Raw genomic sequence first — 144,179 nt, 5'->3', positions numbered from 1 at the left:
AAGGATGGTGACTGTCAGTGGTTTTAATGTGACCCTCTCTTTATATGCTGCTAACTGAACAAAGAGCAAAGGTCTACGTGGTTTGCTTATTAAGCATGTAAACATTTGAAAATAATTTTATGGAAAATAGGAAGATATAAATAGAAAATAAAACAATAGATATACCGGCATGCAGTAATCAACTAAAGGTCTTGCTTTATGTTTGTTTGTTTTGTATGGCCATTTCCTGTAGTCAATGTAATAATATAATGCTGCCCTATCCCATGGTGGTCTTCTCTGGACTCACTCCCCCAGATCCAGTGGACGTAAGGGAGGAGGTGTTGGAATCCTTCTAGCCCCACATAGCACCTTTCAGATACTTTAACCACCTCCCTCTCTGTCACTCTCCTCTTTCGAAGCACACTGCATTCGTCTTTTCACTCCAGTTTCTCTAAGGATAGCTGTGATCTACAGGCCAACCTTTCTTGAGGACTTCTCTGCCTGGCTACCCTACTTTCTTTCTTCTGAAATCCCCACAATCATTTTGGGTGACTTCAACATCCCTATTAATACTAACACTCCTGCCACTTCCAAACTTCTCAGCCTAACCTCCTCCTTTGACCTGAAGCAGTGGATACACGCTCCTACTCACTCTGAAGGCAATACCCTTGACCTCGCTTTCTATCACCTTTGCACTCCCTGCAACCTTTCTAACTATCCATTCCCTCTCTCTGGTCACTACCTTATTAGTTTCACTCTCTCCCTCTCCTCCACCTCCTCTACCTCCAACCACCTAAAAGTTACCCACAGAAACCTATGTCATCTCAACCCTTCTCTTCTCTACTCTGCTACCGACAACCTCTACAACAAAATCTCACCCCTATCCTGCACCAACCTAGCCACTTCTGTCTACAACGCTTCACTTCTAGCCTCACTGGACTCACTGGCCCCCCTCACTACACACAGAATCAGGCCCCGACCCCTTCAACCTTGGCAAACAGATGATACTAGAAGTCTGAAAAAACATAGTCATGCTCATGAGGCGTAAGACTAAAGCCTCGTACACACGATCTGACTTTTTGACAACAAAACCGTGGAATTTTGTTTGAAGGATGTTGGCTCCAACTTTTACACACGGACACACAAATGTTGGCCAACAATTACGAACGTACAAGACGTACGATGAGCCGATAAAAAGGAAGTTCAATAGTCGTGCGCCACCCTTTGGGCTCCTTCTGCTAATCTCGTGTTTATCTCGTGTTAGAAGTTTGGTGAGTGACGATTTGCGCTTTTAAGCCTCTTGCTTTTCAGTTTGTTTCTGCTTTTCAGGTTATGCTTGTCGGTTCATATCTGTTTTTCAGTGCATTCTATTTATAGTTCGCTTCTGATTTTCAGTGCGTAGTTGTCCCGTCGATTCTGATTTTCGGGTCATGCTTGTCAGGTCCTTTCTGATTTTCAGTGCGTTCTGTCAGTTAGTTCTGAGCAGCCGTTCATTTACTAGCCATGTTGTCAGAGTTGGACTTGGAGTTATTGCTTTGACCCAAGTCCAGTCCATGAACAGGGGGAGGAGGAGTTCTTGGACCAAGAATTGGTTGCTTAATCATGACCAATTCTGTCATATGTCTTTGCTGCGGGAGCTCCAGGAGAATAATCCTGATGATTTCAGGAATTATCTCCGGATGACGGACCCCATCTTTCACCGTCTATTGGCTTTGCTATCCCCCTATATTACGAAGCAGGACACCTGCATGCGGCTAGCCATCTCTCCTGAGCAAAGGCTCGTCGCCACCTTGCGGCGCGACGGGGAGGAGTCTCCAGGACCTCAAGTTCATGACTGGGATCTCCCCCCAGGCTCTGGGAATCATTATTCCAGAGACCTGTTCTGCCATCATTCAAGTCCTGCAGAAGGACTATATTTGGGTAAGTTTTATTCTTTAACATCACATTCTATGTATTTAATGTTTGCTAATGTATTGTATTCATTTCTTCATTCCATAATTACCATGATTGTAATATGCTGTGAATGTTCTCTTTGTCTTTATGCATGCTGTAAGTTTTTAATGCTCCTTTTTTGTCCTTCATGCATATTTTCTTCACTAACCTCCCCAGCATGCTATCCTAGCCTAGTAACTTAACAATGTATTTTGTCAGCTACATTGTAGTGCTTACCCTAAACACCCCCTAAAATGTGTCCAAATGTTATTGTTGTCCTTAAATTCAGGCAGAGTGCAAGATGCTTTTTTTTTGGGGGGGGGGTACAAACTCATTTGAAACCCTCCCTCCCCCCAACTGCTAAGTCAACCGATACCAATACTCTATCTGCTGACTTTGCCAAACCCATACACACTATACCTACCTCTTTTGTGGTCATATTTATGGATGAATTCACCAAAGCATGTAGTACAAGTGCCTGCCTGAATACTTTCAAATGGTACTGTTTAAAGTTTTGTTCTCCTATTATCTTGATAGGTAATTGCAGAATGTAAAAATGTGCTTCAATTTGGACAGTGTGTATTCATATTTTTTGATTAGGACCCTTCTTACCTGTCCAGTGGGCTGCCAATAGTGTAAGTAAGGAGGGGCTGGCCAAAGTAAAACACATTATTTATGCATTCAGCTCTCAATGAACTGGAGAGGGTTACCTGTCCAAAATATCTACCCATTCCCCCCACCATACAAATTTTCCAGTGGGCTACCAGAGGGGGTGAGGAATCTGATAAGTTGACCTTATACTTTTGTCTTTAAATACTCATTTCAATAAATGTTATACTTATGTTGGCCAAGAATGTTTGTGTCTAATCTGCTTGCAATGTTATCTGCAAAAGTACTAATTATTTTTTTCTTGTTTGACTCCACAGTTTCCTTCCAACCCACAGGAATGCAGACTGTGGCTTCCCAGTTTCTCCACCAGTGGCACTTTCCCAATTGTGGTGGTGCTATCGATATGAAGCACGTAAGGATCGTCCCACCACCCAACTCGGGGTCAAACTACTATAATTATAAGGGGTTTAGTAGTATAGTGATGTTGGCCGTGGTGATGGCCAACTGTGAGTTCATCTACCTGGATGTTGGGAAGAACGGCCGTAACTCTGACGGAGGAGCGATCGCCCAGATAGAGTTTTACTGGCGTCTACAAAATGGCACCTTGGGGTTGCCACCTCCGGAGGAGAATGTTGAGGGCCTCAATTTTGTGTTTGTCGCAGATGAGGCCTTTGCTCTGGGGGAACATCTGATGGGGCCGTTCCTCATGAGGAACAGGACCCCAGAGCAGAGGGTTTTTAATTTTGGCCATTTTCTTCAATAGTGCAAATGTAACTTATTTGATACATGAGGTGACAATCTCTTCTTCAGCTAACTATTATGATGTGCTGTGGGTCTGCTACACACACACAATGTTATTGTTGTTAATGTATGTAATGCATTAATTATAAAAATATTCATCCTTTTCAACTCCATGAATTATTTGCTTGGAGTCCCTAAAATGGCCTGATTTTGGCACATTTTACAGCACAGTGGAGGTTATTTACTAAAGGCAAATCGACCTTGCACTACAAGTGCACTAGAAAGTTCGTATTTCCTGTTTTCTGTGTCCACGAACCTCAAACATGGCATTTTATACTGTACAACGGTAAAGAAAAGCACATGGACCAACACGAAAGTACTAAAAATAATAGGAACACACGACAAATACTTACTTTTTTGCAGCACTTTCCTGATCTTTCTATACTGATCTTGCTCCCTCAATTTCAGGTCTGACCAGTGTTTCCTCAATTGATCCTTGGATTGTCGTACCCCAAAAGTCCTGTGCAGACTTCTGACAACTTTAGCCATGATCTTGGCCTTTATCACATTAGGGTTTTTGTATGGCCCATGATTCCCATCATAATCTGTCCTCTTTAAGATGTCCACCATCTCCACCATCTCTTCAAAGAACATATTTGAGGCTTTATATCTCCTCCTGGATGTGGAAGTTTCTTGCTCTGGGCTTTCTTTGTTGTTGCCCAGAAAGAGAAGAGGTGGGGAATACACTAGAAAGATGGCCAGGGCCGGAGTTTCACGCATGTGCAGTGTATATAAAGCATAACACGCGGGCGATGTAACGGATGTACGTACGATCTGTGAGTAGAGGCCTGGAAGATCGTTATCACCGATCGTTCAAACAAAGGTACAATTGTAAATTGGGGCATCAGTGGTTAGTAGCCTATACTGCTTATAGACTGAGGCCTATATTGGGACAAGATTATGAGAGTTTAGCCTGACATTAGGGCTTGTTTTGTGTTGTGTCTTGCAGATAAAATGGTTGAAAAATTTACGGCCCCAGATTTCCTGCCTGACTTTATCGAAAAATACCGGGAGCTGCCATGTCTTTGGCAAGTAAAATGCAAGGACTATTCAAACAAGATAAAGAGGAAGGCAGCAATGGAGAAACTGTTGGAATTAGTGAAGCCTGTGTATCCCACGGCAGACATCAACTATTTGAAGCTCAAAATTGGTAGCCTGAGGAGCACATATAATAGGGAGGGCAAGAAAGTCCAGGATTCCCAGAGATCCGGAGCAGCAGCAGATGACGTATATATGTCCCCAGGCTGTGGACTACCACAGCGTGCGTTTTTTGTCTGAGCAGATGGAACCCAAGCCATCGCTCTCAACACTTCCTTCAACATCAGCTGAGGCTCCTGAGGTCCAACCTGGGCCTTCCACCCAGGAAGAGGATGTGGAGGAGCCCAGCTTGACCCAGGTATAGCATTGTTGAACATATTTCTTGTCAAAAATTGAATGATGTTAACTAGATGTTATTGATCACAAATTTCGGATTTAACAAAGTGGTTTACATATCAATAGACAGTAGCAGCCAAAAATGATTGGGACAAGAATGAAAAATGCTGGGTCAGAATGATAGTCTTTTCTATTTGTTAACATTCAATTTGCAAAGGTCATGAGCTCAAAATTGTGTGTGATTGATGACCAAAAACCTAAAACTATGTACCATTTTCATACACAGGAAAGTCTCAGCCTCAGGCAAGAGGAGGCCGCGCCAAGCAGCCTGACCGAAACCTGGAGGAGGCCACGGCTGCTTTCCTTTGACATGCAACAGCGGAAATTGGCACGGCCCCTGATGGCCGGAAGGTGTTTAGAGGCGTCACAGCCAATTAATTAAAACAGATGGAGGAGGCCCAGTGCACTATATGCGAGGAAATCATTTTGCAGGCCCTAGACAAGGGGACGAGGGGCGAACTCACCCGTCAAACACACCTCTGTGAGTTGGACCATGCTCCTCTACCACCTCCACCAACAACACAGCCACCCCACCCACCACAGCAGCATGGAAGGAAGTCTGGAAGGAAGTGTTGAGAGTGGTGGCCTGGGTTTCTTGTGGTCTGGGAAAAAACGCAGGCTGTTGGAAGAGCATAGCCTCGGGACATATATGTCATCTGCTGCTGCTCCCGATGTCTCGAAGTCCTGGACCGTATTATGCTCCCTATTAAATGGACTCCTCAGGTTACCAATTTGGACAGTCAAATAATTGATGTCTGCCCTGGGGTACAAAGGCGTCATCAACGCCAACTGTTTCTCCATCATTGCCTTCCTCTTTATTTTGTTATGAGCTTGTGCTCCCTATTGAATTAAATTTTTTTGTTTTGACAAGTACTTGGCTATGTGTTTTACTTCAAAAAGGACAGTTTGTTTGTGAGTAGGCAGGTACATTTCAAAAATACAATGTCAAATTAACAAGGGACACCAACATCGTTGTACATTTGAGGTTAAAAAATACAAGATAATAATGGTGTTGTGGTAACTTGACACACGAAACTAAAAAAAAATTATTCTGGAGATCACTAGAAAAAAAATATTATTCTGGAGATCACTAGAAAAAAACAGAAAAAAAATATTATTCTGGAGATCATTAGAAAAATAAACACAAACAATAAAATATTATTCTGGAGATCACTAGAAAAAAACCACAAAAAATAAAATATTATTCTGGAGATCACTAGAAAAAAAAACACAAAAAATAAAATATTGTTATGGAGATCACTAGAAAAAAAAGAAATACGTTTATCAGAACTCTGTGAATATCAATAGCAAAGCAGCTTCATTATTATACCATTATAAAGAAGAAGAGAATGCGCTGCATTGAGAGATTTCATAATTTGCCGCGTCATGAATGTGATATCTCCATTACGAACGCTAGTTTTACAAGACCGAGCGCTTCCGGCTTGTACTTGATTCTGAGCATGCGTGTTTGTACTTTGGACTTTTGTCCGAGGGACTTGTGTACACACAATGGGAAAGTCCAACAACACACATTTGTTGGCGGAAAATTTGAGAGCATGCTAGTCAACATTTGTTGGCGGAAGGTCCGATAACAAATGTTCGATGGAGCATACACACGGTCGGACTTACCGCCAACAAGCTCACATCCAACATTTCCCTTCGGAAAATCCGATTGTGTGCGGAATTTGTCTCAGAAAGATTTCAACCAATATAAATCTGCCCTCCAAAAATACAATTACAGCCTCCCCACTGCCAAGCAGACCTATTTTATCACCCTCATTAGCAAATTATCATCCCGTCCCCATCAACTCTTCTCTACCTTCAACTCTCTACTTCGTCCTCCACTGCCTTCGCCTGCCAACTCACTCACTGCTCAGGAGATCGCCAATCACTTCAAACAGAAGATTGATACAATTTGCGAGGAGATCTTTACTGTTCAGATACCCTCCATGCTTTACACTTCATGCCCACAGGTACAATCATTACTTCCCTCTTTCAACCCCACCACTATAGACAAGGTTGCTAAACTACTTGCTAGCATCCACCTTACCACCTGCCCTCCGGATCCTGTTCCCTCGCAAATGCTACGTTCACCCTCTGGCTCTATGCTACACGCTCTAACTCACATCTTCAATCTCTCCCTCTCTTCTGGCATCTTTCCCAACTCTCTAAAACATGCACTTGTCAGCCCCATACTTAAAAAGCCCTCACTGGACCCATCCAATCTTAACAACCTATGCCCCATCTCCTTGCTCCCCTTCTTTTCCAAACTCCTTGAACGTCTGGTCTACAACCAACTGAGTGTCCATCTTGCTGATAATAGCCTTCTTGATCCCCTTCAGTCTGGATTTCGTCCTCAACATTCCATAGAAACTGCTCTCCTAAAACTAACAAACGATCTAACAGCCAAAACCAACGGACACTATTTTGTACTCCTACTCCTGGACCCCTCTGCAGCCTTTGATACGGTTGACCACCCCCTCCTCCTCAAAAAACTCCATGCCTTTGTCTCCGTGACTGTATTCTTCACTGGTTCTCTTCCTACTTATCCAACCCCACCTTTAGCATTTCTGACAACTCTACTTCCTCCTCTCCTCTTCCTTTCTCTGTTGGGGTCCCCCAAGGTTCTGTTTTTGGACCACTCCTGTTTTCAATCTATACCTCCTCCCTGGGTCAGCTGATAGCCTTCCATGGCTTCCAATACCACATCTATGCTGATGACACCCAAATCTATTTCTCTACCCCTCAGCTCACTCCCTCTGTCTCCTCAAGTATCACTAATTTACTATCAGATAGATATATCAGTCTGGATGTCACAACACTTCCTCAAACTCAATTTATCCAAAACCGAATTTAAAATTTTTCCTCCCCCATATGCCCCTTTCCCTTCCCCTGATCTCTCTCTCTCAAAATCGATGGCACGACTATAAGCCCCATCACTAGCTGTCATAATGCGGTCTAAACCAAAGAAGACCATATATTCGGAGATAACCGAAAATATTCAAAAGCATCAGTATTTTAGAAACTGCTGAATAAAATATGTCCCCCCAGTGGGATAAATGTGTCAGCTAAGGTAGAATATATGGTAAATGAGTGAGAAAATGATATGGTGAACAGTGCAGTTAATTAAGAATAAAAATAATAAATCGACCCCAGAATTCAAAAATTTTGGGACAGAATGGCGCCAAAGAAAAAAAATAGTGAGAAATTATATATGCGTGATAGTGTCAGTGTGATGTCCGTGTTGCCCCTTCCATATGTATATACAAAGAGTTAAGTTGGGTTGTGATTGACCCCAATGTTCAAAAATATTGGGACAATATGGCGCTTGTGAAACGTGAGATGTCCTTCTATGTAACAAACTACTATCAAATAAAATTCAATTACAACACTCCCTGTGCATTAGATACAGTAAGTAAAGAGATAACATGCATAAACTATAGATTCCGGTTTCTTTTGTTTGTAGCAGATGATAATTAACTTCTAAAAAGTTTTTTTATATATATAGTCCATGCAAAAAGAGTGTTTTTAACCAAGTGGAAAAGCAGAGATCAAATGTAAATGCTGTTTATTTCACCCTTGAGGGCACACCACAGTGACTTCTGTGCGTTATGTTCAAATGGTGACTTGAAGTGCTCTCCCCCCAGTGCTTCCCCACTCACCAGAAATAATCACCCCTACAGGGGTACTGAGCGACAGAGTGGGTGCCTCAGGGCGGATGATGTTCACTCCAGTTATGCTTCCGTTCCTCTGCTATATGCGATCCTTACGGCTGTTCCAGGGAAAATATGTGCTCTAATGTGACCATGCTACTCCAGCGGTATACCACCTTAATCTGTTAAATTCTCCAGAGATCCAGAGAAAAGAGAAACACAAGGGGGCTTCCTTCGTGAAGTATGTCAAGTTTGTTTATTGCACATAAGCCAAAAAGAGTCCAAAAAATATGAGCCACAAAGTAGGTAATAATAAAACAGGCACTGCTGTATGCAGGGATGGGACCAGCAGCGTTCTGCGAGCGCCATATTGTCCCAATATTTTTGAACATTGGGGTCAATCACAACCCAACTTAACTCTTTGTATATACATATGGAAGGGGCAACACGGACATCACACTGACACTATCACGCATATATCATTTCTCACTATTTTTTTCTTTGGCGCCATTCTGTCCCAAAACTTTTGAATTCTGGGGTTGATTTATTATTTTTATTCTTAATTAACTGCACTGTTCACCATATCATTTTCTCACTCATTTACCATATATTCTACCTTAGCTGACACATTTATCCCACTGGGGGGACATATTTTATTCAGCAGTTTCTAAAATACTGATGCTTTTGAATATTTTCGGTTATCTCCGAATATATGGTCTTCTTTGGTTTAGACCGCATTATGACAGCTAGTGATGGAGCTTTCATACATCGTAGCCATCTGGATTTAGTTTGTATTTTATGACATTCATACCCATTACTTAATAACTTAGAGGGCAGCGCCGTTTTCATTCTCATTTCACTTATCTATCTATGCAATTAGACCCCTAGGGGTACTAATTAGGAATAGGCAGCAGCTCTTATGCTGCGTACACACGGTCGGACTTTTCGTCTACAAAAGTCCGACAGCCTGTCCGACAGACTTCCGGCGGACTTTCGGCGGACTTGCAGCAGACTTTCTAACGAACGGACTTGCCTACACACGACCACACAAAAGTCCGACGGATTCGTACGTGATGACGTGCACCGGACTAAAATAAGGAAGTTCATAGCCAGTAGCCAATAGCTGCCCTAGCGTGGGTTTTTGTCCGTCGGACTAGCACACAGACGAGCGGATTTCGGGGTCCGTCGTAGTTACGACGTAAAGATTTGAAGCATGTTTCAAATCTAAAGTCCGTCGGATTTGAGGCTGAAAAAGTCTGCTGAAAGTCCGGAGAAGCCCACACACGATCGGATTACCAGCCAGCTTTAGTCCGTCGGCGTCCGTTGGACTTTTGTAGACGAAAAGTCCGACCGTGTGTACGCCCCATAACACTGTCCTAAGCACAGATCTATCTATTTATATCTTTACGACTATAAGCCCATCCCTGCATACCAAGGTTCTAGGTGTAGTCCTGGACTCTGAACTCTCCTTTAAGCACCACGTCCAATCACTGTCCAAATCTTGTCAATCCCTCCACTGGCTTCCGCTCACCCAACAAATTAAATTCAAAATACTAACAACTACTTACAAAGCCATCCACAATTTAGCCCCCAGCTACATCACTAGCCTAGTCTCTAATACCAACCTACTTGTTCTCTTTGTTCCTCTCAAGACTTCTTGTTCTCTTGCTCCCTTGTCACTTCCTCCCATGCTCGCCTCCAGGACTTTTCCAAAGCCTCTTCAATCCTACGGAATGCCTTACCCCAATCTGTCCGCTTATCTCCTACTCTATTAGCTTTTAGATGATCCCTGAAAACCCTTTTCTTCAGAGAAGCCTACCCTACCCACCCCTAACAACTGTATTTTCATTTTCTCCATCAGCTCACCCCCCATAGTTATTACCATTTGTTCCACTTGACCCTCCTTTCTAGATTGTAATCTCCAACAAGCAGGCCCTCTGATCCCTCCTGTATTGATTTGTATTGTAAGTGTACTGTCTGCCCTCATGTTGTAAAGCACTGCGCAAACTGTTGGCGCTATATAAATTCTGTATAATAATAATAATTATGTTCTGTCTGTTAATTTAGATCATCTCTAAATATCTATTTGTACAGGTACATTTTTGTAATGAAATGTTCACCACACTTTTAGTATAATGAATATCATTATAGTTATTCATGTATAAATAATTAACCAAACACAATACTATATCTATCACCTAATTATGTGTCGTTTAAAGACATTCGATTTAAAGACAACGCCTGAAAAATTAAAACTGACACCTAGTAAAGTATCACAGGAAAGTTGTTTTTTTTGTTTGAAATAAATGGGATACTAGATTACTATTTAAAGAAAAAAAATGTATTGATTGTACCTGTTTAAGATGATCACAAACAAATGTTGAGGATCCTCACCTTACTTCAAAGAGTTCTAATCTGATAGTTATTTTATCAGCATAATTGTTTACTTCTTTTATGCTTAACAAGGCTAACAAATCAAAGTGAGGTCTATTGAACTGGTTGCATGCATTGGGGGACATTTATTAATCCTCTCTAAGGCTCCATTCACACTAGCGCGTTTTTTGATGCATTTTGCATTTTGCAGAAATGCATGGGAATTTTTTAACATGGGTTCCTATGGAACATGTTCACATCAATGCTTTTTTGTTTCTCTGCATTTTTGGAAAGGGTCGGGGACTTTTTTTCATGCAAAAAGCAGCGTTTTGCATGTAATGGATTTCAAAGGACAAGCATCAAAAACGCAAGTGCACCGTTTTTGCACCGTTTTTGCAGCGTTTTTGCAGCGTTTTTGATGCGTTTTTGCCGTTTTTTTTTTTTGTTTGTTTTTTTTTTTAATTTTTTTTAAATTTTTTTTTAGACTGTAAAAAAATAAAAAAACGCAAAACGCAAATCGCGGCAAAAAACGCCGCAAAAACGCTGCTCAAAAACGTGGCAAGCATGAAAAAAAAACCTCCAAAAACTCTCAAAAGCAACATGCATAGGTGTGAATCGAGCCTTAGACCCCATTCACACAGGGGCAACACGACTTGCAGGTCGCCTCAAGGGGCGACCTGCAAACGAATGGCCGGGCGACTTGCAAAACGACTTCTGCATAGAAGTCTATGCAAGTCGCCCCAAGTCGCCCCCGAAGTCGTACAGGAACCTTTTTCTAAGTCGGAGCGACTTGCGTCGCTCCCCTTAGAACGGCTCCATAGTACAGAACGGGAGGCGACTTGTTAGGCGACTAGGTCGCCTGACAAGTCGTCCCTGTGTGAATGGGCTATTAGGCTCGATTCACACCTATGCATGTTGCTTTTGAGCTTTTTTTGAGGTTTTTTTTTCATGCTTGCCACGTTTTTGAGCAGCGTTTTTGCCGCGATTTTGCCGCGATTTTGCCGCGATTTGCGTTTTGCGTTTTTTTTTTTTTACAGTTTTTTTTTACAGTCTAAAAAAAAAAATAAGAAAAAAAAAAAAAAAAACGGCAAAAGCGCATCAAAAACGCATCAAAAACGCTGCAAAAACGGTGCACTTGCGTTTTTGATGCTTGCCCATTGAATTCTATTACATGCAAAACGCTGCATTTTGCATGAAAAAAGTCCCCGACCCTTTCCAAAAATGCAGAGAAACAAAAAGGCATTGATGTGAACATGTTCCATAGGAACCCATGTTAAAAAATTCCCGTGCATTTCTGCAAAATGCAAAATGCATCAAAAAACGCGCTAGTGTGAATGGAGCCTTATCCACTGCTTCCACTAATGTGTCACAATTCTCAATTCAATTACATATCGCAACAAATGTTTACTTGCATATTGAGACATATTGCAACTATTTTAAGAATGAATTTCATTCTCTTGCAGGGAAAAACTGTGGCAGCGATGCAACTAGCTTTTTGCAGCTAACTGTATCTTCTCACTGATTGCATGAATTTGCAGCTGTTGGGTAAACATCAAAGATAGAGATCATTTACTGCTTGTGTACAGAATATAGCAAAATAACTCACAGTGACTGCACCATGTGGAAAACAACAAATAAACAGGAAATATCCAGGAATAGAGTTAGACAGAGGAAGAGCACCTAAACCAGTCAGAACCCTTGCCCCTGGTGTACTGACAGGTATGCAGTGTAGCTGGATAAAAAAGGCTAATTGATCACTTAGAGCACATCTGAACAATTAGCTAATCTCAAAAGGTGAGAACAAGTGGTGTTTTTTTTTTTTTTTTTGCAGTGAGGAACCCTTATCTGTAATGGGTACAGAGCGACAGCCCAGGATCAAAAAGGGTTAAAGAGAATAGTCAAATCAATCAGAGGTCCCCGAACAGATATGTATATGTACTGGTTTTCAGTTTGAAACAGAGTCAAAAAGTAAGCAGGCAATAGAGGGCTTTATTGAGATTAAGCTGACTATGAACTGCAAAGTGCAAAAAAAGTATCCTGTATTGAAGTAGAATTTCAGCGATGGTTGCAAGGGAATGAAGAGAGTACCAACAATGGTTGTGAAAGCCGCAAGCGATGATGTCACCCATAGGCTCCCATAGTGCAGCCAATGTCAGCTGCTTCTCTCCCCAGCAGTTACTGATGGCTGACATAGGGGAGCCAGGTCATGCTTACAGACTTCAGAACGGTTGAAAATAAGTATATGCCTAATTTTTTACACAGATTAGTTAGTATAGGTGTTAGAAGGGGGGAGAAAGTATTTTAAGACTAGTTAGGCTTTAGCTGAGATTGTACTTTAGCAATACCTTTGATCTTGGTGCTGAGTTTCCCAATGCTGGGAGAAAGCAAAAAAAAAACCCTACCCCAATGAATCCGCCAACACAACCCTCTTCTACTTTTTTTTTTTTTTTTTTTACAAAGTAAGAACTTTATTTTAAGTCAATAGTCACATGTTAGTATCACAAAACATTGCAGAATAAAAAGATGGTGCAAAAAATATCCATAGTGTAGAGCTGACAACTTTTGTTGTTAGTCATATGTGTGTTGTAAAAGAATATAAGTTGATCTGGTGCCATCTAGTGGACAATTGAAAAGGTACAACACTTTTATGTTTCATGATTAAGAGAAGTGACATGGAAGTGATTGATTGTTTACTTCTGAACATTAACTATGACCTACCCACAATGCTCCTGGACAAGAGAAGAACTGAACTGCATTATGGGAGGATATAAAAGGGATGGGAGTGGCCATCTTAAGGCTCTTGTTCCTGGGACGCGTGGCCTGCCAGCAGGACTCTGTGGGTGTGTGTGTGTCCCACAGGGTTGCGGCCTACTTTGTGAAAGAGCGGAGCAGCAGCAGGGATCTTGCCTTCGTATCATAGTGTGCTGAAGCAGCAGAAGTGATTGTTTCGGAGACCCGTGGGGGAGGTAACCGAGGACTCCCGGTTGTTGGTAAACGGAACAGTGTGACGGCGTGGTGGTGCCTCCATACGGACTGAGAACTGCTGAAACTGAGACATCCATCTGCCCGGATCCCATGTGGTGAGAGGGTTAACACCCGGAACTTTGTTTGATACTACACACACTTAGGACAGTTACAAAGTATTGCTGGGACTGATAGTCCCACAGAACAAGTTAAGTTGGAGAACATTATATTTGCATAGATTTCGGCATTCAGGAACTGATACTAGATGTTTGTCTTCTTCGTATAAGAACACTTAATCAATCTTCTGGATTATAATTGTCTTAGTGTATTACCTTACACTGCGCAACACCCAAGAAGAACCCTCTGTGGATTACAATTACAAATTTGTAGCTAGCGAAGATTGAAGACATCAAGAATATCTCTTTTATTGCAGGGCCCTGCATTTAGTTAAAAAGGGTAGTGACTTTACGGTTTAGAGCAGGGGGAGCTCCCTGATACAGATATATATTTTGGTATATTTGTGTTTGTTACCAAGATTGTCATAACTGTTTTATGTACTGTTGCATTACGTTGGTGTGATAGTGTACTCGCTGTAATAATTCTTTATATAAATATATCATTAATCCAAACAAAGAAGTTGTTTTGGTTATTACAGAAGTTTATGTGCAGTGTTGTTATTTCTCCTGCAGGTGGAGCTACAAGCACCCAGGTAGAGGTAAATATAACTATAAGTGTATATTGTGGGTTAAAGTTAGTATTGATATCATTACAACACTGCGCTACAGCTGTGTCAAGGGGTTTGAACAACTTAAGAGGGGTGAAAAGAATAGAGGACAGGCCCAATAATAAACCAGCAGCTCCACCGAGAGTTATTGCTACAATAGTATACATTATTTACATATACCTGTATGGGGAACACCAGTCAATTGTATTCAACAGGGTCATTAGAAAAAGAGACTATCAGACCTTTTTTTTTTTTTTTTTTTTTTTTTTTACTCTATATCTTTATTAATGCATTTTCTATTCTACAAAAATATAAAAACATAGATCTAAAATTTTGAAAGAAGAGGGGGATACGGACTCCCCTCTCTTAAGTACCTTCGTTTAGCTCTGTATGTCCCTTCCTTCCCTAACTAACTCATACATCACCAAGCCAATCTAATCTCACTTCCACTCCTTTCGTTCACCTTTCACCCAGCCCTTTTCTTCCCACTCGTCTTTTAACCGTTTTCCTTTCTTTTTCCCTCTTTCTAATTTATCGTCCCTTTGACTATTTATATATATCCCTTTTTCTTTCCCTTTCTCTCCCCACATTTTCCAGATCTTATTAAATTTTTTAAGAACACCTTGTCTAATGTATGACGCTCTTTCCTTAAAGCGGTTGTATACCCGCGTTTTTTTTTTTTTTCTTTTCCTATACCTGCAAAGGAAAAGGCATAATGAGCTAGTATGCACCGCATACTAGCTCATTATGAGATACTTACCTTAGAACGAGGCGCCGGCATCTCATCCTGTCCACGCCGAGGGAGCTGACATCTCCCCTCGGCGTGTCTTCCGGGTATCGTGGCCGGAGCCGCGATGATGTCACTCCCGCGCGTGCGCGTGGGAGACTTCAGTCCGGCAAGCTCCGGAGTTTGCCGGGCTGTCAGCCGAGAATCCCCTGTGCGCATGCGCGGCTGCATTCAGCGGCTCATTGCGAGGGGAATATCTCCTAAACCTGTATTTTTTTTTACCTACAGGTAAGCCTTATTATAGGCTTACCTGTAGGTAAAAGTTAACAAAAAAGGTATACAACCGCTTTAAGAATCGCCACATTCATGCCCTGTTCCCACTCTCTGCTGGACGGAGGTATGGTAGATTGCCATTTTTGAGCAATCATTTTCCTTGGAATAGGTATCTCAAGTTTGCTAATTGAGTATCTCCTAGTTTACCTTCTCCCTCTATCCACCACAGCACACATAGCATGGGTTCCATGTCTATAGAGACTTCAAATACCTGGCCTATGATACCCACTACCTCCCTCCAGTATCAGAATAGCCTTCGGGCATCTCCAAAGCATATGGATCAGATCCCCCTCTGCCCTTCCACACCTAGGGCAGGTAGCGTCCTATCTACGGCCGAACCGAAAGAGCTTCTGTGGAGTGTAGTAGGCTCAGTATAATAAGAATAAGTGTGACATCCTCTGGGGTGAGGAGAGCGACACCATCAGACCTTTACTAGGAGAGCACCCTCACCCGGAACAGTGAGTCTTGGATAAGTATTGGAGGATCCCCGGGGGGGGAAGGTGAAGGAGGAGGGGAGAGGGAGCAGGGTATGCCTGAGAGGGCAGGGAGGGGGCTGGGCAGAGAGGATATGTAGAGGGCGGAAGGAGAGAATGGGAGGAGGGGCAGACAACAATCGGGTCATGGTCCAGCCAGGCCTGTTTTGGAGATGAAACTAAGGGTCCACTTATGGGGTGGGTGGAGATGTCTCCACTTCTAAAGAACCCCAGGAATCTATCCAGGAGGACCATATCTTGTCAAACTTCTTGTTACTCGGATAGTTCCTGTTGATATACGTTATTTTATATAAGGGTAAGACAGTATTCAGGGTAGTCCACCAGGTGGTGATGGTGGGTGGCATTTCAGTTTTCCACTTTATTAAAATCTCTCTGTGAGCATAGTATGTGGAGTATATTATGAATAGTTTGGTATATTTTCTTACCGTAGGGTCAGTGATCACATTCAACAGCATGACCTCAGGAGTTAGTGGAAGTGTTGTCCCTGCAACCTGATTAATATCCCCCCAAACTTGTTCCCAGAAGCTCTGCAAAAGGGGGCAAGACCATGTCATATGTATAAAGGAGGCCTCCGGGTCTCCACAGCGTGGGCAGGATGGGGGATCTGTCCGGGTAAATAGCAGCCAATCTGCGTGGGGTATAGTAGACCCAGTGTGAACATTTTAATTGTATTAAACGATCTCTTGCAGAAATCAGACTGGAGACATATGAGGAAACACAGCTCTCCCAGTCCTCATCAGTGAGGGATGGGATATCCTGCTTCCATTTTGTAAAAGCCTTAGTAAATTTAGAAGATAACGATGCTAAGAGATGGAAATATAGTGTGGACAAGGGCTTATCAGGACTTTAGTGGACAACAATCGCTCCACTGGATCCGACTCGAAGGTGATAACATTGGGGAATTGGTGCTGAAAAATGTGCCTTACCTGCAAATATCTAAAGAACATCCAGTTGGGAAGGTTGTGCGCTGTCTTAAGCTCTGGAAACATATTCAACCTACCCCCTGTCACCAGGTGCTTCAGCCACACTATGCCTCTAAAGGCCCATACCTAAGGGTCGTGTACACTGCGCATATGAGGGAGATTGGGATTGCCCCACAGAGGTGTGTGGGGAGAGAGGGTCTCCGGAGAACGATATGCCACCCTAGCATGGTGCCAGACTGTTATTGTTGTACACATCAAAGTGGATGGGCCCTAACCTCACGGTACGCTAAATTGCTGAGTGTAGCATATGACCCCAGGATCGCTGCCTCCAAGGTCACCGCCGGACTCCTTGGGCTGCGAGAACCACCAGCGGACCATCACTAGGACGGCCACCCAGTAGTATTGTTGGAAGTTGGGGACGGCTAGTCCACCCTGTCCTATCGATAACTGCAGTGTGGATATCACCAGTCTAGGCACGCTACCTAGCCAAATGAAGGAGATTACTATGGATTTCAGTCTATTAAAAAAAGACGCTGGGAGCAAGAGTATGCAGTTTCTAAAGAAATACAAAAATTTAGGGAGAAAAATAATTTTTATTAAATTTACTCTGCTAACCGGAGTAAGGGGGAGTGACTTTCAGTCCGTACAATGCCACTAAAACAATGCCAGCAGGGGTGTCAGGTTGAGGTCCAAGTGCCTAGTGACCGGCCCACCCGTACGTATCCCCAGGTATTTAAAGCTGTCCACCCAGACTATTGGGCTCTGCATAGGTGGTCTAGGTTGTGAAGAATTCAAGGGATAAATGAGGGATTTATCCCAGTTCACCCTAATTCCCGAATACGATCCAAACACATCAATTATCTGTAAGGCCGCTGGGAGGGAAGAGGAGACTTCACTCAAATACAGGATAGTGTCATCTGCATATAAGGATATTTTCTCCTCGACCACCCCACTTGGATTTCCTTGACCGTAGATTCAGCTTGTATCCGCAAGGCCAAGGGTTCCACTGCCAGCACAAACAATCCCGATGAGAGCGGGTTCTCCTGTCTGGTACCCCTACCCAGTGGAAAGGTCGGGGATAGTGAGTTGTTAGTGCGCACCCGAGCCCTGGGAGAAGCATACATCAGGCGCAACCACTTCATAAAAATGAGCCCAAACCCAAATTTTTGAAGGACAGCCCAGAGGAACTCCCATTCAACCGAGTCAAATGCTTTCTCGCCATCCAGGGAAACCACTGCCTCCAGGCTCTCCTCCGTGGCTCTGTCCATATGTGTCAGCAGTCTGCGCATGTTTATGTCTGTCCTTCTGCCTGGCATAAACCCAGGCTGGTCTGGGTGGATTAAAGCTGTGATTACAGAATTCAATCGGTTGGCTAGTACTTTAGCAAGTATATTTAAATCAAAATTTAAGAGAGATATTGGCTGGCAAGAGGAATACAATTCAGGATTCTTGTCAGGCTGAGGAAGGACTATTACCACTGCTTCAGACATAGACGGGGCAGCTCACCACCCTCGAAGGCTTTAATAAGCACCTCTTGGTATGTGGGCAGGAGATCGTCCGCATACTGGTTAAAAAATTCCACTGGATACCCATCTGGGCCTGACGTCTTTCCGCCCTGCAGAGACTTGACCGCTGTTTGAATCTCTTTGAGGGTCAGGGGACTGTTTAGCCTCTCCCTAGAGGAGTCTGTAAGACATGGTAGATCCACCTTGTCTAAGTAATAGTGCATTTCCCCTTCGGTGTAAGGTACCCTGGAGTTATATAGCTCCTGATAGTATGAGGCAAACCGGGCATTAATCTGCGTAGTGTCTGTTAGGATATCCCCAGTGGAGGACTGAATACGGGAGATAGACACAGGAGAAGAGTGCTCCTGCAACAACCAGGCCAACAGACGAACACTCCTCTCCCCTTGATCGAAAATCCTTTGGCTCTGGTGGAGGAGGCGGATTTTGGTGGTGGAGATACGGATGAGGGACACATCCCGCTGGCCTGCCTGAAGTGAGGAATAGACCTGGGGATCGCGATCCCTAACATAAACATCCCCCAAAGCCGCAGCCTTATCTTCGGCCTCATGTAACTCATTGCGAGCCCCCCTTCGGACCCTCCCAATGTGTTTTTGAAAACTACCCCTCATGCAGGCTTTAAATGAATTCCAGGTGACAGGAATAGGGACAGAGTTCCAGAACATGATCAGCCTTGCATGGCATATCCACCCTCGAGTCAGATAACTAGAATCCAGAGAGACGCCAGAGTACACCAGATCAATTCTGGAGAATGTCTTGTAGATAGCAGAGTGGCAGGTATATGCCCTCAGCTTGGGGTGTCTCCACAGCCAGACATCCATGAAATTAAAGGCTTCTGCCCAGGCCGTCAATTCAGTAGCAGAGCCGGATGTCTGGGATAATCTGTCCATCCCAGGATCCGGGACCATGTTGAAGTCCCTAAATATCAGGATATTATCAGTGGCATACTGCATTAGTCTGGACACTAACTGGTAGAGGAAGGAAACCAAGGCAGTAGGGGGTGCATACAATCCCACAATAACAACTTCCAGATTCATTATATTGGCATGAATGATGACATAGCGACCCCCAGGATCTACCTCTAGTGCCAACAGGCGAAAGGGCAAAGACTTGCGGATCAATATATTAACTCCTTGCGAAAGATTAGAATAGGTGGAGTGATAGGAGTGGCCCACCCAGGGCATCCTAATGCCCCGTACACACGGTCGGATTTTCCAATGGAAAATGTCCGATCGGAGCGTTTGTCGGACATTCCGACCGTGTGTGGGCTCCATCGGACATTTTCCATCGGATTTTCTAACACACAAAGTTTGAGAGCAGGCTATAAAATTTTCCGACAACAAAATCCGATCGTGTCAATTCTGACCGTGTGTGACCTGTTCCGACGCACAAAGTGCCACGCATGCTCAGAAGAAATTCCGACACGGAACAGCTCGGTCTGGTAAACTTAGCATTCGCAATGGATACAGCACTTTCGTCACGGTGCAATGTTAAAAATGGTTTAATACAGCGCACTCTCTTCTGCTTTATAATGTGAGAAGAATGAAGTAGTTTTGCTGCTCATATTCACACAGACTTCTCACAAACTTATTTCTTTACTATTTATCAGGATTCCCTCAATATATTTTGATTTGTCACATCTGACAACATTATTTTTGTGTTGTATTTTTTTTTGTTTTGTTTTAAGGCAGATTATTTTTTTTTGGTTTGTATTTTTTTCAAGGCTGATCTTTTTTTTATTGTATTTTTATTTTTACTCCAGAATATTTTTGTGTGTGTTTGTGTGTCAAGTTACCACAACACCATTGATATGTTGTTATATTTAATCTGTAGGGGATTGTTTGGTGTTATTGTCTCTTGTTAATTTCACATTGTACTTTAGAAATGTACCTGAATCCTCACAAACAAACTCTCCTTTTTGGATGAAAACACACATAGGAGAGTATAATTTTCCCAAAAAATTCATTTATTAAGGGCTCACAACTAAACAAAGAGGGAGGCAACGCTGAAGAAACAGCAGAAACGGGTAAAGCCTTGGACCCCCAGGGCAGACATCAACTATTTTCAAGCAAAATTGGTGGCCTGAGGAGTCCATATGTAAGGGAGTGCAGTCTGGTCCAGAAGTCCCAGAGATCCGGAAAGCAGCAGATGACTGTGGTCATCTGTGTCCCCAGACTGTGGTCATACAAGAGACTGCATCTTTTGTCAGACCAGACTGAACCCAGGTCATCACTCTCTGGTCTTCCTTCCACGCTTCCTTCCACACTGTGGCTCTGGTGGTGGAGTTGTGGCAGCAGGAGGAGGAGGAGGAGGATGGTCCAACTCAATCACGTCGGTCTTGGGTGTGATTTCGCCACTCACCCCCTTAGTTAGGTCTTTATAAATAAGTTGCTCACACATGAGGCGTTGACTCTCCTGCATGCCCTGCAGTTTTGTGGCAGCCATGCAGGCAAAGGCCTCTTCAGGAGTGGGTAAGGCTCGGAGGGACGCAGAAGCCTCCTGAATAAGCCTGAGTGCAGAATCCTGAACGTGACTCCCCTTCCTGGGTCTTTTGTATGGAAGGCGGAGGGGAGGAACCTGCGATTCGGTCATGCGACTGGTCCCAGGCTTCTCCTGGCTGCCACTTAGCCCCACCTCCTCCTGTCTGTCACTAACCCTCGCCTCCTCCTGGCTGCCACATTCCATCGCCTCCTTCTGGCTGAGGTCTTCCTGTGTATGAAAAAGGGACATAGTTTTAGTTTTTTATTCATCAATCACACACAATTTTCACCTCCTGACTGCTGCAAATTGAATGTTAACAAATATAACAGACTATCCTTCTGAGCCCAGCATTTTGCATTCTTGTCCCAATTTTTGGTGCCCACTACTGTCTATTGATATGTAAAACACTTTTTTTAATCAGCAATTAGTAATCACTAATAACATCTAGTAAACATCATTTATTTATTGACCAGAAATCTGTAGAACAATGCTATACCTGACTCCAGCTGGGCTCCTCAACTTCTTCCTGGCTGGAAGGCCCAGGTTGGACATCGGAAGCCTTAGCTGGGGTGGAAGGAAGAGTGGAAGGAAGAGTGGATAGGGATTCCCTGACTTCAGTGTGGTCTGACAGAAATCGCAGTCTCTCATAGTACCACAGCCTGGGGACATAAACGTCATCTGCTCCTGCTCCTGATCTCTGGGAATCCGTGACCTTCTTGCGCTCCCTAAGATATGTGCTCCTCAGGCCACCAATTTTGTTTTTTAAATAAGGGATGGTTGCTGTGGGGACCACCGGCTTCACCAACTCCAGCAGTTTCTCCAGCGCTGCTTGCCTCTTTTGTTTATTATTATAATGAGGATGTCTCACCTGCCACAGACAGGGCAGCTCCCTGTATTTGTCTATGAACAGGGGGAGGAAGTTGTGGTCATTGAAGCCATCCATTTTCTCTGCAAGACACAACACAAGACAAACCCTAAGGTCAGGCTAAACTCTCCTAATCTTGTTACAATATAGGATTCAATTTCGAAGCAGTATAGGCCCAAGTTTAGATCTTACCTTCGTTATCACAATCGGCGCCTCCGATGCTCCTTCCTCCACTCACAGATCGTACGTAATACGCACACGTGTTACACTTTATACACACTGCGCATGCGTGTAACTCCGCCCACCCCTGACGTTCTTTCTAGTCTTTTCCCCTCCCCTTTTCATTCTGCGCAGTGGGGGAAGAGCACATGGCGGAGACACAGCAGGTGCGTGCTAATTACAGGAACGAGGAGGAGGCAAGCCCGGATCCGGAAACGTCCCGATCCAGAAGGAGATTTAAGGCCTCAAATATGTCCTTTGGGGAGATGTTGGAGATGGTCGACATAATGAAAAGGGACGACTATGATGGAAAGTATGGACCTTACCCCAATCCCAATGTCAGAAAGGCCAAGATCATGGTGAAAGTGGTCAAGAGTCTGCACCGGAATTTCGGGGTACGACGATCGAAAGATCAGCTCAGGAAGCGGTGGTTGGACCTCAAATTATGAGAACATGAGCAGTACAGGAAGATCCAGAGAGTGCTGCAAAAAAGTAAGTAGTTGTGCTGTGTTCCTATTCTTTTTGTGTTTATTACGTTCGTGCTGCTCCAAGTGCTTTTCTTAAAAGTGTACATTTTAAAATGGCAACTTTCATGTTCATGGGCACATTATTTGTTCGTATAAAACATTTTTCTTTCGGCCTATAAAACACCATTGTTTTGGCCATATGCATTTGGCCACATTTTTTACACCCTACTTGTATGAAAATAATTTGGTTGTGTAGATGGCTTTGTTACTAGAATGAAATGCAAACTAGATTCTGTGTAAGGAGAGGACACTGAGCAGCTGTTTTCACATCTGGACACTGGAGCACTAGTGTGGGACACCAGAACACCATTTTTATTAGGGGGGCCACACAGGTGCTCCAGTGTATACTATAGGGGGGTCTCCATCTGTGAAGCTTGTACCAAACAGGTAAAGTATTGCAGCTTGACAAAGGACACTGAAAATGCTACATTTTCGAACTCTGCCAAAATAGACAATTGTACCCCACTTCCAAGTAATGTTTCCTATTTATAGTTCTGCCATCAAATATCTGTGTGCTAAGTATACCATTTTTGTTTTACATAGGGGAGAAAAGACTCGGAGGACACCCCTCATCCTAGGAGACCACAGACCCCCCACCTCTGGAAGAAGGGGAAATAACCCCAACACAAGAAGAGCAGGAGGAAGAAGACGTGGTGGAACTAGTCACCACAACAGGTGAGTGTCTGCAAACACAGGCTCAGGTAAGAGATGTATGCCAGCATATTTTTTATACCTGTTTTTGTTTGGTTTCTCTTTTTTTAGGTGATCGTGATGTTGTGGATCCAGATCCTTTCACATCAGAAAGTGCCCAGATCCTGATCGGGGAGATCATGGGGTGTAATTTAGCTTTGGAAAACCTCCAGAAAAACATCAATGATGTTATTAAAAAAAATAAAAACATCATTGATGTTTTGGGGCGAGTTTAAAACCCCTCCAAATCACTTTCTTCTTTTGTATGCTACAAAGTTCAAAATGTTTTAGCGATTTTTAGAAAAGCAAAATTTGGAGGATGCACACAGTGTGCCAACATGTGCTATCTGCCATCACGGGAGATCAATGTAGGCGTTTTGGGGGTGCAACCCCTTCCTCAATAATAAAGCAGCTGAGAGAAAGGGGTTTGTCCTCCAAAACACGTCCCTTGATCCCCCATTGATGGCAGCTAGCACATGTTGACATTCGTAAATTGGTGTGCATCTTCCAAATTTGGCTTTTCCTGGGGTGACTTCACCCCATCTGAACGCAATATCAAATACAGTTCCTAAATACTCATATATAAAAAAACCCAATAAGGGTAAAAGCTGCGCTCAGGAAACCAAAAACAAAATGATGAAGATAAAAGACAAAAGGAGATCAAAAGCTGCCAGCACTCTAAAAAGTCCAGTATCTAACTCTAAAACATGTAGTAAACCGATGAAAAGTGCAGCGCTAAATATATAAAGTGTATAGGATCTTTAAATGGGATCCTACAATGTGACTTAACATAAAATTATAATGAGCAAAATACAAAAATATAAAAGTCAAAAAATAAACAAACAGCATATATTGCAAATGCATGTGAAAAAAGAAAGAAAGCTGAAAAAAACAAAACAAAAGTCCATGCAGGAATGTTCAATCCATAGGTAGATACAACAAAGCACCCATCCGAGAGAAATGTGAAGAGAAAACGCCAATAGATGATCCACCGTGAAGTGAGTATATAGATTCCGCTTTCCGGACGGCGATGACTGCTATTACGGCAGTCTCGCCCAGCATAGGGATTAGGGTCTCCCAAAAGCGAGGATACACCACAGAAACAACGGCTTTAACAGTCAGTCGTTTCCGGAAACATAAAACAGAATACTCCCATAGCGTAAAACCGTATGACAAAAGAGGATTTATTAAAATAAAAGGAATCACACTTACAATGTCATGGAGAACATAAAGCGTAAGGGATATCAAAACAAACAGCGGTGTCTCCGTATGCCGCGATTCACTTCCCGTACTCGTAAGCCCATCCAAAAACGTGATGACGTCAGGGCCCCAACACCAAGCCCCCGCACAGCACGAACTCTACGAGGAGTACGTATACGCAACATGGCTAGAAAACGGTCGGCTGCTCAGAACGAAGTAACAACGCACTGAAGAACAGCAAGGCCTGTGAAGAGCGACCTGAAAAAACGCAACGAGCGGGCAAGATCGCACAGAAAACTCCGATACGAACTGACTGCATGCACTGAAGAGCAGATACAAACCCACAAGCACAAACTGAACCGCAGAAAACGATCTGAAAGCCACGAGTCGGAAAAGGCGCGAATCGTCTCTCACCAAACTTTTACTAACACGAGATTAGCAAAAGGAGCCCAAAGGGTGCCGCGCTTGGTTCTGAACTGGCCTTTTCTAGTCTCGTCATACGTGGTTGACGTCACTGCGTTGTTGGCGATCGGAAATTCAGACAACTTTGTGCGACCGTGTGTACGCAAAACAAGTTTGAGCCAACATCCGTCGGAAAAAATCCTAGGATTTTGTTGTCGGAATGTCCGATCAATGTTCGACCGTGTGTACGGGGCATAAGACTCAAAAGTCTCCCCCCAGTCAGGTTGGTCTCCTGGAGCATACAGATATGGGGAGACTGTCACTGCAGGAACTGAAACACCAGCGATCGTTTTATTTTTGAGTTCAGGCCCCTGGTGTTCCAGGACACTATTTTATAGATAGACAGACATAGGGCCCTTTGAAAATCGGACCTTGACCTCAGAGGTCACAGGCAGGCCACCCACCACACCACCATACAATATCAGGGTTAGAGGTTTCTCCGGATAGAACAATAGATATATATTGCAGAAGGCATACTGACATGTACAAGCATGTGTTTGGAAAAACAGAACTGTAACAAAAACAGTGCGAGAAGGTGAACCCTGAGGACCTCGCGCAGCAGGCATGCGATGGGCCCTCTCTACAGTAATGAAGGGGGAGAAGCGAGCTCTAGACATCAGCTCTTTGAGGAGGTGCTCAGTAAATGCAGTGAGGTCAGTACCCTCTGCTCCCTCCAGGAGGCCGATGATCCGCAGATTATTGCACCTATTTCGGTTCTCTGCATTTTCAGAGCAATTTTCCAGGGTTTTTACTTTAAGCTTCAGGGTATGCAGGTCCCCAGAGTGCTCTCTAACGGTATCCTCCGCTGCCGAGACCCGCTGCTCCACCTCTGCCACCTGGCCGTGGAAGGAGTTTAGATCTCGGTGGATAAAGTCCACGTTGGTTTGCAGGTGGTTTATTTTGTCCATAAGTGCCGCTTGGCCAGTGGCAATGGTCTGCATGGCAGTTGCAAGATCCGCCGCCGTGACAGGAGGGGAATCCGAGGCCTCCGTTTGAGATGCCATGTGCGTAGTGATGGCGGCCTGCCCTCTGGTTCTTGCTCTGTCCTGGGAACCCGCTGCTGAGTTGGAACGGCGGGATTTACCGCCGGGCATGTCCCAGAGCCCCTGCTGTGTACCCGAGACTGATCCACAGAGCGATCACAGCCTAGACACCGGGAAAAAAAGCCTTACAATGGTTCCTCCATGTAGATTGCAAAAGATGTTGTCCACCACCTTGTATTCTTTGCGTGGCTCTATTGTATGTGTGGTTTTATTTTTTCTGAGAGTAGACAGAGAGGCCTAGGAAATGGAATTAATATACTAAGGACTTTTAGATTACATTCCAGTGCTAATTATACTGTTTTTACTCACAGATCATTGTGGGTTATATTAAACCAAAAAGACAACTACTGTATGTTGACTTTGTAAAATCTAGGTTCACTTGATATCTTTAACCTTGTGATACATGGTCAGCAATTCTAATTATTTAAATCTATGCTTGTAAAATATTTCCAAATCGCTCAGTGTGCAAAGGATTCTTTCAGCTCACTTTTAAAACTTATATGTGTATGGACCCTGCCCTAAGCAGGAGTGTCTCTGGCTTAGATTTATTGCTACTGGGCTGTATTCAGCCTTAGACCTACCCCATATACAACCCCTAGGGGGTTTATTGCCAGGGGTGCAAGCTGTTGGAGGATTTAAATATTTGAGATAACATTTTAGAAGCTCTTTTGCCTCCTAGGCTATGGTCAGGAGAGAAGACTGTGTGTTTGAGGTCAGTGCCTCCTGGCCTACTGCCTGAAGAGGACTTTACCAGAGGATAAGGTAGAGTTCAGGGGCCTGCAGGAAGCTATGACTACCCAGATTTAGGCACCAGTGGTGAAAACCTCACTGGTGAAGAGTGTCAGAAAAAGTTGAGGATGTTGTAGGGCATTCTAGTTTACATTTTGGAAGAGTACAGTGTCAGTTCTGCTTACAGGTCCTTCTTCTCTATTGGCTGTGAGTGGAGATTTGAAGTCTGCATTTTCTGTCTTTTAGGATATGTTGGTTTTAATGAACTCTGTTAAACGTCTTAAAGTAACTGGTGCCCACATATGGATGAGAAAATTGGGGGCCAGTGTAGCTGTTCTGAATAAGAGAGTTATTTACACATGTGAATTTGCCATATAGGTAAATAATGATCCCAATACAGTGTGTACAACTGCAAATATCTTCTACTGTATTCAGGTTTACGTAAATATAACATTTAAAACAACAAGGACTACATTTATACTTTTTCCTCCAAATCCAGTGTACTACCCTTCCTCCTTCAACAACTACTTGGGCCACTGTCTCAACCTAAATATGCACACAGATTGCATATGCAGTGCCACACAGAAATATCATGAACATGAATAAATAATCATAGAGTATTGTAGAGAAAAAAACAGAACTTGTCAAATTAAAGGATACGTGAACCTATAATAAATGCCCTCTCAAAAAATAATTATTAAAATGTAGCCTTCAGCTTTGCTGCCTGTAAATATGTCATGGCTTGACCCACCTTGTGTCTCTGCAGACAATATGGTCTTTTGAGTGGCTTGATGGCAGCAGTACATCGCTCTTTGCAGTAATAATTGGAAGTAGGCACTTTTCCTCTGCACAAATAGGCACTATACCTTCCAAGTTATCTGGGCAACTATTCCCTGCCCTGCTACACATAATGTTGCAGGCCTTGGTCTAGATGATCTAGCTGGAAATCTGGGCCTGAACACAAATTTTCAGTGTCAACATACAATTAATGGAGCTGAACAAGTACTGTACTATACATAAAATCAGCAATACAAGATGCCTAAAAACATTGAAATATTGGAAAAAAGGGGCTCATAATATTCAATGTTCCACATCAATCACATGTGCTCCAACTGTTTTTCAGTAAATCTTAGATTGATTTAAAATAGGTTAATTTTAACTTTTAGAAACAAACAATATCTATCCTAACACAGATCTCCCAACTGAAGTCTAGGGGTGGGCACAAGGGACAATCTTTGGATCTGTAGCATGTAAACTAAAGACAATTTCATATATCCACACAATCCTACTGTAACAGCTTCTTCTACACATAAGGTGCAGTAATATTGTTTGTAAATTATTGTAGAATGGCTATTTAAAATCTCTTCCTTTGCTAAAAACACACATATTCTCTAATATTTAACAAGGAGCATGGCCATTCTTTGAATCCAGAAGGACTTCCCAGAACATTATCATAAACTGTATAAAGTGGGATTGTATGCAATTAAAAAAACTAAGCATTTTGAAAAATTAAGTTCCTAAAACTTTTCAATAAAGTTATATAATGTTACCACTTTTAACTCTGAGTACCATTGATGATAAGTCATTCTGGAATATGGAAAAATTATTGAGGGAACAGTTTTTGCACCAGCTGCAACTACTGTTGTTAAATTACTTCATATTTCTTGGTCATATGCACATTTGGAGCAATAACGGAATCAAATGACCCAGCAAACAAGCTGCTAGAGATGTGCCTGGCATTGGTTCACAAAGGATTTTATGAAACTTAAAGTTCAGGAAGTCTTAAAGTCCATTGAAGTCTATAGGGTGTGAGTCTTGTTATTCAATTTTCAGCATTTGTAGGGCTAATAAGCAAGATATTCTCAAAGAAAATAGACACACAATGGCGCAATCACATACCAAGTGCTCAAAAACCTATAGAATGTATCAAAGAATTGCAGTCCTTCATAGTATGTATGATATAGGCGTGTGTTCCATTTCAATGGACTGCTGCAGCTCCAGAGAGTTTAATAAATGTGCGGTAATAAAGTTCACAGGCATTTTTGAAGGCCCTGAATTTCTGTCAGTCACCTGAAAAGCGCGTTTAGGAGTGGGGACTCTGGACTCCGGAGGAGGTAATCCCACAGCAGGTGTGGCTGTAGCAGGAGAACTTGCCGTTGGAGAGAAAGCAGTGGAGCTAGTAGCTTGGTTAGGATCAGCAGGAGTCATGGAGGTAGTGAGGGAGTGAATTTGTCCTTCCAGCTGAAAGTAGTCATCTTGTAAGCTCTGAACTGCTTGTGTAAGATCTGTCATCTGCTGACAAAGGGCCTCCAACGCGGAAGCACCTCTCTCAGCCTCAGACATCTTGGCTGGTTGATACTATTGCGTACCTGGTGCTGGAGGCCAATAGAGAAAGAGTGTACATATTCTCCAGCACACCATGGATCAACAATCACTCTCCAGAGGTTTCTTTAATTAAGAGAGATCACATCACAGAGATAAGTGCAACGTTTCGTAGCCACGCAGGGCCCCTTCATCAGGCATATGATAAAGTGCAACAGTGTCAAAGCAGAATACATCAACCACCAATCAGAACATGCAAAAATGGTAACACCCCCACCCTGTGATGTCATTATGACGTCAAATTCTGACAAAAATCATTAAGCAATCAAAAGCCACAAAGTAACATAAAGCAGGCTGAAGTATTAAACACTTAAATACTGGGGAATGCAGTTCACCTGCATAGCGTCAGTGTGTGTGCATCAGATGAGGCACATCAGTCAGATGCACCCGATCCAAACGAGGACACTAGGACACAGAGATTAGGTTACCGCCGGCCGCCAATCACAGTGTGCCACGTATGCCGTGCATGTGCACAGTGCTCATAGCGGCAGGGCAACTGGAGTACGCCTATTTGTGGGGCCACCATTGCCATGGAAACCAATGACGTAAGGCCGGCACCTTGTTAGGTGTACCATAGTGCTAAAGAAAGTGTAAGCGCAACTAAAGAAGAGTGATAGAAGAACGGGGAAAAAAGGTGAGAGAGGATGAAAAAAAAAGGAAAAGATGAGTTAGAGAAAAATATAGAAGAAGAGATAAAAAGGAAAAAATGGAAAAAGATGGACACACAGATTTGAGGTACTGCCATGGGTAGCTCTGCAGCACCCTCATTTGCTAACTTGTTTGTGGGTTATCCTGAAGAATACTATGTCTACCCATCCCCTCTATTTATATGTATGTCAAAAAATGGATATCAATGGTATATCAATGATATTTTTCTCATTTGGTCAGGTAGTGAGGATGACTTCACTGGGTTTATTGACTTCCTGAACAGTATTTTCCCAGGAATAGTGTTCAATCCTGAGTTTTTGAACAATCAGATTTCACTTCTTGATGTGCTTATCACCAAAACCCTTGGGACAATCACTACATCACTGTACGCCAAACCCACTGATAGAAACACACTGCTTCATTTCCATTTGTAAGGGTTTTACACATCTGCCCAGATGAAAATGACAGAAAGAAACAACTTGAGATAATGTATCACAAGTTTTAGAAAGTGGGTACCCCGCTTTGGTGCTTGATTGTGCCCTTGCCAAAGCCTTATCTGATCAGCCTGGAACCTCTGGCCCTGCTGTTTGTTCACTGTTCATTCACACAAACATTTATGAATCAGGTGTGATTAAACAGGCAGCAGAACGCAATTTGAATATTTTACAATCCGATATATTGACATATGTTGGAAAGACTGTTGGTCCGTTTAAGAAAAGATTCCAGAAGCACAGAAGCGACATTAGGGTAGCCTTGTCCAAAACTGAAAAGGGCGAACAGGTTGACCCAAACAAACCCGTAGCGGTACACTTTGTGACATCTAAGCACCAAATCCACGAGCTGCGTGGGATGGTGATTGAAAACGTCAAGCAACCCAATAGGGGAGGTGATCGTGACCGATTACTCCTCCGTCACAAGGCATATTGGATACACACGTTAGGCACGATACAGCCTGGTGGTCTCAACACCAATCTATCTCTCACATGTTTCATTGATGACAGATAATAATCTTCATTCTTCTTCATTTTATCGATTTTCTTCTTTGGCATATTTGTTGCTGATAATGATGACAGAATGATGTGACACCTGTACAGTTCATATTGATGTCTAGTCTGCGCAGAGCTTTATTGGGTATGGCACATACCATGTAACATCTCTCTTATTCTCTTCTTGCTCGTACTCTTTTTCTTTCTGTTTTGCACCCTATGCTCTCCGGTGATATTTGCTTAAGGTAGCCTATGGGTCAAGATTACCTACGGTTTTTCCAATAGATTTTAAGGGCTGGATGTGACAGTTTGTTTATCAATGGCTCGCACATGAAACTATTTTGGAATTTTTTTTACAACCTTTAAGCTTACCCCTTTGTTATAAGCATAGAGTGCCGCACATAGGAGCTATTCGCTTAGGTTTCTCTTCTTTTGTCCTCCTTATATCCATTTTATTTTTATTTATTATTATTTTTTATTTTTTGTATGTTGATTTTTGTTACTTGTGTTCTGGTTTAATTTTATTTATTTTATTTTTATATTTATTTTTATTTATATTTTATTACTATTGTTATTCTATGTATTGTATTGTATTTATTTTTTATTTACTTTTACTTTTACTTTACTTTTTTTTCTCTCCTACAGTTTTTTCTTTTTCTCTTATTTTTCCCCCTGTTCTTGTCTTTTGTGCTCCATTACCTTTTTCCCTCTCATTTGCTTTTTCTCTTTGCCTCTTTCTTTCTTTTCTCTCCTCCTTTTTGATTCCTCTTTATTTCCCCTTTTTTTTCGTCTTTTCCTTTTTATCTCTTCTTCTATATTTTTCTCTAATTCAGCTATTCCTTTTTTTTCATCCTCTCTCACCTTTTTTCCCCGATCTACTATCACTCTTCTTTAGTTTCTCACCTTTCCTAGCCTAGCTCCTACACGCTTACACTTTCTGTAGCACTATGGTATACCTAACGCAGTGCCGGCCTTACGTCACGGGTTTCTGTGGTGACGGTGGCCCTGCAAATAGGCATCCTCCCATTGCCCTGTTGCTATGAGTGCCATGTGCATGCACAGCATACGTTGCACGCTGTGATTGGCGGCTGGCGGTAATCTAATCTCTGGGTCCTAGTGGCTGCTCGTTTGAATCAGGCGCATCTGACTGAGGTGCCTGATCTGATGCGCACACACTGACGTTATGAAGGCAAACTGAATTCCCCAGTATTTAAGTGTTTAGTACTTCAGCCTGCTTTAGGTTACTTTGTGGTCTTTGATTGTTTAATGATTTTTGGCGGGATTTGACATCATAATTACATCACAGGGTGGGGGTGTTACCATTTTTTGCATGTTCTGATTGGTGGCTGATGTATTTATATTCTGCTTTGACACTGTTGCACTTTATCTTATGCCTGACTAAGGGGTCCTGTGGGGCTCTGAATTGTAGCACTTATGTCTGTGATGTGGTCTCTCCTAATTAAAGAAACCTTTGGACAGTAATTGTTGATCCATAGTGTGCTGGCGAATATGTACACTTGCTTGATGTTTCCAGGACCTAGCTGGTAATCGCTGCAGCACCCACCATTTCAAGAGCCATTTGCCATTAATGTGTGCGATAGGAATATCTACAACAATGGAGAGAGAGGGCTTCCCTTGTGGCTAAGTTCCAGACACCCCTGAGTGTTGAAACAGGAGAGGTGAGGCCCAAAGTAGCAGGGGTCGTCTGCTGGACTGTGTGCAGCAGGTTCCACAGTACAGCTGGTGTGCTGGTGTTGAATTAGCAGAAAGTTGGTGCCTGTAAGATGTTACAGGACTCAGGTAATGCTGAGACTGGAGCGTGGTTAGAAGGAAGCCTAGGTCATTAGCCAGCTGGGTATCAGAGCAGACATGGCCAGGTGGATAGCCGAGGTCAAAAGCCAGGTGGGTATCAGCGCAGACGTGGTCAGGTGGATAGCCGAGGTCGAACACAGGAAGCAAACAGGAGACAGGTCAAGGATAAGCCGGGTCAGTAACAGGAGACACAGGAACAGGAATATCATGGAAATAGCAAAGGAGGAGCCGAAGATCAACCAGCAACTGCAGCCACTGACAGTCTACCTTATATAGGCCCATGTGAAGTGCTGGTAAAGATGCTGGGTCCTAAAGTCCTTCTCCTGCCATAAGTGCTGGTAGAGATGCTGGGTCCTAGAGCCCTTCTCCTGCCAGTGGTGCCCTGCCACCAACATCAACTGACCATTTTACTGCTGTAAGCCCATCCTGCTATGGGAAGTGGGGTGAGTTATCCTGTCTTTTGAAATATTGGCTCCTGTAAATCAGCTGACCAGGTGCAAAGGCTATGCATGCATTTTAGGTTGTTCCGTATTTGTGGAGGCAAAGTTGCAAAGTTCTTGTCCACAAATTCATAATTTGCAAATGCTGCAAATCATATGGATTCTCCATGATCCCATGGCAAACCTGAACCTTTTACCTAGTAACTACCCATACATTGCTTGGCCCCCCACATTTTAGGAAGACAACATGCCTGTGGATTAAGTGTATCTGGATTTTGCAAAAGCATTTGATACAGTTCTCCATAAACACTTAATTTACTAGCTGAGGTCTGCAGGCATGGACCATAAGGTTTGTTATTGGGTAAAAAACCCAAAGGGTGGTGATAAATAACTGTGTACTCAGACTGGTCTGGAGTGGTAAGTGGGGTACCCCAAGGTTCTGTCTTGGGACCAATCCTATTCAATTTATTCATAAATGATATAGAAGATGAGATAAATAGCTCCATCTTGGTTTTTGTGGACGACACAAAAATAAGCAGGGCAATAACGTAACATCAGGATATAGAAGTTTTACAGAAAGACCTGAACAAAATAATGGAGTGGGCAACTACATGGCAAATGAGGCTTAATGTGGAGAAATGTAAAGTTATGCACTTGGGGGCAAAAAACATAAATGCATACTACTCACTAGGGGGATTACCTCTGAGGGAATCAAGGATAGAGAAAGATCACGGAGTCCTAGTAGACGAAAGATTGAGCAATAGCATGCAATGTCAAGCTGCAGCTACCAAAGCCAGCAGAATTTTAGGATGCATAAAAAAAGGGATACACTCCAGGGATAAAATCCTGCCTCTTTAAAAAACTCTGGTGGGCCACATCTGGAGTACTCCATCCAGTTATGATCACCAGTCCTAAGAAGGGATGTACTGGAACTGGTGAGAGTCCAAAGAAGGGCAACAAAATTATTAGGGGACTGGACAACCTCAATTACGAGGAACGATTACAGGCACGAAATGTATTCTCGATGGAGAAGCGACACTTGAAAGGGGACATGATAGCGATCTACAAATACCTCAATGGTGATCCCAGCATAGGAAAAAAAAAAAAACGATTCAGTCTCAGAGAGTGTAAGAGCACACAGGGCCACACAATGAGATTGGAGGAGAAGCGGTTTATCCTTGAACTGTGCAGGTGGGTTTTCACTGTCAGGGCAATAAGGCTGTGGAACTCTCTTCCACAATCGGTGGTGGCAGCGGGGAGTATGGATATTTTTAAAAGACTCTTGGATGTGCATCTTAAAGAACACAACATACAGGGATATGGAAAATATTTATAGACACTGACACACGTACACCTACATAGGTTGAACTGGATGGACTATTGTCTTTATTTAACCTTAACTACTATGTAACTATGTAACAACTTTTGTTTCTCTCCAGGGCAAAATAGGTTGAAATATGACTCACCAGACCATAATATTTTTTTTCCATTGCTCAGGGGTCCAATTTTTGTGCTTCTTTCCCCAGGTTATGCTTTTTTGTGTGTTGATTTTCGATGCATTGCATAATAAATGTCTAATTTAATACCTAATAAATCAAACCCCGAAACAACAATGAGAGCAATCTTTTAGGTAGAGGGGCAAACTGATGAATACAGAAAGTGAGCAAACATTTTTTTCCCAGATAAGGACTGCGCTGCTCCTTAATCACTTTACCCCCTTCCTGACCAGAGCACTATTTGTGATACGGCACTGCGTCGCTTTAACTGACAATTGCACGGTCGTGCGATGTTGCACCCAAACAAAATTGATGTCCTTTTTTTCCCACAAATAGGGCTTTCTGTTGGTGGTATTTGACCACCTCTGCAGTTTTTATTTTTTGTGCTATAAACAAAAAAAGAGCGACAATTTTGAAAAAAAGCAATATTTTTTACTTTTTTCTATAATAAATATCCCCAAAATATATATAAAAAAACACATTTCTTTCTTAGTTTAGGCTGATATATATTCTTCTACATATTTTTGGTAAAAAAATCACAATAAGCATATATTGATTGGTTTGCGCAAAAGTTATAGCGTCTACAAAATAGGGGATAGATTTATGGCATTTTTATTATTAATTTTTTTTCATTAGTAATGGCGGCAATCTGCAATTTTTATCATGACTGCGACAATATGGCGGACACATTGGACACTTTTGACACTATTTTGGGACCATTGTCATTTATACAGCGATCGGTGCTATAAAAATTCACTGATTACTGTGTAAATGACACTGGCAGGGAAGGGGTTAAACACTAGTGGGCGATCAAGGGGTTAAGTGTGTCCTAGGGAGTGATTCTGGGGGGGATTGCCTCACTACAACATGACAGAGATCACTGCTCCCGATGACAGGGAGCAGTAGATCTCTGTCATGTGGCTAGGTAGAACAGGGAAATGCCTTGTTTACAAAGGCATCTCCCTGTTCTGCCACTCCGTGACAAGATCGCTGCCCCCCGGCGGACATTGAGTCTGCGGGACCCGCGGGCACAGTCATGGTGTACGCGGCAGGCGTGCGCATGGGGACGTACCTGTACACCCATTTGCCCAGCCATGCCATTGTGCCAACGTATATCGTCGTGCTCTGGTCAGCATGTGGTTAACCAACCAGAGTTGGATTTTATTTCCATAAATGTTTTATTGAGAGTAAATGTAAAACACATATATAAAACAAGAACCGTGGCAAAGATACATAGATGAACGCATGTCCTAGTATCTCTACATACAATGTCAAAAACAGTATATATACTGTGTATATATATATATATATATATATATATATATATATATATATATATATATATATATATATATACACAGTGTCTCATAAACATGAGTACACCCCTCACATTTGTGTAAATATTTTATTATCTCTTTTCATGTGACAACACTGAACAAATTACACTTTGCTACAATGTGAAGTAATGAGTGTATCACTTGTATAACAGTGTAAATTTGCTGTCCCCTCAAAATAACTCAACACACAGCCATTAATGTCTAAACCACTGGCAACAAAAGTGAGTACACCCCTAAGTGAAAATGTCCAAATTGGGCCCAAAGTGTCAATATTTTGTGTGAACACCATTATTTTCCAGCACTGCCTTAACCCTCTTGGGTTAAGGGGTTGGGTTTGGTTGGAGTTCACCAGAGCTTTACAGGTTGCCACTGGAGTCCTCTTCCACTCCTCCATGACGACATCAAGGAGCTGGTGGATGTTAGAGACCTTGCGATCCTCCTCCTTCCGTTTAAGGATGCCCCACAGATGCTCAATAGGGTTTAGGTCTGGAGACATGCTTGGCCAGTCCATCACCTTTACCCTCAGCTTCTTTAGCAAGCCAGTGGTCATCTTGGAGGTGTGTTTGGGGTCGTTATCATGTTGGAATACTGCCCTGCGGCCCAGTCTCTGAAGGGAGGGGATCATGCTCTGCTTCAGTACATGTTGGCCTTCATGGTTCCCTCAATGAACTGTAGCTCCCCAGTGCTGGCAGCACTCATGCAGCCCCAGCCCATGACACTCCCATCACCATACTTGACTGTAGGCAAGACACACTTATCTTTGTACTCCTCACCTGGTTAGCCACCACACACGCTTAACACCATCTGAACCAAATAAGTTTATCTTGGTCTCATCAGACCACAGGACATGGTTCCAGTAATCTATGTCCTTAGTCTGCTTGTCTTCAGCAAATTGTTTTCGGGCCTTCTTGTGCATCATCTTTAGAAGAGGCTTCCTTCTGGGACGACAGCCATGCAGACCAATTTGATGCAGTGTGCGGCGTATGGTCTGATCACTGACAGACTGATCCCCCACCCCTTCAACCTCTGAAGCAATGCTGGCAGCACTCATAAGTCTATTTCCCAAAGACAACCCCTGGATATGACGCTGAGCATTTGTGTTGAGTTATTTTGAGGGGACAACAAATTTACACTGCTATACAAGCTATACACTCACTACTTTACATTGTAGCAAAGTGTCATTTCTTCAGTGCTGTCACATGAAAAGATATAATGAAATATGTACAAAAATGTCAGGGGTGTACTCACTTTTGTGAGATACTGTATATACAGTGAGATACTGAAAGTGTGTAGACCTTGGGGTTTATGGGCCTCGAGGTGAATCTTGGAATGGTGTCAAAAGAGCCATTTCCATCAGCAGACCTACCAATTTAATTCATTTATTGGACATACCTGGACAAATAGAATATACCGGGTGAGGTTATTTAAAATAAAAGGGTTGGAGTATGCCTACAAGAGGAGGAGGTCATGGTAGGTGGTAGAAGGAAGCGGTACCCATTTATGTTAGGTATTATGGTCATTACTGTACATGTAGAAGGGTCTCTGTATGTCAGAAGAGAGATGCAGGAGAGGGGAGAGAGTTTTTTTATTTTTATCTGTTGCTTGTTTTTGTTTGTCATCCATACATACAATATATTTTCAAAATTTAAGCTTTACCAATCAAAATTTAGGCGGCCAAAGGTTGAATGTCAAGCAAATGAATTACCTCATAATACAAAATACCTTAAACTCTTCAAACAAACTTTTGCTGTCAGATATTTTTTCTCTGCGTCCGCAATCAAGATGTAGATGTAGGAACTTCACATCTTGCAATCACTTGGTTGGTTGCTTATTGCAGATTTGTGCTGACTTTAAAATGTATAGCCTTTAGGGGAAAAAATCACTCTAAACCTCTTGACTTAAAACAGCACATATATTTGTGGCATTGTGGGACATATTTCTCACACATAAATGTCATGCATGACTTTTCTTCTCTGATTTGTAATTTATTTGGATGATCACAGGTGACCAAAATTCTGTTATATGGTACCTGTTAAATAGATTGCAGATACTACAATTTCAATTAACTAAGCAACTGTTAAAGAAAATGCTGAAAGGTATAGATGGGTTACAGCATAGTTTAAGAGAATAGCCTTTTTCTGTTGAGCAGAAAAGGACTGCTAAAATGTGCACTGTTTATTTGTGTAAACAGGACTGCAAAGAATTACAGCATAGCATCTGAAAAGCGAAAATAATCATGGCTCCATTAGTCAAGTGAAACCATTAGAACGGCTGTTAATTTGCATTTTAAAGCCGTATGTTTTTCTTATCTTGTAAATTTGTTATCTTATGTGGGGGACCATCTGCAAAGGCCAGAAGGAGCTTTTCCTCTTGTGTTGATAGATACATTGCTATAAACAGCTCATAGGAGCTATTTGTCAAGTGCGTAAATTCTGTTACTCAGAGATGGCAGCTATATCACCATACATTCTGTGGCAAAACTGTGTGACAAAAATAGGTTTAGATATGTTTATAGTGTCATGTTGGAAATGATAAATGGAAATCAATTAACTAATGTCATTATTCTGAGTTAGATTACATATTGTTTTATTGTTCAAATTCCAGTTAAATGCCTTATTAATGCAAGTGCAATGCTACCTGATGTGATGTATTCAGTTTACTTAACTACATGAGTCTCAACACCTTTAACCCATGTAAACCCTTGAGCCCCAGAGCTTTTTTCAGGTTTGGGGGGGGGATACAGATAGTACTGCCTTTTCATACCAGAATTTAACCGCTTCAATACTGGCCACTTTCACCCCCTTTCTTCCCAGACCAATTTTCAGCGCTGTCACACTTTGAATGAGAATTGCGCAGTCATGCAACACTGGACCCAAATTACATTTTTTATCATTTTTTTCACACAAATAGAGCTTTCTTTTGGTGGTATTTAATCACCAGTGGGGTTTTTATTTTTTACGCTACAAATATAAAATGAGCGAAAAAGTTTAAAAAAATGCATTTTTCTTAGTTTCTGTTATAAAATGTTGCAAATAAGTAATTTCTCTTCATAAATTTTGACCAAAAATTATGCTGCTACATTTCTTTGGTCAAATCAGGGTTTATTTGGTATTGGTGGTGATGGGGGACAGACAGATGTTTTGTGTACTGTGACAGATGTTTTATGGGGACACTGACATGTGTATGGGAACAGGGGTATCAGTGGGTATCAGTCGTGCTTGATGTACTGTTTGTGGGGGGGATCCCTGACAGCTCTCTGTATAAAATCATCTTCACATAGAGAACTGTCACAGAGCAGCAGATTCCCCTCCCCCCCACCACTGAGCTCTCACTGAGCCCTCACTGAGCCCAGAGGGGAGAACTGTCACAGAGACATGCGTCTCTGTTCACATTGTGATGGCTATGATTGGACACAGCTGTCACATGATCGTGAGGGCCAATCACAGCGACCATATCCCGATCTCTGCTGGATCCTGTGATCATAATGGGATCGAGGCATAACTGTGAGCACTCATTCTGTGGATGTTCCTGAACGTCTACTCAGAACGAGGAAAGGACCACCCGGCCATTTATGTGCAGTGGCTGGGTGGGAGGTGGTTAAATTATATTTTTATTTATTTAAAAAATGAAAAATAAAATGGTGAAAACTATGACAAAATGGAAAATTGTTATCAGATACTTACCGTAATTTAGCTTTCTTGGCCTATCCTCACGTCAGCACACAATGGGTTAACGCCTCTTTTTGAACCCACAGGACCACCTGTTCTCCTCTCTCCAACTGAAGTGTTCGATAACTTAGCCTGCGACAGGCCACTAGGGAGAGATTCCTGTGCTGATGTGAGGATAGGCCTGCAAAGGAAAAGTATCTGATAACAATTTTCCATTTTCCTGGCCCTACCTCATGTCAGCGCACAATGCGATAAACCTAACTGAGAGAACACATGAAAAGAAACATTGACAATCAAAGAAAAGCTGCTAAAGACGAAAAGAATTTATGTCTCATCCCAAACTTTCTGACCACATGCCTAGCTTGTAAAGTCAAATGAAGGGCTAGCTGTCTCACATATATCTTCCACTGAAATCCTGACATAACTAAGGCTGCCACCCCTCAGGTCGAAGAAGCTTGCTCCTGTTCCTGAGCAGAAAGGCCTACTTTCTGCATGCCAATCTAATCACCCTGGTAAACCAATAGAAGGTGACTCTTGAGAACCTGATGGCAAAACGAAAAGATTGTCCACTTTCCTCACGTCTTTTGACCTTTGCATGTACAATGTTAGCAACTTGTCCATGTGTAAGGAATTGAAGTCTTCCTGCTGTGTACTCAGTGATGCGAATGCTCAGAGGGACTGCTCCCAGTTTTCCTGGAAACTGGATATCATTTTAGAATTGAGCTTTGGAGATGGATGTAGTATTACTATTTCTGGTAAAAAGACACAAAAGGGATCTTTGCAGGAAAGTACTGCAATCTCCAACATCCTCCTGTTTGAAGCAACTGCTGTCAGAGGAACTAGTTTTACTACTAGGAACCGTAATGGAAGGAAAGTAAGCTATTGGAGCAAAGGGTGCCTGTACTAGTGCTTTCAGAACCAATCCTAAGTCCCATGAATTTTCAAATTTTCAGAAAAATCTTCATAATCAAGGACACTGGAGGAAGATAAAGACCAGAAAAAAACCCCATGGCACTATGAACCCATCTTCAATCACTTCACCTTTGTACCTTGTTGCAAATACTGGGAGCTGTGTATTCAGTGTAGTTTCTATGAGAATTACCGTCGGAATGCCCCATAGAGCCAATACTAGTTGGAGGTACTCATTGTTGGAAAATAATCTGCCTAACTGATCCGTTAGTGGATTCTGCTTTCCCAGCAAGTAGACTGCTGTTAACTGTCTGTAAGCAGCTCTCCGCCCAGCGAAAATTTTCTGTTGCAAAAGGTAACAGGAAAAGACTCTTGGTGCCCCCTTGGCGGGCAATGTAAGCTACTACTATCTTGTTGTCAATCATTAACTTTACTCGGGCCCCTTGGAGAAAGATCGTGAAATGCTTGCAATGCTAGAAAAAATTGCCTTCCATTTAAGACAGTCAGAGCATCTGCATTCCACCAGGCTCTAATGGCCTTGCACCTGTTTCCACAGACTGGAGACAGACTGGCATCCAATGTCAGAATTATTCCATCTCCTAGGCTAAGAGGCACGCCCCAAAAGAGGCACACTGGTGATGTCCAAAACTCCAGTTCTTGCTAATTCGTGCAGAAACAAAGACCTTCTGAGCCATAGACAGCCTATCCCATTGACTGGGGAAGCCAAATTGAAATGCCCCCCATTTGCCACCTGGCCCCAGGCATCACTGGAATGGCCGCTGTAAAAGGTCCCATTGGGGACAATGCATTCCCTTGCTGACATAAATGCTGTCCCCATGACTCTTTGTATGCAGATTTTCATTTTGGAAATGTTGCCGTTTTCAAAAACCACTTGACTTATTTGGGTATGAAATACTACTCAAAGCTCTTTTATAGATTGAGAAAGGGTTAACTGCTTTCACTGTTTGTTCACTAGCTTTTGACTGAACTTCTAGGACAAGGTTGTGATGCTTTGCCAGCTCCTGGCTTACATGTGATAATCAAAATGTCGTCCAAGTAGTGGTAGAGCCTTATCCCCAAAGACGAATTACTGCCACCATTGCCTTAAGAGGCTGCTTCCTCTGCTGTGGCCACAGTGTGGACATTTCTCTTGTCACTCACTTTGTCCAGCGTTTTGCCAAACAACAACCTCCCACTATGACAAAGGGCTTGCGTGCAAGCTTCATCCACCCTCCAGTGGCGAAACCACACTGCTCTCATGGCTGTGAATGAATGCACCAGCCATCATACTAGGTCTACTGAAGAGTCAGGTAAAAGTCAGCTGCCATGTTCAAGCCTTCCAGAACCATGCCCACTCTTGCAGGTTTCATTTGAATTAAAGGCCATTTGTTAATGCTTTAAACATTGCAGTGAACGCTGTTGCTGGTCAACAGGCAAAAACCTGCCACAGTATAGATTCTCTACAGTCTGAGTGCCAGTTCACCACAATTTCTGAGTTGAAGAGGTCTTTCTGCATGCACATTTTTTAAGTTTTCTGGTGTTTTTTCAATGCGTTTTGCCATGTTACAGAGGGTTTCCATACAGAAAAAATGCAACATGTACTACTTTAGTCAACTGCACTGGAACGCACTACACTGGTGTGAAGTAGGCCATTGTAATCCATGTTAACCACTTGACAACTGGGCACTTAAACCCCCTTCCTAACCAGACCAATTTTCAGCTTTTGGTGCTCTCACATTTTGAATGACAATTACTCAGTCATGCAACACTGTACCCATATGAAATTTTCGTCCTTTTTTTCACACAAATAGAGCTTTCTTTTGGTGGTATTTGATCACCTCTGGGTTTTTTTATTTTCTGTGCTATAAATGAAAAAAGACCGAAAATTTTGTAAAAAAATGCATTTTTCTTCATTTGTATTATAAAATTTTGCAAATAAGTAGTTTTTCTTCATAAATTTGGGCCAAAATTTATACTGCTACATATCTTTGGTAAAAATAACCCAAATTAGTGGATATTATTTAGTCTGTGTGAAAGTTATAGAGTCTACAAGCTATGGTGCCAATCACTGAAAATTGATCACATCTGATCACACCTGATGTACTGAGGCCTATCTCATTTCTTGAGACCCTAACAAGCCAGGAAAGTACAAATACCCACAAAATGACCCCTTTTTGGAAAGTAGACATTCCAAGGTATTTAGTAAGAGGCATGGTGAGTTTTTTGAAGTTGTTATTTTTTTCCCACAATTCTTTGCAAAATGAAGATTTTTTTTAGTAAGAGGCATGGTGAGTTTTTTGAAGTTGTTATTTTTTTCCCACAATTCTTTGCAAAATGAAGATTTTTTTTATGTTTATTTTTTTTCACACCAAATTGTCATCATAACAGGTTATTTCTCTCACATGGCATGTACATTACACAAATGACACCCCAAAATATATTCTGCTACTTATCCTGAGTATGGGGATACCACATGTGTGAGACTTTTACACAACCTGGCCACATAAAGAGGCGCAACATTGAAGTAGCACATTCAGGCGTTCTAGGAGCATAAATTACACATCTAATCTCTCAACCACCTATTACACTTTTGAAGGCCCTGGAGCACCAGGACAATGGAAACGCCCACAAAGTGACCCCATTTTGGAAAGCAAACACCCCAACGTATAATCTATGAGGCATAATGAGTCTTTTGAATGGTTCATTTTTTTCCAGAAGTTTGTGGAAAATGTGGAAAAAAAATGAAAACACATTTTTTTTACACAAAGTTGTCCATTTCTAAGATATTTCCGACACATAGCATGTACATAGCAAAAATGACACCCCAAAATATATTCTGCTACTCCTTCCGAGTATGGCGATACTGCATGTGTGAGACTTTTACACAACCTGGCCACATACAGAGGCGCAACATTGAAGTAGCACAATCAGGCGTTCTAGGAGCATAAATTACACATCTAATCTCTCAACCACCTATTACACTTTTGAAGGCCCTGGAGCACCAGGACAATGGAAACGCCCACAAAGTGACCCCATTTTGGAAAGCAAACACCCCAACGTATAATCTATGAGGCATAATGAGTCTTTTGAATGGTTCATTTTTTTCCAGAAGTTTTTGGAAAATGTGGAAAAAAAATGAAAACGCATTTTTTTTACACAAAGTTGTCCATTTCTAAGATATTTCCGACACATAGCATGTACATGGAAAAAATGACACCCCAAAATATATTCTGCTACTCCTTCCGAGTATGGCGATACCACATGTGTGAGACTTTTACACAACCTGGCCACATAAAGAGGCGCAACATTGAAGTAGCACATTCAGGCGTTCTAGGAGCATAAATTACACATCTAATCTCTCAACCACCTATTACACTTTCGAAGGCCCTGGAGCACCAGAACAATGGAAACGCCCACAAAGTGACCCCATTTTGGAAAGCAAACACCCCAATGTATAATCTATGAGGCATAATGAGTCTTTTGAATGGTTCATTTTTTTCCAGAAGTTTTTGGAAAATGTGGAAAAAAAATGAAAACGCATTTTTTTTACACAAAGTTGTCCATTTCTAAGATATTTCCGACACATAGCATGTACATAGAAAAAATGACACCCCAAAATATATTCTGCTACTCCTTCCGAGTATGGCGATACCACATGTGTGAGACTTTTACACAACCTGGCCACATAAAGAGGCGCAACATTGAAGTAGCACATTCAGGCGTTCTAGGAGCATAAATTACACATCGAATCTCTCAACCACCTATTACACTTTTGAAGGCCCTGGAGCACCAGGACAATGGAAACGCCCACAAAGTGACCCCATTTTGGAAAGAAAACACCCCAACGTATAATCTATGAGGCATAATGAGTCTTTTGAATGGTTCATTTTTTTTCCAGAAGTTTTGGGAAAATGTGGAAAAAAAATGAAAACGCATTTTTTTTACACAAAGTTGTCCATTTCTAAGATATTTCCGACACATAGCATGTACATAGCAAAAATGACACCCCAAAATATATTCTGCTACTCCTTCCGAGTATGGCGATACCACATGTGTGAGACTTTTACACAACCTGGCCACATACAGAGGTGCAACACTGAAGTAGCACATTCAGGCATTCTAGGAGCATAAATTACACATCTAATCTCTCAACCATGTATTACAATTTTGAAGGCCCTGGAGCACCAGGACAATGGAAACGCCCACAAAGTGACCCCATTTTGGAAAGAAAACACCCCAACGTATAATCTATGAGGCATAATGAGTCTTTTGAATGGTTCATTTTTTTCCAGAAGTTTTGGGAAAATGTGGAAAAAAAATGAAAACGCATTTTTTTTACACAAAGTTGTAGATTTCTATGATATTTCCGACACATAGCATGTACATAGCAAAAATGACACCCCAAAATATATTCTGCTACTCCTTCCGAGTATGGCGATACCACATGTGTGAGACTTTAACACAACCTGGCCACATACAGAGGCGCAACATTGAAGTAGCACATTCAGGCGTTCTAGGAGCATAAATTACACATCTAATTTCCTTACAATCTATCACATTTTTGAAGGCCCTTCATATTTCTAACACATAGCATGAACATACCAAGAATTACACCCTAAAATACATTCTGCTGAGCAAAGGGTAAGAGCCCTTGCACACTGGGGCGGTTTGCAGGCGCTATTGCGCTAATAATAGCGCCTGCAAACCGCCCCGAAAGTGCCGCTGCTTTCATTCCAGTGTGCAAGCCCCGAGGGCTTGCACACTGGAGCGATGCGCTGGCAGGACGGTAAAAAAAGTCCTGCCAGCAGCATCTTCGGAGCGGTGAAGGAGCGGAGTGTATACCGCTCCTTTACCGCTCCTGCCCATTGAAATCAATGGGACGGCGCGGCTATACCGCCGGCAAAGCGCCTCTGCAGAGGCACTTTGCGGTGGTATTTAACCCTTTCTCGGCCGCTAGCGGGGGGTAAAACCGCCCCGCTAGCGGCCGCATACCGACGGTAAAATGCCGCTAATAATAGCGGCGTTTTACCGCCGACGCCGCCCCCCGCCCCAGTGTGCAAGGGCTCTAAACAAAAGATTACCTGTGGTTTTAGTAGTGCAGTTGTCCACAGGAGGAGAGCCCTGATCCAGGCAGCAGGCAGGGACGTGGTCAGCCACAGTGAAAGGAATTGTCCAGGCAGCGGGCAGGAATATTGTCCATAGTACAGGCAGGGATAATGTCCTTGTACAGTCCAGGGTCAGTGCAAGTAGAGATATTGCCAGCAGTGCCAAAATATTGGTCCTGGTAGTAAGCAGGAACATGGTCCAAGTAGCAGACCAGGAAAGAATGGGGACAGGGGTAGAGGCTTCTCCCACCCAAATCTCTTTGAAGCCTCCGAGTCTCCAGACCCTAAATCTGGGAATGAGAAACCTACAAAATTAGATTTCTTCATCCATAAAAACATTTCTGGAGCCCCTCACATATGTGAGACCCCTCTGTTCCCACTAGCATAGCAGGGTAAATGATCAGTCCAAGAGGCAGGCAAAAAACGTGGTCAAACAGTCCAGGGTCAGTTCCAGAGCAGGCAGAGGTAGGTACAAATCAGCGTTAGGCATAAGCTTGGTCGTATAACAGGCCAGGGTCAGTTCCGGATAAGGCAGAGGTATGTTTATCGTTAGGCAGAAGCTTGGTCGTATAACAGGCCAGGGTCGATTCCGGAGAAGGCTGAGGTAAATCAGGTTCAGTGCAGTGGCATAAGGGGTGTGGAGGAAAATTACAGGAAATGAGAATTACGTTTACCATACTTCCCTAATATTGTAGAGAAGTATGGTAACGGCGGAAACATTCACTTATACAGAGGCCTGGTTGGGAAGGACAATCGGGACAATAATATGTGGTGTCTCTTCTAATTCCTCTTCTGGAGCACACCCGGCATCTCTTCTGACGTCTGTGGCCTGTTTCACGGAGGGGGATTTTGTCAGGAAAGTGGCGTTCGTGGAGTCTGCTCACGGAATCAGAGCGAATATTTTCTGGTGGGCTTTCAGGGTACAAAAGGAAGGAGATCACTTGTTCCTGGTATTGCAGATAGGATACGGGGGTCTCAGTAGATTTTTGGTAAATTACGTAAGTGTTGTACATGGCCAAACTGAAACAATAAATGGACACTTTTTTATACCAGTGACGGGATTTTCTTGTGGGAAGGTAGGGTTCAATCATCTGATCGTTGAAGTCCACTCCCCCCATAAATAAATTGTAATCATAAATACAAGCAGGTTTCTGGATTGGGCCGTTTCTTCTTGGGACTTCCACGTAGGTGTCATTATGGATTGTCGTCAGCATGTGGACGTTTCGTCTGTCCCTCCACTTGACAGCCAATAGCTCCTGGTTCCGCAAAGCCACCGTATCCCCTCGACGTAGCCTTTCATTGACCAATTTTTGCGGGAAGCCTTTTCTATTGGTTCTTACAGTACCACATGCTGGGGTGTCCCTCCGGTGAAGATTGCGGAAGAGGGGCAAGCTAGTATAAAAATTATCCACATAAAGGTGGTACCCCTTTCCAAGCAGTGGATAAACGAGCTCCCAGACAACTTTGCCGCTGGTTCCAATATATTCTGGACATTCAGGGGGATGCAGTTGGGTGTCCTTCCCTTCGTACACCCGGAAGGCGTAAATGTACCCCGTGGCTCGGTCACAAAGTTTATACATTTTAACCCCATATCGGGCCCTTTTGCTGGGGATAAACTGTTTGATGCCAAGCCTGCCTGTAAATTTTACAAGGGACTCATCAACAGAAATATTCTGGTCGGGGGTATAAAGCTGGGGAAATTTTTCAGAGAAATAATTTAGGAGTGGCCGAAGTTTGAATAATTTGTCAAATGCTGGGTCATTTCGGGGAGGGCACTGGGTGTTGTCATTATAGTGAAGGAAGCGCAAAATCATAAGGTATCTTGATCTTGGCATTTTTGAAGAGAAGAGTGGCATGTGGTGGACAGGGTTAGTTGACCAATATGAGTACATTTCGTTTTTTTTTGTGAGACCCATTGTAAAAGTTAGGCCTAAGAAAATTTTAAATTCTGCTATGGTAAGCTCTCTCCACTCAAAGGGACGGGCATAACTAGAGCCAGGGTTGCTTACGATGTACTGCTGTGCGTAAAGGTTGCACTGGGCCACAGTGGATGATAGAAAGTCTTTGGTGAAAATCAAATAAAAAAAATCAAGCATGACAAAATTATCGGTGTTCACCTGGACACCTGGCTGGGCGGTAAAAGGGGGGATATTTGCTGCTCCGGAATTGGGGGGAAGCCACAGGGGGTTTTGAAGGGCATAGGGTAGGCTGGCATGGCCTCTATCCCTTTGGGGCTGAGATGACACCCTACTGGTGCCTGGCCTTTGTTGCAGTGGCTCTTCGCTTGAGGTGGACGGCACTGCGCTGGAGGTGGACGGCACTGCGCTGGAGGTGGACGGCACTGCGCTGGAGGTGGACGGCACTGCCCTGGAGGTGGACGGCACTGCTCTCGAGGTGGTAGTAGGCTGCTGCTCCACGCCAGAACGCCTCCTTTTCACGGGCACACGTTCCTCTTCTGATTCTGTATCGGACCCGCTGCTTGTCACGGGTTCATAGGCCGAATCCGAATCGGACAGAGACTCAGAGAGCTCCCCGCTGCTCTCATCGGTCATGCTGAGACGCTGGTAGGCCTCCTCGGCCGTAAATAATTGTTTTGCCATACTGGTAGCTGGTGAGGTTGATGTGGCGCAGATGAGCACTGATGGGCACAGGTGGCACTGGTGTGGCTCTGGCTGCACTGGTGTGGCTCTGGTGGGCACAGAGGTGGCTCTGGTGGGCACAGAGGTGGCTCTGATGGGCACAGGTGGCTCTGGTGTGGCTCTGGCTGCACTGGTGTGGCTCTGGCTGCACTGGTGTGGCTCTGGTGGGCACAGGTGGCTCTGGTGGGCACAGGTGGCTCTGGTGGGCACAGGCGGCACTGATGTGGCACTGGCGGCACTGATGTGGCACTGGCGGCACTGATGGGCACAGGTGGCACTGATGGGCACAGGTGGCACTGATTGGGCACAGGTGGTACTGGTTGGGCACAGGTAGCACTGGTTGGGCACAGGTGGCACTGGTGTGCACTGTAGTGGCACTGGTGTGGCTCTGGTTGCACTGGTGTGCACTGTAGTGGCACAGAGGCGGCACTGGTGGGCACAGGCGGCACTGGTGGGCACAGGCGGCACTGGTGGGCACAGGCAGCACTGGTGGGCACAGGCGGCACTGGTAGGCACTGGCGGCACTGATGTGGTACTGCAGTGGCACTGATGGGCACAGGTGGCACTGATGGGCACAGGTGTGGCACTGATGGGCACAGGTGTGGCACTGGTGTGACACTGGTGTGGCTCTGGTGTGCACTGGTGGTACTGGTGTGGCTCAGGTGGCACAGAGGTGGCACAGAGGTGGCACAGGTGGTACAGATGGCACAGATGTGGCACAGGTGGCACAGATGTGGCACAGATGGCACTTGTGGCACAGATGACACTGTTGTGGCACTGTTGTGGCACTGTTGGGGCACTGCTGTGGCACTGCTGGGCACTGGTAATAAAAAAAACTCACTGTTCGGCACTATGAAGCTCTCCTCTCCTCTCACGCTGCATCGGTGTGAGGAGAGGAGAGCGATGAACTTGTGCTGACCCTGCAGCACAGCCTTTGTTGACATTTGTTTTTGCTCCGTCATTGGACGGAGTGATCACATGGTAAAGGGCCGCTGTCATTGGCCCTTTACCGCGATCCGTGTTGCGCCGGGTCCCGTGGACCCGGCGAACACGGATGTTCCCGTGTGCGCGCCCGGGGGGGCGCACGGGACCGTTTCTCCGGGAGGACGTCATAGTACGTCCTCCCAGAGTTATCCAACCGCCCTGCAGCCGTCATTCGGCTGTGGGCCGGTTGGTAACTGGTTAAACACTGTTCATGCATTTTTGACACTCCCAAGGTAAACACAACATGGAAGGGCTGAGTTTACCTCCGCTTCCACAAATGCAATGTAGCGCTGGTATTTTTGCCTTCTAATGCCCTGTAATGTTAAACAATGGGCAATGTTATAAATTAGTATTTGTCTCCCTCTACTGGTGTACTTATGAATAGACCTGTTAATCTTTCACATGGAACCCATACAGGAAGTGACTTAATGATTTACTTTGGGAAAGGACTTATCTACCCAGCGTGCCCACTCACCTACCCATGAACACTGAGTGGCTGAACTGCATTTTGGGTAGGATATAAAAGGCCCAGCATAGCCATTTTCTGTCTCTTCTGGATGTGTGGCCTACCTGTAAGGATCTGTGAGGAGGTGTTCCAGAGAGCGCAGCCTACATTGTGCGGAGCGGAACAACCAGCAACTCTGCATTACACCTGTGTGCAGGAGAAGCAGTGCCATCGGATCGGAATGATTCAGAGACGCCTGACAGAGCCATCTGAGGGTCCCGGTCATCTTGCAGATCGGAGTATCGTGACGGAGCTGTCTGGTAGCAGGACTGAGACAATCGGAGAGGAGGCTTCCAACTTTCCAGGCCTGGTGTGGTGAGAGGGCTATCGCCGTTTAACACACTTACACACTTAGAATCATACCACAGTGTTACTGAGACCTGTAGTTCCACAGTGGGGTCTCACTCAAATAGACTGAATCTAAGCAGGCCTCAAGCCTATACTTCACTGAGACATCAACACTGTGCCGTTCAGAGACAACTATACCGGAGGCAGTTATAAGTGTGGTATACAACAAGAACAGTTTAAAAACATCAGCTTGTCCTACTTATTTGCTTGTTAAAACCCTTGGATTACAGACACTGCAGTATAATAGCTAGCAGAAGACAGAAGACCAAAGACCGCATCTTCCACTAAGGGGCTTTGCATACAGTTATAGTAACACGGGACTGCATCATACCTCAGGGGGAGCTCTTGAGCAAATTGTACTGTACTGTGTTAGATAACATTGTGTTTACTGTGCTTAGTGCAGCGTGCTGGAAGTGGAAAGGTGCCCAGTGTCAAGGCACTGTCTCTCTGAGCATTGGTCCCACTTGGAGACACATTTGCAGAGGTCATCCATGAAACTTTTATATACTAATAAGTTGTGAGTGTTCATTGTATTGTCACATTATGTTTGTGTGGCAGTGCAGTTGTTGTAGCTATTGTTTATACCAGGCATAGTAAAGTCATACTCTGGTTAATTACAATTGGTGTGAAGCGTTGTTCCTTTTTCTACAGGTGGAGCAACAGGTACCCAGGTACTAGTAAAGGTACATTATATTGTATATTGTATGTTGTGGGGGTTGTCCTTTTTTGTCAGCCTTCACACCAACACTATTCCACAGTTGTGTCAAGTGGGTTGAGCCAATTTATTGGGGGCAGAAAAGCAGAGTACAGGCTCAATCAAATATCAGCAGCTCCTTCGGGGGTCAGTGCTACACAATAAGTGTGAAAAATGTTGTAAAATAAAAATAGTCACATGATTATCTTTCCTACAATTGCAGAGCTCTTTCTGCTGTGTTAAGTGGGAAGAACTTCATGGGGCACCATAGGTTCCACAAAAGAGCTTGTGTTTTTTTAATGGGCTGTAAAATGCAGGCTGCTGTGTGCTTAACCTGATGGAGTATAACTGACAGCTATTAGGGATATCCACTCTCTGTCAGAAATCTGCCCTGCTAATGTCTGAGGAGCCAAATGCCATGATAAACTCATTAGAAGGGGATAGGGAACATGGTAATAATATGAGCAAGTAATTTTTAGTGAAAAGCCTGAGGGCTAGATAGGGTTGTGTCTGTCTCTTGTGCTCTGTGGGAGAAAGTAGTTCTTTATTTGTCAGGTTAGCCCTAGCTTGGGCTCTGCTCTTACCCACTCTAGTCTCTTTTCCCAATAAGCTATATAGGCATGTGTGGTGCATACATAATGAAAAGTGTACTCTCTTTTGATGTTTCTTTTTTTATAGGCATGCAATACACTATGTAAATTATATCTAAATAATAAATGAAAAAAATGGTGATATATAGCTATATTTATATCTATGTGTGCGTATGTTGAAAATCTTGTTTCTTAAAAGTCCTTACTCTTTATAGACAAAAAGGAAAGATTAAAAGAAAATGATCAGTAGCTAGCAATATACCTTTAACCAGTTCTAGAGATGGCATCAACCCATGTCAACCCACGCACCACAAACTAATTGACATGACATATTGATTGGCACTGTTCCGGGGATCGTAGAACGGGAGTATGCATACCATTGCAACTCAGCAATAATTACTGATTAAAAGCTAGTTAAAAGGCAATGAAGACTGAAACATAGATTAACCAAACGACCCTCATCTACAGCGAAGCCATAGATAGATGGGAAGCCATTATGAAATCATCACTTAAAGTGTCTACAAACATTAATAGCTCTTTGAGAGGCTGGAAGATTTATAGCACTGCTACTGTACTCAGCCTTTGATGCTGCGTATTATGATCCTTCTGCATAAAAATGCCTTCATTTGGCTGTGTTGTTATTGGCTGTAAGTGCTGCCAAGGGAGTTCCAAGCCACCACCACTGGTGCTATTTTTAACCTTCATAACTTAGTCCTTTGTTTCCTATTTGGGAAAAGGGAAACTGAGGTATTTAGTTTTATTAATAGTTTACTAAATTCAACAAGACCCATATGCTTTCAATGCTTTTATGCCATCTAAAATGTTCATTAGAGCTTAGGTTATAATAACTGTTTTTCTTGCTCTACAGTTTGGAAGGTTTTAGTGTTCATATGGATATTGTTTAGCTAATTTGTGGCTATTATCTCTGCAGTCACTTAGGGGCACCTTTATAGATGGATTGCAAGCAAGCGGCTAATCTGTTTTTTTTCCTCACTGCTAATTTATAGCACTACACTAGATGAATCACAAACAGCCAAGACTGAAAAAGTGCATAATCATATTTAATTTCAGTGCTTAGTTACTGTAAACATGCTTTTTTACACAATATTAATCAGAGTGTGGTGTGGTTCTTTCCACATTTAGGATAAACTGTTTTGCTTAATTAATTATTAGCTGTATCTTGTATACCTACAGGCGATGGTAAACTATGATGAATTGATTTATTCTGTTAATTTTAGTACTTAACCAATTTATTAGACATGTAAATAATGCACTCTACATGCTTTAAAATCGCATGTACACTATGTGAGATTCCTGGGGCTGTTCCAGTGATTTTGCTGCTTGAGGGGAAATTAAAATATGCCTCCCCACCCAGAATCTCTTTTATATATGTAAAAGTGAAAATTCATTGCGGTGTCTTTTGTAAAAAAAAAAAAAAATCTATCCTGTTTGTTATTCATTGCCTCTCTATGACTTGCTGCCTTGCTTGTCAAGGTAGTGTAAAAATTGTTTTGAACAATTATGTCTGCATTTTGTAAGTAATGGAAACCTGATGAAGGGCTGCTACATCTGCACATTACCTAAATTAAGACAATGTTATGAATGCTGCATGTTACCTGGGGTAACCATGAAACTGTACATTTTTTAAGAGTCTGCCATCAATGCTATACAGTATATTGTTGTATAAAATGCTATGAGAATGGTAAGACATTCTGTGAACCATCTATGCTACCTAAATGTACATTGTGAAAGTTGGACATTATAAAAGCCCTAAAAGAAGGAAACAAATGCATAAGTGCCAACAGTCCCGATTTTCCCGGGACAACCCCGATTTTGGGACCCTTGTCCCGATCTGAGGCTGTCCAGAATCAGGATTTCCATCAGGAAAATCGGGATTGTTGGTTTTTTAATTTTTGGAGCAGCTGACTCCAGCAAAATGGCCACCGGCGCCGCCGCTAGATCTTCCCCCTAGTGTTCAGTGGAGAGAGGAAGGGGGCTCGATCCGTGCAGCCAATGAATCGGCTTCTTTAGCTGCACGGATCAGCCCCTCCCCTCTCCACTGAACACACGGAGCCGGTGTCTTGCCGAGAAAGTTCCCCAGCTATTCAGCTTCGTTCGGCTATTTCCGCCGGCTCGTACTGAGCAAGCGCTGCGCCTGCCCAGTACAGGGGGGTCCTTACTTGCCGAGGGGAACTTTCTCGGCAGAACACCGGCCGCTCTTGGAGTTCCTGGATGTGTGGTGGGGGGCGTTATGGGAGGGGAGGGTCTGCACTGGCACTGATGGAGGGGGTGGTCTGCACTGAGGGGGGTCTGCACTAATAGAGGGGGTCTGCACTGAGGGGGTCTGCACTGATGGAGGGGGGTCTGCACTGAGGGGGGTCTACACTGAGGGGGTCTATACTGACTCTGCTGGGGACACCTGATGCAAGGACAGACTCTGCTGGGGACCCCTGATGCAAGGACGGACTCTGCTGGGGACCCCTGATGCAAGGACAGACTCTGCTGGGGACCCCTGATGCAAGGACGGACTCTTCTGGGGATCTCTGATGCAAGGACGGACTCTGCTAGGGGCACCTGATGCAAGGACAGACTCTGCTGGTGGCACCTGATGCAAGGATGGACTCTGCTTGTGGCAGGCGACGTGGCAGGTGACACGCTCAGGGATCCCACTGATTCGGCATTATGGTGAGTTGAACGATTTAATTTTATATTACAATGTAATAATAGAAATAATGCGCTTCAATTATCCTGACATCATAACAATCTTGGTGTCGGGATGATTGAAGCGTTAACACCAGGTGTTCGGAGTATCTTTATCTGCTGATTGTTAAACTTTCTAGAATACACATATTTCTATTGTTGTGTAGGATCTGGGGCTGCCGTCCCGTCATTCCTCTCTCCCCCTTTCCCTCTCCATCCCTCATTCATCTCAGACTCTAACCACACCCCCTTTGAGCCACGCCCTCTATTTCACGCAAACCACGCCCATTTTTCACGCCTACAAACGAATGCTAATTATTGTACGGCTCCGCCTACAGCCAAAAAAGTGTCCCACGTATTTTTTTTGCAATGTTGGCAACTATGCAAATGTGAATGTGTGATGAAAGCCATATGTCGCCTGAGAGAAAACTAGTGAAAACTGAACATTGCTAGCTAGAATGCCAAGTTAAAAGAAAGAATGTCACATTGTAAGAGAAAAGGCTATGCTGCCAGGGAGGATGCTATATCCCCATAATGAAATGATGCTGCTCAGTGAAGTAAATGTGATTGTAAACTAGCTTCCCTGCGCAACTTTGGAGTAAATCATTGAATAATTTGGGACTCACCCAATAGCTATGGAAGCGACATTATATGTCACATGATTAGTAACGGCTAATATCAAACACAAGGGGGTTGATTTACTATAACTGGAGAGTGCAAAATCTGGTGCAGCTGTGCATGGTATGCAATCAGCTTATAACCTCACCTTGTTCACTTAAGCTTTCACAAAAAACTGGAAGCTGATCGGTTTTCCATGCAGAGCTTCACCAGATTTTGCACTCTCCAGTTTTAGTAAATCAACCCCCATGCGTCAGAAAACATTTACGTCCCCATTTTTTTTTTTCATTTTCTCCATACAGACAGATGAGCAAATTTTTTTGGAATACAAAGTCTTACTAATGTTATCAACAGAATATTGCATAGGATTTCTAATTATCAATTAGCGAGTTCTAGGGGCAACCAATCATATCCACATCCAAATAATTCTGGTAGAGTCAAAGGATAGTGAGGGAATACTCCCTCCCATATATTGGATAGGATTTTTAAGGATATGGGGTTGCCACTGAGATGAGCACCAAAACACAAATGATATTAAAAAAAAATGATTGTACAAACATCAATAAAAACATCATAAAAACATGGTGATGTGTGAGTAACATATGGCTCATGGCCAATAATATTTGTTCCTTGTAAATGAGGAAATTCTTGAGCACAGTGTAGCCCAACGCGTTTCGCGGAGCTCGATCCTCGCTTTTTCAGGGAAACTCAATATGCATCTTAACAATTTCATTAAAATGTGGCTGTGCATAATTTCCAGCATATAAGAAGACCGAACCAGACCCCATCACTGTGTTTCATGGTGTCAGAACCTAAGGAACAGTCTGGCAGACACTGGATTACACCTTAGATGGATTTGGGCAGGCAGCTTTAGCATGTCATATCCCAGCCCGCAGTTGCCGAGCACCATCCAGCCTCACTGAACACCTGCCGGATCTTGTGCATAACTGCTTCTCCTCAAAAAAATCAATGTGAAGACAGCTTGACGGACGCTGGTACAGCTAAGCAGGTTAGAAGGAGGTCAATTGCAATTCACATGCCCCTGTCAATGGACTTAATGATTTCTGATGCATCCCAAACTGATGAAGTTCAGCTGAGAGCACGCTACATTTCATCCCATCAACACAAGCCCAAAGCCCATCAACACGTGCCCTTACATTGACAAAATATTACACAAATGCATCATCCCAGTTGGCAGGATACAAATTTTAAACATAAGCCAAATATTTGCCACATGCATACAAGTCTGTAGTAGGCATGAGCTGAATGTACCTGCGTTCAGTTAGAGGCAGGTTTGCTGAACATGAGTAATGTTTTAGAGCAAATCCAACCCCATTGAAGTAAATGAGGTGAATGTTAAAAGACAATAATGAACATTTTCTAGGCAAATGACAAATGACATGGGGGCTGGGCACTGTCCTGGGTAACATGTGCCAAAGCAATAAAAATAAAAAATCAGGCAGGAAGCAGTGAACATAAAAATGCTTTAACAGCAACATTAAAAATGCTACATTCTTTGAAATACCATGTCTGGGGGAAGGGGTGGGGGGTGCCCTTAACCTGCCTGTCAAGTGGGGCATCTGTATGATTTATACAACCTACTACACCAAAGCTGACACCTACAAAAAATCTGTCTAAATTGCTGGTAATTGACATTTTTGGCTGGTTTACATCTGTTTGTAAACAAATGGCCCTTCATCAACACCAGACCCTTATCCTAGTTGACGGTCTGATATAGATGGTAATGAATGACCCCATACCTTCTGCTTCTTTAGCAAACATTTACACTACAGCAAGAAACTGTACTGTATACTAGTGATATTTCTACTGCCACTATACATGACATTCAGCTCCTGCCAAACATGTAAAAATTCTGATGTTTGGATGAACGCCTGAATAGTGAAAGTTTGGTCCAAACTTGTAACTCATCCCTAGTTTGTAAAAACAAAAGGAACCAAGACATATTATAATTTAATCAAAGTTGATCATTTCTGTTACATGCACTGCAATATTGAGTATTTCTGTGATGTGTCCAACAATATTGGAAGTGTATGCCATTCCTAGAATGTATTGTGTATGTGAATCTCTTTACAGCATTGTTGTTGACAGTTTCCTGGCATATATGAAGTAAAGGCCAGAAAGGTTCAAATAGTTGTGCACTGTACTTCATATTTTAGAATACTCTGGGTATTCACCCTTGTATTGGATAAGAGTAGCAACACACATGGAACTTTTTGCCAGTGGCTCAGAGATTTTAGGAAAGACAGCTTAAAGTGCAACCTAAAAAAAATGTGTAGCTCCAGAATGTAGGAAGCCTCCCTACCAGAAGACAATTCCTGGCCCGACTGACCTTACAAGTGCATGTGTATCAATTACTCATTTGATCCCATCCATGCATACTTGTAATTCCCAAAGCTTAGCAGAAAGGTAGAATATGCGCATACTAATTATTAGCCTCTTATCTCAACATTTCATAATGGATCTGTGTTGTGAAGTGTAATTGTTGCAGGCAAAGGCTTCAAGTATCACCAAGTTGTGGATAGAATGGAGAGGGATTAGAACTCTTGTCAGTTTTTTTGCTGTGTTTGGCCCCATTGGGGAGATTTACTTTCTTTATGTGTTGTTTTTACTGTAATCATCAACAGTGAAAGCAAAAGAAAATCCATTGGAACAGGAGCAGAGGGGAAATCTTATAATGGGGATACTAGCTCTGGTGACCCTGGTGACATCCCGAGATTCCCTCTCTTTGGATGGATTTCCTCTCACTTCCTGCTTTGACTACGGGATAGGAAGTGAAAGAAATCTCCACAGTGGAACACAGATGCCAAAAATAAATGATGGGGCTATGACACTTCCCTATTCTGTCCAAAATGAAAAAAAAAAAAAATAAACATTTGTCTTTAGCGACACTTTGAAATCAATATGAGAAAATAGGGATGGTAGTGTGGGCTAAACTAAAAAAAAAAAACAGCACCACTGTAATGATTAGGCAGCACCAGCTTCTATGATTAAACCCCACATGGAGGAAATGCATTGGGGGGGGGGGGGCTCTTCCATTGGTGGAGAACCAAGCTGAAACCAATTTTCACCATCTTTTACTATTCTAGCTTTATAGTTTGCTGATTCTGTGTGCATCCGAGCACCATTTACCTGTAGTCTAAATAGGGATGCTGTTGGACTTAGTAACCAGCAAAATGTTGTAAGTAAAGCAATCAGAAAAGCACTTTCCTTTGCTTGTCTGCACCTGCCAGGTTGTGTCTCACAAATTAAGGGTCACTCTACCAAGTTTAAAGAACCTGCATTATCTGACCAAAGGAAAAGAAATTGGTCTAGACTTGTGTGTTGCAAAAGCCATGAATACTGAGGAAAGTAATGGATTGCACAAAAGGAGTTGATTTACTAAAGGGAAATAGGTTGCTCTATTTGTAAGGGAATTTTCTCTTACCTTAGTAAATATGGTGAAAATTCACTTTGCAAAGAATACCCAATCATGTTCAAAGACAGTAAAAAAAACAGTATTTTTGGAGGGCGTGGCTTGGCGCGCAACAGAGATGAACACTCACTAACAGAGCTCCGTGAGGAACCCCAGCCTGCAGCCTGACAACCAGCACACATCGATCTGGAAATGGGTAAAAAGCTGGACCAGACACCGCAGACATGCTCCAGACGCCACACGGCGAATATCTCAGCCAGCAACATCCCCGATCTGTTTAAACTACAAACAGCCTCCCGCAGCAGCATGGTGGGGAACAAGATGGCATAGGCTCAGAGAGAAGAAGAAGACTATAGTGAGGACCCGCAATTGGCAACTGAGGACACAGGTAGGAGATACAAACAGATGAATCTCCCCCTGACTTATGCAGATATGTCAGACTTTGCTGCCGACATTAAGTCCACCTTCTCTGCTGCCATAATGGACCTTAAATCAAGCCTTCTGGTCCTCACAGAGAAGGTAACGGCTATAGAATAGACTGGCAAGCAAAGGGACAAAAGGCTACACAGACTAGAGAATGTGGCGATCTCCCATTCCTCCCACCTAATTGAAGTAAATGGACATTTGGAGGATTTGGACAACAGGGGAAAGAGGAACAATATTAGAGTAAGAGGTATTCCTGAATCTGTTGAAACAGCCCAAAAACCCCAGAGGGTGTTTAATAGCCTCCTAGAGAGACAAGAGGATTCTGAAATCAAGTTTATCCGAGCTCACAGAGCCCTCAGAGCCAGAGGTCCTGACACTGCCCCAGAGACATAATTTGTTGTCTGCAAAGTTTCCAGCTTAAGGAAGCCATAATGACAAAAGCAAGGAGAAACGACATCATTATTTTTAATGGGGAGACTATTATGTTGTTCCAAGACCATTCACAAATTACTCTGAGGAACCGCAAAGCGCTTTGCCCCCCTGCTGGACAAACTGAGAGAACAGGACTTAAGATACACGTGGCAATTCCCCTTTGCCCTTGTTGTCACACAGGCAGGAAAACAACATATCCTGCAAACCCTGGATTTACCAGGCTTTTTTGACTCCCTGAAGTTGGACCCTGTGCCCCTTCCAGAGTGGTACCAGGAATTTGTTCTCCCCCGTGCCGAAGGAGGCCCACCCAGATCCCCGCTCTCTACCCCTGACAAGCATGTTTCAAAAAAGATGAAACAGCACCGCGGCCCCGGCTCGATTGGGGGAACCCCCAGTCTGAAACCCACCTCCTCCAGGGCCCTGAAGGAAGATGAGTCAGGAGCTCACTCCTGGTAACGGAGGTCCACACCACCATACAGGGCCACTGGGGACTCTCCCTGACTGGCTATAACCCAGGACCCTGACCCTATCCCCTTTTTTCTCATTCCCTCACCACAGAGATAACTGTCTCACACTTTACAATAATGAACTCAAATGCCTTGTGAACTATACCCAGCTAATGACTTAGACTACCAGAAAAAAGAGTAAGCATAAGGGAGACACTAACAATGACGTGACAAATCGCAGCACCTACTTTAATTTTTGGGCTCTTTGTCTTGCTCAGGACTACCATTACAACACCACAAGCCCAGTTTCAGCCTTGGGAGGACCGCACCTTTTATCTACAACCCTTGCCCTGCATTCGATCCTCAGTGAAGGACATACCCGGTCTCCGGTCAAATGATACTCAGCCTTCAAGGACCGCATACAGACTTCTACACCATGGAATAAAGAACAGGTTTTGATCCACGGATTATGACATAATAAGTCATGAGACTACACAGAATACACAGGACTCCTGGTCATTTATGCTGACACTAAACTTTGATCCCCAAACCTGGTACATTAGCCCTAAACCATAGGAAGAGTCATTTATAATTCCACAGGACCCCTGAACCATTCACACTTAACAGGACCATGAGCCTAATACAGGCTGGGTTTCTTCAGTTTAATGACACAATTATATATTTCTTCACTTGATTACAAGAGTTCTAGGAGCATATCAACTCCGACATAACTAGGGGATAAGACCCATTCCCCTATACTCTTTTACAACAAAGTCACGTTACCACATAGTGGACCTGGGACTGGATTCCCACTCCCTGATCCACTAATTGTTTACTTTGGTTTAGTATAACTTACTAAAGTGTTCTAACAACTCTCCTCTCTTTCTTCTATACCTCTTTTCCCCTCCTCTTATCCTCCTTCCCTCCCTCCACCCCATCTCCCATGTCCCGCAACGCACATTGAAGGGCTGCACCTTGAACAGCCCCTAACCTCTTCTTACAGGCACAAACCGGACCTATATCCTTGTTGGTTCTCCAGATGGCCTACTTCTCTTTGGGGCAAGGGCCTACAGTCATATCGCACAACATTAAAGGACTGAAGGTGCCAGAAAAAAGGACAACAACACTGAGGGAGCTCAAGAAAGGTAGGCTGAACTTCGCTTTTTTACAGGAAACTCATTTCAAAACCAACCAGATACCAAAACGGACAAACTCATTCTTCACGGAGGCATATTATGCCACTAATGGCTGCACCAAATCGAAAGAAGTTTCGATCCTGGTGAGCAAAGACGCACCTTTCACGCTGACAGATCGTTTAACCAACCCAGAAGGTAGATATATCTTCCTCAAGGGGACCTATGCAGGCACACCCCTTAACCCAGCAAATGTCTATTTCCCCAATTCGGCACATATTACCTTCTGTCAAAGAATAATTCGGGTGCTTCAGGGATTTATGACAGGCTGCCTTATCCTAGAAGGGGATTTTAATAACCCTCTCAATCCCCTAGTCGACACATCCTCGGGAAAGACATGTATCACATATAAAATCCCAAAAAGAGTTAAAGCCCTCCTGCACTCTGTACAAGTGTTTGACACCTGGCGATTCCTACACCCAAACGAGCAGGATTTCACCTTTCATTCCATACCGCACAACCGATATTCTCGCATAGACTATCTGTTCATATCACAATGAGATCTCTCCATGGTAACTGATGCCAGGATAGGCATACCGTCGATCTATGATCATGCACCCATGGCACTGACAATAATTCCCACAACTCCAAGACCTAACACTCAGACCTGGAAATTCAACGCATCCCTCCTGACAGACCACAACCTCCTGCCCCAAATTACTTGTTCAATTAAAGAATTCTTTAACCTTAATGAGACTCCAGGGGCTGACCCCCTAATGGTCTGGGAAGCGCACAAGTGCACTTTGTAGGGAGTCCTGATGAAATTGGGTGCCGGACGTAAAAGACAACAAGAAGCCACAACTAAAGGATAGACTGACACAATCTCCCAATTAGAGACAAAACATAAACAATCACTGACTGAAGAATCAGCCACAGCACTGCTGGAGGCGAGGAAAGCACTACAACGGACCCTAGAATCCAAAATAAAATGCCTACTCTTCTTCAAAAAGAAGATCTACTATGAGGCGGGTGACAAGTCTGGCAGGCTACTCACCAGAGCCCTGAGGAAACCCAACGCTACTAAAAACATAAGTGGTATTAAGCGTACAGACGGGACACTTGACATAAAGATTGAGGCCATTGCAACACATTTCCATTCCTACTATTCTAAACTATATAACTTGCCCCCACAACATAGGTCCCCTGACATATCAGGTGACAGGAACAAGGCTACTTAAGACTACTTAAACAATAGTGGACTCCCGAAACTAGCAGAATCTGACATATCCCTACTGGAAGACCAGATGTCCCCCTCGGAGATCCGACTGGCGATCAAAAACTTGAAACCAGGAAAAAGTCCAGGCCCTGATGGCTATCCATCTATATACTATAAGACCTTTATAGACACACTAACAGAACCTCTCAGGAAAGCATTTAACTCAATGGCAGAAAAACTCGCACAAACCCGCCGGATATCCTCACCGCACATATCACGGTTATACCAAAACCCAATAAGGACATTACAAATTGCTCCAGCTGCAGACCTAATTCGCTATTAAACATAGACCTGAAATTGTTAGCCAAGATTCTGGCGAATAGACTGAGATCACTCCTAGAAAACATCATAGGACCTGAACAAGTTGGCTTCATGCCAGGATGAGAGGTGAAAGACAACATCATTAAAGCTCTCCTTCTAACAATTACCTCCCTGTCCCAGAACATAGAAAGCCTTATTTCCACAGATGCTGAGAAGGCTCTCGAAAGAGTCTCCTGGGACTTCATGTTTGCAACGTGCAGACATGTCGGACTGAACTCCCATATGATGGCTTGGATCAGTGCTCTTTATCAAAAGCCCTCAGCCAGAATCAAGATTAACGGCACACTGTCAGAGAGAATAGAAATACTAAATGGTATGAGACAAGGCTGCCCACTATCTCCATTGCTTTTTATCCTGTCTTTAGAGCTCTTCATTAGAACAGTCAATGGAGACGGTTCAGTGAAGGGCATCTCCCTCCTTAATAAGACATACAAATCCGCAGCCTATGCGGATGATCTTCTATTCTTTGTGACAGAGCCTCACATCACTATTCCGAACCTCGTGCGAGCCTTTACTCACTATGGATATGTATCCAACCTCAAGATAAACCTAACCAAATCAGAAGCCATGAACATCAACTTATCTCCCACTACCCTGGTGAGGACGCGGGAAAACTGCCCCTTTAAATGGGAAAGTACTGCGTTAAAATATCTAGGAGTTTGGCTGACCCCTAAAATTTCACTGATCTATGACTTAAATTTTCCACCATTACTCCAGGCGATAGAAAACGTACTAAAAATTTGGAACGTCGGTTATTTCTCCTGGTTTGGTAGGGCGGCCATTTTGAAAATGCTCATCCTGCCTAGGTTGCTATACCTGCTTCACACGCTACCGGTTCTTATCCCCCAAAAGTTTTTAAAAAATTACACTCGATCCTCCTACAATTCTTATGGTCACACAAAAGACCCAGGATCAAATTTGCTCTACTGACCAGACCAAAGGAACTGGGGGGGGGGGGGTGGGACTACCCAGCTTTAAGAAATACTATATAGCCGCCCGCCTAACGCGAATAGTAGACTGGCACTGTCATGGGGACTCTAAGGACTGGGTATCATTGGAGATAGGCCTGAACCCTTTCTCACTACTTTATTCACCCTGGAACTCAGGCCTCAGACACAAACAGCTAACCCAATTACAGCCACTGACAAAAGCAACCCTGACTCTTTGCAGAGAAGCAGCAAAACACCCAGAAGTGACCTCTACCCTTAGCCCCCTAATACCAACACATGACAACCCAGATTTTTCTCCTGGCAATGGAAATCGCCTACTATGCAGCCAAACAACTCATAAGCCACTACTAGCCGGTGAATGCTTCCATGAAGGGAAATTCAAGGACTACGGGACACGAAAAAGGGACAATGGACTCCCCAACCTTCCCCTCTGGACATACCTCCAACTCCGTAGCTATCTAAACAATACAAGAAAAGGGACAACTACACCAGACAGCTGACAGACCTAGAACGGATTTGTGCTGAGGGCAAGCTGACCAGAAGAGTCACTTTCATCGCATTTACATGGTTACAGCATACAAACCTACAAAACGAGAATAGATTTAGGAAACTTGGTCTAAGGCACTAGCGATGAATATAACTAACAATCAATGGAAGAAGGCTTGCATTCTGGCACATAAATGCTCAATTAGCACCAAGACACAGGAGACATCTTACAAATTGCTGACTGACTGGTATGCCACCCCGGCAAAACTTCATGTTTGGAACATTCAGACATCGGACGTTTGTTGGAGATGTGGTAACGACACAGGCACCCTTGTACATATTAGTGGCATTGCCCCCCCAGCAACATTTTGGAACCAGGTCAGCGATCAGATCAAACGCATCACAGAGACCAAAATGGAACTCAATGCTGCCTGCTGTCTACTCCATAACTCAAACTCCACACTCAAATGATACAAAAAATTCTCTTACCAAACCCCATGCTGAATGCAGCCAAGGCGTTGATACCTGTCCTCTGAAGAACCACAAGGGTGCCCTCGGTGCTTAATTGGCTAACTCGGGTGGCTGAATTATGGGTAATGGAAGACACACTAGCTCAGGCCACTGATAGAGTGGAAAGCATCCATAAAACCTGGTCACCTTGGCTTGTCTTTCTCTACTCAGACAACTACAAATAACTAACAGCAAACTGATAATTTATCTACACCTCCCCTCTCCTTATTATCCTAACCCATCCCATTCCAACCTCTTCTTCCTGTTCATTCTCTTAAAAAAAAAAAAATGCCTTTTCTTTTCTTATGTATAGACTTGCATAAATGTACCAAGATATTTATTTCAGTGATTGGACATATTTTGAAGACTATTCAGATTTCATCATTTACTTACCTGATTAACAGGTATATCACAAGATTACTCATCAGTATATTGCTAGGTTTGTGCTCAGACCTTACTTTTCATTTGAAATGATGGCATGTCACCGAAAATCTCAATAGCTAATAGCTGAACCTTATATTTATTTTTTTTTTTATATAAGTGATTTCTATACATGTCTGTTTGCACTCTGTATCATTGTTGAACTTCAATAAACTTTGAAATGTTAAAAAAAAACAGTATTTTTGCTTGCACATGATTGGATGATGGAAGTCAGCAAAGTTTCACCTCATTTACTAAGACAAAGGAAAATTCCCTTGAAAAGTGATCAGTCTATTTGCCTTTAGTATATCAGCCCGAAAAGGTCAAAAAGGGGGCAAATGATCTATAGAGCCACTAGCTGAACACATCAACTCAAACCCTTACATTAAAGGCCTCAAAATTGGTCAACAGGAGCATATACCGTAATTGGATTATTTTCTGATGATATTATTCTTTCTCTCTCTAATCCAGATGCATCATTAATTGAAATACAAAAAACTTTGGATTTTTTTGGTAGAGTATCTTTCTATAAGGTTAATCATAATAAATACTATGCACTGCCTATCAATTGAACTAAAAATGTAAATGATAACTTGCGTGAAATATTTAACTATATATGGGATCAAGCATCGATTACATACCTGGGAATACAACTCACTTATGCAATATCTAAATTATATGAAGTAAATTTTCCTAAACTTTTAGATCAAATTAGTAAAGACATGCAAGATATTCAGAAAACCCTTCTCTCTTGGGTCAAAAGAATTGTAGCATTTAAAATGCTAATTCTTCCTAAAATTCTTTATTATTTCCAAGCTCTTCCCATACTATTAAGGCCTACTTTTTTATGCAAGTGAATTCAAAACTGAGAGATATTATATTGAATGGGAAAAAAACCTAGAGTAGCATTTTCCATATGAACTATTGCTAAATCCAGGGGAGGGATAGGTTTCCCTGACATTCAACATTATTACTATGCATCACTTCTAGACCAAATTAAGTATTGTTTTTCTACCCCTGAAGATAAATTGTGGTTGGTCACTGAAAGGGAAGTCACTTCAGGCCATGATATGTTTGCATTGGTCATAGCATATATCTTACTCCCTAAAATTATTAAACCTAACTTTTGCACCAAGTCTACACTACCAGCATGGAAGTACATTGTATCCAAGGCACATTGCATGGTTTAAAGGTAATAGAGTACTGTAAAGCTTGAATATCAATGAGAGACTGGATTATTCAAGGATTTATTTTAATAATTTACCTTTAGAAGTTCAGAACTTGGTAATCCGTAAACTTAGCAAACATGCTCAATTGAGGGATTTTAACCCTAACATAAAAATAGAAATCCCATTGGAACTTAGGCAATAACTCACAATAAATACGGACAAGAAAACAAAAGGAATTTCCTTTTTTTTATAACCTTTTCTCTGCCTATCCTACAAATGTTAGGACCCCCCATATGCAATGATGGGAAAAAGATATATCCCAATCTTTTTCTTGAGACCAATGGAATAGAGCCATTAGGACTACTAGCAAAGCCTCCGCTTGCATTGAACACTAGGACAATGCCCAGAAGATTTTAAACAGATAGAACTTAACTCCAGACAAGCTATCAAAAATATATCCCTCCTCATCCCCAGATTGTTGGTGCTGTAACAATCAAACTGGTACTATATATTATATTTTATGGAGCTGTAAAGCTTCTGAAACACAATGTCCTCTTTTATAGCAGCCCTCACAGGCAATTTGCTTGCCCGCACTCCAGGAACAGCATTATTAGGAATTAATCTAGATATACAGTATATCCCTTGTGTTATAGAACAATAGTAGCTAATTTTTGAACAGCAGCAAGAACTACTCTAACGAAGCTTTGGAAGTCCAATGATGCCCCTAATCTGATGTCATCACAAGGCTTAACTCTCATGCTCAATTCGAACTAATGTTGGCATATAAGAATTATACTATAGATAAATTTAAGAATAATTTGTAAGCCTGGCTTTCACATCCTAGAGCCTCCTGCTATCTAAAGTAATTTACCAACAACACTAAGGTTGAAACTTTCTGCACCAATAAGAATACTGTGTAGTTTAGCGCCCTTTTTTATTCTTTTTTCCTTCTTGTTTGGTTCCATGGTCAAAAGCTATTTTGTCTACTCCCTGTTTACAGTATGATCCCATGTTGGGTGAATAGGGAATAGCAAACAAAATGACCAAAAACGTCTATATATCCTTTAGAGTTTGTTTATGTAATGTCTGTGTGTTATATTTCTCTAAAATGAACAACGTAAGCTGACACGTGTCTACCTAATATGTAATGTTTATTATTACTTGTACTATGTAATTACTTTTGATAACTCAATAAAAAAACCTTATACTGGAAGTTAAAAAAAAGGGAGGGGGGCAATTGAGAATGTATGCTTTACTTGGTCCCTGCTCCTTAACAATATCACACAAAGCTACAGAAACAGTACCATTTAAACACATAGAAGCTTGTTTTTCCTGAAAAATGATACAATTACTTAAATAAGTAAAATATGTAAATTTTTTATGTTTTTTTAAGGGGGGCTCGTGTGCTCCTTCCCCCGCCTGCTAAATAGCAGCTGTAGAAGCCATGAAAGCATTTTCCTGGGTCGGGGGGATTCTAAACATGATGGGGAGGCAGGTCAATGTAACAATAAATTATATGTCATGAATAGCAGCGCTGTACGTCACTTATTAGATGTGAGCATCCAGCTGGAGCAAAGCACCCCTATCTACCATGAAGTCTTATTCAAGCATATCAGTTCCCTAGTCCTTTTTTCTGAGTACTATAGGGATGATTTAATCTAACTGGCAGTTTTGAAGCAATAGGTTGAGCTGTCGAACTTTAATATGTAATGATAGACACCATTGCTCTTTGTTTTGTTTATAAAACATACCGATGACATTTATCACCTCGGCCTTCAAACATGTAAAGATGCATGGAACAGATCCTGTTTGCCCATTGACAGGTGTTGTTCACAAAATGTGTCTTTCAGTGATAACTACCAAAGTAAAAAGCTACAGTAAATTCACCAAAGATGTTATGTGTGATATGAAAGAATACGAAACCAGCTTTCCCTTTGAAGTGCCGAATGTCTGCAAAATAACTTTATACAAGTCTTTGTCGGAAAGTAAAGAGAAAGAAAAATGCATTTTTTATTTAGTACATAGAAAAATGAGTTAAAGATAATGTCATTTGTAGAGAAAGATGTGACAGGAATCCTTTCAGTATAGATCATGATTTACTTTTCAGCAATACTCAGCGGATGCCCTATAATGTAGGTTTTCATTCTCACAAATGCTTTACAAAGCCTAGTGAAAACTAAACAGTAGTCTATTTATTAAACACATTCAGTGCAAAATTTACAATTTATTTGGATGTTATTTTTTGTCAGTTATATTTATGAGAACTCAATCCAAAAGTATATAAATCAGATCCATGTTAAACATTTAAAGTGAAGTCAGAACACAAAGATGCCTTGCATTTCTGAGATTTAGAGCGATATTAAACCCAAAACTAAAAATGTAATATATTGCAGCTTACCAATCATTAGATGTGGTGGCTGCATTCGTTTAAATTTTTTAGGCTTCCCTCTTTGTTTTCACCTTTTGAATTGGCCAGTTACGCATCTCCTGTATTAAAGTGCCACCACTCTGAATGAGGGAGCACATGGAGCATCTTTGGACAGCAACATTATCAGTCTTGGGTTGGGGGGGGGGAGTGCTAGATAGACTACCAGATTTAGATACACTAACACACTGAAGCCAAAACCCCATCTCGCACTGCAAATACAGAAGCAGCTACAGCAACAGTTTTTTTTCTTATGGGATAAAGGTTTTACATGAATAAATAAAAGTTAAACATTGCAAGCACCCCTTACAGTGTTAAATAGTTTGCCTCAACAATCTAAACTGATACATTTGCAGGAGAGCCTGTTCTGTTCAAAACAACAGACTAACTGGCTAAATCACTGGCTGAAAAAAAAAAAAAAAGAAAGCCTAAACAAAGAAAACGAATGAAGCCATCACTTCTAAAAATTGGTAAGCTGAAATATAATAATTGTTTGCTTTTGGATTTAAGGCTACATTCACGCCTATGCAAAGTATAGCAGCAGAAATCATTTGCAAAATCTTTTGGATTTTGCAAAAGCATTTGACACAGTTCCCCACACACGGTTCATGTGTAAGGTAAAGGCTACAGGTTTGGAAAAATCAGTTTGTATATGGATAGAAAACTGGCTTAAAGACTGAATTTAGAAAGTAGTGGTTAATGATTCTTACTCTGAATGGTCTAAGGTTATCAGTGGTGTACCCCAAGGTTCAGTGTTGGGACCCTTACTGTTTAAAATCTTTATAAATGATATAGGGTCTGGTATTAAAAGTACCATTTCAGTCTTTGCTGATGACACAAAGCTATGCAGTGGAACAACGTCCTTACAGGATGTCTCCAATTTACAAGCCAACCTCAATCCACTGTTTAATTGGGCAACAATGTGGCAAGTGAAGTTATTGTTGATAAATGTAAAGCTATGCACTTGGGGGCTAAAAATATGCATGCATCATACATACTAGGGGGAAAAAAACTGGGGGAATCAATGGTGGAGAAAGATCTGAGTGTTCTGGTAGAGCATACGCTTAATAATGGCTTGCAAGGCCAAGCTGCAGTTTCTAATGTGAGCAAAATACTTTCTTCATGTTAAGTGAGGTATGGAATCCAGAGAGAGAGATATAATTTTGCCTCTGTACAAATCATTAGTAAGACATCATCTGGAATATGCAGTTCAGTTTTGGGCACAAGTTCACAAAAAGGATATCGGGGAACGGGAGAAAGTGCAGAGAAGGACAACAAAACTGATAAGAGCCATGGAGGAGCTCAACTATGAGAAAAGGTTAGAGGAACTGAATTTATTCTCTCTTGAGAAGAGGAGATTAAGGGGGGATATGATCAACATGTATAAATACATAAATGGTTAATATAGTGAACTTGGTGTTAAGTTATTCACTTTAAGGTCATCACAGAGGACAAGGGGACATGTTTAGAGGAAAAAAGATTTAATCTCCAAACACCAAAAGGTTAGTTCACAGTAAAGGCTGTGAACATGAGAATAGACTCCCTCAAGAGCTGGTTCTGGCCAACTCAGTAGATTGCTTTAAAAAAGCAAGCATTCTTTTCTAAATGTGCATAATACGTATAACTGAAAACTAACATTTTTAGGTAAAGTTGATCCAGGGAATATCTGATTGCCTCTTGGGGGATCAGGAAGGAAGTTTGCCCCTACTGAAGCGAATTGGTTCTTGCTTTGCTGGGGAATTTGGCCTTCCTCTGGATCAACTGTGGATTTAGGATTGTGTATATAGGATTGTATGATTATTATTATTTTTCCTCTTTTTATTGGTTGAACTAGATGGACTTGTGTCTTTTTTCAGCCAGACTATCTATGTAACTATGTATATGTATTGCTTCAGCAAGCTTGTCCTTATCTACGATGGGGACAAGGCAACTTTCTGCTCCACGTCACACAATGTCCAGTGAATGACTTGCCGTTTGTGTTGCTTCACAAATGTGGGAGGACTAATGTAATTTAAAAAATCTTCCTGCTGCACACTGAGCTCTCTGTGTGTCTGTTAATTCTCTGCCTGCTTGTGTCTCTGTCAGATCTAATTACCGTGTAGCTCTAACATGCACCCAATCTAGACTGAAAGACTCAGGGATTCTAGGAAGTGTAATTTCTTTACAGGATGTGTCAGTTTTCACACTACAGACAGAGATCATGCATTAAGCTTTGCATAGCTGAATACCTTCTACATAAACAGAAACTTCTGTTCCACACAGTGAAACTACCTAATTATTGCACATATTATGCAGGTGAAAAACACAAGGTGCAGATAGAAATGTTCACAGTGCCTTTAAGAGCTAGAGTCAATACAGGCTGGCTCAGACTAAGGTATCAGCCTTTGTTGGTGAGGTAAGAGCCCTTAAAGGATAAATTTACCTTTCTAAAAAAAATAATAAATGCACATCTTTTTGCAGGTAAAAAAAAAGTACATGTATTATTATTTTTTTGGAGCCTGTAAAGCATTGCACCCGTGATCAGCAGATGTCTGTGTAGCTGTCTGCCCATACCTTGCAGTTACCGAAAGATAGTAATAATTCATGAATTATTACAGCGCTCACCAGCTTCCTGGTATTGAGCACTACAAACATTCAGCTGCAAAGGCTGCCTATACTTGTAGCTCATTTATACACATGTATGTATGAATGTGTGGGCTGAGCCCCGCATGGCGGTGTTCTTTGCATCTGTTGCATTATCCCAAGTATCCCTAAAATCAGTGCTCACTACTCCAAGTTAGGGGAACTGCCTGAAAATGTTTTGGACATACATGAAATACAACTCCTGAGTAATGGGAGAAGGAGGGTTGTCATGAGTCTGATGCATGTTCCATTTCACAGTCCAAGTCTGTTGTGATTTGCCTATAAGGGCTGTTCTGTCAATCCTTCTTTACCTGTTCTTACTCTTCTTTGGATCTTTACTATTTTAATTTCTACAGTTTCCAAAACCCATAAATATGGCCAGCAGTCCCCCGCTACCCATTACATGGTCAATAATGTCTTTAGTCATTCAGAAAAAAGTTCAATAGGCAAGGTAGGTAACACAGAATACCTGGCAAGAGACTGTATTCCACCTAGAGATCCACTGAAATCCGTAAGTAATATGAACCCGTGCCAAGATTATTGGCCCTGAAGTATTCGCATGTTGGTAAGCCGGAGTAAACTCTCTGAAAGAATAAGAAAAGGTCTCCCTGCAGATTAATGTCATAGTGTACTTTACACAATGTAGGTTAATGTCGTAATGTAACACATCATGACAGACTTACCTGTAAAGCAGGACCCCTCCAGCTGCGCACTGTCACCACTGAAAGGACTTCCATCATCATCCGGTCTTCCTTCTGTGTTCTCGCGCTCTGGCCATTTGATTGGCCAGGCTGCAATGATGTCACTCATGTGCATGTGCGCAGCAGTCAGGATCGCAGCACAGCACTCAGAATGGACAGCACACTTGAGTGTGCCATCCATTCAAGGGGCACTGCCTATGTGCCAGCAATGTGATCGTCTGCTACAAACGCAAATATATGTATTTTTTAAATTTATTATTTATTATCCCACAGAAATGACAACAAGCAATACGTAGAAATTGGACAGAACTCCAAGCTACATACATGACAGACAATGCAGGTGAATGTAGAGGTCAAAGGCCAGGGATATGGCTCAGCATTAGGGATGGCTTCGAGTTCGAGTCAAACTCATGTTCGACTTGAACATCGGCTGTTCGCCAGTTTGCCGAACAGCGAACAATTTGGGGTGTTCGCGGCAAATTCGAAAGCCGCGGAACACCCTTTAAAAGTCTATGGGAGAAATCAAAAGTGCTAATTTTAAAGGCTTATATGTGTGGTATTGTCATAAAAAGTGTTTGGGGACCTGGGTCCTGCCCCAGGGGACAAGGATCAATGCAAAAAAAAGGTTTAAAAACGGCCGTTTTTTCAGGAGCAGTGATTTTAATAACGCTTAAAATGAAACAATAAAAGTGTAATATTCCTTTAAATTTCGTACCTGGGGGGTGTCTATAGTATGCCTGTAAAGGGGCGCATGTTTCCCGTGTTTAGAACAGTCTGACAGCAAAATGACATTTCAAAGGAAAAAAAGTCATTTAAAACTACTCGCGGCTATTAATGAATTGCCGGTCCGACAATACACATAAAAGTTCATTGATAAAAACAGCATGGGAATTCCCCACAGGGGAACCCTGAACCAAAATTTAAAAAAAAAATGACGTGGGGGGTCCCCCTAAATTTCATACCAGGCCCTTCAGGTCTGGTATGGATATTAAGGGGAACCCCGGACAAATTTTTTTTTAAAAATGGCGTGGGGTCCCCCTCAATCTATACCAGACCCTTCAGGTCTGGTATGAATTTTAAGGGGAACCCCGCGCCAAAATTTAAAAAAAAATGGCGTGGGGTCCCCCCAAAAATCCATACCAGACCCTTATCCGAGCACGCAACCTGGCAGGCCGCAGGAAAAGAGGGGGGGACGAGAGAGCGCCCCCCCTCCTGAACCGTACCAGGCCACATGCCCTCAACATTGGGAGGGTGCTTTGGGGTAGCCCCCCAAAACACCTTGTCCCCATGTTGATGGGGACAAGGGCCTTATCCCCACAACCCTTGCCCGGTGGTTGTGGGGGTCTGCGGGCGGGGGGCTTATCGGAATCTGGAAGCCCCCTTTAACAAGGGGACCCCCTGTGTGAAATGGTAAGGGGGTACAAAAGTACCCCTACCATTTCACAAAAAAAGTGTCAAAAATGTTAAAAATGACAAGAGACAGTTTTTGACAATTCCTTTATTTAAATGCTTCTTCTTTCTTCTATCTTCTTTCTTCTATCTTCCTTCGGTTTCTTCCTCCATCTTCTTCTTCTGGTTCTTCTGGTTCTTCCTCCGGTGTTCTCGTCCAGCATCTTCCTCCACGGTGTCGGCGTCTTCTTCCCTTCTTCTCCTCGGGCCGCTCCGCATCCATGATGGCATGGAGGGAGGCTCCCGCTGTGTGACGCTTCTCCTCTTCTGATGGTTCTTAAATTAAGGGGGGCGGGGTCACCCGTTATGTAACCCCGCCCCCTTCTGACATCACGGGAAATGCCACAGGGAATTCCCCGTCAAGTCCCTTGCATCAGAGGGGGGCGGGGTCACCGGGTGGCCCCACCCCCGTTATTTAAGAACTGTCAGAAGAGGAGAAGCGCCACACAGCAGGAGCCTCACTCCATGCCATCATGGATGCGGAGCGGCCCGAGGAGAAAAAGATAAGAAGACACCGCGGAGGAAGATGCCGGATGAGAACACCGGAGGGAGAACCAGAAGAAGATGGAGGAAGAAACTGAAGGACGATAGAAGATAGAAGAAAGGAGATAGAAGATAGAAGAAAGAAGAAGCATTTAAATAAAGGAATTGTCAAAAACTGTCTCTTGTCATTTTTAACATTTTTGACACTTTTTTGTGAAATGGTACCATTTCACACAGGGGGGAGGGCCGGGATCTGGGGGTCCCCTTGTTAAAGGGAGCTTCCAGATTCTGATAATCCCCCCCCCGCAGACCCCTACAACCACCGGGCAAGGGTTGTGGGGATGAGGCCTTTGTCCCCATCAACATGGGGCCAAGGTGTTTTGGGGGGCTACCCCAAAGCCCAAAGCACCCTCCCAATGTTGAGGGCATGTGGCCTGGTACGGTTCAGGAGGGGGGGTGCTTTCTCGTCCCCCTCTCTTTTCCTGCGGCCTGCCAGGTTGCGTGCTCGGATAAGGGTCTGGTATGGATTTTTGGGGGGACCCCACACCATTTTTAAAAAACATTTTGGCGTGAGGTTCCCCTTAAAACCATACTGGTATAGATTTTGAGGAGGACCCCACGCCATTTTAAATTTTTTTTAATTTTGGCCTTGGTTCCCCTTAATATCCATTCCAGACCTGAAGGGATTTTGAGGGGGACCCCCCACGTCATTTTTTAAAAAATTTTGGTTCGGGGTTCCCCTGTGGGGCATTCCCATGCCGTTTTTATCAATGGACTTTTATGTGTATTGTGGGACCGGCAATTCATTAATAGCTGCGAGTAGTTTTAAATGACTTTTTTTCCTTTGAAATGTCATTTTGCTGTCAGACTGTTCTAAACACGGGAAACATGCGCCCCTTTACAGGCATACTATAGACACCCCCCAGGTACGAAATTTAAAGAGATATTACACTTTTATTGTTTTCACTTTAAGCATTTTTAAAATCACTGCTACCGAAAAAATGGCCGTTTTTAAAACTTTTTTTTGCATTGATCCATGTCCCCTGGGGCAGGACCCGGGTCCCCAAACACTTTTTATGACAATAACTTGCATATAAGCCTTTAAAATTAGCACTTTTGATTATTCATGTTCGTGTCCCATAGACTTTAATGGTGTTCACGTGTTCGAACAAATTTTTTGCCTGTTCGCAAGTTCTGGTGCGAACCAAACAGGGGGGTGTTCGGCTCATCCCTACTCAGCATGTTAAGACAATTATAAAGGCTATGAGGCCTCTGGCAGATGTTGGTTGGTATGTTGCCCAATAGGACCTGCAATAGGTCCAACTCCAACCACCAAAACCAGATGAATAAAAACAGGAAAGAAAAATAAAAGAGAGTACTGTGCAAAGGGGGGAGAGAAAAAAAAGGGCAGGGACAGAAAGAGAACCCAGGTCGAGATCACAAGTGTTATAGAGTGGTAGGCTCCAAAAGACATTACACATCTTCCACCAGTAAAGAATCATAATCCCGAGAAAACACATGAACCAAGTCCAATGGAACCAGGTATTTTGAAATTTCTTTTCAGTGTCCTTTAGCACAGTCGTAACACTTTCTGTACAGTGAATTTCAGCAACCTTGGAGAACCACAATACAGGGGAGGGAGAAGTCTTCTGCTTCCAGAGGGCCGGGATACATGCCCTAGAATCAACATTTTCTTCTTATAGCATTTCCTGGATAGTTGAGGCATGTGCAAATATTTGGGCAGGTCTGTTCCAGGGCCAAAGTCAGTCATCCATTTAATTATAGACCTAACAGTAGACCAAAATTGTTGAAGTTTATCAGATGATGTACGAGAGGGTACCCCACACTTTCTGGCAGGTCCGGAAGATGTGCAAGAGGGTTCGCCCACTTTCTGGCATCACCAACACCTGCCGGAGTTTCAGGGAAATAGTTTGAGTAAAACCGATGGAATTCTGTACCACTGCACTAGGATGAAGTTCTTGATATCTGTTAGCAATGAATGAGTAATGTGCGAAATATAAAATATCCTCTCTTTGAGTGGATTAAAAAGAGGTTCCTAAGTCTTGATCCCATTTTAGTAAAAATGGAGGGAAGAAGTCAATTTCAGGAAGGACTAAAAGTTTATATGTGATGGAAACCCCATGTGCCGATGGCGATGGGTCCACACAAATGCGTTCAAAGGACATTTTGGAGGAGGCCAGCGTACCACGCTTTAGCACTGAAACAATGTAGTGACATAGGTCTAGGGGAGTATCAGAAATATACTGAATAGATTCAGCTCCCTTAATAAAGTTCTTAATACAGAAAGCACCCAATTGTAGAAGTTGTCGGAAGCGATGATCCATAATTCAGGGGGAGAACTCTGGATTATCTAATTTCAGGGTCATGCAAGAAACTTGGGCTGCAAAGCAGGGCTAATGAATGACTTCTCAATGCCACCGCAAAGGATCGAATGATACAAAGGAGGCAGTGTATGTCCAGTGAAGATTTCTCCAAAAGAATCCACTGCTTAACGTTATACTCTCTACACTAGGAGATCATGTGAGCTAGGTGTGTTGCCTGATAACGGGGTCAGGGAACCAGATATAAGTCTGGTTGTGCCATTTACAGAAATCCTCCTTGATCAAGCAAAATAGGGGTGGTAAATAGCCTAGAATATCCCATCAATCAAGGGAGTGATTTTGGTGCCTAAATACGTGATGTGGGATGCAGCCCACTGAAAGGGAAATTGCAAGCATAGGTAGGCCACATAGAATAGGCTCAACATGAGGTTTAAGGCTTTTGATTTGTTCTAGTTCATTTTTTAGTTGGAGAAGCCACTAAAAGGAATTCTGGTTTTGGATGACCACCCTTGGTTAACTTCAGCAGACCACCGTGACTCCGGAACCGTGAGAGATCCAGTGAAACAAGATGTGAATTCAAAGGATGTCTCTCTTTAATGAGAGTGACTGCAGCATATTTATGAGTATAGATCAAAAGGGGGGGGGGGGGGGGGTTCGTTGAATGCCTAGTGTCTAGGGTTAAACCAGTTTGTTACTTTGATGTGTATCTATAAACAGTTAGATAAGACACCTGGTCATTAGTCACATATCTTAGCTGATTGCTTAAGGCTAAACAGGATATACATTCTTGAAAAGGCTTGACCAAAGTTAGCACAATAGGGGGTATGTTGCTGTACAAACATTCCCACACACTCATACACAAACAGAAAACTACACAATAAGGACAAAATGGCAGGGTATAAACAAAATGGAGTCATTCATATTATTATAATTCCTGCTTAAGTCATGGACATGACTTATCCCATTTCATTGTAACATACTCATCTTGGTTTTTGTAATATAAGCTGAGGTAAGCTCTATTAGCAGCAGCTGGATCAGGGGTTCGAGTAGCCTGGGAAATTAGACACGTAACAAGTTTGAAACAAGCATACATGAACAAGATAAAAAGCAAGATCATTATAATAACCATAGCAATGTCTTTCAACCATGAGAATATCCCACTGAGGCTCCGTGTCTTAGCTAGATCCCTTGCTTCGACCTGTAGTTTGTCTACCTCTTTTCTGTGCTGTGCAATGATTTCATAATAATCAGGTACCTCTACACTGGTGTTATGTATCCAAGTGCAACATTCATAGTCCTCAGTTATTTCGCACAGCCCAGTGAGTGCAGCACTCAAATTTTCTATTGCTAGATCATGGAGTTCTAACTGTTTTCTGATAGCCCTTGTCTCTAGGATTAGTTTTGAAATGTCATCAAAATTCTTCTCTAATATCTCGTATAATATTTTAGAGCAGTTGTTCAGCCTTTTCATCATATCAATTCCCCATCCTGTCCCTGAGGGGAACCATACCCAAGACATGTCTTTCTCTAAAAACAATTCTCTCTTGTGGCGGTGCTTGAGAGGGTACCTGGGGTGTATGCTAGCCTTCAGCAGATGTCCTCCCTTATTGTCCCCCAATATACCCATTATTGGGATCAGTGATGCAAGCAGTGTTAATTTTAGTCTTAGGACTAAAATGGCATTTTAGTTTTAGTCCCATTTTAGTCTTCTGCAATTGTTTTAGTTTTAGTCGTATTTAGTCGACTAAATCTCCAGTACATATTAGTCGACTAAAATGTCTTACGTTTTAGTCGACTAAAATCTCCAGTACATTTCAGTAATTGCAATTTAGTTTTAGTCATAGTCTTTTGATTAAAATGGCATTTTAGCTTTAGTCACATTTTAGTCTTATGCCCCGTACACACGGTCGGATTTTCCGATGGAAAATGTCCGATCGGAGCGTGTTGTCGGAAATTCCGACCGTGTGTGGGCTCCATCGGACATTTTCCATCGGATTTTCCGACACACAAAGTTAGAGAGCAGGAGATAAAATTTTCCGACAACAAAATCCGATCGCGTCAATTCCGACCGTGTGTGGCCTGTTCCGACGCACAAAGTGCCACGCATGCTCAGAAGAAATTCCAAGACGGAACAGCTCGTTCTGGTAAACTTAGCGTTCGCAATGGATACAGCACTTTCGTCACGCTGCAATGTTAAAAATGGTTCAATACAGCGCACTCTCTTCTTCTTTATAATGTGACAAGAATGAAGTAGTTTTGCTGCTCATATTCACACACACTTCTCACAAACTTATTTTGTTACTATTTATCGGGATTCCCTCAATATATTTTGATTGCTCACATCTGACAACATATTTTTGTATATTTTTTATATATTTTTTGTCTTTAATGTAGATTCTTTTTTTGTGTTTGTCTTTTAATTTTTTTTTTTTTGCGATTTTGATTTGTACTCCCGAAAATGTTTGTGTGTGTTTTTTGTGACAAGTTCCCACAACACCATTGATATGTTGTTCTATTTAATCTGTAGGAGATTGTTTTGTGTTGTTGTTCCTTGTTAATTTCACATTGTATTTTAGAAATGTACCTGAATCATCACCAACAAACTGTCCTTTTTGGTTGAAAACACACACAGGAGAGTAGAATTTACCTAAAAAATTTTATTAAGGGCTCACAACTAAACAAAGAGGGAGGCAACGCTGGAGAAACAGCAGAAGTGGGTGAAGCCTTGGACCCCCAGGGCAGACATCAACTATTTTTACGCAAAATTGGTGGCCTGAGGAGTCCATATCTAAGGGAGGGCAGTCTGGTCCAGAAGTCCCAGAGATCATGAACAGCAGCAGATGACATCTGTGTCCCCAGGCTGTGGTCATACGAGAGACTGCAGCTTTTGTCAGACCAGACTGAACCCAGTCATCACTCTCTTGCCTTCCTTCCACGCTTCCTTACACGCGGTGGCTCTGGTGGTGGAGTTGTGGCAGCAGGAGGAGGAGGAGGAGGATGGTCCAACTCAAACACGTCGGTCTTGGGTGTTAGTTCCCCACTCACCCCCTTACGTAGGACTTTTTACAGAAGGTCCTCACAGAGCCTGCGTTGACCCTCCTGCATGCCCTGCAATTTGGTGGCAGCCATGCAGGCAAAGGCCTCTTCAGGAGTTGGTAAGGCTCGGAGGGACGCCGAAGCCTCCTGGATTAGCCTGAACGCTGAATCCTGCACGGGACTCGGAGTGGCCTTCCTGGCTCGTTTATATGGCAGGCGGAGGGGAGGGACCTGAGACTCAGTCAGGCTGCGACTGGTCCCTGGCTTCTCTTGGCTGACACTTAGCCCCGCCTCCTCCTGGCTGCAACTAATCCCCGCCTCCTCCTGACTGCCACATTCCACAACCTCCTCCTGGCTGAGGTCTTCCTGTGTATGAAAAAGGGACATAGTTTTAGTATTTTTTCCATCAATCACACACAATTTTCACCTCCTGACTGTTGCAAATTGAATGTTAACAAATATAACAGACTATCCTTCTGAGCCCAGCAGTTTTCATTCTTGTCCCAATTTTGGGTGCCCACTACTGTCTATTGATATGTAAAACACTTTCAATTAGTGATCAATAATAACATCTTGTAAACATCATTTCTTTATTGCCCAGAAATCTGTAGAACAATACTATACCTGGCTCCAGCTGGGCTCCTCCACTTCTTCCTGGCTGGAAGGCCCAGGTTGGACATCGGAAGCCTCAGCTGGTATGGAAGGAAGCGTGGAAGGAAGAGTGGAGAGGGATTCCCTGACTTCAGTGTGGTCTGACAGAAATCGCAGTCTCTCGTAGTACCACAGCCTGGGGACATAAATGTCATCTGCTGCAGCTCCGGATCTCTGGGAATCTGTGACCTTCTTCCGCTCCCTAAGATAAGTGCTCCTCAGGCCACCAATTTTGGCTTTTAAATAAGGGATGGTTGCTGTGGGGACCACCGGCTTCACCAACTCCAGCAGTTTCTCCAGCGCTGCCTGCCTCTTCTGTTTGTGATTATAGTGGGGGTGTCTCACTTGCCACAGACAGGGCAGCTCCCTGTATTTGTCAATGAACAGGGGCAGGAAATTGTGGTCGTTGAACCCATCCATTTTCTCTGCAAGACACAACACAAGACAAACCCTAATGTCCCCTAATCTTGTTACAATATAGGCTTCCATTTGGAAGCAGTATAGGCGCAAGTTTAGATCTTACCTTCGTTATCACAATCGGCGTCTCCGATGCTCCTTCCTCCGCTCACAGATCGTACGTAATATGCACGTGTGTTACGCTTTATACACACTGCGCATGCGTATAACTCCGCCTGCCCCTGACGTTCTTTCTAGTCTATTCCCCGCCCCTTTTCGTTCGGCGCAGTGGGGGAAGAGCACATGGCGGATAGACAGCAGGTGCGTTCTAATTGTAGCAACGAGGACGAGGAGGAGGAGGGAAGGCCGGATCCGGACACGTCCCGATCCAGAAGGAGATTTAAGGACTCAAATATGTCCTTTGGGGAGATGTTGGAGATGGTGGACATCCTGAAGAAGGCCGACTATGATGGAAAGTATGGGCCTTACCCCAACCCCAATGTCCGAAAGGCCAAGATCATGGCGAAAGTGGTCAGGAGTCTGCACCGGAATTTCGGGGTACGACGATCGAAAGATCAGCTCAGAAAGCGGTGGTCGGACCTCAAATTACGAGAACATGAGCAGTACAGAAAGATCCGGAGAGTGCTGCAAAAAAGTAAGTAGTTGTGCTGTGTTCCAATTCTTTTTGTGTTTATTACGTTCGTGCTGCTCCATGTGCTTTTAGGAACTGTTGTACAGTTTAAAATGGCAACTTTCATGTTCATGGGCACATTATTCGTTCGGATCAAACATTTTTCGTTCCAACTATAAAATACCATTGTTTAGCCCATATGCATTTGGCCACCATTTTGACGCCCTATACTTGTCTGCAAAGAATTGGGTTGTGTAGATGGCTTTGTTACTAGAATGAAATGCAAACTAGATTGTGTGTAAGGAGAGGACACTGAGCAGCTGTTTACACATCTGAACACTGGAGCACTAGTGTGGGACAAAAGAACACCATTTTTATTAGGGGGCCACACAGGTGCTCCAGTGTATACTATAGGGGGGTCTCCATTTGTGAAGCTTGTACCAAACAGGTAAAGTATTGCATGTTGACAAAGGGCACTAAAAAAGCTACATCTTGGAACTCTACTAAAATTGACAATTGTACCCCACTTCCAAGCAATGTTTCATCTTTATAGTTCTGCCATCAAATATCTGTGTGCTAAGTATACCATTTTTGTTTTACATAGGGGATAAAAGACTCGGAGGACACCCCTCATCCGAGGAGACCAGAGCCCCCCCCCCCCCCCACAAGAAGAGCAGGAGGAAGAAGATGTGGTGGAACTAGTCACCACAACAAGTGAGTGTCTGCAACCACAGGCTCAGATAAGAGATGGATGGCGGCATTTTTTTTAAACCTTATTTATTTTGGGGTTCCTCTCTTTTTAGGTGATCGTGAGGTTGTGGATCCAGATCCTTTCACATCCGAAAGTGCCCAGATCCTGATCGGGGAGATCATGGGGTGTAATTTACAATTGGAAATCATCAAGCAAAACATCAATGATGTTATTCCAAAAAATAAAAACATCATTGATGTTTTGGGGCGAGTTTAAAGCCCCTCCAAATCACTTTCTTCTTTTGTGTGCTACAATGTGCAAAATGTTTTTGTGATTTTTCCCAAAGCCAAATTTGGAGGATGCACACAGTGTGTCAACATGTGCTATCTGCCATCACGGGAGATCAATGGACGCGTTTTGGGGGTGCAACCCCTTCCTCAATAATAAAGTAGCTGAGAGGAAGGGCTTGCTCCCCCAAAACACATCCCTTGATCCCCCGTGATGGCAGCTAGCACATGTTGACATTGGTAAATTGGTGTGCATCTTCCAAATTTGGCTTTTTCAGGGGTGATTTCCCCCCATCTGAACGCAATATCAAACACAGTTCCTAAATACTCATGTCTGATATTGCCTTCAAATTCGACCAAATGTGACGTTTCTAAGTTCAAGATTTGTGTCTTTTATTGTTGGTTTTACACATGCCTGTTTTATCTAAAATGGACATTTTGAGTTTTGATAATGCCACCACAAAAATTGGTATACCACAAACATGTTGGTTTGTTTGAAAAACCTTTGGTAAATGCACATGTGATTATGCAGGTATTAAATAGATTGTTATTCAAGAATGTGTGGATTATTGTCTCAACGCTACAACACTTTTGGGGTGATGTAATTGTTGTTTTCTGAGAAAATGGGGGTTATTTCCTAAGGGCAAATCCACTTTGCACTACAAGTGCAGTTTCAGTGCAGTTGCAAGTGCACTTGTAGTGAAATGTGTTTTTGCATTTAGTAAATAACAGCCAACAGTGCTTTGTATAAGGTTACACAATCACGCCATTTTCTGCACTCAAAACATTTCTGTCAGGGTCAGCTAAAACAAACACAAGCAGTAAATGTCCACAAAGAATTTCTTTTTTTTTTTATTATAAAAAGGCTTCACAGATTGTCTGGCATATTGATAGCCCCCCTACCCGCAAAGAACTCCAGGTAGCGTAACGGGACATCACGGGCACTCAGGGAGTGCAAGCCAGGACGGCCACTTTCAAGCGCCGTCAGTGTGGTTTGATGTATGATTCCGGCCTCAGGCCCAACTGAGCCAGCATAGTTGGCCGAATGTTTCCTTAAAAAGTTATGGAGAATACAGCACGCCAGTATAATATGGTTCAGTTTATACTCCGCCATATGGATGGGTGTCATAAATAGGCGGAACCGGCTGGCCAGGATTCCAAATGTGTTCTCCACCACTCTTCGGGCTCTGGCCAGCCGGTAATTAAAAACCCTCTGTTCCGGGGTGAGGGTCCTCATTGGGAATGGCCGCATCAGGTGGTCCCCCAGCGCAAACGCTTCATCAGCAATGAACACAAATGGGAGACCTTCAACATTGTGCTCTGGAGCTGGCAAGTCCAAGCTGCCATTCTGGAGATGCCTGTAGAACTCCGTCTGGGCGATGACTCCACCATCGGACATCCGGCCATTCTTCCCCACGTCCACATACAAGAAGTCGTAATTAGCCGACACCACCGCCAACATCACTATACTATTGAACCCCTTGTAATTATAATAGTACGACCCCGAGTTGGGTGGTGGGATGATGTGGACGTGTTTCCCATCAATTGCCCCTCCGCAGTTAGGTAAGTCCCACCGCTGGGCAAAGTGGGAGGCCACATTCTGCCATTCCTGTGGCGTGGAAGGAAACTGTTGAGGAAAAAACAATAAACATTACTATTTTTACACAGAAACATGGCAAGCAGATTAGACACAAACATTATGGGGCAACCTCCAGATAGCATTTAGTAAGGGGAATTTAACAAGGCCAAAGTATAAGGTACACCTATCATATTCCCCCTCCCCCCCCCCCCCTCTCATGGGCCATTTCTAACATTATGGGGGTGTGTGGAAAACTTGGACAGGTAACCCTCTTCACTTCATTGAGAGATGAATGCCTAAATAATGGGTATTACTTTGAACAGACCCTCCTTAGTTACACTATTGGCAGTCCACTGGACAGGTAAGAAGTGTCATAATACAAAGATATAAATACACATTGTACACATTTGAGGACATTTGGACATTCTGCTATTACCTATCAAGATAATAATAGGATCCCAAAAATGTTAACAGTACCATTGGAAAGTATACAGGCAGGCCCTTGCACTACATGCTTTGGGGAATTCATCCATAAATCTGACCAGTAAAGAGGTGGGTATAGTGTGTATGGGTTTGGCAAAGTCAGCAGATAGATGATTGAGGATAGATAGAGAATTGGGATCAGCTGACTTAGCAGTTGGGGGAGGGAGGGTTACTAAAAATTATTTGGGGACACCACAAAAAAAAAGCCTCTGGCACTCTGCCTGAAATTAAAGCAAAAATAAAATTTCTAAACATTTTAGGGGGTGTTTGGGGTAAAGCACTACTATGGAGCTGATAAAATGCATTGTTAAGTGACTACATGAGGTGAATATAGGCCAGGAGACACCATGCTGGGGAGGTTATTGAAGGGCAAATATGTATGAAGGACCTAAAATAATAATTACATAAAAATCCAGCATGCATGAGGACAAAGGGGACATTCACAGCATATTACAATCATGGTAATTAGGGAATGAGGAAAGAAATACAATATATTAGCAAACATTCAATACAATAAAATGTGATATAAAAGGATAAAAATCTTACCTTCATACACTCCTTCTGTAGGACCTGGATGATGGCAGAACAGGTCTCTGGGATAATGATATCCAGAGCCTGGGGGGAGATGCCTGTCGAGAACTTTAAGTCCTGCAGACTTCTCCCTGTCGCCAAATACCGCAGGGTAGCGACCAACCTCTGCTCCGGAGTGATGGCTTGCCTCATGCAGGTATCCTGCCTGCTGATATAGGGGGTCAGCGAAGCCAACAGACGGTGAAACACGGGGTCCGTCATCCTGAGAAAGTTCCTGAAATCATCAGAATTATTCTCACGGAGCAAAGGCATATGAGAGAACTGGTCACGCTGAAGCAACCAATTCTTGGTCCATGAACGCCTCCCCACCCTGTTCATGGACTGGACTTGTGTCAAGGTCAGGACCCCAACACCAAGCCCCCGCACAGCACGAACTCTACGAGGAGTACGCATACGAAACATGGCTAGAAAACGGTCGGCTGCTCAGAACGAAGTAACAGAATGCACTGAAGAACAGCAAGGCCTGTGAAGAGCGAACTGAAAAACAGTAACGAACGAACAAGAATACAATGACTACTTAAAGTCACGCGGAACTTGCTGCACGCACTGAAGAGCAGATACAAACCCACAAGCACAAACTGAACGGCAGAAAACGATCTGAAAGCCACGAGTCTGAAAAAGCGCGAATCGTCTTTCACCAAACTTTTACTAACACGAGATTAGCAAAAGGAGCCCAAAGGGTGCCGCGCTTGGTTCTGAACTGGCCTTTTCTAGTCTCGTCGTACGTGGTGTACGTGACCGCGTGGTTGGCGATCGGAAATTCCGACAACTTTGTGCGACCGTGTGTAGACAAAAAAAGTATGAGCCAACATCCGTCGGAAAAAATCCTAGGATTTTGTTGTCGGAATGTCCGAACAAAGTCCGACCGTGTGTATGCCCTATTAGAACTAAAATCGCATTTTAGTTTTAGTCTCATTTTAGTCTTTTGACTAAAACGCCTTTTAGTTTTAGTCGTATTTTAGTCATCTCAACTGTTTTAGTGTTAGTCGTATTTTAGTCGACTAAAATAGTATTCATTTAGTCGATTAAAATGTTTTAGTCATTTTAGTCGACTAAATTAACACTGGATGCAAGGTAACACCATCCCTGAGGGTCCATGGGAATCCATGGATGACATGTTTTCGCCCACAACAGATGTATGTACTGTTTCCCAAGGCCAGCGGCTGAGTACTGAGGATTTGTTATGTATCAATAGAGAGACCTGCAAGAACTAGGAGTGAAAGCAACTTTCCCATCTCAGTGTCAGCATTAGTATTGCTCATAAGGGTGTATAGGGTGTCATTTAAATTACAGTCTGTGGTGGTAAAAGGTGTGGAGAAGTCTGGGGTCATGGAGAAGCATGACTTCTCCATGAATTTTAGTATGGCTACATACCTCTCCCCCCTTTGATGAATTTCCCAACCTAAAACACCAATTAGGGAAGTGACTTCTGCCCATGGCTGGAAAGGTGATGGTGTTGTTTCTTAATGTTATTGGTACTTTAGTGAAGGCAATGGGAGGTGTTGCATTCAGGAAGGGGGTGATATTCAAGGGTACAGCCATAAGAGGGATACATGCTGTGCTAGGATGTAGTTTACTACATATCCAACATTTTTCATATCCTGATTTCTGGGCATAGCTATATTTAAATTTAAGTAACAACATTTTTTTCTGTGAAACTATCAGTTTTAGTTCCCTCATAATCTGAATACACATCCCTTCTATGTTTAATAAGTGTATTATTCGTGGTGTTATTGGGTATGACACATATGCCTCTAAGGGCCCTCAAGTCCTCAGGTTGATAAATACAGTGAGTTATGATCCATGTTGGTAAGAACACCATCAAAGTCATCAAGAACAGGATGACCTGCTTCCCAGAAGTCTGTGGTGAAATAAGCAAAGTCATCTTTTTCAGAGTCTTGACCACCTGCTTCACTCACTGTTCGAGGATTTGTATTACCTGCTTCACCTCTCTTTGCTTTATCTTGCTTCTTAGGTGTTTGGTTCACCTTCTTCACACGACTGGCATGGATACAAGCCTGTTGTCCCTCTACCAGAATGGCTGTTCGGGTAACCACGATCACTGTAGTCGGGGGTCCAAATGGGTACTCTTGTTTCTTGGTACGCTTCAGTTGCTGGACCACTACGATGTCTCCAACCTGGAAAGTGTGAGTAGGTTCCTGTGAAGAATAAGAAGAGGTGCGAGCAACACGTTTTTCAACTCTATCCAAAGTTTCAATCAATTTCTTGACACACTCCTCCTGTATGAGATCAAGATCCCCTCTTTCTAACCTTAGTGGCTGTCTGGCCCATGGGGCGGGGAAGGGTCTTCCCATCAAGATCTCGAAAGAGGAGTAACCCGTGGTCTTAGAGGGAGTCATTCTTACCTCTGCAAGGACTGCAGGAAGTACCTTTTTCCATCCGTTGAAAGTTGCCCCTGTGGCTTTCCTGATTTTATCTTTGAGTGTCCTATTCATTCTTTCTACTATCCTTGAACTCTGGGGTTGGTATGGGATGTGAAACTTCCAGTCAATCTGCAGTGTTTTCACTAAATCTTAACACACTTTGGCTATGAAGGCAGGACCATTGTCTGACTTCATTTGAAGTGGGCAGCTCCATCTTGGGATTATTTCCTGTGTAAGGATTCTGACTACTGTTTGTGCATCTTCCTTTGTGGTGATGAACACTTATGTTCTCACGATGGACAGATCTACTATCACAAGTAAATATTCTTGTCTCTTACCTAGTTTGGGCATGTGTGTAAAATCAATCTGAAGATGAGTGAATGGTGTGGATGGGTAAACAAGGTGTTCGTGTTTTACCCTGTGTGAATTTCTTGGATTGTTCCTGAGGCATGTGATGCATCTTGCAACATATGATTTTACTAATGAGGGAAGACGGGGATGAAAAAATCTTTATCCAATAACCCACATGTAACCTGCCAGCCTCTGTGTCCTACCCATTGATATTGTGAGATGAATAGGGGTGCACTAGCTATGGGTATGCATGGTCTCCCCTCTTGGCAGATGAGCCCTGATTCAGGGCTTTTCTGCACTTCTTCAATGTTCCATTTCCTAATGTCCTCGGGGGTGGCATGGACCTGGAGGTCGGATAAGGTTTGGTCTAGAAGGGGCATTTCTGGAGCTGGGGAGGGCATTTGTATTGCGGCCTCTTGTCTGTTAGCTGCTTCTTTTGCTATTCTATCTGCTAGTGCGTTTCCCTTAGCGATTTCATCCTGTTGTCCTGTGTGTGCTTTGCAATAGAGGATGGCCATTGATTTTGGAAGTTGTATTGCTTCTAACAGACTTGTAACCAAAGTGGAATGTGAGATGGATTTACCATCGGCCGCTATGTAACCCCCTTCTTTGCCAAATTACTCTGAAATCGTGTGCGACCCCGAATGCATATTTGGAATCAGTGTATATGTTCACATCTCGTCCCTCAAAGAGCTGACAGGCTCTTGTGAGTGCTATCAGTTCTGCCGCTTGAGCTGACTGAAAGAGAACTGGGTTTGCTTCTAGTGTTATAACTTGGTCTTAAACAAGAGCCATCTACAAATACATTTTGTGCATCAGGGAGGGCGGTTGAACACATGTCAGACCTGGGAGATGTATCTTGGTGTATGAGATCCATGCACTCATTTTGAGGCACTACCTAATCTTCCTCACCCTTCAAGCCTAGTAAGGCATTCAGGATAGGAGCAGGGCCGATGTGTGAGTGGGTGATGTATATTTCATCTCAAGTTTTAGGTTGGACAACAAGATCACCTCATAGTCGCTCAACCTTTGAGCCAACATGTGTTGAGTGTGGATGTTCTTTAACAGGATGGACACATTGTGGGTAGTATGCAGTGCGGTTGCATGACCCAGGGTGAATGAAGTAGCCATCTCCACAACCATCACACAGGACGCTAAAGCTCGGAGATACACCGGCATACCCTGTACCGGCATAGGCACAACCCTTGAAAACCCTTGTGCGGAGTTTGCCCACTGTCAGGAGACTAGTAGACCAGACTGTGTGGACTGCACAGAGATAACCCAAAACGCATGTAAGTGAATAAATAATATTATTAAAATAGGTGATAATTCAGAAAATACAAACAGTGCAAAACCAACACAACAAACCCACTACAAACAACAATATATACAGCAAAGGGGCAATACCGGAATCACAGATGTCAGCCAGGCCAGGGTCATACACAGCAGGTCAGCAGGAACAAGGGATATACCAGAAACATAAACGTTTAGCCAAGCCAAGGTCATACACAAGAGATAAGCAACTGAACAAGGGCAGGTTGGGAAAGGGAGATAATGGATGGGATAGGATACAGGCTCAGGAGCAGGTTCAGGTTCCGATACAGGAGATACAGGAGATACAGGTTTACAGGATACGGGATAACAGGTCAGGACGCAAGGAAGAAAGATACCATGGCGAGCATGTGAGGGCTTGCCGGGTATTTATAGGACTGACTATAATTGACTTCAAGTCACACCTGAGCGCAGGGAGTGTTGTCTGCTCTATACTGCCAGGATCCATCTGCTGGTGGACGTCAGTACTGCGGCCAAAAGATGAAATGACACCAGCAGGGAAATATTCTCCTGACAGTTCAACAGGTATGTCCCCAAACATGTGCAGTTGAATTGAGCTTTGGGAGGGTCACCTTTGGTGATGTGACAAAAAAGGAAAGATCATCTGTGTAGGCGGCAACCTTATAAATAGCACGACCCACCTGAAGGACAGACATGGAAGGCGCGCACACCTAGTGCATTACCAGAGATAATTTAATAATACCTTTTTTTTTTTTTAAAAGCGGGTACTCACAAAAAGCTGTACCCCGTGTTCTGTGCATGTCCATGCACTGTGTTAATGGCTTTTTGTGAGTACCCACTTTTAGATATAAAACAATTATTATTAAACTATCTCTGGTAATGCACTAGGTGTGCGTGCCTTCCATTTCTGTCTTTCTTGTAGTTCCTTTCGGATTACCCCATCTGAGAAAGGCAGTATTCACCTAGTTCTGGGATACCATATATACCTTTCATGCCACCATTTTATCTGACATCTTTTACTCCTCACCTTGGAAGACCTATTAGCACTGGAATTGACTGTGTTTCTTGTAGCATGACCCACCTGCAGACCTTCAATGTCTAGGTTCTGTCAAACTTGTCTAAGAAAAGGCTCCAATATCAAAATAAACAAAAGGGGTGAAAATGGGCAACCTTGATGGGTTCCATTCGCCAGAGAGAAATATGAAGAGACTGCTTCATTGGCTCACATGGCGACTGAAGAATGGGAGTGAAGGGCCATGATCTAACGGCACATGTGGTTGCCAACTCCAATATGTTGCAAGGTGGCCTTTATTTAATTCCAATCCACTGGGTCAAATGCCTTTTCGCCATTTGGGATTTTACAGGTTTGTACCAGATGAATTATGTTGAGAACTTTTAAGGTATTGTCTTCCCAATCCCATGTGGGAAGAAACCTAACCTGGTCTGTGTGTATCAGAGACTGAACCAGAGGTATTAGGCACAATGAGAGTATTTTGGTAAAGATTTACAGGTCGGTATTAATGAATATCTCTTAAACGGTGCATGTTTAAGAGATATTCACTGTACCTACAGGTAAGCCTTATTATAGTCTAAAAAGTGAACTTTACTACCACTTTAACAAGCAGTAAAAGAGCTTTACAGCAAACCATCCCTGACCTCTCTAGCTGCTTGTAGTGTGAAGTACTTAATTTTCAAACACTTTTAAAGTTTTAAAACAGTTTTAAAGGCCAAGATACTGTTGGAATTAAAAAGGAACGTAAAAAAAAAGGATACAATTTTAATGCTTCCTGTGTGAAATTTGAAGAAGAATTTTTCTATAATGCCTGTAGCAACTGAGATAAACGAGTCATATTTTAAATGTTTTTACTGCTTGTTCAGAATATATAAATATTTTAGTATACACAGTTTTGATACATGTTCACGTTAAGCTAATGAAGGTGATTTAAACTTTAATTTGAATTAAAGCACCTTTAGCTCTATTAGGCATTTCTTGCTGTTGACATTCAGGAGGCAGTCCTAAGTCCTATCTTACCTTTGGACATTAATTTTTCCATCTGGCGCTGAGCGGTGTGCTGCAGGCCTGAGCAAACCTTCCTTTATAGTCCTATGGACCAGCCACCAACAGCCAGCGGCATGTATATTTTGCCATAGGATGTCAACAATGTGGCAGATCCAGGCCCTACCATTAAGTAAAATATTAATTTAGGGTGTGGGAGGGTCAGTTATTTTAGATCAGGAGACAAGACAGGAAGGATAATGGCACTTTATGTCAAGGTGCACGTATCCCAGTGGCGGAAGTATAGGGGTAGCTGAGGTCACCATGGCAACCAGGCACCATGCTGCAGGGGGCCCTTGAGGGAGGAGCGGGGGCCCTTGATAGGAGGAGCTGCAAGGGCAGCTGAGACCAAGCTCCCCGATCCTCAGCCGAACTGTAATCAGCACTGTGCAGGGAGCTCGTCACATTTATTACATCTAAAGTGAAGTGAAAGCACAGTGTTTGTCTCCCCATACAGTGCAGTACCAGCAGGAAGAGGTAAGGTAAAGCACTGCCGATTTTTAAAAGGTTATCTCTATGTATGTGTGTTTATGTGTGTGTGTGTGTGTGTATGTAGGTGTGTATGTGCATGTATGTATGTAGGTGTGTATGTATGTGTGTGCATGTATGTATGTGAGTGTGCATGTGTTTATATGTGTGTGCATATGTGCATTTATATATATATATATATATATATATATATATATATATATATATATATATATGTGTGTGTGTGTGTATTTATATATGTGTGTGTGTATATACAGTATATGTGTGTGTATTATGTGTGTGTGTTTATATATGTGTATGTGTGTTTGTTTACATGTATGTATGCACATTTTATGTATGTGTGCTTAATCCTGACCCAGAACTGATTTATTTTTCTTGCTTGTTCATAGTACCAGCAAAAAAAAAATGCTGTTCCTCTGAAATATGTTGCCTCCTGACCGCCTGTTTTAACCCCTTAAATGCATCATCACTGTGCTGCAACTTCATGCAATGCACACAGTTGCAGAGTGGATGCAGTGCAGCCCCATTCACCTAGTAGTGTACTTCAAGGGTGCCCTGACTGCAAAAAGATTGAGAAACACTGGCATAGAGGAACTGATCTTTCATTTTTCCTCCTGCAGCCTCTGAATGCCTGCGGGATGGAGAGGAGGAGAAGCAGGGGGAAATGGAGAAATTGGTTCCTTTTATATGCAGCCACCCACTTGCGACCGGGCCCTGTTGTTCCGCCACAGGGCTCAGAGGAAAGGGCCTGTCCGGGGGTCAGGGAGGCCCTTTATTGTTTCTTGCATCGGGGCCCTGAAGGTTTTAGTTATGCCACTGACGTATCCCTAAATGATTGCACATATTCCTGGAGTTTATGGTCAGTAAGAAAACATATATTAATTATTCTAGATACCAAGTTTGAAAAAAAGTTTTGCAAATATGTAATCAAAATGTAAAATGTTCAGATGTCTTCTCTCTATAAAGTACACTAATGCAGCTTTAAGAAATGATATTTGTGCATCTGCATTTATTGATAAGAGTAAGAGCTGGCAGATTTTCCACTGATGTAAAAAAACCTTTACGAACAGCAATATTCTTATACTAAAGCAATTTTTTAGAAGAACTCCTATTTTCTTCTTTGTCAGTTTGCTAAAGCATCTAAAATTCTGCAAGGCACTGAGTGACAGATGTACCATGTCATTCAAACTGACATAGATTTTAGAATCTATGTTTTCTTTTCATATTATTTCTGCGGAAAAACACCAAAACACATTTTTCATCATTTTATCATTCATCTTTTATCACCTAAGATCACAATTTAAAACCCTTTCATTTGAAAAGAAATAGAGATATCTGTTAAAAATGTCTGGCTCCTTTAAGTGCCCTACTGCTATTTTATCCCCTTCATATTCTCGGTTGGATTCCATATTGGGCTTCAAGTTCTGACAGCTTTAAAAATGAATCCAGGCTAAAATCAACATTTAATATTGATCTTAAAAAATTACAACCCAACTAAGGGCATGCTTGAGTCTAAAACCAGAAAGATATGTTCTTTGTAAATTCCATTTGTTTTTGTTTTATTTTGCCTAGCTGTTTGTTATAAAGCTTTTTATAGCGTCATTCTTGTGTATGAAACTTCGTGTTGTGCTTAAATGGCAATTGTAATCAGAATTCTGGACACATACATGCAAATTAGTGCATTCTCAGTCAATTCTTTTGCATCTGCCCTTTGCAGGGATATCTCAAAGCATTAGCTCTCTGAATTAAGCAGTTTGGATAGTTAAACCTGGGTTAAGGACATACACAGACAAAGAGGCACTTGGGAATGTCAAAGACACCCCACTGGAGCTCATCAGTCTAATTTCAAAACAGTGCAATGTGTAATAGATTTTCTGCTGCATTTATTGTTTTGACTTTAGGACTTTATTCAATTATGCACAGTTATCTGTGTAGGCAGTTTTTAAACATCTGGCAATTGCACATTTTAGTTACAGACTCCCGTTACTGTTTAAAGTGGTATAGCACAGAATATTTCAGTAAGTGCTCTTGGGGTGATTTCAAAGATTGTATATTGTATTTTACATGGCAGATGCTTGTTCATTTTTTAAGGCCAGGCAAGACTAGAGGGCAAAATAAAGTAGCATAGTAACTCACATAAACCACTTATAATTAATCATTTACTGATATGAAAATAGTACACGGACATTTGATTCGTGGCTGTGGGTTACTTTGCAAATTGGTATGTACTGAAGATAGTAAAAAAGTCTTGATGCATCTGAACCCATTAAATTATATTAAATCTCTGTCCAGGGGCAGACATGCCACTTGCAGACTGTGCAGCAGCACAAGGGCCTGAACATTGCTGGCTTCCAGGGAATGTGAGAAGCAGATGATATTACTCATGCTGATGTAACCACGCTCTTGGTTTGTAATGCCCCGTACACACGATCGGACATTGATTGGACATTCCGACAACAAAATCCATGGATTTTTTCTGACGGATGTTGGCTCAAACTTGTTTTGCGTACACACGGTTGCACAAAGTTGTCAGAATTTCCGATCGCCAAGAACGCGGTGACGTACACCACGTACAACGAGACTATAAAAGGCCAGTTCAGAACCAAGCGCGGCACCCTTTGAGCTCCTTTTGCTAATCTCGTGTTAGTAAAAGTTTGGTGAGAGATGATTCGCACTTTTTCAGACTTGTGGTTTTCAGATCATTTTCTGCTGTTCAGTTTGTGCTTGTGGGTTTGTATCTGCTCTTCAGTGCGTGCAGCAAGTGACGCGTGACTCTGTCATTGTGTTCTTGTTCGTTCGTTACTGTTTTTCAGGTCGCTCTTCACAGGCCTTGTGCGTTCTGTTACTTCGTTCTGAGCAGCCGACCGTTTTCTAGCCATGTTGCGTATACGTACTCCTCGTAGAATTCGTGCTGTGCGGGGGCTTGGTGTTGGGGTCCTGACCTTGACACAAATCCAGTCCATGAACAGGGTGGGGAGGAGCTCATGGACCAAGAATTGGTTGCTTCAGTGTGACCAGTTCTGTCATATGCCTTTGCTCCGTGAGATCCGTGAGAATAATCCTGATGATTTCAGGACCTCGTATTTCACCGTTTGTTGGCTTTGCTGACCCCTTATATCAGCAGGCAGGATACCTGCATGAGGCAAGCCATCACTCTGGAGCAGAGGCTCGTCGCCACTCTGCGGTACTTGGCGACGGGGAGAAGTCTGCAGGACTTGACGTTCTCAACAGGCATTTCCCCCCAGGCTCTGGGGATCATTATCCCGGAGACCTGTTCTGCCATCATCCAGGTCCTGCAGAAGGAGTATATTAAGGTAAGATTTATCCTTTAACATCACATTGTATTGTATTTAATGTTTGATAATATATTGTATTTCTTTCCTCTTTTCCTAATTACCATGATTGTAATATGCTGTAAATGTCCCCTTTGTCCTCATTCATGCTGGATTTTTCTTTAATTTTTTTTTTTCCCTTCATACATATTTGCCTTCACTTACCTCCCCAGCATGGTCTCCTGGCCCTATATTCACCTCATGTAGTGACTTAACAATGTATTTTATCAGCTCCATAGTAGTGTTTTACCCCAAACACCCCCTAAAATGTTTTTAAATGTGATTTGTGCTTTAAATTCAGGCAGAGTGCCAGAGGCTTTTTTTTTGGGGTTCACAAATCATTTGGAACCCTCCCTCCCCCCAACTGCTAAGTCAGCTGATACCAATTCTCTATCTATCCTCAATCATCTATCTGCTGACTTTGCCAAACCCATACACACTATACCCATCTCTTTTGTGGTCAGATTTATGGATGAATTCCCCAAAGCATGTAGTGCAAAGGCCTGCCTGTATACTTTCAAATGGTACTGTTAAAAGTTTTTGTATACTATTATTATCTTGACAGGTAATAGCAGAATGTCCAAATGTGCTCAAATGTGTACAATGTGTATTTATATCTTTGTATTGTGACACTTCTTACCTGTCCAGTGGGCTGCCAATAGTGTAACTAAGGAGGGGCTGGCCAAAGTAATACCCATTATTTAGGCATTCATCTCTCAATGAAGTGGAGAGGGTTACCTGTGCAAGAGTTCCCCCCCCTATAATGTTAGAAATGGTCCATGAGAGGGGGTGGGGGAGGGGGATTCTGATAGGTGTACCTTATACTTTGGTTTTTAAAAACTCCCTCAAATAAATGTTATCTTGATGTTGGCCAAGAATGTTTGTGTCTAATCTGCTTTCCCTGTTTATGTGCAAAATGACTAATTTTTCTTTCTTGTTTGACTCCACAGTTTCCTTCCACGCCACAGGAATGGCAGACTGTGGCCTCCCACTTTGCCCAGCGGTGGGACTTTCCTAACTGCAGAGGGGCAATTGATGGGAAACACGTCCACATCGTCCCACCACCCAACTCGGGGTCATACTATTTCAACTATAAGGGGTTCAATAATATTGTGATGTTGGCAGTGGTGTCGGCTACTTACGAGTTCCTGTATGTGGACGTGGGGAAGAATGGCCGGATGTCCGATGGTGGAGTCATCGCCCAGACAGAGTTCTACAGGCGTCTCCAGAATGGCAGCTTGGACTTGCCACCTCCAGAAGACAATGTGGAAGGACTCCCAATCGTCTTCGTTGCAGATGAAGCGTTTGTGCTGGGGGACCATCTTATGCGGCCATTCCCGATGAGGACCCTCACCCCGGACCAGAGGGTTTTTAATTACCGGCTGGCCAGAGCCAGAAGAGTGGTGGAGAACATGTTTGGAATCATGGCCAGCCGGTTGGTTCCGCCTGTTTCTTACACCCACACACATGGCGGAGTACAAACTGAATCATATCATCCTGGCGTGCTGTGTTCTACACAACTTTTTATGGAAACATTCGGCCAACTATGCTGGCTCAGTTGGGCCTGAGGCTGGAATTCAAAATGAACCAACCCTGTCGGCGCTTGAAAGTGGCCGTCCTGACTTGCCCCCCCTGAGTGTCCGTGATGTCCGTCTAAGATACCTTGAATACTTTGCGGGTAGGGGGGGCTATCAATATGCCAGACAATGTCTGAAACCTTTTTCCAATAAAAAAAAAATTACCTACTAAAATCTTTGGTGACATTTACTGCTTGTGTTTCTTTTAGCTGACCATGACAGAAATGTGGTGAGTCCTGAAAATGGCGTGATTGTGTAACATTACAAAGCATTGTTGGGTGTTATTTACTAAAGGCAAAGACACTTAGCACTACAAGTGCAAAGTGGATTTTCCCTTAGGAAATAACCCCCATTGTCAGTGAAAACACCAATTAGAGCACAACAAAAGCGTTGGAGCGTTGAAACAATAATCCACACATTCTTTATTAACAATCTTTTTAATACCAGCACAATCACATGTGCATTTAGAAAAGGTTTTTAAAACAAACCAACATGTTTGTTTTATAACATTTTTTGGGGTCACATTAACTCCATTTAAGATAAAACAGGCATGTTTAAAACCAACAAGAAAGACACAAATCTTGAACTTACAAAGTTCACGTTTGGTAGAACTTGAAGGCAATATCAGACATGAGTATTTACAAACTGTGTTTGATATTGCATTCAGATGGGGTGAAGTCACCCCTAGAAAAGCCAAATTTTGAAGATGCACACCAATTGCTGAATGTCACATGTGCTAGCTGCCATCACGGGGGATCAAGGGACGTGTTTTGTGGGTACAACCCCTTCCTCACAGCTACTTTATTATTGAGGAAGGGGTTGCACCCCCAAAACGCGTACATTGATCTCCCGTGATGGTAGATAGCACATGTTGATACACTGTGTGCCTCTTCAAAATTTGGCTTTTCTCAAATATGTCAAAATCATTGATGTTTTTCAGGATGTTTTCCAAGTCCCTATTACACCCCACGATCTCCCCAATCAGGATCTGTGCACTTTCCGAGGTGAAATGCCCTGGATCCACAACATCACGATCACCTAAAAAGATAGAAACAAAAACACACCATGTATTATAAATATGCCGGCATCCATCTCTTACCTGAGCCTGTGGTCGCAGACACTCACCTGTTGTGGTGACAATTTCCACCACGTCTTCCTCCTCCTGCTCTGCTTGGCTTGGGTGGATTTCCCCTTCTTCCAGAGGTGGGGGGTCTGTGGTCTCCTCGGATGAGGGGTGTCCTCCGAGTCTTTTCTCCCCTATGTAAAAAAAAATAGGTATACTTAGCACACAGATATTTCATGGCAGAAATAGGAATATGAAACACTGCTTGGAAGTGGGATACAATTGTCTATTTTGGCAGAGTTCTAAGATGTAGAATTTTTTAAGTGTCCTTTGTCAAGCTTCAATACTTTACCTGTTTTGTACAAGCTTCACAGATGGAGACACCCCTATAGTATACACTGGAGCACCTGTGTGGGACCCCCTAATAAAAAGGGTGTTCTTGTGTCTCACACTAGTGTTCCAGGGTCCAGAACTGAAAACTGCTGCTGAGTGTCCTCTCCTTACACAGAATCTAGTTTGCATTTCATTCTAGTTACAAACCCATCTACCCAACCAAATTATTTGCAGACAAGTAGGCCATAAAAAATGTGGGCAAATGCATATGGCCAAAACAATGGTGTTTTCTAGGCCGAACGAACAATGTTTGATACGAACGAATAATGTGCCCATGAACATGAAAGTTGCCATTTTAAACTGGATAACAGTTAAGAAAAGCACATGGAGCAGCATGAACGTAATAAACATAAAGAATAGGAGCACAGCACAACGACTTACTTTTTTGCAGCACTCTTCGGATCTTTCTGTACTGCTCGTGCTCTCTTAATTTGAGGTCCGACCACCGCTTCCTGAGCTGATCTTTCGATCGTCATACCCCGAAATTCCGGTGCAGACTCTTGACCACTTTCGCCATGATCTTGGCCTTTCGGACATTGGGGTTGGGGTAAGGTCCATACTTCCCATCATAGTCGGCCCTCTTCAAGATGTCGACCATCTCCAACATCTCCCCAAAGGACATATTTGAGGCCTTAAATTGTCTCCTTCTGGATCAGGACATTTCTGCTTCGGGGCTTTCCTCCTCCTCGTTGGTGTAATTATCGGACACCTGCTCTGACTCTGCCATGTGCTCTTTCCCCACTGCGCCGAATGAGAAGGGGCAGGGAATAGACTAGAAAGAATGTCAGGGGCGGGTGGAGTTTCACGCATGCGCAGTGTCCATAAAGCGTAACGCGCGTGCGTAGTACGTACGATCTGTGAGCGGAGGAAGGAGTAACGGAGGCACCGATCGTGATTGCGAAGGTAAGATTTAACATTAGGCCTATACTGCTTCTAGATTGAGGCCTGTATTTGCACAAGTTTAGAAGACTTTAGGCTGACATTAGGAGTTGTCTTGTGTTGTGTCTTGCAGTGAAAATGGATATCTTGAAAGATAAGGACTTTATGCCAATCTTCACTGATATGTTCAGGGAGCTGCCCTGTCTATGGCAGATAAACCACCCTGATTATAAGAACCAAACAAAGAGGAAGGCAGCGCTGGATCATTTTTTGGAATTTGTGAAGACGGTGATCCCCACGGCAGACATCATGTATTTGAAGATCCTAATTGGTGGCCTGAGGAGCACTTATCTAAGGGAGCACAAGAAGGTCCAGGATTCCCAGAGATAAGAAGCTGCAGATGACATTTATGTCCCCAGGCTGTGGTACTACTACAGACTGCATTTTCTGGCAGGTCAGACTGAACCCAGGCCAGCACTCTCCACTCTTCCTTCCACGCTTCCTTCCCCCCCAGCTGAGGCTTCTGACACCCAACCTGGGCCTTCCAGGCAGCAACATGTGGAGGAACCCAGCTTGAGCCAGGTATAGCATTCTTCTAAATATTCCTGGTTGTCCAATCAATGATGTTAAATATATGTTAGTTTGGATTGCTAATTTATGATTTTGATTGATGAAGCAAAAACTAAAACCATGTCCCTTTTTCATACACAGGGAAGTCTCAGCCAGGAGGTGGCCGGGCCAAGCAGGCTGCCCAATACCCAGGTCCCTACCCTCCACCTTCAAAGACAAAGTGGCAGGAAGAGGAGTAACCTGGAGGAGCCTGCCATAGGCCTCTTTTGGAAGGCTACAGAGGCCCTGAGAACCCCCCACACTGTGGAGGAGGACTTTGTTGGCCTAACTGCCTGCAAAATGATGCAGATTGAGGGGGGCCTATGACTCCTGTGTGAGTTCTTAATTTTGGAAGCTCTCAATAAGGGGTTGAGGGGCCAAATAACATGTGCTACCCACATTTGTGACCTCACACATAGTCCTCATCCTCCTCCAGGTCCTACTCCTCCTCCTCCAGGTCCTACTCCTCCTCCTCCTCCTCCAGGTCCTAGTCCTCCTCCTCCAGGTCCTACTCCTCCTCCTGCCACATCTCCATCTCCCACACCAGAGCCACAGCCGGGAAGGAAGCGTGGAAGGAAGACCAGAGAGTGATGACCTGGGTTCAGTCTGGTCTGGCAAAAGATGCAGCCTCTTGTAGTACCACAGCCTGGGGACACAGATGTCATGCTTTCAGGATCTCTGGGACTTCTGGACCAGACTGCACTCCCTTAGATATGGACTCCTCAGGCCACCAATTTTGCTGTAAAATAATTGATGTGTGCCCTGGGTGTCCAAGGCTTCTCCAATTTATGATGTTTATCCAGCGTTGTCTCCCTTTTTGTTTGGTTCTGAGCACTTAATAAATCTGTGTGTTTTCCTTCAAAAGGATAGTTTGTTTGTGAGGATTCAGGTACATTTCAAAAATATTATGTGAAATTAACAAGGGACACCAACACCAAGCAACCTTCTTGAGATTAAATAATACAAGATAATAATGGTGTTGTGGTAACTTGACACACAAAACACACCCAAAAATATTATGGAGTAAAACCAATTTAAAAAAAAACAAACATCAGCCTTGAAAAAAATACAAAACAAAAAAAAAAATACAAAAAACAAATTTGGTCAGATGTGACAAATAATAAAGAAAGAAGTTTGTGAGAACTCTGTGTGAATATGAGCAGCAAAACATTATAAAGAAGAAGAGAGTGCGCTGTATTAAACCATTTTTTACATTGCAGCATGACGAAAGTGCTCTATCCATTCCGAACGCTAATTTTACCAGACCGAGCTGTTCCGTCTCAGAATTTCTTCTGAGCATGCATGGCACTGTGTGCGTCGGAATTGTCCACACACGGTCAGAATTGACGCGACTGGATTTTGTTGTCGGAATATTTTATAGCCTGCTCTCAAACTTTGTGTGTCGGAAAATCCGATGGAAAAAGTCCGATGGAGCCCACACACGGTCGGAATTTCCGACAACACGCTCCGATCGCACATTTTCCGTCGGAAAATCCGACCGTGTGTACGGGGCATAACTCCTAGTGTTGGGTAGCAAGCACCTCCTTGACTGTCTACCTGACTAATACTGAAATATGAAAAATGCTTCTCATATTTTCTCTTGACGCCATTTGAATTGAAATTGAAGGAAGTGATCACTGTCTGACCTCATACCATGAGTCATGAGGGCATTCAGTGTATCACAAAGTCTATCTATCTATCTATCTATCTATCTATCTATCTATCTATCTATCTATCTATCTATCTATCTATCTATCTATCTATCTATCTATCTATCTATCTCTTTTTATGTCTTTTATAATGCATTTGTACTTGGACAACATTTATATTGAAGCACAAACAGGGGATCTGAGGTGACTATGTCAATTACTCTCTCTGTCCTCCATGCTCCAAAGAGATCTTAGTGTCCTTGTTTTGAAGACTAGCATCTAATTTTTCATTGAAGTTAAATATAAAAATAAAAGAGGGCGAGTGACACTGCCATCTGGTAACCCTCCCTTCCCAGCATGATATACTGCCTATTTTGTTCTCTTTTGCTGCCTTCTCAGTGCAGAAGTCTACCGCAGGTAATCTCCAGAACCAAAATTTACTTAGGTGGATGACACCCTTGCAAATGGTGTTGGGTAGCAAACACCTCCTTCAATACTTCCTGCCCCCCACCCTTACGACAGTTCAAATCTGAACACTTATACATGTGAGTGTGCGTGTGCAAATCCATTAATCAACTACCAGGGAACATCACAGATAGACACCCTGGCAGGCAGACTCCTCTGCTAAAGTAAAGAATCCAGTGGGTAATTTAGTCCTACCCTGAAAATTTTAAAATGTTGCATTGCTTTTTGAGCTACAACATTGCTATTAAATTATTTATTGTGTGTTACTGGAAGCTATTTGGGTTTATCATCACAAAATTTGCACTAACACCACGATTCTGTACAATTTCATGGCTTAAGGATTTACATCAACTTGTAAAAAATAGTATCTAGTTCAATTCACTTATGCCTATACAACCTTCTAAAGTACTGAATTTACTATGTCTCTACAGGATGAAGCACTTGCTGTGCCTAATAAGATGACATAAAGCATAAAATCACCAAAAGCTTTGGTTTCACTGACATGAATATTACAGTATATGTGAGCATGTTAGCACATGCTGTGGGAAAATATCTGTCACTTATTCTTACTCATCTGTAAACTCTGCATTGACTAATAATTTCCCAAATGTCTTCATGACATGAATCATAGGAGATTAATTCTTTCCCAGCACAGCATTTTGTATATATGTGAGTAACACACTGGCCAATTATTTTAGCCAGTACCTAGTGCTGAAAGGTTGGCAAGTATTCCTGAATTCTACAGTTTAAATCTTGACATGTTTAAGCACTTCCCTTGATCTACCCAGTAAATTGTTTTTTTTTACCATATACTTTTGGAGTCAGAAAACTGAAACTGTTCAGGCAGTTTGAGGTTGTTGGATTGACAGCAATATATATCAGAATGTTTAGTAAGAACAGGTAAATTTTATTATTTATGTTGGTAACATGTTCCTTACGAGAATATAATCAGTATAATAAAAAGGTTACAAAGAACAAAATCCAAGTGAACACATAAGTCATTTTTAATTGTTTAAATATACCCTTTATTCTCTAAGTCTAGGTTCACATCTGTGTGGTTAGGGCGCTCACATTTGTGCGGGCACAGCAATCCATTCATTTAAATGAGCTGCTGTACCTGCATTTCCTGCAGTAAAAAAGTCCCTGACCCTTTTTTAAAAATGCAACCATGTGGAACGTGACATGTTTGCTGAAGTGTGGGGATGCCAATAAGAATTATTGCCGCCCTGCACATCTCCTAAAGAGGAGCGTTTTGTGTGCAAGTGCCTATGGTTGTGTGAACACATGTAATTTACACAGGCTCCAACACCCACAACAGTGTGAACCTAGACTAAAGGTGCTATCTGTACCATTTATTTTTTATAAAATATATGTTATTTGTTTAGCACGCATATTGCCTGCCTTCCCACTGGATTGTCAATTTAGCCACTTGAGCCCCGGACCATTATGCTGCCTAAGGACCAGAGGTCTTTTTCCAATTTGGCACTGCGTCGCTTTAACTGCTAATTGCGCAGTCATGCAATGCTGTACCCAAACGAAATTTGTGTCCTTTTCTTCCCACAAATAGAGCTTTCTTTTGATGGTATTTTATCACCTCTGCGGTTTTTATTTTTTGTGCTATAAACGGAAAAAGACCGCAAATTTTTTAAAAAAATGATATTTTCTACTTTTTGTTATAAAAAAAATCCAATAAACTCAATTTTAGTCATACATTTAGGCCAAAATGTATTCGGCCACATGTCTTTGGTAAAAAAAATGTCAATAAGCGTATATTTATTGGTTTGCGCAAAAGTTATAGCGTCTACAAACTAGGGTACATTTTCTGGAATTTACACAGCTTTTAGTTTATGACTGCCTATGTCATTTCTTGAGGTGCTAAAATGGCAGGGCAGTACAAAACCCCCCCAAATGACCCCATTTTGGAAAGTAGACACCCCAAGGAAATTGCTGAGAGGCATGTTGAACCCATTGAATATTTATTTTTTTTGTCCCAAGTGATTGAATAATGACAAAAAAAAAAAATATTTACAGAAAGTTGTCACTAAATGATATATTGCTCACACAGGCCATGGGCCTATGTGAAATTGCACCCCAAAATACATTCAGCTGCTTCTCCTGAGTACTGGGATACCACATGTGTGGGACTTTTTGGGAGCCTAGCCGCGTACGGGACCCCGAAAACCAATCACCGCCTTCAGGATTTCTAAGGGTGTAAATTTTTGATTTCACTCTTCATTGCCTATCACAGTTTCGGAGGCCATGGAATGCCCAGGTGGCACAAACCCCCCCAAATGACCCCATTTTGGAAAGTAGACACCCCAAGCTATTTGCTGAGAGGCATATTGAGTCCATAGAATATTTTATATTTTGACACAAGTTGCGGGAAAGTGACACATTTTTTTTTTTTTTTTTGCACAAAGTTGTCACTAAATGATATATTGCTCACACAGGCCATGGGCATATGTGGAATTGCACCCCAAAATACATTTAGCTGCTTCTCCTGAGTATGGTGATACCACATGTGTGGGACTTTTTGGGAGCCTAGCCGCGTACGGGGCCCCGAAAACCAATCACCGCCTTCAGCGTTTTTAAGGGCGTGAATTTTTGATTTTACTCTTCACTGCCTATCACAGTTTCGGAGGCCATGGAATGCCCAGGTGGCACAAAACCCCCCCAAATGACCCCATTTTGGAAAGTAGACACCCCAAGCTATTTGCTGAGAGGCATGGTGAGTATTTTGCAGCTCTCATTTGTTTTTGAAAATGAAGAAAGACAAGAAAAAACTTTTTTTTTTTCTTTTTTCAATTTTCAAAACTTTGTGACAAAAAGTGAGGTCTGCAAAATACTCACTATACCTCTCAGCAAATAGCTTGGGGTGTCTACTTTCCAAAATGGGGTCATTTGGGGGGTTTTATGCCACCTGGGCATTCCATGGCCTCCGAAACTGTGATAGGCAGTGAAGAGTGAAATCAAAAATTCACGCCCTTAGAAAGCATGAAGACGGTGCTTGGTTTTCGGGGTCCCGTGCGCGGCTAGGCTCCCAAAAAGTCTCACACATGTGGTATCCCCGTACTCAGGAGAAGCAGCAGAATGTATTTTGGGGTGTAATTTCACATATTCCCATGGCATGTTTGAGAAATATATCATTTAGGGACAACTTTGTGCAAAAAAAAAAAAAAAAATTTGTCTCTTTCCCGCAACTTGTGTCGCAATATAAAATATTCCATGGACTCGACATGCCTCTCAGCAAATAGCTTGGGGTGTCTACTTTCCAAAATGGGGTCATTTGGGGGGGTTTTGAACTGTCCTGGCATTTTATGCACAACATTTAGAAGCTTATGTCACACATCACCCACTCTTCTAACCACTTGAAGACAAAGCTCTTTCTGACACTTTTTGATTACATGAAAAAGTTATTTTTTTTTGCAAGAAAATTACTTTGAACCCCCAAACATTATATATTTTTTTAAAGCAAATGCCCTACAGATTAAAATGGTGGGTGTTTCATTTTTTTTTTCACACAGTATTTGCGCAGCGATTTTTCAAACGCATTTTTTGGGGAAAAAACACACTTTTTTAAATTTTAATGCACTAAAACACACTATATTGCCCAAATGTTTGATGAAATAAAAAAGATGATCTTAGGCCGAGTACATGGATACCAAACATGACATGCTTTACAATTGCGCACAAACGTGCAGTGGCAACAAAATAAATACATTTTTAAAAGCCTTTAAAAGCCTTTACAGGTTACCACTTTAGATTTACAGAGGAGGTCTACTGCTAAAATTACTGCCCTCGATCTGACCTTCGCGGTGATACCTCACATGCATGGTGCAATTGCTGTTAACGTTTGACGACCGCCGCTTGCGTTCGCCTTAGCGCAAGAGCAGGGGGCGACAGGGGTGCTTTTTTTTTTTTTTTTTTTTTTTTTTACTTTATTATTTTTTTGCTTTTTTATCTTATTTTTAAACTGTTCCTTTCATTTTTTTTTTTTTTTTTTAATCATTTTTATTGTTATCTCGGGGAATGTAAATATCCCCTATAATAGCAATAGGTAGTGACAGGTACTCTTTTTTGAAAAAATTGGGGTCTATTAGACCCTAGATCTCTCCTCTGCCCTCAAAGCATCTGACCACACCAAGATCGGTGTGATAAAATGCTTCCCCAATTTCCCAATGGCGCTATTTACATCCGGCGAAATCTAAGTCATAAAATGCTCATAGCTTCTGGTTTCTTAGGCCATAGAGATGTTTGGAGCCACTCTGGTCTCTGATCAGCTCTATGGTCAGCTGGCTGAATCATCGGCTGCATTCTCAGGTTCCCTGTTGAGACAGGAGAGCCAGAGAAAAACACAGAAGACGGTGGGGGGGGGCATTCCCTCCCACGGCTTGTAAAGGCAGTCTAGAGGCTAATTAGCCGCTAGGATTGCTTTTACATGAAAGCCGACCGCTGGCTGAAAAGAATGATACCAAGATGATACCTAAACCTGCAGGCATCATTCTGGTATAACCACTCAAAGTCGTGAATGGCGTACCTGAAGACAAAAAAATGGTTAACAATAAAGCACAGTAAACGGTAAAGTATAAAAAATTGCATACCTGAAAAACAAACATGATAAAACATAATAACAATAAAACATTGCAGAATAGAATACAGTAAAAAAGAGCAGAACAATAGAGAGAGAGAATAGAGAGAGAGAGAACAATAAAACGACAACAATTTTTTTTTATTTTATATATATTTTTTTTTTTTACACTTTTTTTGTAACTAACTTTTATAACTGTAACCGGTTCCAGGTTTGGGTCTCTCAAAATGCTATGGCATCTTGGGAGACCCTGTAAAAGTGTGCCTAGTCTGTGCAGTGTTGTACCCTACGCTAATACTCAACTAGTGCATGGTAGCGTTCAAAACATTCACCAATGCAAAGACCAGGATTGTCAGGACAGGAGGGACAATAATAGTGGGTGTCACGCCTATATCCGCGCTTGCTGCAGACACGACATCTTTTTTGGGGGGGTTCGTTGGGTAGGGGTACTCGGGAGGACATAAAAATGCCTCTCATGCAGCCGACTGCATTTGGTTGGGGATGTGAATGGGGGAAGTACGGGCGCTGCAGAAGTGGTGGGTTCCCAATTAGGATTGGCGAATGCAGCAGGAAGGGCATTATGGGCACGACGGGCCTGTGTTTGTCTTTTTGGTGGCAGTGGGACACTACTTGTGCTTGCCACCTCACCAGCTTGAACTGCACTTATGGGACTCGCCACGTCACCAAGTGTTACTGCAGTGCTGGTTTGACTACGACCAGGGTGTACTAGGCCGCTGGTGCTTGCCAGTTCAATAAAAAGCTTCCAAAAAAACTGTTAGCGATCGCAGGGATCAGGCCTGACTCTGCGAACGCTGCAGTTATGCGTTAAGTGTTTTGTAAGTGACAGTGATCGATCGATACTGCACTTGGGTGGGCTGGGCTGGGCCGGGCGGAGGGGCAAAACGCAGGTGCTAGCAGGTATCTGGGCTGATCCCGCTAACACTGCGTTTTTGGGAACCCTAAACTGCTGGGGACGCTAGTATAGATCTGATCGGATCAGATATTGATCCGTTCAGATACTATACCACTAAGGGAGGTGTACGGCGCGTGTGTGGGTGTTAGCGGTACTGGCGCTAACCTGACGCTGCCTGGGGCTGGTGCTTGCCAGTTCACCAAAATGCTACCAAAAAAACTGTTAGCGATCGCAGGGATCAGGCCTGACTCGGCGAACGCTGCAGTTATGCATTTAGTGCCTTGTAAGTGACAGTGATCGATCGATACTGCACTTGGGTGGGCTGGGCTGGGCCGGGCGGAGGGGCAAAACGCAGGTGCTAGCAGGTATCTGGGCTGATCCCGCTAACACTGCGTTTTTGGGAACCCTAAACTGCTGGGGACACTAGTATAGATCTGATCGGACCAGATATTGATCCGTTCAGATACTATACCACTAAGGGAGGTGTACGGTACGTGCGTGGGTGTTAGCGGTACTGGCGCTAACCTGACGCTGCCTGGGGCTGGTGCTTGCTAGTTCACCAAAATGCTATAAAAAAACTGTTAGCGATCGCAGGGATCAGGCCTGACTCTGCGAACGCTGCAGTTATGCGTTTAGTGCCTTGTAAGTGACAGTGATCGATCGATACTGCACTTGGGCTGGGCCGGGCGGAGGGACAAAACGCAGGTGCTAGCAGGTATCTGGGCTGATCCCGCTAACACTGCGTTTTTGGGAACCCTAAACTGCTGGGGACGCTAGTATAGATCTGATCGGATCAGATATTGATCCGTTCAGATACTATACCACTAAGGGAGGCGTATGCCGCGTGCGTGGGTGTTAGCGGTACTGGCGCTAATCTGACGCTGCCTGGGGCGACGCATATCACCGCCGGGCGATCGGGGGGCTAAACCTTTATTCGGTAATAAACGGCGGGTTCCCTGACACTATAAAAAATAAACGAACTAACCAGCGTCCCCCGTAACGGTTATATGGTGATCAGTGGTGAAAGGGTTAACTAGGGGGCAATCAAGGGGTTAAAACATTTATTAGGTACTATATGGGGGTCCCTGTTGCTATAAAACGCTGACGGCGAACCTAAATATTTACCTCACTAACTAGCGTCACCAGCGACACTAATACAGCGATCAGAAAAATGATCGCTTAGTGACACTGGCGACAGGGGGTGATCAAGGGGTTAAAACTTTATTAGGGGGGGTTAGGGGGGTATCCTAGACCTAAAGGGGGCTAATCCTAACTGTCCCAACACTGTAACTGTCACAAACTGACACCAATGCTGTAATCAGAAAAAAAAAAAAAAAACTGCTGGTGTCAGTTTGTGACAGGGAGGGGGGGGGGGTGATTGGGGGGGGGATCGGGGGCGATCGGGGGGGTCGGGGTGTTTTGTGTGCCTGGCATGTTCTACTGTGTGTGTAGTGTTGTGCACTCACAGTGAAGTCTTCTCTCCTCGGCGCTGCAACGGAAAATACCGAGCGGAGGAGAGATGACATCATTTCCTTTGCTGCTGTTTAGCATACAGCAGCAAAGGAAGTGATCTGATTGGCCGGCGGCGATCGCGAGGGGGGGGCCACGAACGGATGGCCTCCCCCTCACCTCCGATCGCCGGGGGACATAACAGGACCGCCTCGGGCACCGGGGGGGTCCGATCGGACCCCCCACCCGCGGGAGGCAAATCACGTATATGTACGTGATTTTGCCTGCCCGTGCCGCCTTGCCGACGTACATCGGCGTGAGTCGGTCCTTAAGTGGTTAGGCTTCTCTATTACATGATCCAACCAAACTTGTAGGAGGTCAGCTAAAAGGTGACGTTCACACACAAGCCAACTGTCACTTACCTGGTAGGAGGCTGAATTGATGAGGTTGGCCTCTCTTGTATCTCCAGCCCAGGCCCCACTGAAGATGGAACAGATGGTGCAGAGGGACAGGAGGAACACGAGTTCCGGCAAGTGTTGATAGCAGAACGCGCAGCAGGAGATGCAGGCTTGAGAAGTCAAGCAAGATATCTGGCCAGGAGCAGATGTAATGCACGCTGGACCGCCTGGGGCTAAAGGGGTACTCCGCATGTACTGTCAAAGCTCTCAGCAGGCTTTAGGCAGGAACACACTGTGATAACTGGAGCAGTTATATAGGACAGCCGAAGCAGACACTCAGAAGTAGTAAAAAGCCAAGTCAAGAACAGCAGCGAGGTCACAGAGGTAGCTGAGGTCAATAGCAGATGGGCAACGAGGTACCAAAGCGTGACCCAAAGCGTGGTCAGGAATGAAGCTGAGGTCAAGAACAGGTGGGCAGAGGTACAAGCAGAATCCAGGATCAGGTCTGTAAGAAGCTGGGTCATCAATGGAAATCAGGTACAGGATAAACTCAGGACACAGGAAACCAGTCAGGACTGACAGTGAACAAGAGCATCCCTTAAATAGCCCATGTTGTGCCAGAAACTGTGGACATGCTTCTGCTTGCGTGCACTCACTCTTGCACATGTGTGCATTCCTAGGAGCGATGTGGCTATGCTCATTTATATGAGCGATGCTATGCGCATATTTATGCGCCAGTTGCCGTGCTGGAATTCGCTTACACCAATTTTAAAATTACAATGAAATGGCCTTTATAGAAATTAATGAAAGGAGCAACTATCTAGGTAACACAATTACAGTTGAATTTTAAGATGACAAGGGTCATCTCTGCTTTCCCCTTTCAGCTGGTGGTCCAGTTTTGCTGCATCTAAGCCATCTTCCTTTTGGCTGCCTGTGTTGTTAGGCCTTTGTTCGCATTTCCATACAAGTGTATGCAGGTCAGAAACAGGTCAACTTAAGTTCAAGCTCACCTGCCAATTAATTCTTAATGATTTCAAAAGCATCTCATACTAATTTCATAGCTGATTCCTTTGACACAGGCCCTAAGGCAACTCAGCGTGTCCCTGCATTCTATTCTGCAGGTGGCTTATAAACTGCCTCTATTTTGCCAGTTTGTCTACCTGGATCCCAGTGATGTCATTGACCAAACATGTATCTGGATTGCTAATTAACCAAAAATTAATTTGTCCACTATCAATCCTGATGACCCGCTATCTGATGATGTTTCACCACCACAACAACCCGCCACTTGATGATGTTGCCCTGTTGCTATGATGATCCACCAACTGACAATGTTACCTCACCGCACTACCATCATTCAATAAAAGATCCCTAGAGCTACTGTAATGTAAACAGACCCAATGATCCCTATAATGTCTTTGACCAAATATAATCTTGAACATTTTTGGTCAATGATGTCACTTAGGGTCCCCGGCTCTGTTGTTTACGAACAGCAACTTGGGATCTGTCATGTAGTGGCAGTAGTGCAGGGGCAATTGTAGCTTGTGGTGCAGTGTAGATACTGGCTCATTCTCTGCATGTTGGGGTACCAGAAATCCTGTAACTCATGTGCACATTCTAATTGGCCATCCAAGAGGAGCGATGAAGGAGATAGAGGCAGACTGAGCAACTTGAGGGTCTGGGAACTGGAGAGGGGGCATACTAAGAGTCAAATGTGCCATAATCAGTGAAGATGCTTTGCATAATTACAGTATACATTATGGTGACCACCCTGTCACCCTATACAGAATTTATTCCCGCGTCTCTGCAAAGAAAACATAGATAATTTTGAAAGTATTTATTTCCTGGACCCCTGTTGGCACTATGGCTCTGGATGTGTCAGATTCTGCACAATCTTCTTTGGACATTTTCCTAGTATCACTGCCTTTCCTAAAGGTAGTCTGTCCTATAGCCCTGTAGCTGCAACAAATACATTGACCCACCACTGACTACAATCAGGCTTTAATCTCTTTAGAGTTAAAAGTTTATTTGCTCAATAACTCATGGGGAGAGGGTTACTGGTACAGGATACCCCAAACAACAGCAAAGATAGCATAAACAAAGTTTAGGCTGATAACAGCTTAGCTAAAAAAACACAAAATTTAGTTAGGAACACTCCAGCTTATGGCTGATTTTCTGCAATCCTGCAAAGATCAGCAATGTGAGCAGCAGATGAATGTCACTTAGGGTCCCCGGCGCTGTTATTGTTTACAAACAGCAGCTTGGGATCTGTTATGTAGTGGCAGTAGTGTAGGGGAAATTGTAGCGTGTGGTGCAGTGTAGATCCTGACTCATTCTCTGCATGTTGGGGAACCAGACATGCTGTAACTCATGTGCACATTCTAACTGGCCATCCAAGAGGAGTGGTGAAGGAGAAAGAGACAGACTGAGCAACTTGAGGGTCTAGGAACTGGAGCGGAGGCATACTAAGAATTAAATGTGCCAAACTGAGTGAAGATGCTTTGCATACTTACAGTATACATTATGGTGAACGCCCTGCCACCCTATACAGAATTTAGTTCCTTCTCTGAGCAAAGAAAACATAGATAATTTTGAAAGTATTTATTTCCTGGACCCCTGTTGGGCACTATGGCTCTGTATGTGTCAGATTCTGTACAATCTTCAATTGAACGTTTTCCTAGTATCACTCTAGCTGTTAGAATATAATGGAATCTCCTGCCTTTCCTAAAGGTAGTCTGCCCTATAGCTGCAACAAACAAAACATTGACCCACCACTGACAACAATCAGGCTTTAACCTCTAGTGTGTTAAAGGTTTATTTGCTCAATAACTCGTGGGGAGAGGGTTATGGGTACAGGATGCCCCAAACAACAGCAAAGATTGCAGAAACAAAGTTCAGGCTGATAACAGCTTAGCTAAAAAAAACACTACATTTAGTTAGAACACTCCATCTTATGGCTGATTTTCTGCAATCCTGCAAAGATCAGCAACTTGAGCAGCAGAAAATGTGAATACGTGTGTTCTCTGCTGGTCAGAATGTTAAATTAGGTGTATGTATAGTCAAAACTTTTAAGTGGGGAATCATTAAGACTTCGGGAGTATTATTTTCTAGAAAGTAGTTCTGTAAGGTTGTCTCTAGTTCCAATCTAGACGGGGCATGTTGGAGGAGAAAGTTGTTTAGTTGCCAATTACTAGGTTTGCGGGTAGGGGTGCCTATTTCTAGTGATATAATAACTGGGGCATGATTGGACCAGGATATGGGTAGGATCTGAGCTGTTTTGGTAGCACGTAGAGTGGCATTGTTAACGAAAAAATAGTCTAATCGGGAATGCGAGTCACGAACAGCTTGGGTTGGAGGGGCTGTAGGATTAATCACGTGTCGGTCTAGACCTACCGAATGAACTAAGTTAAAATCTCCGCCAATGATCAAATGTTCCCCCTTTCTCATCTGCCCCACCACTGTACCTCCCTGTACATCTGCCCCACCTCTGTACCACTCTGCTCATCTGTCCCACCTCTGTACCCCCCTGCTCATTTGTCCCACCACTGTAACCCCCTGCTCATCTGCCCCACCAATGTTCCCCCTTTCTTATCTGCCCCACCACTGTACCTCTCTGCACATCTGCTCCACCAACATACTCCCATGTTTTTCTGTCTCACCGCTGCACATCTGCTCCACCACCATACTCCCATGCTTTTCTGCCCCACCACTGTAACCCCCTACTCATGTGTTCCACCGATGTACCTCCTTTCTCCTCTGCACCCCTCTGCACATCTGTCCCACCTCTGTACCTCCCTGCTCCTCTGCCCCACCGCTGTAAACCCCTGCTCATCTGTCCCACTAATGAACCTCCTTTCTTCTCTGCCCTGCCACTGTACACCCCTGTACATCTGCCCCATCTCTGTACTCCCTACTCTTCTGCCCAACCACTGTAACCCCCTGCTCATCTGTCCCACCAATGAACCTCCTTTCACATCTGCCCCAACACTGAACCCCCTTCTCATCTGGTCCAACACTGAACCCCCCCCACTCATTTGTCCCACCACAGTAACCCCCTGCTCATCTGCCCCATCACTGTACACCCCTGCTTTTCTGTTCCACCGCTGAACCCCCTTCTCACACCTCCTACCTTTGTACCTCCTGCACATCTGCCCCACCACTGTAACCCTCCTGATATATCTGCCCCATAAATGTACCCCTTTTCTCATCTGCCCCACCACTGCACCTCGCTGCACATCTGCTCCCCCGCTGTAGCCCTATGCTCTTCTGTCTCACTACTGAATCGCATTCTCATCTGTCCTAACACTGAACCCATCTGCTCATCTGCCCTACCACTGTAACCCTCTTTCTCATCTGCCACACCAATGTACCTCCTGCACATCTGTCTCACCTCTGTACCCCCCTCCTCTCCTGCCCCACCACTGTAGCCCCCTGCTCATCTGTCCCACCAATACACCTTCTTACACATCTGTCCCACTGCTCTACCCCCTGTTTTTCTGTCCCATTGCTGAACCCCCTTCTCATCTGCCCCAACACTGAACCCCCTGCTCATTTGCTCCATCACTGTACCCACCTGCTCTTCTGTCCTACTGCTGAACCCCCTTCTCATCTCTCCCACCACTGTACCTCCCTGCATATCTGCCCCACCGCTGTACCCTCCTGCTCTTCTAACCCACCTTTGAACCCTACCTGTTCATTTTCCCCACCGATGTACCCTCCCCTACATCTGCCCCACAGCAGAGATGAGACACGTCTACCTGTCCTGGCACACTCATCCTGCTGATCCAACTCTTGCATCCAGCCCGCGTGCTTGTATATGATGTCACATACAAGCATCTAGAATTGATTCGCAATGATGAGCTCAGGTCAGGGGCATTTTTGGAAAGCAGTGGGCCTGTATACAGTATCATAAGTTGGGCCCCTGCAGCTGAGAAAGTGCAGAGCTCCGCAGCAAAAGTTGGGTGTGATTTTCATTACACTGAATACTGGCTGTGGCTTAAAGGGACACAGAGTGCAGGGGTAAGTAGTAAGTGATGCAAAGGTTCAGGAATAATTTCATCAAAGTTCCCAGAAGCTCAACAATAATTCCACAAACTGTCACCTGAATGTGGTTTTCTCAATCACAGTGAAATCCCTTCTTTCTGAGATTGGTTGTGGAAACCAAGCGAGTCATCTTCCTCCAGATGGTGGACGGGGCTAGCAGGACTGTGATTGGCTTTAGCAGTGGCCAATGACAGTCCTTCTCCTCCTGAAAATAGGGACCGCTCCCCTAGCAGAACTGCACCCAATCTCTTGCCCATCACAAAAGCTGACTATTGCAGATACAGAAAAGTTAGAGAACCAAACTATGTTTCCCATCTCTCACAATGTGTGGGGGCACAGTGCCTCCCCCTAAGTGCAGGTGCAGCGTGGGGAACTCTGAAACTGGAATGCATTAGTGTTTCACTGACACTTCCCTGCACTGCTCTGCTGATAGGGAGGGAGTCAAGTGCCGGTAAAAGAGGTTTCGCGTGCTGGGGGTTGCCTACCCCTGTCCTACTCTATTCAAAACCAAAAATTACACTTTCAAGAAAACATGGTGTTAAGACACTAAATTTAGCTGGTCAATAGTCAGTGTAGAAATATCATTTAACAAATAGTTCCTTTCTGAATGAGGATGATTTAAAGTGGTCAAAATTTTCTTTACAGTGTTGTCAGTGTTCATCGGTACAGGAAGTAAGGAAAAATCTTTCCATCAGGGAAAGTAGAATAGGGTTAGCAACACTATCAATATTTTTCCCTTTTTCTTTCGTACTGTGTCCCGTTTGCAAAGAATTCCCCTCTTTTCTTGTCTTGATCACAGTGGTATTCTGTTGGCATTGTGCTAAATCCTAAAGAAGTTGTCACATTGGGTGTATGAAAGGCTAACATTTATGGTTTGTGTAAGTAAAAGACGTGAACTTTCAATGTCAATGAGTAATGAACTCTATTCTACTGCATAAACAATAGTATAAACGTGAATGTTGTTATATAAAAAAAAAACAATAATTAATTTTTAAAAATCATTTTTACAATAGCATTAATATAACTTATTATTGAACTGCTGCTAAACGCATCCTGTAGTCCTTCAACTCACCATTAAAGACTGGTAACTGCTAGTACACAAATAATGGATGCCATGTAAGATTAACTGGCAGTTTTCATGTGCTATGGCCAATGAAAACTATTGACAAGCTGAGTTGGTCCACATCCATTATTACTGCTATAATTTTTCTCAAGGGAGATGAAAACAAGAGACAAATGCAACAGATTAAACCTGAGCTTTTTCAAGGCTTTCTGACAAATTTCAACTTCCTATCTTCCCTTCTGTAGTGATAAAACTGACATGACAGCATGAAGTTGCTATCATTATAGACAATTATTATACTAGTAGCAATAATTGATGTGTTTTTTACTTGCCGACAGTTATTTTTTGGAACAGGTTTAGTAATAAACTATATGTGAGCAGTGCAGAACTCAGTTTAATCTCTATTTACACTACAGGAGGTTGCTCTTAAAACTCCACCATTACAGTGAATGTCTACAATTGAATCCATGCGCAACTTGACAGCAAAAGATACAATAAAGTTAAAACAGGTCATCTGACTTATTGTATTCAAAATAAAAAAACACATTTAAGTGACAAAAAAACAGTTGGTTTTCCATAAAAGTATTTTATCCTGACTTGTCCATGATAAAATACTTCATCATACTCATCATAAAATCTGCAAATTGTAAACTTTAATCCTAACCTCACTGAATTCAGGGGGCAAATGTTTTAAATTCTGGCCTTTTTCAAAGATAATACATTGCACCAATGCAAAAAAGAATTTTAGATAGTTCTAAAGTAGCAGTAAAAGGCCAGAATTGAAGAACTGGTTGAGGTAGCAGACACAATAAATCTAAAAGCTATTGAAAGCTTTAGCCTGCCAAAATATAAAGCTAAAGCCCTCCACTTCATAACAGTTGCCAAACAGTGCCAAGAACATGTTTCATAGCATAGCTTGTGATCTTATTTTAATGTAGCAGCTCATTGTGTTGTCTACAAAGTTTACTAAAATGTCAACACAGAATGCAAAAAAACACTTCAAAACCACAACTCCACATTCAAAAGACAAGGTAATTTTGCTGTAATAAAAATTGTAATCCTTTATTTCAGAGACAGTAGTCAGACACCAAGACACATAGCAAAATTATGCAGGTAGAAGAGGGAAAGACGAGGCAATTTTTATCATGAAAGAGAAATGTAATCATATTAGGTTAGATACAACAGCCATACATATTGCACAGACATGCTTCACATCATGTGAGTAGTTTTACTAGGCTGTATTTAAAAAGGGTATAGACAAAGCCCTTTTTATCAAGAAATAAAAATGACTGTGTAGTATGTCAGAGACACCGGTCAGAAATATAGCACAGACACACTGCACATCTTGTAATCATTTTTACTGGGTCTCATTTAACCAGTTCCCGACTGGCTCATGGCTTTTTACAGGGACAGAATGGCACCCGTGCATGAAACCCCATAAATATACAGGGTTCCCTTTATGAGCCGCCAGGGGGCATTGCCAGGAGTCGCGATCGCCGCCGGCCACGCGTGGTCACGTGCACAAAAGCCAGCACGCGGATTTGTGTGTGTAAACACGCAAATCCCTATCCTGTCAGGGGAGAGGAGACACATAGTTTGTCCTAGTAAGGAACAACGATATGTCTCCTCCCCTAGTCAGTCCTATCCCCATACGATCTGTCCATCGCAATGTCGCAGTACCATTAAAAATTGCAGATCACCACCATTACTAGTAAAAAAAAATAAAATAATAAAAATGCCATAAATCTTTCCCATAGTTTGTAGACGCTATAACTTTTGTGCAAAACCAATCAAAATATGCTTATTGCGATTTTTTTTTAACAAAACTATGTAGAAGAATATATATTGGCCTAAACTGATGAAGAAATTTGTTTTTTAAAAACATTTTTGAGATATTGATTAAAGCAAAAAGTAAAAAAATATAGTTTTTTTGTTCAAAATTGTCGCTCTTGTTTTGTTTATAGCGCAAAAAATGAAAACCGCAGAGGTGATTAAGTACCAACAAAAGAAAGCTCTATTTGTGGGGAAATAAAGGATGCAAATTTTGTTTGGGTACAGCATTGCATGACCGTGCAATTAAAATAAAATAAATTAAATTAAAAATGTATATTTTTCATATTCATATTGAAGTAATATGCCACACAGAGCATACATGTATTTCTACAATTTCTTTTAGGGTCCTCATCACCTTTCATTCACAAACTGAAGGCTAGAAAACACCATTTACTAGGCTTCAGTGATGAATAAACACAGGAGTGATTGGTACCGATCCCTTACTGTGTTCATTCAGGAAGAAGCTAATATACATGACATGTTTACCAGCCCCTAGCCTGACACAGCAGCTACAACCTGCAGGAGGGGGGAGAGGAAGCTGGCCAGCAGCGTTGCAGGGAGGGGGTGCTGGGAGATTGGTAAGGACCTGCCAGTATGTAGTGGGGTAGGAGCAGTGGGGGGATCCATTTGGATAGTTAAATCCCACTGAAGCCAACAGCTGCAGGGGAGCCTCAGGAGGTCATTGGTGCTGCGGGGAGGGGGGGATTGGTGGTGCTGCAAGGGATTAGTGCTGGAGGGGGCATATTGGAGGGGAGCCATTAGGGCATTGCAGAGTGGCTGGGGGATGTGGAGCATAAGAAAGCAGGGGAAACACACCTTTCTTCTCACTCCCTCACTATCAATGAAGTTTCAGTGTTGTCTAAGGGGCTTACTTTTTGCCCCAATCACAAACTAGACAAGTTTGAAATGATAAAAGCCCTACACCTATACACACGTAAATGTCTGTTAAGAAGCATGTATGACAAGGAAATTTTTGGACCTGATGGCTGTCACTCCATCAGTGAACGGAAGGTGCTGGCCAATTTAAACGCTCTCTTGGAGGAAAGTGACTCTAGAGACCTAATTGACACCATTGACCTTGAGGCTATACTCAAACAAATAGACGACTCATCCACGATACAACTACTAAGCCTAATACTCAATCAAAACTTAAGAAAAAAATTATATATATATCCATCTACCAGCTCTAATCATGGAATCGCCACATTTCTGAGGCTAACTTGCCAAGAAATAAGATCCCTTGATACCTCAACTCACCCAAATAGTAATTCTTACACCCGGCGAAAGAACAGCCTTAAACAACTTATCCAGAAACCTTACTATAACAATAAAGCCCTCAGACAAGGGAGGCAACATTGTCCTGATGGACAATGACAAATATGTATCAATGTGTAATACGATTCTGACCAATTCTGTTTGGTATCGACCAATCAGATCTGAAACCATCAAGGTCTTTAATGAGGATTTTTATTTACTGGTGGACAGTGCCTTCCACAATAATGTTATCTTCAAACAATTGTGGAATTTTGTGCATACACCCTTTCCTAAAACAGATACTTTTTATTCACTCCCCAAGATCCATAAAAAGGAAGTGGATCCTCCAGGAAAAAAATTGTCTAGAGTGGTGGATGAACACCTAAGACCCTTTGTAACGTACCTACCTTCTTACATCAGTGCTACCATCCATCTGTTACAACTTATTGATGGAACCCAAATATCCGACAAAACCATGCTAGTCACCATAGACGTGGAATCTCTTTACAGTTCCATACCCCACAATCAAGGGCTATCATGCATTAGGAAGATATTGTCCCAAACCACAAAGAATCCATTAATGAGTTTATTTTACACTTGTACATTTTGAAGCATAATGTTTTTTGCTTTGATGGCCGACACTTCCTCCAGGTGCAGGGGGAGGCCATGGGCACGTGCTGTGCCCCTGGCTACGCCAACCTGTACCTGGGGGAATGGGAGCGAATGATTTTTGAGGGTGATGGTCTCTCTATGTACCTGTGCCATGTTCTTATGTGGCACAGGTACATAGATGACATCTTCATCCTCTGGGACGGACCGCCTGCTATGCTGCCTGCTTTATTGGCTGCTCTGAATACAAATAGATTTAATTTACATATATAGGCAATAGTGAGTCAGTTAAGTCAATAGCATTCCTTCAGTATTGCAGCAGCGCTGTGTGATCCCAATAAATAGGGTCCTTTTTTCCAATCAAGTTCATAAAGTGCGAAGACGGGAAACATATGATAAAAATCCCCCTAGTCAATAATCTCGTGTTCTGTGAGGGTAGTTAATCCATTCACCAAGCGATACACCACGTGCTGGGATCCCCAATGAAAAACTCACTCACCAGAAATTTAATCAATATGAGCCTTGATTAGTATTAGTTGGTCTGCACCAATTTCCAAATGACCACCAGATGTCAGTCTAATTCTCGGTAGTTCCAATGCAATATGTGGGAGAAATAAATGTCCACATAGTGTGATACCGCTAAACACTTTTATTAAAACATCTAAACATTTCCCTTTAAAAACATGTGTACCAGATAATCATTAGATAAGAGCAAAGAAAATTAAGTGCACTGTGCCTGTTGTGTCCTTCAATCCGACAGGGATGACAGGAGCGCTCACTGTGTGTGGTTACAGCTGTGCGCTTCCTGATTCCTCGGCCGATGGAGCGCATGCGTCACTTCCGGTGCGTCACGTCCCTAACGTTTCGTCCTATCCCAGACTTCTTCTGAGGGCGTGCCACACCAGACAGGAAGCCGGTATTTATGTGTGTGATGGGTGCAGCTACCAATCAGCAGAGCCTTAGGTCCGGGGAAGGTTATAGGTTCCTGCCCCCATGCTCAATACTGTCAGCAGTGGGACAATCAGCCAACTCCGGTTCGTCCCTCCCCTAGCTTGCACTGAACACATCTATACTGGTTTTTTATGTATAAGGTGACCCATTCATAAAAAACAAGTGCCTACAATGCTCAGAGTCACCCAGTATGTGCTCTGCGATTATTGCTCCGCAGCGCAACCACCGGAACACCCACGGGAGCACTATAGACATTCCTTAAATTGCCATAAACATATTCTCTCCTATATAGTGCAATTGTCCACAACAGCATTACATAGCATTAATTCATCATGCCGAACCCTCTTTCAGCATAATGACATAATGTCTAAATGAATAAAATGCATAGCGATTTTTTGGATATACAAAATCCTATCTGGCCAAAAAGGTGAATTACATCTAAACCAGACAAAAAGTATACTACATACTAAATGAAGATTATACAAAAATGGTATATCTTAATACAATAGATTGCACTTAGTAAATACATTTAAAATGCCCGTACTGAAAACATGGCCAAAAAAGATTAAAAACGATCCTTAATAAAATGATCAGTGCTAATAGCAAACAATAACATTTATAATCAATAAGAGTACATCAAATGAAATTGGAAAGCGTTAGAGAGTGTTAAAGTGTATATATTGAATATCAAATAACACAGAAATTATATACCCCAAGTGTACCTAAGTGTCGCTGATGAAGCAATTAATGTTGAGTTCTATATTGAGACCCTTGGGCGAAATCACATCCACAGAGTAAATCCACCGAGTTTCGCGTTTGGATAACTCCCGGATGCGATTCATGCCTCTCCAATAGGGTTCGAGGTGTTCTACCCCCCAAAATTCTAATCCTGTCAGATCCCTATTATGTTTTAATTTAAAATGCAGTGAGACCTTGTGATCCTTATAGCCTATTTTTATGTTGTGTATGTGTTCAGCTATTCTCACCCGCAATAGTCTTTTGGTGCGGCCAATATAAATTAGACCGCATGGACATTTTAATGCGTAAACTCCAAAGGTACTATTGCATGTAATAAACTGTTTAATTTCAAAGCTGCGATTATTCACTGGAGAATGGAAATTATCAACACCTCTAAGGGGTCTCGAGACCTCTCTGCAGGCTTTGCATTTCCTGCATGCAAAGAAGCCATTACGGTCCCAAAATGTCGGAGGACGCTTAGGGGGATCAATCACTTTTTTTACTATTCTGTCCCCAAAACTCGTGGTTTTCCTATAGATTAATTGGGGTACAGGAGGTAGTACTGTGGTGAGTTTCTTATCCATCAAAAGTATGTGCCAGTGTCTTTTAATGATTTCCTCCACTTCCTTGTATTGAACATGGAATTGGGAAATAAAACCCCATTCTTTATTCTGATTTGTTTGAATTTGTGATATCTCAGATCCTACTGGACGTATTTCTTGTAAACATGTGGATCTTGGTATTGTTGCCACTTCTTCAACCACTTTCTTCAATATTAACGGGTCATAACCTCTGGCTTCAAACCTATCTGTGAGGACTTTAGATTGGGCCAAGAACTGTGCATCTTCAGAGCAATTTCTTCTTACTCTCATAATCTGACCCTTCGGAAAATTTACGGAGCCATAACGGATGATGACCACTTGAGATGGGCAAATAACTGTTCCTATCAGTTTTTTTGAAATAAACTTTTGTTTCTAATTTATCGTTCACTCTATAAATGGTGACATCCAAAAAGTTAATTTCCTCTTTATGCCAGTCTGAAGTAAGCTTGATGTTGTTATTATTATTATTCAAGGACTGTATGAATGTTTCCAATGAATCGGATGTGCCATCCCAAATAAAGAACAGGTCATCAACAGGTCATTAATTTACAGTTTACTATGCTATCTAATGCATTGAAGATTACTTTCTTGGATGTGGAAATTTACAAAGATATCAATAATTTACTCTCCTGTAAATTATTCAGAAAACCAACTGCAAGCAACACCATTTTACACTCCATCCCCGACTTTTGGTCAACTTCATTCCCTACAGTCAGTACCTCCGCACCAAACGCAATTGTTCAAACGATATAGACTTTAGACACGAAGCAAAAAACCTTAAGAGACGCCTATTAGAAAGAGGTTACAGTCATAAATATTTGAAAAAAGTATTTAATCGAGTCGACAACATGAACAGACATGACTTGCTCTTTGCCCACAAGAAAGATAACCCCACGTCCCATGAATACACTCGTATCATTACAACTTATTCCAATGAACACCTCAAAGTCAAACAAATTTTTCATAAATATATTGGCATGTTCTGGCTTCTGATCCCACGATAGGACCTTATGTTCCTCCAGCCCCCCTAGTCACATACAGGTGGGCCTGCTTTGTTGGGGACCTACTAGTTAAAAGTGAATTCAAGGGTTCCATACGTGGTGATCCTTGCAAACGTCTGGGGACTTTCCCATGTGGTTCTTGCAATTACTGCCGCTACATGGATACTCAAAAAACATACGTCTGCCTAATGGCTGGACGTTTATCCCCTGACATTTCACTAACTGTCACACTACATTAGTGGTGTACTTCTTACTATGTGATTGTGGTTGTTATTATATAGGAAAGACCATTCAAAATCTGTAGAAAATAATTTATCGTCATGTCCTAGCTATAAAAAAACAGTAACCAGGACCTACCCCTGGGAAGACATGTGGCCCAGGTCAACCAGGGATCAAAGTCCTGGTGCTGGACCGAATACACCCGAGCCCCTGAGGAGGCGATCTAAACAAGATCCTCCTCCAAAGGGAGTTTAGATGGATTTCGGATTTGAATGCCACTGTACCTCCAGGCCTGAACGAGGCCTTCAATTTCAAGCCCTTTTTGTAAGGCTTCTGTTCTGGAGTTTTTGAAAAAGACATGTAAATTCGATATATGCTTACATACTCTGTAATGATTACTGGTCCTCGGATTATTTGTGATGCCACTCTATGGCTCCCCCTCCAGTTTTTCCTTTGTCCCCCTTCTTTTCTTTTTCTCCTTTCTTTTCCTTTTATATACAAACTTTACCTTATGCAATCTTGTAAATGTAAATATATATATATATATATATATATATATATAAATATAGGTATGTGCCTTGATGTGCAATTTCATTTCTCTAATATGTTTTTTGATTTATTTTGTTATAATTTCTCTCTATATATTCACAATGTTTAAACATGCTATATTAATTGGTATTACTTATAGTTTTCTACTACAATGACCAATAATCTTTCTAAACAATGCTAATTTCAGCATTTATTATCTGTTGCAGGTTCTGCGTCTCATATCTCAGGCCTTATTCCACGCATGTGGTTTAGTATATAACTGTTCAACTGTCCAATGCCCATTGTTCCACTTTATTTATTTCCAATTCTGGTATCCTATGCGCCCTACAGCTGTTTCCCCCGACGCGGGGAGGCCCCTATTTCTTGGGCGTATGTTCCCCCCTCTCCCACTGCTGTGACGTTGTCCACATGGGTCAGCCTATGTGCAACTCGTCCCATCATGGATCTGTGTTCCAGCGGATCTGCGCATGCGTGAGTCGCATCCTCCAACATTCTTGGGGAGCTTCCACCTAGCATTTTTGGGCTAGCATTTTTAGCTTCCCACATTGCCATTTTTATCTTCAAGTGATCACTTTTTATCCTTGTATGGTGATTTACCTCAATAAAATCCCATTTGTTTGATCTACACCATGTGGAGCCCCCCTTTTTTTTTTTCATGCTGAACTACCACTCCCGGATCATCCCTCCTTGGAAACTGGGAATTCGAGGGATAGTCGTTCCACTCCTGCTCGTGTCGACCATCTTTAATTGGGGCTTGCGGCCTACAAGACACCATCTGGTCTGGATACTATGGGAGATCCTCCCTATGCCTTTCTGATGTACTGCCATATGGTATGTGCGTCCTGCGGATCCTCTCATCCCTTATTGAATATCTATACGTCTTTTGATGTCCATCGGCATCTTCTAACTTGAAGAGATATCCCTCCAACACTCTTGATATGAACACTTTTTTTCATTTTTTTCATTTTGCTGTTCCATATTTATCACAGGATATTATTTGATGCTCACATTTTTCACATTTGCATCCTCCTTCATATGGACTTTTTCATTCCGACGTCTGACATCACCGCGCCAGATGACGCGTGGCACCGGATGCCGCCGGAGCCAGGGAACCGCCCAGCTGATGGATTCACAGCTGATTTCAGCATCACAGCTGATCCAGGGCACATCGTCTGACACCTGGACGTGCCCCTTGGTCAGCTGACGCCTCTTACCTCCATGATTGGGCTGTCTCCCAATCAGGCGTATACCATTACACCCTAGTACCTTTATATACCCTGTCAGCCACACTATTTGTTGCTACACAGCCAGGATCTTTCCACTATCTAGAGGACTAGGATGTCATTTGCTACGCCGTCTGCTAAAAGTAAGTTTGATTTGAATTCTCTCTGTATCTCAGAAAAGAAACAATGTGAGTGTGCTTACCAGCACACCCCTTCTTAGGCTTCACATAGACTGTACATGCCAACTGTTAGCCTAATCACTGGGCCAGTATTTTTTGGTCCAAAACAGCATAGCACTCTACACATACCTATTCAGTTGAATTTAATCTACATACATTAGTCTTTGTACGTTTTAGACTTTTGATTGGTAAAAATTAAATTCCTTTGACGCATACACTATACTTACATTTCATACTTTTCCATGCTTAGGGGTCCCGCTGTAACGATCCTCGCGAACACACCTGTCAGACAAGCTCATGCCCCATCTCCCGTGGCAGAGAGGCATTTCTATATATAATTTCTATACTCTCTCTCTCTCTATGTATATTTATTTATTTTATTTATTTCAGGTACTTATATAGCGCTGTCAATTTACGCAGCGCTTTACATATACATTGTACATTCACATCAGTCCCTACCCTCAAGGAGCTTACAATCTAAGGTCCCTAACTCACATTCATACATACTAGGGACAATTTAGACAGGATCCAATTAACCTACCAGCATGTCTTTGGAGTGTGGGAGGAAACCGGAGTACCCGGAGGAAACCCACGCAGGCACAGGGAGAACATGCGAACTCCAGGCAGGTAGTGTCGTGGTTGGGATACGAACTTGTGGATTGAGAGCCTTTTTTGCTCTCCTCAATTCCTAATACAGTGTATTGTTCCATGTGGCTAAACTCACAAGTGGAACCTGATGTGTAATATATGTTGTCTATGATGGTCATTTTGTAAGTATTTTCGGATCTATGATTGCCTGTCCTCTTATGTCCCCCATGTTGTCTGTTAGATTGCTGCCCTAAACATTTTATGTATCTTTTGATTCTTATCTTGTACTACATATATGCCAATATATATTTATATATCAATATATATTTATTTATGCATTATGAACTTTGGTTCTAATATATTTCTATTTTTGCTGTTAGATAATACAGTCTGCACTAAGTGAACCCCTGAAGAAGGAATTATTTCTGAACCATGTCGTGATTTCTGAATCTCCATGTGTTTGTTTGGTCTCCCATTATGAGACCAGCCATCTGATTCAGTATTTAGCCGTATATTGTGACTGCATGACCATTAGTTTTTTGGCTTTAATAATATTGTATGTACATTTGTATTCTGTCTATTAATAGCATTTTGTAATTTTGTATCTACGCTCAATACTCTTATATCTGATTACACCCCCAGCCCATAAAATCCCTGGGGCACCCCTTTGTTGCTTTTTCCTTTTGATTATTGGGATGTGGCTAGGGTTCAGTTTCCCAAACTTTTAGCTAGTCTCCAACCAAACATATTGCTAGCCTGACAAAGGAGCTATAACCTGCAGGAGTTGGGGAGGGGAAGCTAGCCAGCAGTGTTGCAGGGAGGGGGTGCTGGGAGATTGGTAAGGACCTGCCATTATGTGGGGGGGGTAGGAGCAGTGGGGGGATCCATTTGGATAGTTAAATCCCACTGTGGCTCCTAAAGATGGCAGAAAGGAAAAGGAGGAGAAGCCAGCAGCTGCAGGGGAGCCTCAGAAGGTCATTGGTGCTGCGGGGAGGGGGGGGATTGGTGGGGCTACAAGGGATCAGTGCTGGAAGGGGCACAAAAGATTGGAGGAGGGCCATTAGGGCATTGCAGAGTGGCTGGGGGAAGTGGAGCATAAGAACGCAGGAGAAACACAGGGAAGCGCATCGCCAGCGGGGGGGGGGGGGGGGTCACATTTTAGATGAACAGCTCTGATCAGTGACTTGTCAGTTGCTGATGACAGCTATTGATTTGTTCAGCAGAGTCTGCTGAACAGTCTCTAAATAATTTTATGGTCACTGATGTGACCATATGTTTATAGCAGGAGGACGAATGCCGGAGATGTAAAACTTACTGAGCTGGCCAGGAGGAAGTCCTGTGCCACCATAAGTTATACAGTATGTTGCTGCCACTAAAAGAGTTAATACTCATTACTGGTTTATTTTTTTATAAAAGTGAACTAGCCAACTGTGTCTAGGGACAAGCATTTTTTTTCTAATACAAAATGAATAAACAAGAAATTAAAGTTTAGGGTCTTGCCATTACAAAACTAATACAAAAAGAAAAAAAAAACTATTATAATCACAAAATGGAAATTCTTTATTTTACTAAAGCAGAAACATAGACTCAAAGACTGCTGCTAAAATATATTAAATACTAAATTTAAGCAGACAAATATCTCCACAGCCACATAAGGTTGCCTTCAACATATAACACAGATATGGTAATAATGGATACCACTCCGAAAAACAGTAATAAGGGGGGAAATCAATAAAATAAACTCGTAATCATCCAGAAAATGGTGCGTATACATAACTCAGTTGATTGACTGTAAAAATAAGAATAGGAATTTTCTCGTGGATGAAACATAACTTGTAATTGTTGGTCTCCACATAGAGAAATGATAAGTGCATAAATCAGCGTTTATGAAACAAGCAGACAAGGCTCAGCTGCTACAAAACTTGAGGTAAAGCTTGGTCAGGAGATAATCCCTGAATCTTTGAAAAAGTCAAGCATGTGCAGATGAAATCATGATACTATAGACTACCTTGAATCTGAAAAGTACATATAGCACAATCAAAAAACAATCAAACTTCCTCCTTGCACATAACACAAATCTGTGAATCCTCAAAAAATCCCTAATCATTTAATTTTGAAGCCTAGGTATTGCTTCATTATTTTTGTGTTGTGGGTGATGAGGCGTGGTAAGCCATATAGCTCTCTTCATTTTTTTCTGTCGCAAAACTATCTGCTAGACTAATTGCCCACTCTGAAAGCACACTGTCCAGAGGCCAACCAAGCAGATCAATTGTATACTTGGCAAGCTTGAGCCAGTGGTTCATCCAGTGGCGTAGCGTGGGTTGTCAGCGCCCGGGACGAGGCAAGTAATTTGCGCCCCCTTGACCCACAGACTTTCAGCTAGCTCCAGTCTGGTCACATGATCTCCTGTGTGAGACAGTGATGGCTGTAGGGGAGAGGAGAGTGTGCTTGACAATGACTGGTAAAGCCTGGAGTGGTGACATCATGCATAGGTTCCTATGTCCCATCTGATGTTGGTGCTCCGTCCTCTCTCCTGCATACACCACTGGCTCACACAGGGGATAACATGACTGGACAGCCTGAAAATAGGTGTTTACATCTTTTCTACACAGGTTAGCCATCATAGGCATTAGGAGGGGGGATTTTATAATATTTCAGTTAATGGGAGCTACATATGTCATATTCACACTATAATACTTGTTGCAGCACTGTGCCGGGATCAACGGTACGGTGCTGCAACAAGTATTATAGTGTGAATATTACATACTGTATGTAGCTCCCATTAACGGAAATATTGGAAAAAAAACCCTACTGGGTAGTGAGTCCTAAATCACCAGTGCTGTAAGAAACCTCAACCTCATTGTGCAAATAAAGCACAGTAAATGTCATATAACAATTCATCAAATACAATAATTCTAAGATAGCCCTACTGGGTAGTGAATCCAAATCACCAGTGCTGCAAGAACACACAATTGTGCAAATATATAAATAAACTAATTTCATATAATAATCAATAAAAAGCATCCAAAAAACATGGCTATGAATGGACTTTATGGCTATGGATAAACTTTTTATTGATTATTATATAAAATGAGTTTGTTTATTTATTTATATATTTGCAAAATTGTGTGTTTTTGCAGCACTGGTGATTTGGATTCACTGAGAGAGAGGCAGAGAGAGACATTGGGATCAGAGAGACGGAGGAGCTGAGGGAAGGGGGGGGCTGAGAGAGGGGCCTGAGGGGGAGATGAGAGAGACTGCTAGCCCTACCTTCCATGCCAGTCTGTCTCCTTGATCCGGGTGTGCTTTGATCCTTCCAGCGGCTCCCTGGCAACGTCCGCCTCCTTGCATGTCGTCTGGGTCCTCAGTCAGCCTGTTCTCCGGGCCTCATGTTAGTGCGGAGAGGAAGTTCGAGCAATCCATGCTCTGGAGGCACGGGAGATGCTGCGTCCGCCGCTTCACATTTCTTGGGGGGCTAGGTCAAGGAGGAGGCGGCTGTGATACTATTCTCCCCAGTCCTGGGCTCTCAGGCAGCCAGCCTATCTGTCCTCGGCTCGGCCCCCTCGCTGATCACCACCGTGAGACTGATCCCCCAGCCGCCCGCCCGCACTCCAAGAACAGCCGCTGTTGCTGAGCAACGTGTATTCTCCTGCATCATAAGTTTAACAAGGCTAGACGGTCCACACTCATGACAGCGCCCCTCTGAACTTTGCGCCCGGGGCGGCGGCCCCCCTCGCACCCCCCACGCTACGCCACTGGGTTCATCCTCAACGTCCAAAGGTCAAAGGGCCATGTGTTTTACGGACATGTTGGCCATTAAAGGGGATCCTGTCACTCTCTGGAAAAGACAATTAAGAGGTTCCTCCACAGTACCTCTTTCAGATGTTGTATTTTTTTTGCTCTCTTTTGTGATGGCAGGATAAGCTCTGGCATTTTCCCATGGTAATGTAGATCCAAAATGGTGGCAAAGCAGTAATGGTCCCCCTTCTTGTTAGCCCAAATCCTTGGGTTCTTGCCCAAGCATTGCAGCATGAATGGGCCCATTTACCACAAATTTCTGGAAGCAGAGGAACCTGAGTCCTTGGGATGCTGAGGAAAATGATGACTTCAACAAAATCACCCAACCCATGTACAACTTTCAGGGATTGGATTGGGTGAAATGTACCCTTGGATGCCTGCCCTATGTTCTTATCCTCCTCACTGCTGTCATCCCAACCTTCCTCCTTTTCCTCATGTTCCTCCTCTTCCTGGTGCTGCCTCACAAGGACAGAATCAGCTGGTAAATAACAAAGCAGGCCCTGAGACACCAGGGTGTCCTCCTCTTCCTCCTGCTGCTGTACTCTCATGGCCCAGTCCATTACATCACATGATGTTTCCTCCAGTATGAATGCTGGAGATTTTGTGTTACGGATCTCCACCTTGTTGTCGCTCACAATTCTCGTCACATCTTTGAATGGTGAGAGTACATGCATCCTGAGAGAGTAGCCACTAATGCGAGAGGTCCACAAAGCCCATCCTTGTTTCCTACTTGAACAAATAATCTACCTGATGTGTAAGCAGGTGAAGTGCAGCCTCCTGGTTGTAGGTGGTGCTGTTTTGCAGTACTGCAACAAGAGTGGAATAGAGGAAAAGAGATAAATTGTTCCTATAAAGCCTCCCTACTTGTCATCAGGGGAGCAGCTGACTGATTGGACACTGCAACCCTGGATGACCCCAGCGGCCATCTTCAGTGAGAGCAGTGATTATAAAAAATACTAGCTCACTGCTTTTGCCATGAATTCTGCATAGTGGGTAGGTCAGAGACAGATCTCCCGCTGGTTAGGGACAGTCAGATTAACATGTCAGGTTCCCGTGGAGGAGGTACATGGTAGGGACTGTTGCTGTGCCTACAGCAGTAGCCTTCTTCATTTAGGGGCCCCCGTTGCCAGTCTGCCTTAGAGCCGCTATCTCTCTCGGATGCTGTCAGATGTTTACTGTGTGCATCATTACTCCTTGCCTGGATTATTGTAAGTGTATGGTCTGGTGTGGACATGTCCACAGAGTTTGCTGTTCTCTCTCAACATTACCACATTAATGTACATTTCTTCATCAACCAGTCTCTGTGTGAGTTATTGTTCCCTGCAAGCAGCGAGTAGGGATGGGCTGAACGGACCCCTGTTCGGTTTGCACCAGAACTTTCGAATACCACGAAAGTTCGGACCTGAATATCGAACTCCATTAAGTCAATGGAGTCCGGGTCTTGCCCTGGGGGACATATATCAATAAAAAAAAAGTTTGTGAAAAAACTTAATTTTTCAATGAGCAGTGATTTTTTGATTTTTAAAATGAAAGCATAAACATGAAAAATTCCTTCCAATATAGTGCCTGGGGGGTCCCCCTAGTCTACCTGTAAAGTAGCAGATCTGTACCATGTCTAGAATCTGCTGCAACAATAATTGCATTTATAAAGCCAAAAAAAAATGACTTTTCCCTGCAAGCTGCATTTCTTTTGCTCAGCAACAGCTGGGGAGCCAGTGTGTATAAGGCCACAATGTCGTGCACTGGGAACAAGATTAGAGATTTTTTGGATACATTCTGGTGTCACTTTGACTTTGGATAGAAGTAACGGGTGTGTAAAAATTGGTTTATGGGTGTCGGTGGCACCTTCCCACCGTAACTCTAGAGGTAATCTTGATGAAAATAAGAATTGGCCTTGCTGTAAAAAATTGCAATGATATGCACATGTCAAACAGGTGTAGAAAAATTGGTCTTTGGGTGTCAGGGGTGCCTTCCCACTGTAACCCTAAAGAGGTACTCTTGATAAAAGCAAGAATTGGCCTTACTGTAAAAAATTGCAATGATATGCACCTGTTAAACAGGTGCAGAAAAATTGGTCTTTGGGTGTCGTGGCACCTTCCCACCATAACTCTATAGAAGTACTCTTGATGAAGGCAAAAAGAAATTGCAATGATATTCACCTGTCAAACAGTTGCTGAAAAATTGGGTTTTGAGTGTTAAATGTGCCCATTAAACCTATACCAAAAACATTCTTCCAGATGAAATGATTGAACACCCTCAAAGCTAGGCAGCCTCGAAGTCCTGCAGAGATTCCACATCCCAAAAAGACTTAATCAGTGACATCGGCATCAGGGGCTTCATAGCTGGTAATCCAGGACTGATTCATTTTTCTAAAAGTCAAATGGTTCACGGAGTCCGTGGACAGACACGATCTATGATCAGTAACGAAACTGCCTGCAGCACTGAATGCCCATTCTGAAAGCACGCTGGATGCAGGGCCACCCAACAACTCAATAGCATACTGGTCATGTTCTGGCCAGTGGTCTATTCTCATGACCCAGTAAGTCAGTGGATCGTCAACTGGAAAGCTCTCCGTCTCTGTTTTGGCCCCCGGGTAATCATCCACCATGTGATGCAGATGCTGCCGATGGGATGTGGAAGCTGACAGCCCTGGGCAGCGAGGACTAAAAAAATTCTGAAATGCCTCACTTAGGCAGACGCCTTCTCCAACGCTCCTCTCTTGACCAACAGAAGCCTCAAAACTATGTTTTCCACTACACTGTAACCTACTGGAGTCAGGAAAAACGTTCAATAAAATCTTCTTTAACATGTCCTCAAGAGATTTTATCTTCTGCACTCTCTGTGGGGACGGGATGAGTTCTGAGACCTTCCCCTTTTAACGGGGGTTAAGGAGGGTTGCCAACCAGTAATCATCCTTCTCCTTTATGCCACGTATTCTTAGGTCCTTTTGCAGGCTTTGAAGCGTGAGGTTGCCCATGCACCTCAAATTTGCCGAGGCTTGAGAAGCAGACTCATAGTTACATAGTAGGAGAGGTTGAAAAAAGACACAAGTCCATCAAGTCCGACCTATGTGTGTGATTATATGTCAGTATTACATTGTATATCCCTGCATGTTGCGGTCGTTTAGGTGCTTATCTAATAGTTTTTTGAAACTATCGATGCTCCCCTTTGAGACCACCGCCTGTGGAAGGGAATTCCACTTCCTTGCCGCTCTTACAGTAGAGAACCCTCTACATAGTTTAAGGGTAAACCTCTTTTCTTCTAATTTTAATGAGTGGTCACGTGTCTTGTTAAACTCCCTTTGCGAAAAAGTTTTATCCCTATTGTGGGGTCACCAGTATGGTATTTATAAATTGAAATCATATCCCCTCTCAAGCGTCTCTTCTCCAGAGAGAAAAAGTTCAGTGCTCGCAACCTTTCCTCATAACTAATATCCTCCAGACCCTTTATTAGCTTAGTTGCCCTTCTTTGTACTCACTCCATTTTCAGTACATTATTCCTGAGGACTGGTGCCCAGAACTGGACAGCATACTCTAGGTGTGGCGGGACCAGAGTCTTGTAGAGCGGGAGAATTATCGTTTTATCTCTGGAGTTGATCCCCTTTTTAATGCATGCCAATATTCTGTTTGTTTTGTTAGCAGCAGCTTGGCATTGCATGCCATTGCTGAGCCTATCATCTACTAGGACCCCCAGGTCTTTTTCCATCCTAGATTCCCCCAGAGGTTCTCCCCCCAGTGTATAGATTGCATTCATATTTTTGCTACAACTGGCAGTAATGCACAAAACTATATGGTGTTAAACTGGCAGTAATGCACAGAGAAGTAAATAGCGTTATACTGGCAGTAACACACACAGAACTATATGGCATTAAACTGGCAGTAACGCACAGAGAACTATATGGCGTTAAACTGGCATTAACGCACACAGAAGTAAATGACGTTAAAATAAAAGTAACACACAAAACTATATGGCGTTAAACTGGCAGTAACGCACACAGAACTATATGGTGTTAAACTGACAGGAACACACACAAAACTATATGGCGTTAAATTGGCAGTAACGCACACAAAACTATATTGTGTTAAACTGGAAGTAAGGTATGTCAAAATTGGTGCTGCGCTGTTCTTTTAAAAAAAAAAAAAACCTATGCTGCTAGAGGTAGTAGTACAAAGGTAAATGAACACGTAAAATGATATAAACATATAAAAAAAACAGAAACAATATAAGAATAAGTACAATCAATATAGAGCACTTCTATACCCAATAGGTACAGTGTGATATTCCACAATAATCGGTGGTAATAGCAAAGTGCAAGAAAATCATTCAATAAAGACTTAAGGCCAGATGTGATAAGTATCTTACTGGAAACACTAAAATCAATATACAGTCACTAAAAACCTCAATGGATCGTGCAAGTAGGCAAAAAACATTGTGCAAAAAACAGCAATTAATAAATTAAATGTGCAACGTGCAATCAATATGTGCAAAGATCGCAAAAATCGCAAATGCAGTATATAGTAAACATATAACCGAAATAAGTCCACTGTAGAACATTCAAACAAAGGCAAACGTGTGTAAAATATATAATGGGACTAAGAATGTAGTCCAATGCGATTAAATCCTCTTAATGTGGCTAATCAGAAAATGTGCAAAAAAGTGCAATAAGGTGCTGAGAGCATGGGGGTGATCTCCTCTTCGTGCACAGGACACACAGTGGTGTGAAGTGGCCTCTTACCTTGCAGTAAAGAGGTAATTGCATAAAGTTGCTGGTAATAGCTGCTTCTCCCTTGTACTCCTAACTACCTCTCACTTAGATTCCTGGGCTGGATGGAGCTGTTAGTGGGTCTTTGTCTCTCAGTGGAGCAGGAGGGGGATTAAAAGAAAGAAGGGGCCAAATAGTGTAGTATTTCAATCAGAGGTTGTTTTTTAATAAAACAATGGTGAGGGTACTCACTTCACTTACAAGAAAAAAACACACAGAAAACTTATCTCCTACGAGCGGCGAGCTCGTTTGCATATATCAGTCTCGGATGCCTATCCCGTCCCAGCGTGTGATGTCACGGTCACGTGACTTCAGCAGGGGATCCCCTGATATCGTGGGGAGGTTCTCTCAATGTTATTCAAAACCTAGAGGAGGGCACCCCATTGGTTTTGATTTTTAACAAGTGTATTTAATCACACTGGGGAGGCAGCTTTTAATTTAAATATACTGTGGCGTGGGTTTTTTGTTAAAATAGATCTTTCAATATATATATATATATATATATATATATATATATATATATATATATATATATGTGTTTGCCAGGAAAGTGCCAGACAAGTGAGGCTGCGCCAATATCAGCAACCAGCCGCTGGAAGAATCGTAGAAGTGACTTCAGCCAGTGACAGCTGAGCAGTGCTGGGGAGAACGGCAGGGACCACAGATGTTGGCCACACCCCACTGAGGGCCGTCCCACATTCAAGCCAACTCAAACATAACGAAGAAAGAGACAAGGACATGCAGACCAGAAAAAAATAGGGAAAAGAAAAAAAGGAAAGTAGTGAGTATACAGCTTATATAACAGTGTAAATTTGCTGTCCCCTTAGAATAACTCAACACACAGTCATTAATGTCTAAACCGCTGGCAACAAAAGTGAGTACACCCCTAAGTGAAAATGTCCAAATTGGGCCCAAAGTGTTAATATTTTGTGCGGCCACCATTATTTTCCAGCACTGCCTAAACCCTCTTGTGCATGGAGTTCACCAGAGCTTCACAGCTTGCCACTGGAGTCCTCTTCCACTCCTCCATGATGACATCACAGAACTAGTGGATGTTAGAGACCTCGCGCTCCTCCGCCTTCCGTTTGAGGATGCCCCACAAATGCTCAATAGGGTTTAGGTCTGGAGACATGCTTGGCCAGTCCATCTCCTTTACCCTCAGCTTCTTTTGCAAGGCAGTGGTCATCTTGGAGGTGTTTGGGGTCGTTATCATATTGGAATACTGCCCTGCAACCCAGTCTCCAGAGGGAGGGGATCATGCTCTGCTTCAGTATGTCACAGTACATGTTGGCATTCATGGTTTCCTCAGTGAACTGTAGCTCCCCAGTGACTCATGCAGCCCCAGACCATGACACTCCCACCACCATGCTTGACTGTAGGCAAGACACACTTGTCTTTGAACTCCTCACCTGGTTGCCATGACACACGCTTGACACCATCTGAGCCAAATAAGTTTATCTTGGTCTTATCAGAACACAGGACATGGTTACAGTAATCCATGTCCTTTTGTCTGCTTGTCTTCAGCAAACTGTTTGTGGTCTTTCTTGTGCATCATCTTTAGAAGAGGCTTCCTTCTGGGATGACAACCTTGCAGATCAATTTGATGCAGCATGAGGCGTATGGTCTGAGAACAGATAGGCTGACCCCCCACCCCTTCAACCTCTGCAGCAATGCTGGCAGCACCCATACTTCTATTTCCCAAAGACAACCTCTGGATATGATGCTGAGCATGTGCACTCAACTTCTTTGGTTGACCATGGTGAGGCCTGTTCTGAGTGGAACCTGTCCTGTTAAACTACTGTATGGTCATAACCACCATGCCGCAGCTCAGATTCAGGATCTTGGCAATCTTCTTATAGCCTAGACCATCCTTAATGTAGAGCAACAATTCTTTTTTTCAGATCCTCAGAGAGTTCTTTGCCATGAGGTGCTATGTTGAACTTCCAGTGACCAGTATGAGAGAGTGGGAGCAATAACACCAAATTTAACACACCTGCTCCCCATTCACACCGGAGACCTTGTAACACTAACGAGTCACATGACACCTGGGAGGGAAAATTGCTAATTGGGCCCAATTTGGACATTTTCACTTAGGGGTGTACTCACTTTTGTTGTCAGCGGTTTAGACATTAATGGTTGTGTGTTGAGTTATTTTGAGGGGACAGCAAATTTACACTGTTATACAAGCTGTACACTCACTACTTTACATTATAGTAAAGTGTCATTTCTCCAGTGTTGTCACATGACACGATATAATAAAATATTTACAAAAATGTGAGGGGCCTACTTTTGTGAGATACTGTAATTGCAAAGTTCACATTTCCACTAATTATTATGCCCAAATCTGTTCAATAAGACTGTATTCAGGGTTACTGGCAAGGTCAATGCCATTGCGTTTGTATACACTTTAGTGCATGGAGGTAGACAGATGAAAAGGTGAGAGCAGCAACTCTAGACCTCTATCAGGCAGAAATATGATTTTGATTTGGTTGTCAAGCTTTCAACACCCTGATAAAAATCCATAGCTATCCTATTTTGTTTCTTTTCACTCATGATTTCCTACTAGCCTATAAAGATATTGCCTTATGTTTCTTTGTTTTCTAAGGTAAAGGGTTAACAGCTTCATAGCCCGGTTCAGATCCATGCTCACAATCTAAGTAAGCCTGCTCAAATAGATTGTCAATAAAACTGTGGAAAAAAGTAATCTCTCTGGAATTTTCCCTGTTATATATATTGATCAGAAATACTGGTTTAGAATTTTGTTGCTGCATTATATGATTAAGGACATATCTGTATAGAGAGGACAAAAGAAATCACCATCACATTGCACAGATAGGGAAGTGTGACATGGAACAAAGTTTCCTTAGGGATTTGCTGTACAATGGAGCTATTCACAAAGAGCTATCTAAAAGTTATCGCTTGTATCATCCCAAGTTGCCATTATCTGAAAGCATTTCCCTAGCGAAACAGGGCAGAAAATGCAAGCAGGAGTTTAGATAGATCAAACTTTTTAGTGCTTTCAAAGTTACCAATAAACTTGCCACTTAAAAAAAGAAATTACAAGGACTATGTATGTTTAGAGTCATTTATGCCTCAAAAGAAGGGTGTAGATTGAATGGTAAAATATACATTTTATTTAAACATTTCGTTTATCATCCCTACAGCAGAGTAATATGACATGCACACACAGAAACTGCTGCTGTTGATTGCATCTGCTTGTCCACTCTTATGCCACGTACACACGGTCGGACTTTTCGTCTACAAAAGTCCAACGGACGCTGACGGACTAAAGCTGGCTGGTAATCCGATCGTGTGTGGGCTTCTCCGGACTTTCAACGGACTTTTTTAGCCTCAAATCCGACGGACTTTAGATTTGAAGCATGCTTCAAATCTTTACGTCGTAACTACGACGGACCCCGAAGTCCGCTCGTCTGTATGCTAGTCCGACGGACAAAAAAACGACGCATGCTCATAAGCAAAAACTAAACGGAAGCACTCGGTCTAGTAAAACTAGTGTTCGTATTGTAGGTAGCACATTCATCACGCTGCAAAATCTGTGATCGTTGAATGCAGCGCATTTTATTTCTTCTTTACGAAGGCTCTATAAAGAACGAAGGTGTTTTGCTGTTCATAATCAGAGTTCTCCCAAACTGATTTCTGGATTCTTTTTCTCTTTGATCTCATGAATGATATAGTATGCATTTTAAAAACAATGTTTCCATACTAATAATACTTTTTCCCCTTTTTTTTTTTTTAGGTTTGTAAAGTTACCACAAAGAACCCATTATTCTATTTTTTTTTTTATAGTGATTATTTTTTAGTTTTTAGATAAAGTTAACCCAAAGCACCGTTTTTGGTTACGTAAATTTTTTGATTTTCAAGACTTACCACTTGAACATTATTAACATTAGTAATGTATTTTTGGTGTGTTTTTTTTCAAACTCAATGAGATTGTTGTCCCTTGTTAATTTAACATTGTGTGTAAAATCAATGATTTCAAAGAAAAAACATAAAGTCTTTTGCTAAACTCAAAAAATGATCCATTTATTCATGGTCAAAATAAAATAAAGAGGAAGTCAACGCTGGAAAAAGTCGGTGTACCAGAAAATTGGGATCTTGCGGAGTCCATATAAGAGGGAGCACAATCTGGTCCAAGAATCCCAGAGATCAACAGCACCAGCAGATGATCTAGATGTCCCCAGACTGTGGTCCTACAACAGCCTGCGTCTTCTGTCAGACCAGACTGAACCCAGGTCATCATTTTCTTCTCTTCCCTGCAGCCTTTCCTCCACGCTGCCCTGCAGCCTTCCCTGTAGCCTTCTTTTGAGGCTGTGGCTCTGGTGTTTCAGTTGTGGCAGGAGGAGGAGGAGGAGGAGGAGGAGGAGGAGGAGGAGGAGGGGGGGCTGCCTCATGTAGTTGGGTGTTTTGTGTTAGCGTGCCCTGCAGCCCCTTATGGATTGTTTCCCCAAATAGGCGCTCACAAATGAGGCGCTGCTCCCTATTCATCTGAAGAAGCCTGCTGGCTAAGTAGCAGCCATAGGATTCTTCCGCTTCGGGGGGGCTCGTTAAAAAACGGGTGGCCTCTTGCATGAGGCGCAGGGATGCGTCCTGTGTGACCATCCCCTTCCTGGCTCTTTTTTTGGGAAGGTGGAGGGGAGGCACTTGGGATTCGGTCAGGCTCCTACTGGGCCCAGCCACCTCACTTGGCCCAGCCACCTCACTTGGCCCAGCCACCTCACTGGGAGCAGCCACCTCACTGGGAGCAGCCACCTCCTGCCTGACACTGGGCCCAGCCTCCTCCAGGATGATGGTGAATCCGGCCTCCTCCAGGCTGTCCATGGGCCTGGTCTCCTCCTGCCTGCCACTTTCCCCACATTCCTCCTGGATGGACTCATCCTGTGTATAAAAAAAGGACAATAGTTTGAGTATATTTTTTTGGGTTCATCAATGACACACAGTTTGCTTCTCATGAATAGCAAATTCAATGTGAATACTTCTCTTTAATAAAAGAGTCTAATCAGACACCCTAATTATTTCAAGCAGGTGCCAAACATATTTAGCCACTACTGTCAATTGATATGTATACACAATTTTGAGTGCCAAATTATTTTAGACAATTATAACATCCAGTTAACATCATTAATATTAGTACAGTAAATATTTGTTAAAATAATTTACCTGACTCCAGATGGTCATATCTGGTTCATCCAGGATGGAAGACCCAGCTTGCTCCTCATCAGCCTCTGCTGGGGTGGAGGGAAGGGTGGAGGGAAGGGTTGAAAGTGATGGCCTGGCTTCATTCTGGTCATCCAGAAAACGGAGTTGATTATAGTACCACAGCCTGGGTACATAAACATCATCTGCTGATGCTCCTGATCTCCTTGATTCCTGGATCTTCTTATGCTCCCTCTTATACATGTTCCTCAAGACCCCAATTTTCTTGAGCAATGTCTCCATTGTTGCTTCCGGGATGGTCGCCTGGACAAAGGCCAGAAGTCTCTCCAGCGTTGACTTCCTCACATGCTTAGCATAATACTGAGGGTGTTTCACCTCCCACAAATTCCTCATCTCTCGATATTTGGAAATAAAAGATGTAAGGAACTCTGGATCCTTAAATAGGGGATTCATTATATCTGGAAAAGATGAAGTCACAAGACAAAAAACACTTTTATTATAGGTTTCGGCTAACCCCTCATCATCTTCTCCCTATGTAGGCCTCATCAATCTATCAAGCCATATAGGCCGCTTGCTACAAAGTCATGACCATATAAAAAAAAAAAAAAAAAATATCTAAAATTACCTTCGTTTTGTAACGTCCAGGTCCACTATCACCCACCACAGAACGTACGTACGACACGTGCGGAAGGGCCCTCTTTATACACTACGCATGTGTGAAACTCCGCCTGCGTCGCCCGCCCCTGACGTTCGAAATTAACTCATATTCTCCGCCCCCTAATTCGACGCACAGAACGTACGTACGACACGTGCGCAAGGCCCCTCTTTATACACTACGCATGTGTGAAACTCCGCCTGCGTCGCCCGCCCCTGACGTTCGATTTTAACTCATGTTCTCCGCCCATTTTTTGTTACGGCGCGTAGTGGAGTTAAAGAATGGCGGAGACACCTGAAATGTTGACGACCTCGGGTAGTGGAGACAGCCCGGAGGCTGGAACGTCAGCGAAATCTATGAGGCCTAGATTTAAGGCCTCTAATATGTGTTTTAAAGAGATGGTGGAGATGGTGGCCATTCTTCACAAAGACGACTATGATGGCAATTATGGGCCGTACGCATGGCCAAATTTGCGCAAGGCCAAAATAATGGCGAAGGTCGTGGAGACTTTGCAGGCATCTTTTGGGGTCCAGCGCTCCAAAGATCAACTGCGAAAAAGATGGTCTGACCTGAAACTCAGGGAGCCGGATCAATACCGACGTATCCGGAAAGTTCTTAAAAAAAGTAAGTACTTGTCGTGTTTTTCTCTTGTGTTTATTACCTTGTATACTGCTCCATGTGCTTTTCCTTCCTATCCGATTTTTTGTTCATCGTTTTAAACGATCTTTTAATAAACCTCGTTACATATCTATAGATATATATATATATATATATATATATATATATATATATATATATATATATATATATATATATATATATATATATATATATATATATACATATACATATACATATACATATACATATACATATACATACATACATATATATACATATATATACATATATACATATACACATATATATATATATATATATATATATATATATATACACATATATATACATACATATATATATATACATATATATACATATATATATATACATATATATATATATATATATATATATATATACATATATATACATATATATACACATATATATACATATATATATATATATATATATATATATATATATATAACTATATATATATATAACTATATATATATAACTATATATATATATAACTATAGAGAGAGAGATATATATATATATATATATATTGAGAGATATATATAGATATAGATATAGATATAGAGATATAGAGAGAGAGAGAGAGAGAGAGAAATATATAGAGAGAAATATAGAGATAGGTAGATAGATAGATATAGAAATGTAAAACATTCTTTTTGAAGATTTGAAGTTATCTTAATTTTTTGGCTTTACATTTAGTTAGATATTTAGAGATTTTGTTCCAGATATAGAGAGAGATCAAAAGATTATTAACTATATTTTGAGATATTGATATCTATCTATCCGATATGTCTTTCTAATTTTAAATATTGAGGTAAAATAGGAACTCTACACAAACCACTTCATTACAAATGTTGGAAAATTACTATGTACTAAAATATCTGTGTGCTAATTAGATTAATAATTTTTTGTTTCACATAGGGGAAAAATCACTCAGCCAACAACCAGAAGACAGTCCACCCCAAGCAAAACATGATTGGGAAATAAGCCCAAGTCCCATTGAGGATGTGGAGGAAGGAGAGGTGGGCGACATGGGCACCCCACCAGGTGAGTGTCTGACACACCAGCTTACGTTAATCTATGCATGGCTGCCTTTTGTTTAATGTAATTTGTCTACTCTATTTTAGGGGATCTGGTTGTGCTTCATTCAAGCAATAGTGCCACCCCCGAGGATGTGGAGGAATTAGGCTACATGGGCACCCCACCAGGTCAGTGTCTGAGACAACAGCTTTATTATGGTAAGGTAAAAACTATGTATGTGTGCATATTTCTAAAGACATTTTTTGGTTTCATTCCACTTTAGGTACAACAACAAGAAGTGACTATTTCACCTCTGAAAGTGCCCAACGGCTAATTGGTCAAATAATGGCCTGGAATAAGGACATGGATGAAATGCGGAATCGGCTGGATCGTATGCAGCAGGAAATGAAGGACATGATTGATGTTTTGGGTCGAATCTAAATGCCCTTTTTTAAACCCCAAAACATCAATCATGTCCTTCATTTCCTGTTTTGCTGACCCCATTCTGGGCCTTCTCTTTTTTTTTTTTGGCAGAACATAAATGGCTGTTTAACCTAATGTAAAAAAGGAGGGCTGTTTCTCGTAAATACCTCAAAAATCCACAAAAAAATAAAACTTGATTTTCAAAAAAACACAAAAAAAAAAAAAAAAAAATTGATTTTAAAAAACCAAAAAAATTAAAAAACTTGATTTTAAAAAACCAAAAAAATTAAAAAACTTGATTTTAAAAAACCAAAAAAATTAAAAAACTTGATTTTAAAAAACCAAAAAAATTAAAAAACTTGATTTTAAAAAACCAAAAAAATTAAAAAACTTGATTTTAAAAAACAAAAAAATTAAAAAACTTGATTTTAAAAAAACAAAAAAATTAAAAAACTTGATTTTAAAAAACAAAAAAAATTAAAAAACTTGATTTTAAAAAAACAAAAAAATTAAAAAACTTGATTTTAAAAAACAAAAAAAATTAAAAAACTTGATTTTAAAAAAACAAAAAAATTAAAAAACTTGATTTTAAAAAACAAAAAAAATTAAAAAACTTGATTTTAAAAAAACAAAAAAATTAAAAAACTTGATTTTAAAAAACCAAAAAAAATAATATACAAACTTTATTAAAAAAAAATAATAAAAACAAAAATAACTTGATAAAAAAAAAAACATAAACAAAAAAATTGCTTTAAAAAAAAAAAAAACAAAACAAAACTTGATTTTCCCAAAACAAAAAAATAAGCCTGTTTGTGAAAATCAAAAAGCCAAAAATATTTTTTTGTGGATTAGGTATAAATATTTAGATATAATTATATTTTGCTACATTATTAAGATATCATTCTATTTTTGTCTATGAACATTTTATACTAAATGCAGAACTGAATGCATAACAACCATTAATAAAAACATCTCCTTATAGGAATTAAATAAATGTGTGGTTTGTTATTTCAAGGCTCAGTATCATTTTAGTTATAATTGTAAAAAAGTTGTTTACAGTGGCAATGGAGCTTATTTAGACATTTAAAATTACAATACAGTTGGCACTACAACTGCTCGACCATAACCTAGGAGACAGCCCAAAAGAAAGGCAAGCAATAAATATAATGCAAGATTTCATCAATAATTTTTTTATTGTCAAAAATTATATATCCTGGCCCATTGCAATGGCCCCCCTACCCATAAAATAATTAACATATTGCTGTCTAACTTGACGGGCACTTTGGGGGGCCAAGCCAGTACGGACAGTATCCAGGCCTGTAAGGTTGGCTTCTATTTGTCCGGCCTCAGGCCCAACTGTGCCTATATAATTTGGAGAATGCTTATTTAAAAAGTTGTGCAGAATGCAGCACGATAAAATGATAAAATTAAGTTTGTATTCCGCCAAATTAATGGCTGTTTGAAACAGGCGGAACCGGCTGGCCAGAATTCCAAACGCATTCTCAACCACTCTTCTAGCTCTGGCCAGCCGGTAATTAAAAACCCTCCTCTCCGGGGTGAGGGTTCTTTGGGGGAATGGCCTCATGAGGTGCTTGCTGAGAGCAAAGGCTTCATCGGCAATGAAGACAAAGGGGAGTCCTTCCACGTTATCCTCATCAGGTGGCAATCCCAGGCCACCACTCTGGAGACGCTGGCAGAACTCCGTCTGGGCAAATACTCCTCCATCCGACATCCGGCCATTCTTCCCCACGTCCACATATAAAAAATCATAGTGTGCCGACACCACCGCCATTAAAACAATACTGTGGAACCCCTTATAATTAAAATAATATGACCCCGAATGGGGTGGTGGCACAATGTGGACATGTTTCCCATCTATAGCCCCTCCACAATTGGGAAAGTCCCAACGGCTGGCAAAATGGGATGCCACAGTCTGCCATTCCTGTGGCGTTGAAGGAAACTGGGAAATCAAACAAGAAAACCAAAATCAATTAATTTTGAAGCTAACATTGCAAGAAAATTAGACAATTAAAAACATTATTCCCCAGCATCAGTATAACATTCAATAATTTAATTGTTCTGGAATAACTAATATGGAAAGGCACACTTATCAGATTGCTCACCCCCTCTGATGGAACATTGATTACATTTTAGGGGGTTGTGAAATCCCTAAAAAAAATTACTTTTAGGACACGCAGGAATTTAGGGACTAAAAAGGCTACAAGACTGCAGTTGTCGCACTCTGCAGGTGCAGTTGCTAACCAGCTTACAGTAAATGAGGTAATGTAAAAAGGCATTCATGTTGCAAGGAGTACACAATCACATGCAAGGGCAATTAATGAAAACACTTTGAGGCTTGCATATGATTTGATGATGGAAATCAGCAGAGCTTCTGCTCATTTACTAAAGCACTGGAACAAATGCACTTGTAGAGTGCACATGCATTTTGCAAAGTGCAACATATATTTGCTTTAGACAAATCAACACCACAGAACATTCCAGCAAATTTTAACGAGGGTGGGGGTGGGGGGGTTGTGAAATCTAGATAATTGCTCATTAGCAGCACACTATTTGGAGTGAGTTTGGGGGGGGGGGGGGGTGGGGGGGTTGTGAAATCTAGATAATTGCTCATTAGCAGCACACTATTTGGAGTGAGTTTAGGTGGGGGGGGGGTGGGGGGGTTGTGAAATCTAGATAATTGCTCATTAGCAGCACACTATTTGGAGTGAGTTTAGGTGGGGGGGGTGGGGGGGTTGTGAAATCTAGATAATTGCTCATTAGCAGCACACTAAATACACTCAAACAAAATACATTCCAAATGAGTAGACTAGGTGGATATGTTCCCATCACTACATGCTGGGAAGGTTATTGAAGGAAAATATACATGCATGACAAAAAATAACAGGAAAAAATTCCAGCATGTGTGAGGATAAAAAGGGGACATTCACACTATATTGCAATGATGGTAAGTAGTGTTTGAAGCAAGAAATACATCACATTATCAAAGATTACATAAAAGAACATGTGATGCTAATAAAAGAAAAATATCTTACCTTAATATAGTCCTTCTGCAGGACCTGTATGATGGCAGAACAGGTCTCTGGGATAATGATCCCCAGAGCCTGGGGGGAGATGCCTGTCGAGAACTTAAGGTCCTGCAGGCTTCTCCCTGTGGCCAAATACCGCAAGGTAGCGACCAGCCTCTGCTCCGGAGTGATGGCTTGCCTCATGCAGGTATCCTGCCTGCTGATATAGGGGGTCAGCAAAGCCAACAAACGGTCAAAAACGGGGTCCGTCATCCGGAGAAAGTTCCTGAAATCCTCAGGATTATTCTCACGGATCTCACGGAGCAAAGGCATGTGACAGAACTGGTCACGCTGAAGCAACCAATTCTTGGTCCATGAACTCCTCCTCGCCCTGTTCATGGACTGGTCTTGGGCTGAAGAATAAACTACAGCACCAAGCACATACAATGCACGAGCTCTACGACGAGTACGTACAGGTAACATGGCTTCAAAACGGTCGGCTGGTCAGAACGCACTAAACAGAACGCACTGAAGAACAGCAAGGCCTGTGAAGAACGACCTGAAAATCAGGAACGAGCGGCCAATAAAACAAAGATTTCTCAATGCCAACTGACCAAACGCACTGAAAAGCAGATACAAACCTCACAAGCACAGACTGAACAACAGTTAAAACGAACTGAAAAATACGAGTCTCACAAGCGCGAATCGTCTCTCACCAAACTTCTACTAACACGAGATAAACACGAGATTAGCAGAAGGAGCCCAAAGGGTGTCGTACGGGCTATTGAACTTCCGTTTTATAGTCTCGTCGGACTTGGTGTACGTCACCGCGTACTAGGCTGTCGTACTTTTGTGTGGTCGTGTGTGTGCAAGTCCGTTCGTAAGAAAGTCTGCCGCAAGTCCGCCGAAGGTACGTCGGAAGTATGTCGGACAGGCTGTCGGACTTTTGTAGACGAAAAGTCCGACCGTGTGTACGCGGCATAAGTAATATCAAGGAAA

Source organism: Aquarana catesbeiana, linkage group LG02 (genome assembly GCF_042186555.1).
Source record: "Aquarana catesbeiana isolate 2022-GZ linkage group LG02, ASM4218655v1, whole genome shotgun sequence".
Classification (NCBI taxonomy): domain Eukaryota; kingdom Metazoa; phylum Chordata; class Amphibia; order Anura; family Ranidae; genus Aquarana; species Aquarana catesbeiana.
Note: the sequence above shows the minus strand (reverse complement) of the source record.